Here is a 144,179-nt window from a genome sequence, read left to right on the forward strand (position 1 = left end):
ATAAATAAAGATTTCCCACTTGAACGCTTTATGTTGAACAAAATACCTATCCATGCAATTCTGCTTACTGAATAAAGTCATAAAGCACTGCACATGCTTGTTGGGTTTCCTTAATTGAGTAAATACAAATTAGCAGGAGGAAGAGCTATAGTCTGGTTCTAAAATGTTCTTAAGGGTGATTTGCACATTATGTCTTTGTCAATTGTTTTTCACTTTAGTGGTTATTCCTTCTTTTTCTGCACTCACTGGACACAGGCACTGAGGGATGATGCCCTCTGCCAAGCAGTGTGTCTTTGCTCTGGTGGACACTGAATAGCGCATGTGAGCTAGTTAGGAGGACAGATCAAAATCTATGATCTCCCTGGGTTACCAAGGAGACTTGCACCCTCACCAAGCAAACAAACTTTTTGACTCTTTTCCTTTTTTTCCTTTAATGACCTTTTTTTCTGCTTGTGGAAGACATAATTATATCCTGCTTTATATTAACGTTTAGGGTTATCAAATAAGAGTTCCAGAATGAAAGTAGAGACCAAGACCTTGGAAATGTGTAGACACACATATACACATACACATGTACATACACGTAGGCATACGTATTTGCATCCAATTTCAGTGCTGGCAGGCTTTGTTATTTCTTCCTGAAAACAGGAAAAAAGAATTTCATACAGATTATCTTGAATATGGCAAAGATGAGTTAACAAAAATATGGTCTAAAGGCTAGGACACGTGAATCATGGTGGTTGACTGCCTTTTTCATGAAAGTGGACTGTTATCAATGCAAGCAGGCATACAGCTTTATTCATCTTGATTTACTCTGCTGGGATTTTTTTACAGACGTAAAACCACTTTACCAAGACGAATGGAGTGGTAAATAATATAAACTAAATGCTCATTATACAAGAAAATAAATGGTGTCAGGATCTTGCTGAATAAGTTGAAGTCCCATAAGGTATAACTTTCGTCTCTCCTAAAAGATAAACTTCAAAGATCAAAGACAAAGACCTTTCTGGAAAAACAAAACAAAGCAAACAAACAAAAAACAAAACAAAAAAAGAAGAGCAGCAGCAGTAAAGGTGCAGGGATGGGGAGAGAGGCCTAGCCCTGCTGGGATGAAAGTTCATTTTCCCCCCAACAAAAAGCAGCTCAGCAAACAGTGGCAGATGTCACCATGATAGGGAAAGTGGCAAGCGGCCATCTCAGCTCTGCTTATAACTTCTTTCACAAGAGTCAATCTGCTTTTTCCACTCCATTCAGTATGTTTGTGAGTGCTGGGTTTGTTCAGAAGACAAAAAAGGGCAAGAGCTCTAGAATTCAATAGAAGGTCAGAATGGCAATCTTTTCTGCCGGGTTGGGCTTCCTTTTATACTGTGACATCTGGCACCATTACCAGAACAAATTAGAGCAATTCAAACCACCAGCAGGAGAAAGTGGGTTTCTGTTTTCCGTACAACAGAGCTACAAAATTGAGAACGGGAACTGGGGCTCCCCACGACTCAGCATAGCAATAGATTTGTTACACTTGTTTTACAGATTCATATGGCAGCAAATGTAAACAGTGATTAAGTTAAAGATGTCCATCCTTCAGCACAGCCCCCATTAAAAGAAGAGGAGAAATAATTACACTGATGAGTTTGCACTTCATTTTCAGCTTGTTACAGCATGAAGCACTAACAGTTCCAAGCAGGCATGCTGCAGAATACATAGCACACCTTCTCTTTCCCCATCTGTCATTTTAATATCTGTGGCTAATGTAATTCCATTTTATTCTGTATTCCAGTAAATAGTAACATATGTTTTGCTTACAGGAAAAGATGTAGCCCCCTTAGACTATTTGGAACATTAAGTCAGTTACTGATATTAAACAGTTTTGAATATTGGGCCATTTTTAAGCTTTAGTGTTCATACTCTTCTCCATTTCCCCTTAAATAAACTTAAACAAACCCAAATTCTTTCTACTGCCTGCAAACTGGAAAGCTGCACAGTCAATACATCTTCTAGGTACATTAGCTGCAGGCAAAACCAGGTCTTACACATGTAATCTATATTTGTTAGTAGAACTCTGTTCAACACTAAAACAATTTATTGTGTCAAATTGGACTGAATCTCATTTTCAGGGGACTTTTATTGCTTTGGTTTTAAAAATCTTTCCTCTGCAAGAAGCCGGTTTTCATTTTGATTGTATAAACTTTCTTTAAAAAATATACCTTGCTGTGGTCTTTCATTCAAGCAGAAAAAAATAGGTCTTGATGAGGTTGAGCAGAATTGTATGTGCAACAACAAGGTCCCAGCTCCATTAATAGGAAGTGTTATCTTTTTAATGTAAGAGACATTATGATGACCTTTGTTAACTCATAATTTGCAAAAATATCCCATTCAGACACAAACCTTATCTTCAAGCTCTGAGTCTATTCTGACACATGCTTCTGACACTTTGATATTAGGCTGATGAACAGCAGATGATTCCTTTCATTTGTAGTCCTGTTACGTGGACTTCAAGTCCATTGCACTGCTTCTCTCAAACCACAAATTGTTTGACTAACTACTATATGCTTATAAAATTCTCCTGAATAGATTCATAATATATAAAAAAAAGCACTTGAAAAGTAGACCTTTAAGAATACCACAAGTATCTTTCAAACAGAGATGGGCCATTTAACCATGCTTTCATATGGAAGAATTGCACTCAATTGAGTTTGAGTAGGATTAAAGGATGTATGGGTTGAGTTCCAGTGCCACTGTAAAAGTAGTCCATCACTAACCATGGAGTAGCTGTTCTAACTCCATCAATAACAACAGCTTTGTTTTCCTTCTTTCTTTCTTTCTTTCTTTCTTTCTTTTATATCCTCAACTGCAATTTTTAATTTTCCATAATTGTGATCTCATGAAAATAACTTGTTCTGACTTAGTTCACAAGGGTATGGTGCATTTCACCCTACTGTGTATTAGCTCTTAACTGCCAGTGTTTTCTCATTACATCATGTGCAAGCAGACATGATACTGTTTTCTCAGCACAACCCTTGATACCAAAGGGGATCATTCATCAAAGAGATCAACAGCATTTTAAAAAGCTGTTGGGACACTGGTAAATGCTTCCCTACCATCTAGACTGTTAGGAAAAAAAAAAAAAAAAAAAGGCAAAAAACAACTTTCTTTAATGGGTATCCAGAAGACTTCAAATACTTCTTTAAGATGAAAACCTCATTATGAAGAGACTATTGCTTGGATAGCCTGCAAGTCGAATCACTGTAACTAATTTTTTGTTCTGTTTTGTTTGTTTATTTTTTATGGAGCTTGGCACAATCTCTAGGAAGATGAATTCAAGCTTGTTCTGATGGAATTTTACTGTAAATCCACCCACTTTATACCGCTATTTCAGGTGCTAATCCATAAAACTCCCTCAGCTGATATGTGAGACCTAGTTAAACAGAGATGGCATCGCTTCTCATGAAAATAATAGTAGTAAAGACCAACACTTCCATTATTAAGTATTACTTTCCAGAATAATATTTACTTTCCAGAATAAGTCAAACTGAGCATACACTTGCAAATATGGAGAACAAAACTGAATTTACTCAGATCTGATCTGTTTATCTATTCATCTGATGAGAAAGGTCATGCTACGAAGAGTAACTTACAAGCCAATGTGTGGCTGCATTATCCAATACATGGGATTAGTACAATGAACCACCTGAATTATCAACAAAAGTCTATGAATTCAGAATTTTGCAGAATTTGGCAAGCACTGATAGATTTATGGATTTTAAAAGGTGACTATGACTTCAGCTAGGTAATGCAGTTACCAAGTTGAGAAGTTAACATGCTATTTAGTAAAACCTGTACCATTACTTGCTTATAATAAGCAAAGTGTTAATTTTAGTTGACATGTAAAAGTTAATGCTATGTCCCCTTAACAGTCTAAGAAAAAACAACATAGCAGAAATACTATGCTCATTTATTAACATGTATCCACATCTGGGAAATACTTGTGTAACCTCTGCCTAGGATTAGAGTCAGCACAAGAGTATATAGGACTTTAAGAGAGTTGTATTTCACATAGCATGTTTTTACCTAGAGGCATTTACTTAATGGAACTATTTATTTCAGAGTCAATATTCCTCATCTTTATTGTTTCATTGAAATATACAGATTCCTGGAAATAATTAATGTCAGTGAGCCCTGAGGAGAGGAGCAAACCTATCTAGGGTCTCCTTTATGTTAAACCATTTCATGACTTCTGACAATGACAGCTTCCTTAGAGAAATGATGTTTTAAGATACTTGGGGTTTGCATATTTATTTCACATTCCAAATTACATTCATTTTACTTTTGCTGCAAAGAAACCTACCACTTCCTAAACATGCTGACAGAATGTGAATCATATTCAAGGTTGATAACACAGCTTATTGTTCAAAATGCATGTTAACTAAGTTAGCATTTAAGTTCTTTCATGTAGCCTTCCTCACAGCTGTTCCCCTTAAAATAGATGTGTTTTAAATGTTCTGTAATTGTTAAACTCATCTGGTTAGAGCAGAGGAAGAGATCCTGACATGACTGGCGTCACAACAGTCTTTCCTCCAGCGCTAAACCAAATGACCCGTGGAAAGTACTTTCTACCCTATTTTTATAGCCTTGCACCTTCCTATCTGAAGACAGTGAGCAGAATGTGTAACCTGGACCTAAAATGAAAAGTCCTGTCCATCATTATCCAAAACTAAGATTACCAGCCCGTGTGGCTCTTACAAATGGTAAAGCAGAAGCACAGTTCAACAGATGAATCACACTCATATACTAACACTGTAATCCAGGGATTGAAAGTAATGCATTTAGTTCATTAAATGAAATTACTTTGAATTAAATTTTACTCATTCTTACTAGAATGAAGAATTGTATTGAATTGAATTGTATTGAAGAACTTACTGAGTTATGAGATCATAAGACATGTCCATGTATATAGTTACTTTCATTGTTTCTTTCTAGATATATTTTTTAAGTGCTTACCTTTTATTTTATTTTATTTTCCATTATATACTCAGAGTCAATTGGTTCTCTCAGGGAAAATAAAAGATATGTATTTGTCTTTATATGCAGAAACATTTTTGTTATTTGTTAGGGTGGATAGGCAGGTTTATTGTGCAGGTAAAAGTAAAGGCTTGTGGAAAACTGAGTTAGAAAATCTCAGCTCAGATGTTTAGGGGTAGATGACCTTTCCAAGGGTAAGAACAAATCCCCCCTCACTCTCAGGACACGGTCAAGGTTTCCCTTCTCTAGTGCATGAGAAGCACACCTGCTTGTGTGTGAAAACACATGAGGTTTCTCTACTGATTTGATGTATAAAATTACTGTAATGGCTATTAGGCTGACTTTCACAGAGAAGGAAAACAAAAAGAATCTGTAAGTCTTTGTTCTTTATGTGCAGAACAGCAACCATACACTGTCCTCACAGCAGCAGTCTGGCACAGAAACAGCCTAGTTTCCCTCTGGGCTTACAGCCAAACATTTTGAGCAGGCTAACAATAGAAAATGATTTCACAGGCACAGGGTCTGCCCTGACCTCACCAAGAGGCTTGAAGTCATTCATGCAAGCTCCCTGTTCCACTCTGTCCTTTCCCCCTTGTGCCTTTCAGTGACATCCAAAACACAAACCTGCTTGACTAAATTTGATATTTATATGAAGCTCTTTCTTTCCTACAATTGACAGATTTCCAGTCTCTTTTAAGTACTTAGCTAAAAGCTCAGTATGAATAATTGGAATTCTGACACCTGACATACACCACATGATTTTCCAAATGGGATAAAAATATGGTAGCTTCTTCAAAATGGACAAATTAATTTTCTGTGTTCAAGGGCATACTATTTTAAAATTATGTTTAGCCTTTGGATTTCAGGTTAATGTAATGCAGGTGCTTGGTGCCATGAAGAGCCCTTCTAAGACTTCAGTTCTTAGCTGACAGCAACACACGTACATAAATACAGTGGTAACTCGGGTCCCATCAGACATGACTGCGAGGTGTTACTGAAAGACACTTACTTTCCTCACTCCAAGAAACGTAACAGGAAAAGTGGCATTTCCCAGCTGCTAAAGCACTAACCAAGGACTAAGGTACTTGGTATTAAAATGTGGTACCTGACAGAAACTGTCACATAGCCCTTCTTCCCTAACTCCAGGATCTATACACTGCCTGGCTGGAGTTATGGTTTGGAGCAAAACTTCTCATGGCTATCCTTGGGATCCAGCCAGCCACTCACTTTGTGCTCTGGGTTCAGACCTTTACAGAGAATAAAATCCTTCCCTACCATTATCCTTTGTAAATGAATGCACCTGTCTGAATTTCACCTGTTAGGAGTGGAATAGTGCACTTTTACACAGCAAATGGTAAAGTGAAAATTTCAAATTCTTAAAAAGATGTTAATGTAAGCTTTTTCAAGGTTGACTATCAGAACCTAATGAAGCTTTTTTTTTTCCCAAAACTTTGTGTTTAGTGACATTTGTTTGCTTGCTTTTGATGATTTTAGAACAGTTTTGATTTAAATTTGCCTATTCTAATGAACTTGGAAAACCCTATGTCAGCTTCCCCTTCCTTCAAGGGAGAGCTTCACCCTCCCCCAAAAATTTCTGCTTTTAGCAGATAAGCCTATAATTTTTATAACATTTCATAGATATTATTTGCTTCCCACTGCAATACCTTTGGCTAACCATATCAAAACAAGGAACAGTTAGCAATGAACTGTGTCCCAGTGTGTGACAGCTAAATTGTTTCCTGCCTGGTTCAGTGACAATGGCTAAAATCATGACTAGATGTGTATACAGATTACATACAGAGAAGAAGGCAAAATTTGTGCTAATTTTCTTTATGGACTGAGAAACACTCATTAAGTTGTAGGATTATGCCTGTGGTATAACTCAGAGGGAAAAAAGGTAAGATTTCAAGGAAAGTGAAAAAGTTGTGATAACTGTAGGTGTTCCCTTTTACACCCACGTAAAAAAAAAAAAAAGCCTATGCTTTAATTATATTCACAAACCCAACACAAAATTTATTTGAAATCATTTTATCTGGAAGTTTTGCTCAAATTAGGCCAAATTCTCAGCTATGAATGTGATAAACTTGGCACAGGGAGGAAAACAAAACATGTTATAGATTTAAATCAGAAAGCACCCTTGCTGAACACTACAGGACTGCTGTGAGAGCCTTTATAGAGTCTGAATCACATAAGCCAAGAGTTTTCTGGTGCTGCATATAGATAGTCTTTGTCCCTTCCTGAGAATGTTAAGATATGAGCTTCCCCCAGCAACCCTGATAATCCTTTGACACCAAAGTGCCCAGACTGACTAGGTCTCGGAAATAAGGTTTGCCTAGCTCAGTCATATCCAGCAGCTCTGGTTGAAGATTAAATTATTTCAGCTATACTTTTAATGATTTCAAGAGGTTGTAGTATGTATGTGTATTACACATACAGGCACTTTGCTCATATTTAGAAGCAAATTGTTGTCAGCCCACATGAGAAGTATCAGATAAAAATAATGAACAACAAACCACCCTTCCTTGACTTAATTGTCATATTGCTGTGAAGTGTTCTGAGGTACTTCTATGAGCGTACTCTTATGTATACTCTGTATTTCAAGGGTTCTGGATAACAAATTTTTCTTCTATACTTGTGCCCTTTCTTTTGTCATGCCTGGTCCTATAATTGAACCAGGGAAGCATTCTACCTCCTCTCTGCCTTAAGACTGTAATTTCCTAAATGCATGAAATCAACTGTTTTTCCTTTCCTTTACAAAGCTTTTTCTATGTGTTCATCAATTTTACCCATTTTGTGTTACTTCCCCAATAATGTGTTTTGATATTCTGTGCCTTATAAATTTTTACTGCTTAAGTTCTAGCCCCACAAAAGTTATATTCTCGCTGGGACATACTGATTCCCAAGGGCACAACCACTGCCTGATGAGAACACAGGCATGATGATCTCTTTGTGCCTCGTCCAAAAATGATTTGTTTCAGCTTCTCTTTGCCAACAGGAGCTTCTACATTTTCTGAAACATTCAACGATACAACAGATCAAAGGAAAATGAATGGAACTTCAGAGCCTGTATCTGACTTCACAAACTGTGCTGGCGTATTGGTTTCATTCGTTTTGCTGGGTCGGTAGGGGGTGGGCTGAAATTTTGATCACTGGGTGTTTCATCCTCTCAGATGCTTAGGTTGCATGGAATTCAGTGGTTCAAAATATGATCTCCTGGCACAACTCATTCTTGCCCATTCAAAGTACAAATTGTTCAGCTACATTTGTTTTGATTGAGGGAGTTTCAATATTTTCCTTGTTATAAAATCCACAACCAGAAGATGAGATTTTATGCTAGAAATCAGGGACTAATTTTTTACACTGATAATAATTAAACACTGAAATCCTATAGTTAATATGTTGTTGAACCCTGTCTCTTCTTTTGAAAAGATTCTTAGTCATAATTTAAAGACAGGCAATGTTATAACTCCACCAGATGTTATCTATACTCACATACTACAATACTAACAATGTAAAGCTTTAGAACAGATATAAGAAATATGGGAGAAAAACCTGTCACTGTCAGAATTCAAGAAGTTAGGATAAGTGACCAAAATGTCTAATCCAGTGGTTTGAAATTGATTACAGATTAAGAATGACTTGCCATCTTTTTAACCTAGTCAGTTTTACCTTTAAAAAGAGCTGTGAAAGGGACTGCAGATGCCATATTGTAAAATACGCCTTTATTTGGAGGCAATCTGAGCTGCTACTGAGATTCACCTAAAGCAGTTTTTCAGCAAGAGTGAATAACTGCAATGCTGAGATATCATTACTGACAATACGATATATGCAGAAGGCACATCTTAAATACATCCAGCTTTCTTCTCACTATTTATTTGCAACAGGTTATATTTTTAGTTGTATACATTTATATTAGTCCTGCCTGACTTTCATAAGCATGGTTTTTAAGTTCCTGAATAGTTATTTCTTCTTCTGGGAAGCATCACAATCTTCTTTGTGTGTGTCCTTTTGCCTAACAGAGGTCTTATGCAAGAGTAACTATGAAATTCCTTTCTAAAGCTGAAATTTTATGCAAGAGAAATTGCCTTTACAATAGAAGAAAAGATTAAAATCATACTCGGCCTCCCTATCACTGCTTTTGCTGTTACTTTTGGCAGTAAGAGAACCATTACGTTTCTCTTCATGAAGTATAGAGGATCCCAGATGGATTCCAGGCAATCATTTAACGTCAGCAGAACTTTTAGGAGCCCAGACACCCATTAACTTAAGAAAAGCAATTGTTAAGGGGAATGTTGCCCTTCAGAAGTCAAGGACAAATGATTGGAGCATAGGATTGAATTATAGAAACATTTAGGTTGGAAAAAACCTTTAAGATCATTGAGTTTGAACTCGTATACTATACATACCATAGCACTGCCAAGTCCACTGCTAAACCATGTCACTAAGTGCCTCACCTGCACGCCTTTTAAATACCTTCAGGGGTGGTCACTTAACCACTTCCATGGGCAGCCTTTTCCAATGCTTGATAACTCAGTGAAGAATTTTTTCCTAAAACACCTCCCCTGGTGCAACCTGAGGCTGTTTCCTCTTGTCTCATTGAAAGTTAGAGCAATAGAAGAGACTGAAACCCACCTTTCTCCATCCTTCTTCCAGGCAGTTATATAGAACCATAGAATCATAGACTAGTTAGGGTTGAAAAGGAACTTAAGATCATCTAGTTTCAACCCCCTGCCACGGGCAGGGATGCCTCCCACTAAACCGTGCCATGCAAGGCTTCATCCAACCTGGCCTTGAACACTGCCAGGGATGGAGCATTCACAACTTCCTTTGCAGTCCATTCCAGTTCCTCACCACCCTCACAGGAAAGAGTTTCTTCCTTATATGCAATCTAAACTTCCCCTGTTGAAGTTTGAATCTGTTACCTCTTGTCCTATCACTACAGTGACTAATGAATAATCCCTTCAGATCCCCCTAATGAATAGGCTCCCTTCAGATACTGGAAGGCTGCTATGAGGTCTCCACGCAGCCTTCTCTTCTCCAGGCTCAACAGCCCCAACTTTCTCAGCCTGTCTTCATATGAGAGGTGCTCCAGTCTCCTAATCATCCTCATGGCCCACCTCTAGACTTGTTCTAACAGTTCCATGTCCTTTTTATGTTGAGGACACCAGAACTGTACACAAAGCTCCAAGTGAGGTCTCATGAGAGCAGAGCAGAGGGTCAGGATCACCTCCTTCGACTTGCTGGTCACGCTCCTTTTGATGCAGCCCAGGATATGGTTGGCTTTCTGGGCTATGAGCACACACTGAAGCTGGCTCATGTTAAGTTTCTTATCTATCAATATAAACAAGTCCTTCTCTACAGCACTGCTCTGAATCTCTTCTCTGCCCAACCTGTAGCTGTGCCTGGAATTGCTCCGACCCAGGTGTAGGACCTTGCACATGGCATGGTTAAACTTCATGAGGTTGGCATCAGCCCACCTCACAAGCGTGTCAAGGTCCCTCTGGATGGCATTCCTTCCCTCCAGCATATCAACCGAACCACACAGCTTGGTGTCATCGGCAAACTTGCCAGGGGCGTACTCAATCCCACTGTCCATGTCAGCAACAAAGATATTAAACAAGACCAGTCCCAACACCGATCCCTGAGGGACACCACTCAATAGTGGTCTTAAGCCAGACATTAAACTGTTGACTACAACTCTTTGAGTGGCACCATCCAGCCTGTTCTTTATCCACCGAGTGGTCCACTTATCAAATTGATGACACTCCAATTTAGAGAGAAGGATGTCATGTGGGACAGTGTCGAATGCTTTGCACAAGTCCAGGTAGATGACATCAACTGCTCTACCCCTGTCCATCATTTTTGTAGCCCGTCATAGAAGGCCACCAAATTGGTAGGGCAGCATTTCCCCCTAGTGAAGCCATGCTGGCTCTCACCAAGCACCTTGTTGTTTTTCATGTGCCTTAGCGTGCCTTCCAAGAGAATCTGCTCCAAGATTTTGCCAGGCACAGGGGTGAAACTGACTGGTCTGTAATTCCTCGGGTCATCCATTTTTCCCTTTTTGAAAATGGGGGTTATATTTCCCCTTTTCCAGTTGTCAGGAACTTCACCTGACTGACATGAATTTTCAAATATGATGGCCAGTGGCTTTGCAACTTCATTCGCCAGCTCATTCAGGACCTGCAGATGGATTTCATCAGGGCCCATGGACTTGTGTACATTCAGGTTCTTAAGATGGTCTCGAACCAGATCCTCTTGTACAGTGGGCCCACGGTCTAGGTTTTCACAGTCCCTGTGTTCTCCTTCCAAGACTTCAGTGGTGCAGTCAGAGCCTTTGCCAGTGAAGACTGAGGCAAAGAAGTCATTCAGAAACTCAGCCTTCTCCAAGTCCTGTGTAGCCAGTTCTCCCGAAAGCTTCCGGAGGGGGCCTACATTGTCCTTAGTCTGTTTTTTAGCCACTACATACCTATAAAATCCCTTCCTGTTATCTTTAACACCCCTAGCCAAGTTTAGCTCCAATTGGGCCTTAGCTTTCCTAACCCGGTCCCTATCTGCCCGCACAACATCTCTGTATTCACCCCGGGCCACCTGTCCTTGCTTCCACTTTTTATAAGCCTCTTTTTTCTTGTGAATTTTTCTCAGCAGCTCCTTAGCCATCCAAGGAGGTCTCATGCTCCTCCTGCTGCACTTCCTTCTAGTTGGGATGCAACACTCCTGAGCTTGTAGCAGGTGATCCTTGAATATTAACCAAGAGTCTTGGGCCCCCCAGTTCTCCATTCTCCTTAAGATTAAACAACCCCACTTCCCTCAGCCATTCCTCATATGACTTATGCTCCAGACCCTTCACCAGCCTTGTTGCCCTTCTTTGGGCATGCTCCAGCACCTCAATGTCTTTCTTCTTGTGAGGGGCCCAAAACTGACCACAGGATTCAAGGTTTGGCCCCATCAGTGCCAGGTACAGGGGACAATCACTATTCTAGTTCAGCTGGTCATGCTAGTTTTGATATAAGCCAGGATGACATGATGCTGGCATTTTTGGCTTCCTGGGCACATTGATAGCTCATGTTCAGCTGTTTGTCACACCCCACCTCCGGGTCCTTTTCTGTTGAGCAGTTTTCCAGCCACTCTCCTTCAGGCCTATAGCACTGAATGGGGTTGTCGCTGCCCAAGTGCAGGACCTGTCAATAACCCTTGTTGAACATCGTACAGTTGGTCTTAGCTCATCAATTCAGTGTGTCCAGTCCAGATTCCTCTACAGAGCCTTCCTACTCTCCCACATATCAACACTCCCACCCAACTTGGTGTCATCTGCAAAGTTACTAAGGGTGTACTGGATCTCCTGGTCCAGATCATTGATAGATATTAAACAGAATTAGCCCCAGTACTAAGCCTCATGGAGCACCACTTGTGACCGGGTGCCTACTGGATTTAACTCCATTCACCACCACTTTGGTCTCAGCCATCCAGTTTTTTACAGTGGCCCGAGCCATGAGCACCAGTTTTCTGGAGACGAATGTTCCAGGAAATGGTGTCAAAGCCTTTACTAGAGTCTGTGTAGGAAACACCCGCAGCCTTTCCTTCATCCACTAAACAGGTCATCGTGTCATATGAGATCAGGTTAGCCAAACAGAACCAGCTTTTCATAAACCCATGCTGACAGGACCTCATCACCTTGTTGTCCCATACATGCTATGTGATGGCACCCACGATGAATCACAGAATCACAGAATCCCAAGGGTTGGAAGGGACCTCAAAAGTTCATCTAGTCCAACCCCCCTGCAAGAGCAGGGTAACCTAGAGTACAGCACACAGGAACTTGTCCAGGCGGGCCTTGAATATCTCCAATGTTGGAGACTCCACAACCCCAATGGGCAACCTGTTCCAGTGCTCTGTCACTCTTACAGTAAAGAAGTTCTTCCTGATGTTAACGTGGAAACTCCTATGTTCCAGTTTACACCCATTGCCCCTTGTCCTATCACTGGATATCACTGAAAAAAACCTGGCTCCATCATCCTGACACCCACCCTTTACATATTTGTAAACACTGATGAGGTCACCCCTCAGTCTCCTCCAAGCTAAAGAGACCCAGCTCCTTCAGCCTCTCCTCATAAGGGAGGTCTTCCACTCCTTTAATCATCTTTGTGGCTCCATAACTCCGTCTGCTCCTTAACCTTCCCCAGCATCAAGGTCAGACTGATAGGTTTGTAGTTCCCTGGATCCTCCTTCTGGCCCTTCCTGTAGTCTGTAGTCACATTCGCTAACTTCCAGTCTCTGGGACCTACCTATTTGGCCAGGACACCTGATAAATGATTGAAAGTGTCTTGGTGAACAATTCCACCAGATACCATTTGGCCCCATAGACTTCTGTGTGTCTACATGGTGTACCAGGTCACTGATCATTTCCTCTGGGATTATGAGGGTTTCATTTTGCTTCCTATCCCTCTCTTCCAGTGCAGGAGGTTAGATATTCACTGAACAACTGGTCTTACTGTTAAAGTCTGAGGCAAAAAAGTCATTAAGTACCTCATCCTTTTCCTCATCCTTTGTCACTATGTTTTCCCCTGTATCCAATAAAGGATGTAGATTCTCCTTAGTCCTCCAGTTTCCGTTAACATAGTTGTAGAAACATTTTTTTTTAATTGTCTTTTCTGGGAGTAGCCAGATAAAATTCTAGTTGGGTTTTGACCCTTCTAATTTTCTCCCTGCATAAACCCATAACATCTCTGTAGTCCACCTGAGCTGCTTGCCCCTTCTCCCAGAAGCTACATCCAAAGTGGAATGTAGTCCCAGCCAAAACTGTTTAGTCAGGCCTGTGTTCTCTCTCAATGGCTTGTATTCTGGTATATGGGAGAAACCTGCTCCTGTGCCTTTAAGATTTGCTTTTCTTTTAAAGAATGTCCAGCATTCCTGGACTTGTTTGTCCTGTGGCTCCTTGCCTCCCAAAGGACTGTGTCAACTAATCTCCTAAATAAGCAAAAGTCTGCCCTCTGAAAGTCCAAGGAAGTATTTCTGCTGACCTCTCTCCTTACTTCTCCAAGAATTGTAAGCTGTTTCTACATGGTCGTAATTCCCAAGACGTCCTCCAAACCATCACATCACTCACAAGTCCTTCCCTGTTCACAAACAACAGGTCCAGTGGGATGACTTCCCAGTGGGGTTACTGGATCACTCACCAGCTGTGTCAGGAAGTTATTTTCTACCCATTCTGGTAACCTCCTAAATGTTTTCCTCTCAACTGTATTGTATTTCCAGCAGACATCTGATAAGTTGAAGTCACCCATGAGAACAAGGGTGATTGTAAGACTTTCCAGCTGCTCATAGAATATTTCATTTGCCTCTTCACAGTGATATCTGCCCTGTTGGCCTTGCCCCTAGTTCTTACCCATAAATACTCATAATCTCACCATTATTAAACCCTAGACAGTCAAAACACTCCTTAACATATGGAGCTATCTTACTGCCTCTGCTTCCTTACCTATCCCTTCTGAAGAGTTTATATCCATGCCTTGAAGGACTTCAGTTGTCTGAGACATTCCACCATGTTTCTCTGATGACAGCTATGTCACCATTTTCCTCCTGTCTATTGCTCATGCTGCGTTCATTGGCATAGATGCGCTTCAGTTGGGCTATTGATCTGATCACCTTTTTGAGGGAAAAAACCTCCCTAGCCCATCCTCAGGTGCTTCTATTGTTTCTAAACATCAATAATCCTAGAGTCTTTGCTGCTACATGAATCTCCACCCCCTACTTCCACTGAGATGGCAGACTGAAGGACCTTGATAGTATACCATCCCTCAAACTTTGGTGTGCTGCCCTCAGGCTTATCTGTAGCAACCCTGGTTTTATCCCTTTCCCCCTTCAAATCTAGTTTAAAGCTCTTTTGATGAACCCTGCTAACTTCAGTTCAAAGATTCTTTTCCTGCTTTGAAAAAGTTGTACCCAATCTCTTGACAGCAGGCTTGGTGTTATGGAAACCAACCCATGATCAAAACCACCCAAATTCTGTCAGTGATACCAGGCTTGGAGCCAGGTATTGATTTGCTGGTTCTTCTTTTTTCTTTCCCCATCATTCCATGTAACTGAAAGGATAGAAGAGAGTGCTACTTGTGCCTGATCCCTTAAGCAGTCGTCTCAGGGCCCTGAAGTGTCTGTCGATTGCCCTCAGATTTCTTGCTGGATCTTCACCAATACATGCACATGATCCATGTGTTACAAATGGTTAACCTTTAGGAAATACTTATCACCTGGTAAATCAGTATCACAGCGTTTGAAAAATGTTGCTTAGAGAATTAAATGCTGTTAGTTTGGAATCAAATTCTTGATCCTGGGACTGCTGTCTATCTTTCAGCTGTTGCTGCTTCAATAGAAAATCCAAACTCTGCAACTCAATAACAAAAATTAGGACAATACTGTACATGTTTTCATTTAAAAAAAGGCAAGGTATCTCTATGCTGAGTTTGTATTATTATCAAAATTAAACAAGTAAACATATTTATTAAAATAGTCTAAATGCAGATTCACTTTCTTTTGCTAAATATTTATTGTCATTTCTTCTGTTATAGACTAGAGATCGCAAACAGTGATAAACTAGTTTTAAAGGAACATAATTTTACTCTTCCTTTTAGAAATAAACTTTTATCTTCTGCTGAAGTGTTATTTTTCAGTTCTGAATTAGCAGACATGCATCCTGTATCAGCTATTGAGACGTTGTTTCATTTGCTGAGAAAGTCACAAGACAAAGCATCTGTCATTAGTGGAAGACAGATACTGCATAAGAGACATGATACAAAGCTAGCTGCTGCCAGTGGAAGTCTTTTAATTGCTTCAATAGGTGTTAGATCAAGCTAGAAATCATCTTCTGTGTACCCTCAAAACATAAATATCTGAGTTTTTATTTACAAAGAAATGCCTCTATTCACTACTTAAGAGATAGGATGAATGCCAGTCTATTTCCAAATTGGAACTAATTCAAATGTACCCTCAGATTATGCAATATCAAAATATATACCAGAATTACTTGGATATGTAGATAAAGTTTCAAGATGTAACATTTATAATAGCAGTGCTACTGGGCCTTAGACAGCAAGTGCAAGGAAGGTGGAAAAGTGTAAAGACTGCTCTGACACACAATGCACAGGGGAAAACCTCTAACAAAAGAAACCAAAGTGTGCACAAAACAGAATTCAAAAGGCCTTGATGAGAGGCAGCTCAAGTAGCTCTACACAGCAGTTGCATCAACAAAGTTGAGAGGAATAGAAAGAACCTCTTTTGGGTACAGAGGAAAGAAGAAAGAAGTGTTTTTGAGGTACTTCACAACTAATTCAGAGAAGCAAAAATGTTAGGAGTTTTTAGGAGGGTGAGTTGAAGTCTAAGAAATTGTCATAAGCTTATCCCATGTGCGTGCAAATGAAAGGTGGGGGATTACATGAAAACAGAAATTAAGAGACATACCAGGAAATTATATTGATTGTGGTCTAGAGTGATGTGATACACCTACGAAGGAAGAAAAATCGATATAAAATAACAGATTCAGAATTAGTTTTAGCCGAACAAGACAATTATCTATATATCAACACAAGCAGGATTTTGAACTTGGTTTCTAAATGCAAATAACTGTTCAGAAAAGCTAATTATTTGGTATTCTATTATGAGAGGGCAGAGAATAGTGTAAGAAAGTGTGTTAGTATAAGTTGACCCTCATTTTCATTACAGGACTGGTTCATACGACATAAATTCCAGTTTTGTGTCAACAAAGCTCCATTAAAATCCTATACTATCACAGATTACAGATAGCCATCTGGCTGTATCATGTTTTGTTTGTAGCAAAGGAGTTTATCTCTCAGCAAAAGTATATTGGTTGCTGCCATAATATTCTCTGTAAGAAACTCCTATCTCTGCAGTTGCCTGTTCTGCAAGGTCAAAAATAATCCCTTCAGCTTAATCATAGACTACAAAACATGGTCCCTTTTTCTGAACTGGACCCTCATGGCTGTGCTACAATGAATATTCATGTATTAACCCCATTTAACTTTGGACATCTGATTTAGAAGTTGGCAGGCTCTTAGATCCTTTGCTGAGTGTTGACTCATTCTTTGAGAAACCTTTTCTAATATTTAGAGGCAAAGGTCCATTTTCATGTTCTTAAGGTAGGTGTGTAAAGTTAGACTTTAAGGTAGATCTATATGTGGCACTGCCACACCATATTTTCCTGTTCTACTTCCCAGACTGTCATATCCCAGTTATACAAGAAACTGAGATGGCTTAATAACTTGCTGCCTTCAAAAGGGAGACAGCAATATCTTATTTGCCTGCCTCTGCTGCTTCTACATTTCTTCCCATGCAACCCTTCCCAACCCCGAGCTATCTCAAGCATTGTCTGTGCTGTAAATCAATTCAATAAACTAAATCTGTCTGAAAAAAATAAATCATACAATATATGCAAGTAATTTTGTGTTGTTATGGCAAGCCTAATGGGTTTATTGACCTCTTACTTTCACAGGTTCCATGTGCATTTGTCTTCAAAAAAAGACATGTCAGAGCAGGCTCAAAAGAAGTGGAACAGCTGCACAGAGGAAGAACAGATATGAAGTGGGAAATGAGAAGTTTGAGAGGAGAGAGGAAAGGTTGGGTGAGAAATAAGAGGGAGATACCTCAACCCTTTGAAGCATCAGTGTCGTCTCATTGAGCTGCGTCCAAAGGAAGGGTTAACTCTTTTTTTTGTGTCATAGCCAACGACTGTATTTTCTCTCATTTTCAGATTTTAATATGAGGTAATTGTGGTTAAATGACCACATACATAACGTATTTTATTTACTACGTAAGTTCCTATTTCCCAATTTTTTAAAAAAATATCTACCAAAAGAAGGCTCAGTTATGCTCATGTTTAGTCACTAATTCCAAACAACAGAACTTAAAATATCTCTACCACCTCTCAGAATTAATGACATTTGCAAATTTTCTTGAACACTTGATTTTTATTTTAGTTGTGTTCCTGGGGCTGAAGAAATTACACTGCAGTAACAGATCCCTAACACCATGAGGCTGACACAGATAGAAGCCTGTAGCAAACAGATTCATATACAATAAAATAGAAGAAATCTGCTTTTCTCTGTCTAACCATGCTTTTGTTCTCTGTGTGAGATCTATTTTGTTCATTTTTCTTGTGACTCTAAGAGACAAACAAAAAAAAATTAAGATGAGTGCCTCTTTTTCTACTGAAGTGTAAACTCAGCCTTTAACTTTCATTTTGATCTTAACTTCATGACTATTAACACCTGGAGACTTCTGACTAGCATTAATGAGCACCTAGTTTGAGCTAGCTGGTCCATGTGATGTTACAGGTTCAAAATCAAGAGCTCAGTTTTATGCTGCTGTTGTCAACAGTCTGACTTCACAAAAGACTTCATTTAAGTGTTGAGAACTTCAGCTAACATTACTGTGAAAACAACAATGGAAAAAGAGCTTGAGATCAACCTAAACAGTATCATTTACTTTGGCCTTAGCAGTGCATTACAATAGTAAAAAATGGAACTTCACCAAAATGTTTTAATTAAGATCTAAGCCTAACCCCAGAAGAAAATTGTCTTTCTGAATGTATTTAATTCTAAGTATCTTTGATTAAAAAAAAAAACAAACGTTCTTTCTGATGATGGATTTCAGATGAAGACATGTCTCCCAGGAAATGAGCTGTTATTGTCACTGCAGTCATTTTACATGTGCTGTGGAAGAGATACTCGATTTTGAAAAGTGCTCTTGATCTAACTCTTGATCTGAGATAAATAGGAATCAATAAGCTACAGACTGAAAAATTTCCCCATATCGGGGCCAACTGGAATTTTCAGTCAAAAAAAATTTTTTGAAAAAAAGAATAATATTTAGAATGTGGTTTATTCTGCAAATGTATTTTGTAAGACAAGGTAATGAGTTCTTGTATTGCGTACAACTAATAGCCTCTTTTCTATTTCTTTCACAAGCTGAAGAATAAAAATCTGTGCACTGTGAGAATTGGATATCAGGCAGTCCACTATTGATGGTTTTAACTGACCTGATTATGCAGTTAGAAAAGTAGATCTATGGGAATATAGTTGAGGAAACATGTTCTGCTTTAAAATACTGTTATGAATATTTGATGAAAACATAAAATATATCTGCGTGACTACCGGACATTCTCCAAATTTCAAGAGGTGACTTAAAAATCAACTTTTCCAGTTTATGAAAGGAACTGATACATGTTCGTGACAGATTTTGAATCTGGAGAACATTTTATAGCAATAGCTATCTAAGAGTAAATAGAAAATTGGAGCTCATATGGAAGATAATAAAGCCATAGCACAAGGTTCAAGGAAATGAGAATAAAGGAAAGGGTACAAATGAGTTCAAGAGATTCCTAGGGTACAATTGTTTCTCAACAAGGAATGGATTGGTAGATATGATGAAAAGGTGAGCAGTTGGATTGTGGGAACAAGATAAATCGGAGGAGGGGGGGAAGTACACATGCTGAGCTGCTTGGGCCTTTGTAATTCAAAAGTGTTTCATGTTCACTAACCTCTGATAGAATTCTTTATCAGTTTGATTTGACTGTACTGCAGGGTGCAATGTGGCAGACTTTTGCCAGAGCTGCCCATTGCTTCAATGACAGATGTTACCTAGAAAGTGAAATGCTGTCGTTAATTATTTCCCTTGAAACATGGAGCCCTATTGTGTGTATTGCATATTATTTTAAAATAAGATACAAGCCTTCTAGAAACCCACATGTGGCCAAGTTTGCTGAGGCAGTCCTAGGTGGTTTAACGCTATTTTAGAGGACATTGCCTCTCTTTCTTTTTTATAGGAAGCTTGCTGTGGCTTAGTTTTCATTTTGGCAGTCAAGGTATCCAGGGCATAGAAAACTTTTGCATATTTGTTTAAGTCACATCATCACCCTGGTAAATACTTTGTCTTCCCTTAGCAGTTTTCAGCTCTCTAACCAGGTCCTCTACACTGGTGGGAGCCAAGGAAAGTTCAAAACTTGCATACCAAATGACAAAGTTAGTAATCTTAATATGTTATGCTGAAAAGCACAGGCTTGCTTTTGCTTTTAGAAATATTGTTTCATAAGCTCACTTTCCTGTTTTCAGGTGGAACAGCTGCAGGCCTACAAGAATGTAATTTATGTCTAATCATATAGACTGTATTGTCTCATTTCTATTGACATGTATACTGTGTGGGTATTCATACACTATTAAACTTAGAGAATTTTTGTTCTCTTCAATTACAGAACAGAGGACACAGTTAAAATCAAAAAAGAAATTTGGCAAAGGAAAATAGGGAACACGGTTTACCTGTCACTCTATCACTTGGTTTCTTCTGCTTTATGTATATGCCAGTCCAGACTCAGTTATTATGTTAAATGAATAAATTAATATCTGAATCTGGGAAAGTCAAAGAGCATTGTTTGCTTGTTTGAACACAAACATCCCAAGATTTATAGCTCATCCCAACCCTCCGAACCTATTCAGTATGGCTATCACATGAACTCCCTTTCCTGAAAGGAACTTTGTATTTTGTGAGCTCTGTCTGGAAACAGAGAGAGAAAAATGCTCCTCTGAGTTTGGATTTACATTCACTTGGTGTTAAGAATTGTGGCTGTGATCCAGCAAAGCATTTAAGTTTAGTTTATCTTTCAGCATAATCCCACTGAAGTTAGTGGCTTGCCAATGTACTTAAATTTAAACTCATCTTTGAGTGCTTTGTTGGATCACAGCCAGACTACTCAGTACCTTACAGAACTGAACTCTCTCTCTTCTTTGACACTGGCCTAAGGCAAGATACACAGACATGTGTGAATATATGTGCTTTATAGGATAGAGGTTAAATACAGTATTATTCTCAAGACTACTTCATATTCCATTTAATAAAAAGACATTCTCCAGTTTTTTAAAACTCTTGCCAGTTGTAGTGGAAGTGAGGACATTAAAATTCCAAAAGAGTCTAACCTAGACTGTCACTCTCTTTTTTTGATATTGCTGAATTTTATAACTCAGGAGATTCAGGTCAAGTTGGCGTTCTGAATTCAGGTAATTTGTTAACAGAGGTTTAAATCCCTGCAATGTTCTGCTGACAAAAGCTAACTTAATACGCAACAGATTCAACACATCTCTAGTGCTGGTATACATTTTAAATTAAAGTGCTTTTTACAGTTTGGACTAATTTGAGCCCTTCAGGGTTGATAGAATGTCAAGTACTTCAGGCAGCTAAAGCTAAGTATTTCTGTACAAGTTTGTTTAAAGATGGTTTGGATAGCTCCTAACTAAAGATAGTTTGGGTAGAGCCCTACAGTTCCTCTTGAACTATAGTCATATCCTGAAAATGTCTACATCAGAAATGTAATCCACTATAAAAACAATAATCAACATCTGCTGAGGTGTGTTATTGATGTGGTAAAATATTTAGTATGTGGAACAGTCATAAATGTAAGAGTTATGTAAGTAAATCAATTAGCTAAGGAAAAACCGCTCAAAATTTGCACAAAATCTGGGGGGCAGGTTTGAGGGATTGATTTTTATGGGAGGTTTTGTTGTGTTTTGTTTTTAATTTTTTGTGTTTGTGTTTTGTTTTATTCTATTTTTCAAACATATGTAAAAGTTACCCAGTGCACTATCTCCATCAGATTAAGCCAACTATAATGCTTATAAATAAAATTATTTATTACTGAAAATAAGTTTATTGACTGTATCACAGAATATTTAAAGCTGATCTCAAATCAGTCTAATGTGAATAAGTTTGGCTGTAAATTTGGATTCACTTCAGAGTTGTTTTTCTCCTCCTTTGAGTTGTCTTTTTTTTTCCTTCTGAAGCACCCTTTTCAAATTTAAAGCTCATACTCTTTATCTGAATATCAGCCAGTCAGAATTCTTATCTGTACAGTCTAATGATACATTCCAAGTATTATTTACTTGGTTATAAAGCCTGGTTTGATGGGGTACAATCACTTTTCTGTTCTCAATGACCCACTGAATGATGACATTACTCAGAATTCCATTTAGATGATACATATGACTTAATCGGCTTGTCTTCTGCCATGGCAATAACTGAACTCAAATGTCAAAGCAAACTTAGTAAACAAAATCTTCCTTTTATGAAACTGAAATTACGCTATAAGCTATGGAAACTGTTTTGTTTTTTTCAGTTACACAACATCACTGTGTACATCCATACCTATTTTATATACTGCCATTTCAGGATTTTATACTCTAAGCAAAGAAGAAAAAAAAATGCATAAGAAATAAGTAAAATGACAATAAATTAAAACTCAGTGTAATTATTTTTGTTTTATTTTTATAAAAAACTATGCCTTCATTTAAAATTTGAGAAAAGTTTTCAATGAAGCAAATTTTTCTCTTCTGCTTATTGAAGTGATCATGATAGTTGAAATTTTTTCTGTTTCTTTTTGACCTTTATAAGAAGCTATGAATTAGCATCCATATAGTATTAGTAGAAATAACAACAGTAGCTCAAGGTTATTAGTATAATGTGCTATGACATGGATCATGCAGATACATCAAAATTAACTTTAAACTGTATGGCTTGGTAGCAGTTTAATTTTGACAGCATTGAGATTCCTGGGAAACAGCTACCTGTATCTGCTTATGAGGCCTATGTAGCTATGAATACACTTGCCCTTTTAGGTACTTTATCCAAACTTCAGGGTTTCTAGCGATAAATAGACAAATACCCACATACCTTGCTTTCATATCTTGGTTATAATCCAGGCTTCCAAAAATTATCACCTGAAAATAATGGCATAGTCTTCTAAATTGTCTTAGACACGCTAAGGTGTTTTTCCAAAACCAAATATTTGAAATTCCAACATAGTCCTTGCTTGCACCCCAGTTTGGTAGCATCATGGCACGAAATGTCTTGATAAGTAGTGGTGAAATGCACATAACTAGACTTTCCAAATATTTTGCCTTTTTTTCCCCTATACCATTCTTAAGTAACTGTAAATGAATTCTGTTTGGTTTCAGGGGGTTCTTATGCTGAGACAATTCTAATTACAGTATTTCTGCAAGAGTGAGAAGCTCAAGTAGCTATCAATGTTAGTAGTGGCTCATCACAAGTGATCCCACCTTCCTGGTTGTATGTGCTTTTGAATTTAGGGGAACTCACATATATACATTATGCTCCTGACATATTGCATATCTTCTTTTAAGCTGAAGATCAAGACTGAAGCTTGGTGATCTGCAACAGAAATCTTACCTGAGATTACTTGAAGGAAATCACGAACAGCTGGTAAATTATATTTATAGCATTGGCATGATAACTATTTTTTTCTTTTTTGGCTACTAAACCTACCAATACAAGTGTCTGGAAGGAACCTTATGGATTCTTGTTGAAAACATTCACTTTTGGAGACTTTGTGGTTCAGTGTTGCAGTGCTCTCTTACTGCATGTCAGTGAATCTGGAGGTATTTTACTGCAAGCAATGCCTGTCAGAAGGATGATTCGTACAGATATATTGTCTACTATACCTAAATATATGAATCTAACATGGAAGTAGATAGAAGTTTCAAATTTAAATTCATAACCTTTCTTCAGTCAGTCAATGAACTGGTTAAGGACAGGTATGAAAAGTCTTATTGAAAAATTCCCTAAAGTCTGTGATTTTCTTCAAGAATTAAGATAACAGCAATTAAAGAGGAATAAATAGTAAATATAGGGAACCCAAATAAAATTTGAAGCAGAACAATGTTGACTTTGGCTTTGCTTACATCACAGCACTGATGTAAAAACTCAATTTTTCATACAGTTATAAAAATCAAATATTAAATATTAAAGGTTTAATAGACTCTTGTACCAATTTTCTACTAAAACTATTTCAAAAGTATATGAAAAATATTTTCTATACTGTGGAATTATTCCATCATTTTAGAAATTGCATATTAATTTAAGCAGTGAATTTATAACTCTGATTTGACCATATCTTCCAGTTACAGTTGTCAGTCCAGTTTACGGTCAGCAACCCAAGTTCATAAAGGAGATTTTATTGTTATAAATATATATATATATATATATATTTATGCCCACACACTTGAATATGGAATAATATTGGTTATCTTTAGTATTAAAAGTCACTCAGAAACATTCTGAAACATTAAAAGCATGATAAAATCTATTAAATGCAGTTCATTTCTAATGCATTGTACAATTCTGAGATGAATCTCAGACTCACAATTGTTTATTGCACCTGTGCTGTGCTAACATATATTTACTATTTTCCACCTCTTATTTTTTCCTCTCAAATTTAACTAAAATTGGAAAAATTAATTTCCAGATCCTAGTGGATCTACCGCAATAGTCTTGGGAATCAGGTAATAAATATCCTACAACAGCCAAGCCATGTCATAAACATTATTTTACAGCAGCTTGATCCATCCATAGGGGTGGAACAAAATTATCTAAAGGTCCTTTCCAACCCTAACCTTTCTATGATTCTATGATACATTTTTGGCAAAACGATCACTGTGTTTCACACACATAAAACTGTACTGGCAAACAACCCTACATGCTCCAATTTTTCCCTCCACTTTTCCCTACTTCTGTAACACTCCTTGCCTTTAAACATATATCCTGTGGTTCCTTGTTTTTTTTAAATTTTCAAAGCCCTAAACACAAAAAAAAAACCAAATCAGTTTTTGTCTAGCAGGAAATTGTAATTGGATTTTCATTGAGTTTAATAGTAACCAATGTGTAGACTCCATCTGTCACTACTTTTGGTTATTTATTTCATATTTTAAACTTAAAAGGACAGGACTCCGTGAGTATAAAGAACTTCTTTTCATTACTGAAATGGTTATATGTAAGTGTCCTCAAGACTGTTCTGTTCCATGGTTTTGGTAAGCAGCACATGACAAATTAAATCATGATGAGACAATTTGTCTACACAATGTAGCAAACACCACACAAACCAGAGCACCTTTGAAACCCGGAATCTAAGAAGGGTTACAGTCAACAGTCTAGTAAATCTGAATAAAATCAAAAGGAATAGTTATCACTGAAAATTGTTTTGTTTTTGTTATTGTGTCTATACCCATGCTTGGTATTCAAAGGTTCAATACCTCTCTTTTTAATTTAGTTTAGTGATTTTGCTTATGTGTTTTCCAATAAAAACTTCATTAATTTTATAAAAAAAAACCATGTTGATTATATTTGTTTTGCATGTAGCCTAATAAGAAAGATGCTTAGACAATATTGTTGACTCAAAAATTAAAACTTGAAAGAATGAAACAAGTTGGAAGATTAATCATACCTTTCTTTCCCCTGCAATAAGTCCAAACAGTGCAACTCTTATGAGAATATGAGTTAAATACTGCTAAAAATTAAACAGTATATGCACACACACTCACATATACACACATATTTACAGTCACTCTTTAGAAAAATAAAAAAAAACTGATATTCCCTAAACATTACTTCATATAACACAATAAAAGTGCTCTTTATTGACTAGGTGATATTTATTTCAAGCCAGTAAAGATCTTTCAAACAATTTGACCTGCTAGTTACCTTGGGAAAGGTACTTAATTCTTTTAAATCAAAATAATTTTGGCCTTCTGTGCTCTTTATGGATGGCTCACATTACTTCCACAGAGTCTATGTGAATTAAAAACAAACTAGCAATGTCTGATTAAGATATATATCAGGAAAGGGAATATGCAAACAATCTTTTTACAAAAAAAAAAGACACTTCTAACATAAAAATATGATTTTCCAGTGAGGTTAAATAGACTACTAAATAGACTATTGATAGACTACTAAGAGTTAATAGAGTTAAATATAGCAAAATATATCAGTTAATATTTTTTTATTGATTAAAAGATCATGTGTGATTTTGTTTAAATATGGAAAGATACTATCACACAAGGCCTATAGACTGTGTTTGTATAAACAGTTTTGTCAGTTGTCTTTTGCAGCATACAAGCAGAGTTATAGCTCTGGAAGAAGCTAGAAGAAGGATAACATTTGATTGGAAATATTTGGTGTATTTATAGCAAAAGCTTGAAAAGTTTTTTTTCTGGTTTAAGTAATTTTATATACATAATTCTATTTTTGCAGAAAGTTAACATTAATACTTTAATTAAAATTTCCAATAAGAACTTCTTTGTGTTTGTCTGATATGGATGTACTCAAGCAGTTTTGTAAATATTGCAAATTATACTAAGAAAATAACAGCCTTCACTTTACTGACTTCTCTTATTAGGCATTGACTTTCAGTGTCTCAGATCTGTTACTGAATAGCAGGATGACAACCACAGTTAAACTTAATGAAAGATAGTCTTATCTTACCTGAGAGTTTTCCTCTTCTTTAACTTAATTTGCTTATCCTTATCTATACTCAAAAAAAATATGATGTGCAGGTACAAGATCTGTTTTGCAGCAAATTATTCAAATAATTATATGTAAAAATTTACTTATAAAGTTGGTAAACTATTTAAAGTTGTATACATCCTAAATACTTCAATATACTCTTTAAAGCTGCACTGTTTAAATATTATGAAAAAATTGATTTATCACTAGAAAAAAGACAAAATAAACTAAGAAACCAAATCCATACACAGATCTCCATAACTGACTCTCTTTTTCTACATACACTGAAGAGAGAAGAAACATATCTCCAATCTATTCTAATTTTTTGGCATGAATGCTTCTTTATTTTTAGATCGTTGACCTGACAGACTGGAAAGACAATTACTTCTTCTGGTGTCTTACATCAATTCATTGCTAGGAAAATAGACAAAGGGTCCAGACTTATATACACAGGCATCAGATTTAGCTTTACTGATGGCTATATTTTGTTTCTTTAGGAAGAGTGGGATTGTGTCATATCTACTGTGTGCACATTTGCTGAATATGGTGTTCATAAATGTTCTTGTACAATTTTTGTGTACTGTAATATATTAAAGCTTCTAGATAGATAAGCTTTACAGAGGTGCAACTAAGCAATCCTATATTTTAACAAATTGGTAAAGGGGAATGTGGGTCTCTCATTACATTCCCAAAAGGAAGTGAAGAATGAATACTTGTGGCTAGAAGTATCACATAAGCAAGTAAATCAAGTAATCCAGCTGAAGACTAAGTACAGCTAGGCAGGTAGTGTGAAGAAAACCACCTTTGCAAAGGAAAATGTAACTCTGCTTGCTTCCATGTGGGAAATAACATGAGATTCAGACTACCGAAAATATCTGTTAGACTGTGAATCACATTTTTTTATGCTTATTAAGTGATATTTGGATTTTTGCAGCATAGTCCATAGGAAAATATGCAAACAACCCTCCCCATGCCATAGCTGTCTGCATAGAAATACTTTGTCCTTCACAAAGGTCATAAAGCTTTCACTCGTTGTTACTTATTCTCTTTAGATTATCGTAAACAATTACTACCATGAAATTGACTTTGTACCACCATTGTGGAAGGAAAGAGTTAAATGCATCCCAGATGTAGAAAATCCCACAAAACCCTAGTCTTTGTGTGATACAAGGATAAAAATGTGATTTCATAGTAAGGAAGAGAAAAAGAAAACATGGATACTGATTACTCTTCCCAGTTGCCCTCATGATGTATTCCTAGAGAAAAGAGCTAAGAAGATATTTTATTCCTGTCTTTTACATTTCAAGACATGACCCTTCTTGCAGGAGGCCAAGATAGGAGAGAGAATTGGACCAGGCTATCTGCCATGTAGCAGGCCAAAACCAGAATGTTGAAGCCTTTCCATCTTTTACCACCCTTACTACTACCGGAAGGAAATGAGTGAATGGGTAAATACTTTAGTCATTTCTTGACATCAAAACAAGTGTTAGAATAACAGTAAGTGTCAATTATGATAAAACTAACATCACAATTTGCATAGAAGTCTATACTTGCAGTTAGAAATTGAACAGAAAAATCATACTCCTATTTGCAGCTTCTCAGGACCAAAAGAATCATGAATCATTGAGCACCTTAGTCTGCTGTTACATTACACCTTTCACTGATCAAATAGATCAACAATAAATTGGATTAAATGATTTTACTACTCAAAACTGGACTATCTTAGCCATAGAATAATTCTAAGCTCCAGAACCAATTCTGGGAGAATAAAGAGGGGTAAAATAATATATTTTCTTCTGATGATTAGCATTATTCTCTCAGTGACCAGCCAAATCACTGACTGGTTGGTACCTACATAATACTCTTTTAAACAGAATACTGTGTTAATGATCATGGGAGGCATAATATGACCTGCAATGTTTTCTGTGAATGTATTATAAATTTAAACTGAGAAATAAAGTCTATGAAAATGAATAGGAAAAAATATTAATATTTTTATTAACTTTTTTATTCTTAGCTAAAAAACTATTTTAAAATATACTTATTTTATTCCCTGGCCCATAATGATCCTTAATTCTACACTGGGTTCAGCAGTAGCAGTCAATTTTTTCTCCTTAGTAGCTGGTGCATCACTGGTTTTTACTGTCAGCCTCGGAACACTGATAACACCGAAGTTTTTAGTTGTTGCTAAGTAATGTTCACTCTGACCAAGGACTTTGTGAGTCTCATACTCTGCCAGGGAGGAGGGGAGGTCCGGAGGAAGCAGAGACAGGACACCTGACACAAGTTAGCCAAAGAGGTATTCCACACCCCAGCACGTCATGCCCGGGGAGGTAACTGGGAGTTACCAGGGAGGGCTTGCACTTCTGGGTCTGGCTCATTTCAGCAGGTGGTATTGTATTCTCTTCACTTGTTTTTTCCCCTATCATTATTATTATTGGTGGTAGCAGCGCTGATTTATGCTGTACCTTAGTTACTGGACTGTTCTTATCTCAACCCATGGGAGTTACATTCTTTCTATTCTCCTCCCCATCCCTCCAGGAGAGCAGGGTGGGGAGGAAAGAAAGAGGGCGGGGGGGTGAGAGAGAGACTGTGTGATTGAGTTTAAACCACGACATACACAAATAAAAATTAAACATAAAAAGAAATCATGATTTGGGAATCTCTAGCATTTTTAATAAGGTCACATAATAACTAATTCTAAAATTTGTATCCTTTTTTACCTAAAATGAAATAAAATCCCAAATGGAAGATTATTTCATTCAAAAACCTGAAACTTGAAAAGGTAACTAAGACCTGAAAACAGTAAATCATAATATTTCAGTAATAAAAATCTATTTTTTTCCTTCCTGTGTAAGATAAAGAAATTTGTGAATACTTACATTTCTCTACTTATTTATATTGCTTTCAAAAATGTTTGCTTTAGAAAATCCCTTGATAGTCACTAGAAATTTCATAAATAGTAATATTTCTCAAGAAAAACACTTTAACACCACTATCAGGAATGCTAAGAAATTTTTGAAGGGTTTGGAATCTGTCTATTCTCATAGTTGCTGAAGTGTACCACTGCTGATAAAATGGATTGACTATAATCTATACTGAAGTGATTTTAAAATGTCTTCAGTGACTCCTGGATCAATGTCGCTGAGTCACATGGTAACACTCGGCACTCCTTGGTTCAGAACCCAAGAACAGGGATGATAATAGGCTGTGATTTCCTTTAAAACTTATTTTTTTTTTTTTTCTGGGCTAGAACAGAGCCTGGGACAAGACACTACAAACTCTTTGATTCCTTCTTGAAAAAATATTATGTTTTTGAAACAATTATGCCTTTTCTAATTAAATATTTGCCATGGTATAATCACAGTAGACAATAAAAAAATATTTATGTTTCCCCATAATTAGAATCTGATGTAATACAGAGTCAAAACTCAAACTATTTTCATTTTCCAGATCTTACATGTGATACTGAGCTTCTCAGAGAGGGTTTGAAAGCGATTTCAAAACTAGGTATCAAAGAACAGAAGGAGCCAAGATTCATAATTGAAAGGTAGTGACTGAGGCATTCATCTTTGAAGTGAATGCATGTTTTCAATTAGTTGTAAATGTTCTTTACACAGTTCAATATATGAGACGGATTAGTTTAGAAAGCCTGTGCACCCTTTCACAGATGCTCTTTAGGACAACTCAGAGAATGTGAAACTGAAAAACACATGAACAAATAAAGTGAAAGGACATAAAGTAAGAACATGCTATCTATTATGAAAGAGTAACAGCAAGACATAATGAACCACAGATCCCTTTTGATTTCAAACCTACCTTTTGAATGGGCACACCAATTTTTCGGAAGTGTAGGACACCTTTGCAAGACCACCATTACATGTTCCTGATCACCATCCACACCTATGTAACCCCACCCTAGACACAAGGAATTTAGGGGTTTGCTGTTGTCATGAACAAGACTGTCTCAAAATACAGCACCCTGTGGAAGTCAAAACCAAGTCCCAGAGTTTAGACAGTAGGAAGACAGATGCACAAGGGAAAAATAAATGTCATACCTGCTTTCTTCATAAAACCAGTTTTCTCTGGCTGTCAAGGAATTCTTCTTATATTCCCTTTTCTATGTGTGGCTCTGTCTCAGCATTCACTCATTTTGTAAATCATTTATCACTACCAGCACTAAGAGCTACAACAACATCTGTGAGATGCATAGCATGTTTTGGATGAAAGCTCTCCCTGTTACCTTTAACAATGCTGATTGTTCTACACCACCAGTGTTCTGCACTTGTCTTTGGTGCTTAAAAAATAGCATTCTCAACTGCAGAGCAAAAGGGGTTTGAATAAATATTAGGCAAACAGCAAATATACTATATGTGGTTTACATTAATTTGTATTTAAACTATAAGTAATACAGATTTCACATTATTTACAAGTGTCTACATTAGGATTCTATTTTATTAATTGTCCTAAACTTTTCAGTCAATAAGGAGCCAGGCATTTTTGATTTATTGCTGCACTAGGTGCTCAAATTTGAATTAATGCTTGAGATCTAGATCTAGGAGGCTCTGACACTGGAGAGACATTGCTGACAGCAATTCCACCTGCACTGCACTTTGGTAGAAGTAATTTTTTCCTTTAAAAGCTATAGTTTTGTGTTGCAATATGATAAATCCTCTGGTACAAATTATCTGCAACATTCAAACTTCAAGAGTGTTGGGCATGAGGCAACTTTCTGATACACAGAGATCTGACTCATCTGTCACCATGATGTTCAAGCAAGCTGTCTGGGGCTGCAGTGAAAGCAAGAAATACAGCTGACATCCACAACAAGGACAACATCTCAGGATCTGTGTGCTCCCTGTTTGGAAGTCCCATGCATCCAAACCTAAGAAGGCAGAGTAATTCCTGTCCTTGGCATTCGCAGTTTCTGGAGGCATCCTAGATGGGAAAATTAAAATCTATATTTTGATAGACAAGGTCACAGAAGTGTACTGTTCACCTTTACCTTTTCAGTTACAGCTGGGGAAGACAGAAATCAGCACTTGGTGGTGGGACCTTTGGCTCCTTAAATATGCATGCTTTCTCAAATGATTTGAATAATAAGACTAAATCTTATCAGATTTAATTTCAGAATGAAAAAATCAAGCTAGGATGGTATCAGAAAAAAATGTGTTGAAGTGCCTAATTTAAGAGCTTAAGTACTGACTTATTCTTTTGAACAACTTGTCTTTTCTTATTGACACTCTGGAGTTTATAATTATTTTCATAAATGAGTAGGATTTTACATAGCGATTGGATTTACAGTTGCTCAAAGATACTCTCACTGCAGAAGAATCTGCCAAAAAATGGGTCTTGACATTTTCTGATAATTTTAAAGTTTGAAAGTTGATGAGAAGACATGTAGTGCCAGTGGTTGCAGTCCAAGAAACTTAGCCCTTTTTCTTTTGTTTGTTTTCAGTTTTAGTATGTCAACAAAATACGTGCTATAATTTTGCTCCTATGAGCTGACTTTTGTTATTGCCTTGGATTTCGATACCTGTTCTGTAATCACCAAAAGAGAGACTGCCAAAGAGAACTGCTTAATTACAGGCTATATTCTATAAGGATGCTGGGGAGGGACTCTTCATTAGGGACTGTAGTGATAGGACAAAGGGTAATGGTTTAAAACTTAAACAGGGGAAGTTTAGACTGGATAAAAGGAAGAAGTTCTTTACTGTAAGGGTGGTGAGTTACTGGAATGGGTTGCTCAAGGAAGTTGTGAATACTCCATCCCTGGCAGTGTTTAAGACCAGGCTGGACAGAGCCTTGGGTGAAATGGTTTAGTGTGAGGTATCCCTGCCAATGGCAGGTGGGTTGGAACTAGATGATCTTAAGGTCCTTTCCAACCCTAACTATTCTATGATTCTCATTCTTGCACTGTATCTCTGTATATTTGCTGACACATATGCCCATCAGTAATATATAGTGTGCTAGTCTGCTGGATTGTTCCCCTTCATTTTCTTTCCAGGACATGCATATAAAAGGTCATGACAGTAGGTGCTTTAGTCTTGCCCTGAGGTGTTGCCAGGGCACAACTGAGAAGATGTTAAGTTTTGCCATCAGTACAGTTTCCATGTCCCCCAACTTTTTGTTACGCATTTTGTCTGAAGTCTTAGCAGGTTAGTTAGGGTTTCAGATCCATTTATTACCTGTTTATTTGTTTCATACACTGTCAAGTAGTTTATTAATACTATGTGCAGTCAGAAGCTTTGTGATTTTCATTTATAATAATAAAATAATATGGATAATAAAATAGGGATTGATGAAAGGATAGGAGGAACTATTTCTAAAATAAGATGCTTACAATAACACTGTCATCATCATAATAATAATGGGAAACCAGAAAATTCCAAACCCACTGCACAGAATTTTATTTGGATGACAAGCAGTACAGTTAAGTTGTAGAATTTAAATCTATCTGTAAAAATGGCTATACTGTTTCATCTTTTTGTATTATTTCTAAGTTTTATTGACATACATCAACTTCATTTAATCCTGTGTGGACCTAGGCCAGGTTGGATGAAGCCTTGGGTGATATGGTTTAGTGTGAGGTGTCCCTGCCCATGGCAGGGGGGTTGGAATTAGATGATCTTAAGGTCCTTTCCAACCCTAACTATTCTATGATTCTTAAGACACTGACTTTTGCATAGTAAAATAACATTTTTAACTAGATGGATATTCGTAGTAATGGAGAATAGATGAGCATGAAGTTTCTAGTCTATTCTCAGACATTACTATCATTCATGACAGATAGAAACATGGTTTTTTTGGGTGTGGGTGCATTTTATTTACCAAAATACTCTTCAGTGTTACATTTAGCAAACATTGTGACAGAAATTTTTGCAATTCATTATTTGCAAATTAAATACACATTAAATGCTTACTAAATTTTAGTGTATACCTGTGTTTGATATTCCACAAGAGTCATCTGTATTAAAAAAACAAACAAAACAAAGAATAATAAAAAGAATTTTAATTATGTTGAGAATTCTGGATTTATTGCAGTGAAGAACAATCAATCGCAGCAGTTCTTTCATGGGTTTATGTGCTTTTAGAATCATTGTAATGGTAGCAGAGACTGAGAACATCTGCTGGAGAGATTTTGTATGACCTGCAAATAGGAAATACAAAAAAATGATATGGTTCACATTAGGTTCAGTTTCATCATATGAGCCTTTACCATGCAGTACCAACCTTCAGACATTAGCTTTAACAAAAATAAGAAAAACGGCTGTTGAGAAATTATAATTGCTATGTTTGTTTAGCCATATTTGTCTTGTTAATAAAATGATTTACAGATTACCCCGGTTTATTGCAGATTCACCCTTCAGTTTGGTTTGAAGAATCACTGCCTTTGGCTATGGCTCATAAAAATTCTGGAACCTGAATTTACCCCCTGAGAAAATTTTCTTCAATACTTTTCCTGGAAGAATGGTTTAGTGGCTGCTCTTGTTTTTATGAAAACTGATAGAGATAACTGTCATTCTTTACTAGTTCTAACCTGCAAGTTTTGTTCCTGCTAAACTTCAGTGTGTGTGTGATGCATGCAGCAATCACCAGTTATTAGGCATTTTTTCTGTTGGTATTATTCACAAGTACTCCAAAACATGTTTATATAATAGTAAACAAAACAACATTAACAGCACTGCTGTTATAATGATGGATGCTCATACACACAGGAAGACACATCCTAGCCTTTGGAAGTTTGCAGAAAAAATGGAGGGGTGGGGAAAGGACATTTTACAGATGCCAAGCCATGAAGACAGAAACAAGCACAGGTCTCTTAAATGATCACCCTGCCTTTTACATTGTACAGTTTTGGTATTTTCCAAATACTTTGAATGGTCATAGGAATATCCAGAAAGTAAAAATCTCCAGGCTGAAGTATTTTAAGTTTGGTTTGGAAATAACATTCCTAAGCCATAAGGTGTTACCGTCTCTGAAAATCTGGGGTCTTTGAGCCTAGAGTGGAAACCTGGCTTTTATTGCTACACCCCAGTTGACTCATGAGCACAGCAAAATGATTGAGAGACACTTGTATGAACACACTGCACCCATGAAAGCTTTATACAGGTATAAGACAATCAGTTCAGATGCATTATAATTCCTCATTCTTAGACTGATAAGGGGACACAGTAGAGAAAGAAATATGTTTGAATGATGTCTGCTTGCCTGACCTTACCTCCACTGGTGTTTAAGTCCCACTCAGTTTGAAAGAGCACTGTGACTATATACAAATGTGTTCAAATTATGTGGGCTCAGCTAGGCAGCCTAATGAGACCAAGAGTTTTACTGTTCCTCAAAAGGTAAAACATGAATGCAGTGCAGCTTTGCTCACTCACATTGACCTTCATTCTCTCTGGCTCCTGCAGTCTAAAGGGTAGAGGGACTACATTGGCAGCAACAAATGAATACTTACTTGCACATTAATTTGCATTTGCTACCCACCTTAAGATTCACCCCCAATAATGTTTTAATTTACAAAATTGCAGTCAGGTTTACTTTCTGCTGGGAGCTGGTTGTGTTTTTTTCTTCATTTCAGACTCATTTGACAGATTAATTTCAGATTCAGAGCTTCCATTGCTTTAGAGGACTTTAAGTGGTAAAAGGCAAATGTTTAAAGGTTTTCACTGGAGAGCCTTCTTACATGTTTCTGCAAGTGAACATTAGTTTCAATAATTTCTTTTCAGTGGCTGCTTTGAAACTGAAGTGATGACAAAAAAGAGGAGAGGTGTCTGTAATCAGCAGTTGAAACTGCACCACAGATGCTTTCTGAGTGTATTTATCAGTAGTTTGGCTTTTTTTTTTTTTTTTTTCAAATTGATACCCTGAATCTTCCCAGTAGTTCATTATGTTCATTATAGACAGATGCTGCTCTGTGGTACAACCAGTAAAAGAAGATGGCTTGTTGGTCTTCTCTACTGAAAAAAAAAAAAAACAAAGCACTCAAACAAACTCCAGAAGCCATTTTTATCCTGTTATAATGTCTCAAAGTGTCTGGAAAGGTTCTTATTATTCAAACTATAGTCTCTTGGGAGACTGGGTGTTGACATGAATACTATTTTCTTTACAGTCTTCAAAGCTGAATGATTATTAATCTGCTTGTGACTTTAAATTTCCACTGCCAGATTAAAGGGTTGTTGGTTTTTTATTCTCCTTTCTTTTGGTTCAAACCCAAAAGTGTGCTGTGAAGTATTTAGACAGAGAACAACAAGCATAGCCTTAGCAAAACTAAGCTATGATTTCCCTCACTTATTTCTTTAATAGAGACATCAATCTCTTTGTCATGGTTTGTTGCTATACATATAGAGCAAAGCTTTTTTTTTTTCTTCAGGCTGATTTACTTTTATTCTAGATTGAGGGAAAATAACAAACAAACAAAAAATTGCAATAGAGGGATTGCAATTTGCTGTTTCACAACTGAAATGCTGAATGGGAGCTGTTTCATCAGAGAGTGGGATGTATTTAAAGGTGCAGTGAACACTGAATACACATTTTCTTGTGCTTATAATATTCTCACTCTGTGGGATTTTTTTCAATCCTATTTACCTTACTAGATTGCAAATGAAACACTGTCACAGTCTTCCATTTTATATAGCATATTGCATGTGAGACCTGCTCCTACAGAGAGGTTAAATATGGTTATTAACTAGGGAGCAGCTAACAGCTCATAGTCACCATAGCTAATGCTACCTTGGACATAGACATGGTGATCTGAGAGTAATTATGGTCATATTCCATGTAGTTTGGCTTTAAGCTCTCTGCCTTTTGCTTAGATTTAATGGCTCACAAATCTTGGTTCTCCTTTATTTGATCTCTCCTTCAGAGATCCTAGAGTACTCAGGTGCTGCTACTACACTATGCTAATGTGAAATAAGGTCTTCTTGGAAACTCCTACCTTGTTTTTCTTATGGCCTGCTGATTCTGGCTTGCTCTTTTCGAGCTCTTTTACCAAGTGACCACTTTCCTGGCTCTTAAAATTCATGGAAATCTACAGAAACCTTCCAAAGTCCTATCAAAGTTCTGATTTTAACTTAATTGCTCAATTTCAGAAATGACTCGCAATCACATATGCATAAGCAGCAAATAAGTTAAAATAACTAGGCCTTAGCAGCATCTGCATCTGTCCATCCAAAACTTATATTTTAAAAGACCATATCAAAGGTGTTTCTTGCTCTTTTTATGTGATTAATGGGATGTGTTCTTTGATCACTTAAAATTCAAAAGCAGTATTACTGCAGTGCTTTCTATGCAGTACTTTCACAAGGTTCTTCATCTTTTCCTTCCTTATAAGCTTATCCCAAGCTCTTTTAAACTTTTAATATACTACATCAAACACTGCATTTAAAAGAAAAGTAACCAGCAATTTTATTTTAGTCTGATTTAATAAATGTCTAATCTTTAATTTCTAAGCATATATCTACTATGCAGTTATTTTGCAAAGAAGCACGTTTAATCCAAAACCAAAAATTTTCCTTCAGAAAAAAAAAGAAGAAAATTTTCTATATGAAGGCTTAAAATTCTGGTTTTTGCACATTAGAGGAGACATTTTTGAAAACATAATTTTTTTCTTTATTTTGTGGTAATAGAATTAGTGGTTAGGACAGTGGAAACTGTGACTTATCTCTTGGATGCCTCAAAAATTCATTAATCCAGGATTTTCAGATGTCGTTCTTCCATACTAACTAACTGACACTTCGATAGTCAGTTAAATTTCTATATATTGAGCAACAGATACACACATCCATATATATATATAAAAATCTCATGAATCTCTACCATTTATAATTTATAGAAAGAATAATATGCTGCTCTTCTAAGCTAACATCTCAGGACATATCAAGTTGGATGCATTATTCTGGCACAGACAGATGGAAGTATCTTAATCAAAAAGTACTTCAAGACTAGTCTTTAAAAATGATTAAAAGTCTCAGCTCTGAGAAAAGAGCACATACCTTTTAGTTGCCTTGAAATCTACAGCTTGAGTAAGATACTTCACTGCATAAGGAAAGTGTTAGGTTTAGAATAGAATTGAGAAAATCTTCTTGCTTTCAGTCTATAAAATATCATGCTTCTAGGTAACAGTTAAACTTTTTTAAAAAAGAGTTCTTTGCTTGCTCTTTACATGTTTAAAATCAACCTCTACTTCATTTTTCTATCTTGTTACTTTTTTTTTTTTAACTTTCCTGCAGCATATGGATCACTGTTCAATGCCTGAAGTTCTCAGAAGACATCTGTCTTTCATAGTGTCTCCCAAAGACTGTGCACAGTGACTTTTTCAAACTCTGCCCAAATAATTGCAAAACTCTCTGGATTGAGGTCTGGAGAGCATCACCTTCACCTACTGCTGTCACCATGGGGATTCAGTCCATTACCAAGCATCCAGGAGAGATGTGAAAAGAACTGATGAAATGCCAGCTTGCTTCCTGTGATATTTAATGTCATATTCAAAGGGCAGAAGATGTCTTGTCTGCATATGTACCATGGTAAAGCTGCTAGAAAAAGCAGGTATTTAGATTCAGACTTCATACTGATCCAGCTACCTGTCAGTCACCCTAAAATTCTAAGTTTTTGCTACGACTTTGGTATGTCTGCTCATGTTAATCCTTGAGATCAGTAATACATAAAAAAAAAGCAACAAAACCTGACCCTTTCTACTCCACTAGACTACATGCGTTAATGTGTTCTTCAAAAAATAACAATATCTTACTAATTTGACAAGTTTCTGCAAGGGCTAAAGATATGATCACTGTAAAATATGCATCTCTACCTAAAGTTTTCATTACTGTAATTTTTTTTCTTTATTTCCAGTTTAGGGGATTTTTATCTGAAAGATTATTCTGTTTTGGATTGTCTTGTTCCCCGTATCTGTAAGTGGAGGAAACTGCTGACAAACCATTGACACCTCTAGGTGCTGTTTGCAACACTGCTTTGGAATTTCACTGCTGCTTGTGTTTAGACTTATTCATTTTGCAATACAAATTTGACCACAGACCTAGACTTTCAAGAAGTGATGCAAAGCTCCTGTAATGAAAATCCCAGAAGGCCCTTTCCTGCTACAAACTTAAAATGTTTAAATGACCATCAATGGACACTAAACCTTTGCAGAATCCCCTAATGAAGGTGAAAGGAACATGGTTCTGAGGTTATAAATCCTTTGCATAGAAAATGCACTACTCAGGATGTTCAAAGAAAGTACCCATAATATGTTGTGCTATGATTTGGTTTCCCAATTTAGAGAATACATTTTGTTTAGCTTTCTTGTATGTCTTTCTCCTTACCTTTTCCAAATTCATTAACCCTGGTTATTGCTTACCACTTAGAGCAGAAGAAGATGTGGTCATATAAAACAAGATACCTTAGTCACACAACTGTTGCTATTGTTTATAAACAATGCTGTTAGACTGCCTAGATGTCCCAGTCACGTATACAGGTCTCACAGAACTAAACACTGTCAAAATATGCTTAAAAGTTGGTCATAAGTTAAGTGTAATATGACATGCTATGGTAATTTTACATGTTTAGTGTGAAATTCTTTAGGTCTACCTGAAGGAGTACAGTCTATCTCTAAACTATGTACCTGTAATGCTGTCTACTCCTTTTGCAATCTATCTCCCTATTGAAGAAAATTCATAGATAACATAAATATCAATCTCTGATTTTAGAGATTTAGAAGAATTGAATGACTTCCCTAAATTGCAAAAGGCTGAGAAAAAACATGAAATAGAACTTATCTCTTATAATTTAAATAATAAAGTGATAAGCACTACTTTTGTAACTAAAACACAGTTAACTGGGGGAGATGGGATTTTGCAAATTAGGCAACAACTTTAAATGAAGATAAATTTGCTTCTTTTGTTTGTTTGTTTGGGGTTTTTTTTTATTTTATCATGCATTGCAGAAAATGAGGTTGCACTCATTGCCAAGGATAAAATATCTGCATTTTTTTTAGAGAATAAGGTTTTTGACCTAAATTTTCAAACTCTTAGAATGTAGATTATTTTAAAAAACTATTATTCTATTTGCTCTAATTTTATTTTCTTATAGTTTACAAGTATTATCCCTTAATGTAGCTAACCACGCCCCCATGAGTTCATGTGCTAGAAGCCATTAGGAAGTGCCTCACAGTAAGTTTACTATCCTATACTATTAATATTTTCCTGTATTTTCAGAAAGATTTCCACATGGTTATCCATAGCTGCTGTTCAACTTGCTATGCCACATATTCCAAAGTTTTTTCCCTCAGCTTTGGGTCTTTGTTAAATGAAAAATGCCTCATTTTTCTGGTGTTGTTCACACATTCGTTCGGCACCTAAGAGTGAACAGTTAAGTTAGGGAAGAAAGCAAACTTGTTTTCAGTTCTGGATGACCTTATTTTCTGATCATTCTGTTTCATGACAGAAAATGAGCTGATGTCACTTCCACTACAAGAACTGGTAATTCCAATGTTCTGCAAAAGTAATTGTGGTTGGGTTGACAAGGAGACTCCAGTTCTGGAAATTAACAGTTTGAAAGATAGCATTGTTTTTTGCTTATTTATGAATCATTTGCCTAACTGTGCTTTTTTTCATCTGCATTAACTTTTTTTTTTTCTTAAGTATTCTGAAATATATTTAACTATTACAAATACTTTCAACTATATTTTACAAATACAGTTCCTGGTAATTCTCTTTGTGAAAAAAGAACAGGTTGGTTACTTCTTTGATTGTACTTCTTTGATTCTCTTAGTAGGAGGAAGAAGTGAAAATATATGTGTTTTCTGTGCTGCAAAGCTGATTTTGTGGTCTCCTGTGGGTTTCCCTGCTTAGAAAAACAGGTTATGTTTTGTTTTTGATTTTTATCATTATTATTATTCTTGAGTCCATTCTTATTTTCTAATGTTGATGTGTTTCATCTGCAATTCTGAAGCAGTGGCAGATTGCTTTTCTGGGTTAGATGATATAATCAAATAGATCAGTGTCTGAAGGAATACTATCATCTCAAAAATGACTTCTGTTAGGAAATGTTCTACTTGCTCTTGTTATAACTTACAAAAAACAGACTATATTTCTATAAAGAAAGGAGACGTGAGAATAATCTAATTTATTTCAATGTGTTTACTCTGTGCATTTCATAACACTATATCTAATCAGTCTCAGTTTCTTGTGTAAAGTCTACTAGACAGACTCCCCTGCTTCTCTGTTTCTCTCATATAGGCAGGAGTATTATTTTAGTTGGAAATCATCACGTTAAAATAGCAAAAGGTGAAGGAGAGATTAACTAGCATATGCAGTACCCGAAAATAATTTTGCATGTATTTTTTTTTAAATTGGCTATATTTCAGTTTGACAGTGCCTTGCTTAGAAAGATATTTTCAGAATTTTCAGTAAGAACAAGTTGTTCTTTATTTCTTTCGCACAACAGCAAATCATCTATTTTTCAGACTTTAATTATTTTTTTTCTTCCTCTGAATTAACATCAGCTTCACAGAAGACTCAGTGCTTGCTGTATACAGAAAATATACGTGTGTATACATATACATGAATGTATACTATCTAGCTATGTATAATTGCACATAGACATCCCTAATGAATCTTGATAGCAAATTCTTATAGAAGTATTAATTTTAATACTTAAATGTGCAAGTTTGTAATTTTTTAATGTACAGTTCAAAATCAATGGAAACTTGTATGCATAAAATTCTGTTACTAAAACCATTCTATTACTCATTGAGAGTGCATCTAAATCCAAATTATTTTAAGAAACAAAAGTTTCTAAATGGCTATCATGAAAACCAAAGAAAATACTTTCAGTCAAGAGTGTTTCCAATTCTCAATTTTTACTTACTGTTAAAATCTAAACCATTTTATTTCTTGACTTTAGAATATAGGCAAGTGGCCCCACAGAGGTTTCTGAATGATAGACAACAGCATATCTGTCATGGTTTGAGCATGTTTTGAGGGGCGCCAAAAATGTCGTAGTTTAAACCAAGTCCCCCAACTCCCGGAGAGTTAGGAAGAAGAATCCAAAGAATGTAGCCCCCACGGATTGAGATAAGAACGGTTTAATTGCTAAGGCATAACACAAAACCCCTACTGCCATTCACTACTACAAATAATAATGATACAGCAAACAGCAAGTGAAAAGAATACAACACCCCACCAGCCACCGACCCATAACTCACTCCACCCTGCCCGGCCGAGCACCATGTGCTCCTTCCTCCATTTTCCTCCACAGCTCCCCCCTCCAGCTTTCTCTTTCCCAGTATGCATCCTGGGCATCACGTGTTATGGTATGGAATACCTCATTGGCTAGCCTGGGTCAGGTGTCCTGTCTCTCCTTCCTCCCAGACTCCCCCTGGCTGGAAAAAACCTTGAACAAAAACACCCTCAAAACATGCTCAAACCATGACATTATCACAAACTGAAAGAGATAAAGATCTTATTTGACTGGAAAAGAGAAGGAACGCAAGACCTACTGTGAACTGAAAGACAGTACCTCTGTAGAATGGCAGGGGACAGAAGCTACAGGGGGGTTGGAACTAGATGATCTTAAGGTCCTTTCCAACCCTAACTATTCTATGATTCTATGACTTATGCCGAATTAGACCAAACCTAGTTCATTTGAGCCAACAGATAAAATCTGAACATGGGTAGTCTATGATTATATATGAGGTATTTTTTTTTTTTAATAATGTAAGACTTTGTCGTGGTTTAAACCAAGTCCCCCAACTCCCGGACAGTTAGGAAGGAGAATACAAAGAATGTAGCCCCCACGGGTTGAGATAAGAATGGTTTAATTGCTAAGGCACAGCACAAAATCACTACTGCCATTACTACTACAAATAATAATGATACAGCAAAAAACAAGCAAAAAGGACATAACACCCCACCAGCCACTGACCCATAACTCACTCCACCCTGCCCGGCTGAGCACCGCGTGCTCCCTCCTCCATTTTCCTCTCGAGCTCCACCCCTCCAGCTAACTCTCTCCCAGTTGAATCCTGGGCATCACATGCTATGGTATGGAATACCTCATTGGCTAGCCTGGGTCAGGTGTCCTGTCTCTCCTTCCTCCCGGCCTCCCCTCCTCCACCTGGCTGGAGCATGTGCTCAGAAAAACCCTTGAACAAAAACACCCTCAAAACATACTTGCTATCAGCAACTGTTCCCAGCCCAGAACTCAAAACACAGCACTGCACCAGCTACAAGAAGGAGAAAAACGACTGCCACGGCTGAACCCATGACAGACTTAAAGACATCATGGTTAAAAGCATAATATAAAACATCTGAAATACATGTAGTTCAGCTGGATTGATACTTAAGGATAAAACAGTGCTCGAAAATATGCACAGAAAATTAAGTGAAATGAAAACATCTCTTAGAGAGTTTCTATTGGGTGGTATGTAGTTTTTAACTAAAATTCATTTTTTTGCTGTTGTTTATAGGCAATCAAAAATGGAATAGGAGTTCAAGACTATCAGGCATCTAAAGAAGATCATTGGAATTAGATATCCAAGTTCAAGGAAAAAAAAATTTAGGTCATACTTCTTCCACAATCGATCAATCAGTGAGGAACCAAAACGATAGGTAAACAATGAGAACTGTCATTTCACTATTACTCACTTTAAATTAATTACTCAGCAAAAATAGGGTACACTCAGTCTCAAACTTCATATAATGTAGCTTGTCAAATGTCACTAACACACATAAAACTAAAGAATACAAAAATCTGTATCTACCTTTGCTTGCCTCATAACTGTATAAAAATCCCCAAATTTCTCAGTGAAAATTATGACACATAAGATAATGCAGTAAGTGGTACACAGAATTTCTAATATTTCTGAAATTAAGTTTTCATTGTGACCTAAGCACTTTATGAATATCCTATTCATATATCATAAATTCCAACAAAGTTGATTCTATAATTCTATGCTCAAACACCTAGTCAAAGCACTATTCTGATATTTAAGGAGAAAAAATATGAACACATAGGAAGGTGAACACTGTATGAACTCTGTGCTTTATCTTGAAATATTTTGATAGTTTTCTGAAATCTGATGACATCACCTGTAATTTTCTTATTTAAACACAGAAAATTAAAAGGTTAGGAAATGTCATGCAAAAATATTTTCTGCAGATTATCTTCAGAAAATGTGAACTTATGATTTCAAATACAGCTCCAACTTTTTCTTATTTACTTGGATTTTACTCCTGACACTTTAAATCTACAGCTGCTGTGAGGGAGTGGAGTTGTCAAAATATTTTTATTGGTCAGAACTTTTGTTCGTAGGTTTTCCTGAAAAATTCATTCACTCAGTGATTACAAAAAGCAGCCTTGAATCTAATAAACACTTCTGTTTATTTGAATATCTTGACTATCTAAATATACAGAGTGACCAGCACCTAAATATACAGAAGAGCCAGCATCCTCTTAGAACTCAAAGCACTTTTTCCCCTGGATCTTTGATGCACTTATATAGCATCTTGTAATGTTTTTTGTTGAACAGAAGCCAGAACGCAAACAGAAGCTGAGCATTCAGCGCTTTCTAGAATATAATGATAGGATAAAAGAACAATGTCAGAAGGATGCGGAGGGCCAGAGCAAATCTAGAGGAGCACCATAAAAATGATCAGAAAGCTGGAACACCTCTCCTATGAAGACAGGTTTTCTCCTATGAGAAAGCTGAGGTTGTTCAGCCTGGAAAAGAGAAGGTGCAAGAGAAACCTTGTAACAGAACTACTACAAGAAAGCTGGAGAGGGACTTTGTACAAGGACATATAGGGATTGGACAAGGGATAATGGCGTTAAACTGAAAGAGCATAGATTTAGATTAGCTATTAGGAATAAGGTCTATACTGTGAGAGAAGTGGAACACTGGAAGAGGTTGCCCAGAGAAGTTGTTGCTGCCTCATCCCTGGAAGTGTTCAAGGCCAGGTTGGCTGAGGCTTTGAGCAACTTGCCCTGTGTTCAACAGTAGCAGTCATTTTTCTTCTTCTTAGTAGCTGGTGCAGTTCTGTGGTTTTGACTGTCAGCCTGGGAACAGTGCTGACAACACCAACGTTTTCAGTTGCTGCTCAATAATGTTTACCCTGACCAAGGACTTTGTGAGTCTCATGCTCTGCCAGGGAGGAGGGGAAGCTGGGAGGAAGCAGAGACAGGATACATGACCCAAACTGATCAAAGAGGTAATCCATACCACAGCACGTCATGCCCAGTGTATAAACAGGGTGCAGTTACCACGGAAGGGCTAGATCACTACTCGGGTTGGCAGGTGGTGTGTGGTTGTATTCTCTTCCCTTGTTATTTCCCTTATCATTATTATTATTGGTGGCAGCAGTAGTGATTTGTGTTGTACCTTAGTTACTGGACTGTTCTTATCTTAACCCATGGGAGTTGCATTCTTTAGATTCTTCTCCCCATCCCTCCAGGAGCAGAGGGAGAAAGGAGGAGAGTGAGGGAGTTGCTGCATGGTTCTGGGTTGCCAGCTGGGCTTCAACCATGACACAACCTGGTCTAGTGTTGGGTGTCCCTGCCCATGGCAGGGGACTTGGAACTAGGTGATCTTTAAGATCCCTTCCAACACAAACTATTCTGTGATTCTATGATTCTTATTTCCTAAGAGTGATGCTATAGATACAAAGGTACCATCAGCAGCAACCAACCAGTGAAATACTGGAGTGTGTCCTGAATCCCACAGTTCTTCAAATGCAAATACTGCCACAGCAGAACATGTATTACATAGGTAATCTTAATGTTTGAAAATAATTTTCTACATGGTGAGCACATAGTTCTATTCATTATCTAACTTTTGTCGTGGTTTAAACCAAGTCCCCCAACTCCCGGAGAGTTAGGAAGGAGAATCCAAAGAATGTAGCCCCCACGTATTGAGATAAGAACGGTTTAATTGCTAAGGCATAACACAAAACCCCTACTGCCATTTACTACTACAAATAATAATGATACAGCAAACAGCAAGTGAAGAGAATACAACACCCCACCAGCCACCGACCCATAACTCACTCCACCCTGCCCGGCCGAGCACCATGTGCTCCCTCCTCCATTTTTCTCCAGAGCTCCCCCCTCCAGCCTTCTCTTTCCCAGTATGCATCCTGGGCATCACGTGCTATGGTATGGAATACCTCATTGCCTAGCCTGGGTCAGGTGTCCTGTCTCTCCTTCCTCCCGGACTCCCCTCCTCCACCTGGCTGGAAAAAACCTTGAACAAAAAACACCCTCAAAAACATGCTCAAACCATGACATTATCCACCCCTTATTCCATACCATTCACATCATGCCCAGATCCCACATTTTCAATACACCATCACTCTTAAGTCCACCCCTCGATCATGAGACATCTCTATTTTGCATCTCTGGACTGATGGCCTGAAGTATCTGGACCCACCAGGCTCAAAATCATTCACTGTCCCCTTCAGCAGTTATACAGCTTGCTGCTGGGGACTCCATACAGCTGCCTTCCACCTCCAATGCTTCCAAAGCACTGGAGGGGCCCAGTGGATCAGATACCTGGCCATACTGTCCCACATGCCCTGCCACTCATGACTGTCCAGCCTTGGGGACAGTCTCTCGGTGCTCCTATATCCTTGTCTAACCCTAGACAAGACCCAAACCTGACTCTGCTTAACTTTTGGGATCAGACAAAATGATTGTGGATAGAACACACTCTGTGTGTGTGCCAAAAGGCTGATCCCTATCACTATCAGCAGGCAGGTCCCAAGGGCACCCAAAAGCCATTCAAAACCATCAGAACTCTCAGATGATGCTGCTGCACTTGTCACTGGAGCTGATGTAGCTGCCGTGCTTGCCAGCTCTCCCACTATCAGCTTCTCTTCTCCTGAGTCCGGATCTTCCTTCTCTGCCTTGCTGGGAAATGCTGCGTGGTCTCCTGCATCCTGCTGGGGCTCGGCGGGTGACTTCCGGGGAATATTCTCGGCCGCTGCGGGGTTCAGAATGGCGGCAGGACTCGGTTCCTCCACTGCCTGATCCTGCTGCTCAGCTACCGCCCTGCTCCGCTCCTCCCCCGCCTGCTCCCGCTGCTCTGCCACAGCCGTTTGGCTCCCCGTGCCGCTCTCCCTGGCAGCCTCAGCTGCTGGCAGCTCCCGGGGCCGCTCCTTCCTGGCTTCACGCAGCTCCACGCAGACGAGGGCGAGGATAAGGACAAGGACAGCGAAGAGCAGCGGGACGGCCTGGTACAAGTCCAAGTCCACGGCCACGTCCATCCCCCCCTGCTGCCGGAGCCCCACCGTATTACAAGCCTCCGACACAAACACATCCAATCCATACACAAAGTACCCGGCAAAATCCCGAAACAGCGAGATCCAGAGAAAAACCTCTAAGAGCCAATAAATCAGCATTGTGACAAGAGACCATAAATCAGCTCAGATCTGTTCTTATCTCAAACCCTCGGGCCCCACATTGGGCACCAAAAAATGTCGTGGTTTAAACCAAGTCCCCCAACTCCCAGACAGTTAGGAAGGAGAATCCAAAGAATGTAGCCCCCACGGATTGAGATAAGAACGGTTTAATTGCTAAGGCATAACACAAAACCCCTACTGCCATTTACTACTACAAATAATAATGATACAGCAAACAGCAAGTGAAGAGAATACAACACCCCAACAGCCATCGACCCATAACTCACTCCACCCTGCCCGGCCGAGCACCATGTGCTCCCTCCTCCATTTTTCTCCAGAGCTCCCCCCTCCAGCCTTCTCTTTCCCAGTATGCATCCTGGGCATCATGTGCTATGGTATGGAATACCTCATTGGCTAGCCTGGGTCAGGTGTCCTGTCTCTCCTTCCTCCCAGACTCCCCTCCTCCACCTGGCTGGAAAAAACCTTGAACAAAAAACACCCTCAAAAACATGCTCAAACCATGACACTTTACAGAAAACAAACCCATTATTTCCCTACAACTCCTTCCTCTACAACTACCTGAAAGGAGGTTGTAGTGAGGTGGGGGTCGGTCAAGTAGGTCACAAGTGTTAGAACAAGAGGAAATGGCCTCAAGCTGCACCAGGGGATGTTTAGATTGTATATTAGGAAAAATTTCTTCACTGAAAGAGTTTTCAAACATTGGAGCAGGCTGCCCAGGGCAGTGGTGAAATCACTGTTCCTGGAAGTGTTCACACACCGTATAGATGAGTCCCTTAGTAACATGGTTTAGTGGTGGCCTTGGCAGTGCTGGGGGAATAGTTGGACTTGGTGATCTCAAAGGTCTTTTCCAACCTAGCTAATTCAAACAAGTGTGCAGGTATTTAGACTCTCTTTTTCAGACAGCAGTAGTATAGAACACAGTGTCCTGGTAACTGCCTGACATTTGCACCAAAGCTGTGATAGGACATATGTAGGTCATCTTATTATGGAACCAGAAACAAAGGACTCAACATTGTCAGGGATATACTTTATTAAAAGATACAGCTTCCTATTGTAGAAAAGACCCCAATTCCTCTTCACTGTTTTATGAGGAAATCACTTTAATCCTTTCATCATGTAGACCTATTTGACACTTGGTTTTATAGTTCAACCACAATAGAACAAAATTAAAGTCTCACAGAACAATACAGTGGTATTCTAACTGTGCAATTAGAATTTCATGTGAAATACTGTAGACCATTACCGAGAAAGGACCGGGTTTTAATTGCTGTTTACAAAATAATATTAATTGCTGTTTGTAAAATAATACTAAAAACGTCCATAGATAAAATATTTATAAGAAAAATTTTGTGAAGATATGTGCAAATAATATACATTATATAATTATGAAGCAAACATGCCGGCTTCTTTAATTTCATGGATACTGTTAAATGTGTGATTTTCTTTTTTGGACTATATAATAAAATAGTTTAGCTCCACTAAGATAAGTTATTTCTGTAAATGCATGAGGTAAAATCACTTTCTGTGTCCTGTTTGAAAAATATCATGCTGTAATTTTTAGACTGCTATCCTTTTGCATAGTGTAAAGACTTCTTTGATTAAGGCTGGAACTCAGTGTTAAGACTAAAGTTGATTGAGATTGAATTATCTCTCAGTGTTAATGGTTACTTGCATTTAACTGAAAATACTTCAACAGTAAACCTAGTGATTAGAAACCATGGCCTTCCTAATATATTTTAGTCGTAGTTAAGAATTAGATTATAAATTTTTATTTCTTTCTTAATCCAGGAAATATAGGTAATGAGAGAAGACTGAAATAAAAAAATATCCCTGAAGTCTCACTTAAGTTTTCACAAAGATAGTCGGCATCCTATTCACTCTATATTGCTCTCCTCCTATTTGATAAATTCTATACTTTATAACTAAATCTCTTTCATGGACACCACCTTGTAATGGGGAAAGAGCTTGCTTGCCCTTGTGAGGTTGGGAGCTATGCTGATGGTGGAATATGCCTCTGATAGGGTCTCCCATGCCAGACAGGTCTCAACTGAAGGGTCTGAAAAAGTGTGTCCATGGGCAGGATGGGCTCACCAGCCTTCAGGCAACCATCCTAGGAGAAGGACAACTCTAACTTCAAACCTGGGCAGATGGAGCTCGTTTAGCCCTGTAAGGCCATCCATCTAGGAGAAGGATACTCTAATCAAACCTACAACCTGAGGATCTTGCTGTCACCATCCAAGCTTGCTAGGCCCTGGCAGATAAACCTCAGGTGTAAAGGATGGGGCCAGGTCTGCGCATGCTGTGCCTCACCTAAAAAATCCACTGCACAGGACCAAAGGGTTTACCCACACTCGCAAAGCCCTGCAGCGGCAGGCGAGGGACAAAACGGCAGGTGGTAAGGTGCACTGGAAGTTGCAGACCCAGCCCTGCATGCAGGCGGTTCAGGACATTAGAAGCTCAAGACTGACTCAGCAGATGACAGTTTTGTTCGGCAACATCCTGTACAACCAAGAGGCCTTTTTTTCCAAGGAGAGCATTGCTTGTTCCATATGGAGAGAGGCCTAGGAAAAGTGGCCTAACCAAAGCTCATCTCCCCCTCCACCTGGTTGGCTAGCCATAGCCAATGGCCACCTTCTGTTGCGGTTGATTAAAGACAAAGAGACAAAGGCATACACCTGCCTCCAAAGGTGTGTCCAGATTGATACTTGCATGTTGGAACATCGGAACCATGCTTGATACAGTGAACAGTGGGTGTCCTGAGCACCGCTCTGCGCTAATTGCCCATGAACTGTCATGACTCAACATTGATATTGCTGCTCTCAGTGAAGTTCTTCTTCATGAGGAAGGTAGCCTTAAAGAACATGGTGCTGGCTATACACTCTACTGGTCAGGCAAATCCAAAACTGAAAGTCATCTTTCTAGAGCTGGCTTCATGATTAAAAACTCCATCATCTCTAAACTTGAAAATTTGCCCATAGGTCATTCTGCCCCAATGAAGAGATATAAGGACTCCCTGAAACAATACCTTAGCTTTGGCCATAATGACTATCACCAGTGGTCCACCTTGGCCTCCAACTGGGAGACTTAGTGGACACACTATATATAACGCCATTGTCTCCTTTGAGAGCACACGCAGAACAGGTCTCGAGGAGAAAAAGCAACCTAAAAAGAATCTTGTGCCACCTATGCCACCCAAGGAGACCTTTCATTGTGCTTTTTGCAACCGGATTTGCCTGTCCCATGTTGGCCTTTTTAGTCATCAGTGTGCTTGTAGTAAGCGTGGGTAAAACCCTTCCCAAATCTTCGTTCGTGATGTCAAGCCATGAAAATGAAATATCCAGTTAAGAAATATATAGACTACGTAAGCTAACAGTTAATCGGAAAGTTTGTTAATAATTGATTGTTTTTTCAGTTAACTAGATTAAATTTGGTTATATAGGGTTGTATCAGTAATCTCACTGAATTACAGCCTGCATCCTACATTCATGAAGCGTATTATTTAATACAGATTCAGCAACTATTCTCTTGGCTGGCATAGCAGGTAGAGAACCAATGAACTGCAGGCATGAACTATTACTACTCTAGCAAAATGGTAAACATCTTCTTACCTGGGGCTATAAGAAGTTATATCCTCTGTGTAATGGCTCTGAAAGTTACTTGCAATGTCGTCTCACCAATAGATTGCTTATTTCCATTACCCAAAACAAGCTCAAAATATAAGAAAATAGAATGGCAACAGCTATAATAGGAGCTTAAATGCTTAGGGAACATGTGGGAACTTATGTGTAGACACACAAACTTACACGTTTAAATCTGATGTTGCATTTGACCTTGATTTTGTAATTGTAAATTTTTCAGAGCAAAAGAGTGTTGTGAGTTTTATAGAACATTCAGTGTCTCCTGTAGAGCTCTCTGAAGCTCCTTCTTCAGCTGGTAGCCTGAGAAGAAATCTCTTAGCTAATCTGATGTTCTTTTTTATATCTCTGCAGGAGCTTTCAAAGCTAGTTCAATGAAATCCTGTTGTCGGGAGGTAATCTACTGCAACTGACACTAGATAGACTTAGCAGTTAGACTTAGTACAGAAAGCTGAGGGCTTAATTTCAGAGAAAAGGAATATATCCTTGTCTTGAAACCAAAACATGGTCCTAAGAAGACAAAACCAAAAAAAAAAAAAAAAAAGAAAAAAAAAGAAAAGAAAAAAGATGAAGGGGTTGTTTACAGGGATTAAAGATATTTTTTTCTTTTCCTCCTAGACTTAAGTACATACTAATATCCTTCTGTTCTCATGGTTAATTATAGAACATATTATTATAGGAAGAGGTAAGGGATGTGGGAAGCACAGAGGGTTTTTTTTGTTTGTTGTTTACTCATTTGATTTTTTGGCTTTGTTTTAATTATCCCCCAAATGAATGAAAACCTCTGATTCAGTGTGTCATGGTTTAAACTAAATCTGCACAGCTCCCCCTTTGGTTCCCCCCCCCCCCCCCCACCTTCCCACTCCGGAGGGATGGGAAGGAGAGCCAGAGGAATACAACTCCCACGGATTGAGGTAAAATCAGTCCAGCAATCAAGATATAACAGAATCGCTAACGGTACCAATAACAAATCAATGTTAGAAGAGACAAACAGGGAGAGAGAATACGATATCACCCGCCGCCACGAGGCCAGCCCGGCAGAGAGAGAGCTCCCCCCCCCCCTCCTGGCCAGCTTCCAGTTGCCTCCCCGAGCCCAGCCCGGAGTGTTAATCCCTTCCCCTCCGGCCAGCTTCCAGTCCCCTCCCCGAGCAGGACGTGCTGTGGTATGGAATACCTCCCCGACTAGCCCAGACCAGGCGCCCTATCTCTCCCTCCTCCCTGGCAGAGCATGAGCTACTGCTGAACCCATGACACAGTGAAACTTGGGTGAAACTTAGCCTCATAACCTTATAGAAGCAAAGCTTGTGATATAATGTTCTACCCCCTTGGTTAAAAAAGTCTCTCTCTAACAATTTCCTTTATTTTTGAAAAATATCACTGTCTTTCCAAAGAGTTCCATTACTACAAATTGTGAGAAAAGTAGGAATTTTACTTTCTTTCTAAAGAGCATTGGAGTCCTAAGAGACAGGTGATAAAAACATGTTTGTGCCTGACTACGAATAAGTCATATTCCTCAAGCAAGCAGCAACAGATTTCCTTCTCTTTGCTGTCGTTGTGCAATTGGTACCACTATTGTCTTCAAGAACGTTCACCTTTTAGGGAAGATTGTCTTGTTTCCGTTGTATCAGTAAAAGCTTTTACCATCTTAAGACTCTGATTTTTGATGAAATTAAGACCTAGCTAGTCAACAAGGGTTCTCTGCCCCTTTCCATGTTCACACCTCAATAACTTTTAAACTCATTAGTTTATTGAAGCCTAATTGCACAGAGAGGTAAAAATCTTAATGTTCTGTTGCTAATTATATGTCATCTACTAGTCTGTGGCTGTGTTCCTGCTTATCTGCTGAGAAGTACCATCAGATGTGGTCCCTTGAACAGCCAATCCAGTGCATCTATTTCCTTTCTCTGGAATTAAGGGTTAGTAGAGAAGCTTTTGGGACTTCCTCCTTTCTTTATCTTATTTTGCTTTCCTTCTGTTTGTTAAATTAACTCACAGTGTTAAGTTTAAGAAATAGAATAAAATCTGTCCATGAAAGATGGGGATTTGAGTACAAAAGTACACTGTATGAACAGTAGGGACCTTAGTACCATTTTGAAAGCCACGAACATGAATATGACAATTAAATTTAGTGAATAGATTGTGGTGTAAAACTGTTAACATTTTATCACTAGTGAGTACTACTAAATAAAGAGGAACTGCAGCTCAGCTCTCAGAACTGAAGTAGAGCTGGCAGGAGATAAACAGTTTAAATAGATTTTTGCCTGTAGTTTGAGAACATTTGATATGAAAATTGCTGGGAAAGGTAGTAAAAAGAGGATCCCTTTAGGTCACTCATGAGTTCTAAAAACCAGCAGTGGTTACATGTCCTAAGGGCAACACCATTTGTAAATTACTTCTGTGGGAACTATTCATAAATAAAATTAGTAGAGTTCGGAATAAAAATTATAAAACTGACATTTTTTCTTCACTGAATTTGCCTGTTGGAAGGAAAGACTCCCTAGCAGGCCATCTGTAATAATGAGAATATAGAGGCAACTGTTAATGGGAATAAATGCATTGGGAGTTTTTTGAAGGTTTTAAGTGCCAATAGATAATCTGCAGTTCTCCTTAACTGCAGGGAAAAAGAGATTCAGATCGATGGGGAAAAAAGACTTAAAAAATGTAGCACTCTGTTCCTTGATTTAAGTTCTCAGATGATCATGCTAGAAAAAGGAAAATTGGTACAATAGACAATAAAAAATACAACCTCAAGGGGGCAGGCATTTATCCTTTACAATAATCAGAAAGTATGGGCAAGAATTTTTCAACAATAAAATTAAATATAGATCTATTAAAAAATCAAATAAGGCCTTAAAGTTTATGGTAGTGACCCTATTTCTTTTATAATAACATTTGGAAGCTACCCTGTGCTTAAATCTAATAAATGATTCTTTATACATTGCAAAATTTCAGTGTCCACATGAAGAAGCCCAAAGGGACAATAGCAGAGGTAGAGATACAGTTTTTATAGTCTGTGCTAGTATCAAGCACAAAGTAAAGCAAGGATTTAATCCTTCTTCTAAGATAAAGCTTTCAAAAGACCAGAATTTCTTTCTCCTTTGTCACACATTAGGGAAAGTTAGAAGTTTGAAGAATTAAGCAACCATGGAGTAGAAAGTTGAGTAATATAATCATATAGATTTAAAAGCAGCTTTGCATTTTCTTTTTGTTCCTAGTAAAAACAGTCAGCAGAAGAAAATGTGGAAAATATAAAAGAAAATAATAAATACATCTGTAGGTTTGGATACCATGGTTGTCATAAAGAGAGGATATAATTAAGAGAACTGTAGCAAAGTAATTTTTAGATTTTTTTTTATTTCCAAAAGCATTGCTCCATCTCCATTAGTGACTTCTGTTCAGAAATGTTCTCCCTCTTAGAGAAAGTGAAATAAATTTGAATTATGTTAATTATATATACACATATGTTTGTGCACACAGATATCTATATGAATGTATTCAAAATGTTGCACTATATTATAATAATTAAGAATTGTATTTATATGTAAGAATTAAGAAGTAACACATGTAAGCATTAACCATTGTTCTTATACATCTATTAAACTTCTCATTTCAAAGGTCATCATTCTTGCTACCAAAATAAATCTGCATTCCCAATGTCACATTCAATGGGACATAAAGGACTAAAAAGCCACATATTTTTTAAGATTATCATTTCACATTCCCCACTCCACTCACCCAAGTAAAAATAAAACAAAAAAAGGGAAAAAAAATTAGAAAGTAGTAAGACAGTAAGACAAAAAAGGAAAAGGAAAAAGAATCATAGAATCAACTAGACTGGAAAAGGACCTGAAAAAATCAGTTAAGTCCAAACATTAAAGGAAGATAACAGAAAAAGGAAAAATAAAGGAAAAAATGTTAAAAAAGAAATAAATAAATAAAACACAAACAAAAATAACACATCTGAGTCACAATTAGGGAAAATTGTTTTCAATGAGCTCAAATAACTGCTTCTTCAGAATGGAAATACATAGTTTTTTTCTGGCAGGGGGTAACTTTTTAATCTTTTTTTCTTTAGCTACTTTTGTTTGGCTAATAAAGTATTTACCTCTGAAAAATCTTTCCTTGCTTTAAAAATTCTATATCTCCTTTTGTTTCTTTAAGTATATTCAAGTGACTAAAAAACTACTAATCTAGTAGTGATTATAAAAAATAATAACATTTTATTGATTTATTAACAAAGTCTGTATAAAAATTTTACTGATTGCCCTCCAACTGTCCCAGTGTTCCCATGGTGGGTGTCCTGGGTTCAGCAGTAGCAGTCATTTTTCTCCTTCTTAGTAGCTGGTGCAGTGCTGTGGTTTTGACTGTCAGCTTGGGAACAACATTGATAACATCGATGTTTTTAGTTGCTGCTCAGTAATGTTTACTCTGACCAAGGACTTTGTGAGTCTCATGCTCTGCCACGGAGAGGGGAAGCCAGGAGGAAGCAAAGACAGGACACTTGACCCAAACTAACCAAAGAGGTAATCCATATCACAGCACATCATGCCCAGTACATAAACCAGGGGCAGTTACCAGGAAGAGCTAGATCACTGCTCAGGTCAGCTGGGTAACCGTTGGTGGGTGGTGAGTGATTGTATTCTCTTCCCTTGTTATTTCCTTTATCATATTATTATTGATGGTAGTAGTAGTGTGTTTGTGTTATACCTTAGTTACTGGAATATTCTTATCTCAACCCATGGGAGTTATACTCTTGATTCTCCTCCCTATCCCTCCGGGAGCTGCGGGAGGAAGAAGAAGGGGGTGGAGAAGTGAGCAGGGGGCTCTGTGGTTCTGAGTTACCTTCTGGGCTTAAACCACGACTGTGGGCAACTCAGTAATGATTCTTTTCAGTTATTGACTGATACTGGTCAGCTTCAATGGCTTTGGTGCATTCCTGAATTTGTCCAAATGCAAGCTATTATAGTTCTATACTTAATTTTGGATATTAAATACTGTGCCACATAATTAATTTTTCAGGTCACATACAGAAAATGAATAAAGATTTATTTTCTCCTTGAAATGAGAAAAGCTTAGGCTGCTCCTACCTTTCTGTTCCTGTCCACCCATTCATCATTTGGACCACTCAAGCTAAAAATAAGAATGAAGATCATTCAAAAATTGAAAGAATATAAAAATAAAGGAAGATGCATTTAGAAAGTCTTTAATGAAAAATAACTGCATGCACTTTGTTAAAACTTATGGCACATACTAAAATTATAGGCCAAGATACTGGCACTTAATGAATTTAAGTCTTTCCACTTTGCAGATGTGGGAGACTAGAAATTACGATGATCTCAGGCCAATTATCCAATAGGTGGTTCCAGCCAAAGTTGTCTCCCCCATAGGGTCTACAGTTTCCTGACAACATCAGAGGTCTGACCACAGCACATACCTGAGTATACATGAGTACAGATTTGTGCCCCTCTTTGAAATCTAATGCAGTTCTCCAGCTACATATCTCTTCTCATACTCCTGGTAGACTGCATCACCTGGAAACCCGGAGGGAAGAACCATGGCACAATAGAGTGGATTGTCCAGCTGCCATCAGGTGTTAGTGATACACTATTTCTGCTGAGCATGGTAGTTTTGTGTAACAGTACCAGATGTGCTAAAACACTGATAGTAGGCTTTTTACAGGATTAAATTCATCACTATTTTAATACTGCTGTTTTTATGATTATTTCTTCCAGAGAAGGAAGCTACAGAAAAGCATATGATTAAGGAGTTCTTGCCAGAAACAGTTGGAATTGACTGCTCCACCATGCCAATGCATCCCTGACATGATGCAGGTGTCTGCTGGATTAGATTTGTTTCCTATTCAGTTCAGCTGAATTTAATTTCTGCTTTGAGTTTGCAAAATCACTTTGAAACAGTTATCACTGGTCACAGATTTCAGAAACCAGAAATCTGTCCATTTTTTGTTTTTGTTTTTTTTTTTTTTTTACCAAAAATCAAACTGAGTTTTGTTTATTGTTTTTTTTTTTTCGTGAAGTCAAAAGCTGCTAGCGTCTTCAGGTTCTGTGTTATCTGTTTCCAGATTTATAGCCTTGTATGGTCTGCTGAAGAAGGGAACGTGCTGCAACAAATCTCAGCTGTAAAAATGTCTTTTTCTCAGAGTTGGTTGAAAAATTTTGGTTGCTGGCACAATTTTATCTCTCTTTCCCTGCTCTCTTCCTCCTTCTTCATGTAAATATTATGAAAAGTGACTATAAAAAAAAAAGAAAATCTCTTATACCTTACAATACTGTTAGTAGTCACAAACATCTATTTTCTTAGAGCATTCCACATGGTTCCTCTTAGCACTACGCCTAGATTTTCTGAAATGTGATGGCTTCCTTCACTCTCATTGAAACTTTTGAGTTTTATATCCTGTTATACCTATTTAACTAACACCTCTGAGTGGTTGTTACATTAGCATTCTTTCTTTTATATTTCTATAAATGCTACATTAATAGCATTAACACAGGTAACAATAAGATACGTTACCTCACTTTGTATGCATCTTATTATAATGTCTGATATCAAAAGAAGTACTAGTGCCTTTTCTGCTCTGCAGTTCTTCTGAACTGAAGAAAGCCAAGATCTGTTAGATTACTGAGCTCTAAGTAATTCCTGTTTTATCTACTACAGTATATCTTCTCCTATGAACACACACTGCACTGGCAAAAGTAACCAACCCTCCATCTTCAGTGACTAAACTGTCACTGTATAAGTAGTGGCAGTAGTTACACAGCAAGACATTTTCAGATGGTGAAAATTTCTGGCAAAAAAAGGGTACTGGTGTCTATGGTGGAACAGTATAACCAAGCAAGTAAAACAGAGAAAGATTTATCTGTCACATTCTTAAATCTTAACATCTTTTATCAAAGCAAATACAGATGACCTGCATAGACAAATGAGTAATGACAATCTACAGAGGTCCTGATGCCAGGGCAAAAAGACCTGGGCAGGAAGCTAGAAGCTTTAAATGTTCTCTTGGAAGTCCTAAGCTTTTTCTTTTATACTGACAGAGCTACAGATTAAACCAGATCCTACTCTGATCCTTCCCTGAACCTTAAGTGTCACTTTTATGTCGAATTTATCTGGAAATTATTTAACTGGGAAAAAAAAACAAAATCTAGAAAGTAAACAGAGACATTGTGACTCTTTTATCCCTGGCTAATTGTAAAACTATCAAACAGAAGACTAATTCTGTAAGTTAACTGCAAATCATAGGTTACTTTGAATTCAGCATGCTCTTATCTCCTTATGCCATGTTGAGCCCAAAGTCATTAATTTTATCTCTGCATCTTTATATGAAAAAATTCAAATATTTTCCCTATTTCATTTAGACAGTATTGAAGAAAGTGGTTGTAAAATGCCTATACAAATGCAAAATTGAATATATAAAATTTCTGAGTAGATATGTGTCAAACTCTAGTCAAAGTTCCTTCCTGGAATATATGCAACCGATACATGAAAACTGGCCATTGTTCACCTCTGTGTTTTGGTTTCACCTATTACTATTCACCTATGTACAGGAAAGGGTATATCAAACACTTTCGAGATTAAATAAACTACCTTTCTGGATCTTAATTCTTCAAATATTCATTCAATTTTAGCTCAAGAATTATATTTGAAAGATCTTAATTCTTTTGTCACATTGTTTGTCCTCCTGGTTTTCATCACACTAGTGTTTCAGTCAGGGGTTTAATGTCCAAGCTGAGATCAGTGACAAGCAGTGTTCCTCAGGTTCTGGCATTGGGACCAATGCTGTTTAACATGTTTATTGGTGACACAGAGAGTGGGATTGAGTGCACCCTCAGCAAGTTAGCTGACGACACTGTGTCATGCAGTTGACACACTGGAGGGAAGGAATACCATTCAGAGGAACCTTGATAGTCTTAAGAGGTGGGACCAATGCCAATCTCATGAAGTTCAGTGAGGCCAAATGCAAGGTCCTGAACCTGATTCAAGGCAGTCCCAAGGACAACTACAGACTGAGTGGAGAATGGATCAGATGCAGCCCTGACAAGAAGGACTTGGGGGTGTTTGTTGACAAGAAGCTCAATATGAGCCAGCAATGTGCACTTGCAGCCCAGAAAGTCAATCATATGCTGGGCTACATAAAAGTAAATGTGACTGGCAGTTTGAGGGAAGTGCTTCTTCACCTCTACACCACACTCGTGAGACCTTACCTTAAGTACTGCATTCATCTCTGGGGTCCCCAGCATAAGAATGACATAGACATTTTGGAGAGAAGGTGATTAGACATGGATACAGGTTGCCCAGAGAAGCCCCATCCCTGGAAGTGTTCGAAGCCAGGTTGGATGGGGCTTTGAGCAACCTGGTCTAGTGGAAGGTGTCCCTGCCCATGGCAGGAGAGTTGAAACTAGATGCCCTTTAAGGTCCCTCCCAACCCTAACCATGCTATGATTCTATGAAATTGTAGCAGGTACACTTCCCATTCATTAAAAGAATTTTAATGAATCTTAGAATAGAATTAGTCAAATCCTGAGGATACAGACTGCGCTATATTAATCAATTTTTTGCCACCATGCAATTGTTATACTTCTAAAATGGTATAAAAAAAGTCTATGAGAATTCAACCTTAAAACTTTTCTTAGTTATCTTCATATTGACACTATATTTATATTCTTTGTATTTACATTCTTACCCTATGTATAATGACTATAAAGTTCAAGACTTTTACATCTCCATTTAAATTTAATGACAGTAAAATATTATTTTTATCATTGTTGAAGAAAATTCTTTATTTGTTTCTAACATTTCTGTATTTTGTGTGTTGTTTAATAGCACTGAACCATCTAAGGTCTGTCATACTCCTTAAAAATCTCTGAATAAGAGAACTGAAGTGTTACGAATAACAGCTCTGTAATTTCAACATGTCCTACATTTCTCATTTTAAAGAGTTTTATTTCAAAGGTCAGTACTGAATGAATAACTTGTAGAAATAAGACGCTTAATAGAAGTGCAGACAACTGCAGCAGCTTGGTCAAATCTGTCTATGGAAAATCTAAGAAACAGCAAAGTTAGTTTGAAGGACAGACAAGGGAGCTGATTTAATACAATCTCAGTGTTACACTTGTTAATCTGATATAATTCCTTCTTATCTAACATGAGAATCTAACCTGTGCTAATATGCAAAGTCTTTTATCTTGATAAAGCTGAATATTACAGAAATTTAGATATGAAAAATAAATGGATGCTGCCATATGCAAACACTGCAAATTGGTAGATGTATGGTTTCACACAACAAAGACATATATTTTCTGGATTTGGGATTTCGACGAAGATGACATTCCTTTTTCCTGGTTAAAAACCTCACAAGAGCATGGCCAGTTTTGATGGTTTGTGAGTTGTCCAGACACAGAATAGTGAAACAAAATGTTTGCCTCTGTCTGTACCTAGTTCCGTATAGACACTACTTTTTTAATATTTTGGCCTACTATGTCTAAGATACAAAAGACAATATTTCGAAATGTCATGAAAAAAATACTAAATTTTTATTACAGCAAATAGCAGGTGAAGAACAAGTGCTTTGCTGATTTCCAAGAAAAACAGCATGCAAAAGCTATTCATGCTCACTGAAATTAAGTTTCTGTTTATACAAAGAGATCAAGAATTTAAAAAAGATATTATGTGAAATAACAATAGTGTCTTCCTGAAAAGAGATCTGGACATAAATGGAAATAAATTAAGCACTATGTTTATTAACTAAAACTGTTGTTAATGAAATATTAAATTGCATTTAATTCTAGGTATATAAACTGTGTTTCCACATGTCTACTATATGCAAATATATAATTAAACAATAATGTTAGAAAGGTGTCCTTTACACAAGATACAAAAAAATAAAAAGGTCTAAAAACTAGATCGGACTTGTAGAGTAGCACATACACGAAATATATTCTAAAAGTAATAAAGCTGATTGAACAGTGCTATATATTGAAAATGCTGTGTTATTTTAAAATAAAGAATTAAAAAAATGTGTGTATCTGTGACTGGTTAAGCAATAGTTGGGCCAAAAAACAAGTCACCATAATTGAAAAATAATCAGGTACATTTTGTTATTTCTCAAGTGTTACTTTGAAGCATTAGCAGAAACTGCTTAAACAAGGAAATTCGGTAGGCATGTAATTTACATTAAAATTACACTTACAACTTTTCAAGGAGTAAAAATTTCCAGAGTATCTACTAATTTATCCTCCTTATATAGTAAATATCTAGAAAATTTGTATGCAAATGTATATACCAGCGATAGCTTGCATATTTGATAAGAAAAAGTATTCAGTACAGTATTTACAGCAGAATGCCTTAAATTACAGGGCACATCACACAGTACGCAGAGAGATCATTATATTTCCCAGAATCCTTGTATAGCAACATGTCATCATTGTTGTGTGTTATCTGAGTAGGATACAAGATGTTCACACTGTGCTTGTAATTGATAATGACAGTCATTAAACAGTGCTATATTTGATTTATATTATTCGCTAAACTTGAAGACAGCTTGAATCTCCTGTCTGATTCTCATGACCTTTTAAGTGTAGAGCTCTTGGATACTGAACCTCTTATAACTGTGACAACTGCGTGACTTTGTAAACCTTTAGGTGAAACATGTCAAATAAGTAAAAAGAAGTATGTCAGGGATTCGAAATCCAAACAGAAGGAATATCAAAAGTGGTATGCTGGTTTAGCATTGGGAAGGGGGCAAATCAGAAATTTTTCAGCACTTAGTGTACTTGATGAATGTTTGTCCTAATTTTTTAAAAAGAAGCAATTAATTAAATAGGGACTTGCGTGGTCTTTTACAAGGTAATGACAAAAAGAGTTCCCCTCCCTCCAGAGTGTTGACTGCACTGTCTTGTAGTTGTATTAGGTTTCCCATTTGCCCTTTATAAAAATGGGGGTTATGTTTCCACTTTTCTCTAAAATTTCCCTCAGCTTTGTATTTTTTCACTAAGATTCTTGTTATGAGCCATTACAGGAGATAAGGTGTTGGACTAAATGGTTTGTGCTTTCTGTGCCTCTTCCTACAATCTTAACCTCCAAAGTTATTTTTCTGGATTTAAAAGTATTATATTTAGATTATTCATAAACATTCTTCAAACACTTTATAAACTATTTTTGCTATCACAATCTGAATAGTAACTTTTTTTTTTTAAACTTAGGAATTTTAATAAATTACAAAGTTGTACATGGTTTCAGAAAATTCTGCTGAGTAAAAAATTAGAAATCAAATTAGAAACGCAAAATTGAGTGTCCACTTCGTGTCCACCATTCCCAGTACACCTTTCAGTTATTTCCTAGACCTTGGCAACAGCAAAGCTAACTATCAGTAAAAGTGATTGGGACTAGATGATAAGGATTATGTTTGAGCTGTCAGAGCAAGGAAGCTTCACTGGCCTTACTCATACAATGAGGAATATATACAGTGGCTGGAAATGTGATGCTCCAGGGCAGTCTTGGTTGCAGCGATCATGAGATGGTTGAGTTCGAGATCCTCAGGTCAATGAGAAGAGCATGCACCAAGCTCACTGTCCTGGACTTCAAAAGAGCAGACTTTGGCCTCTTAAGGAACCTGCTTAGTAAGGTACCACGGGATATAGCCCTAGAGGCTCTTTCATGGACACCCCCTTGTGGGAAAAGAGCTTGTGAGTTTGGGAGCTATACTGATGGTGGCATATGCCTCTGATAGGGTCTCCCATGCCAGACAGGTCTCAACTGAAGGGTCTGAAGAAGTGTGTCCATGGGCAGGATGGGCTCACCAGCCTTCAGGCAACCATCCTAGGAGAAGGACAACTCTAACTTCAAACCTGGGCAGATGGAGCTCGTTTAGCCCTGTAAGGCCATCCATCTAGGAGAAGGATATTCTAATCAAACCTACGACCTGAGGATCTTGCTGTCACCATCCAAGCTTGCTAGGCCCTGGCAGATAAACCTCAGGTGTAAAGGGTGGGGCCAGGTCTGCGCATGCTGTGCCTCACCTAAAAAATCCACTGCACAGGACCAAAGGGTTTACCCACACTCGCAAAGCCCTGCAGTGGCAGGTGAGGGACAAAACGGCAGGTGATAATGTGCACTGGAAGTTGCAGACCCAGCCCTGCATGCAAGCAGTTCAGGACATTGGTCCCTCCATAGCACCATTCTCTCCTTTGAGAACTCATGAAGAATTAGTCTCGAGGAGAAAAGACAACATGGAAAGAATCTCACGCCCCACCTATACTACCCAAGGAGACCTTTCACTGTGCTTTTTGCAACCAGATTTCCCTATACCACATTGGCCTTTTTAGTCATCAGCATGCTTGTAGTAAGCATGGGTAAAAGCCCTTTCCAAATCTTCGTTGTTGAAGTCAAACCATGAGCCCTAGAGGGCAGGGGGGGGGGCAAGACTGTTGGTTGATATTCAAGGATCACCTGCTACAAGCAGTTGCATCACAACGAGAAGGAACTGCAGCAGGAGGGCCTGGAGACCCTGTTAGAGGGATAAGGAGCTGCTGAAGGAACTTCAAGAGAAAAAAGAGGCATATAAAAGGTGGAAGCAAGGACAGGTGTCCTGGGATGAATACAGGGATGTTGTCCGGGAAGTTAGGGACCAAGTTAGGAAAGCTAAGGCCCAGTTAGAATTAAACTTGGCTAGGGATGTTAAGGATAACAAGAATAAGTTCTATAGGTACATTACAAATAAAAGACAGACTAGGGGCAACATGGGCCCTCTCCAGAAGCTATCAGGAAAGCTGGCTACACAGGATTTGGAGAAGGCTGAGGCTCTGAATAACTTCTTTGCCTCGGTCTTCACTCGCAAAGGCTATGACCACATCACCCAATTCTTGGAAGGCAGATACAGGGACTGTGAGAATGAAGACCTTGGGCCCACTATATGAGAGAATCTAGTTCGAGACCATCTTAAGAGCCTGAACATATACAAATCCATGGGATCTGATGAAATCCATCTGCAGGTCCTGAAGGAGCTGGCGAATGAAGCTGCTAAGCCACTGTGCATCATATTTAAAAAATCATGTCAGTCAAGTGAAGTTCCTGACAACTGGGAAAAGGGAAATATAACCCACATTTTCAAGAAGGGGAAAAAGGATGACCTGGGAAATTACAGACCAGTCAGTTTCACCTCTGTGCCTGGCAAAATCTTGGAGCAGATTCTCCTGGAAGGCATGTTAAGGTACATGAAAAACAGCACAGTGCTTGGTGAGAGCCAGCATGGCTTCACTAAGGGGAAATGCTGCCTGACCAATTTGGTGGCCTTCTGTGATGAGGCTATGGATATGATGGACAGGGGTAGAGAAGTTGATGTCATCTACCTGGACTTAGAATCATATAATCATAGAATAGGTAGGGTTGGAAAAGACCTTAAGATCATCTAGTTCCAACCCCCCTGCCATGGACAGGGACATCTCACACTAAACCAAAACACTAGGCTTGTGCAAAGCATATGACAGTGTCCCCCATGACATTCTTGTCTCTAAATTGGAGGGACATCAATTTGATAGGTGGACCACTGGGTGGATAAAGAACTGGCTGGATGGGTGCATGCAAAGAGTCGTGATCAATGGCTCAATGTCTGTCTGGAAATCAGTAATGAGTGGTGTCCTTCAGGGATTGGCGTTGGGACCAGTCATGTTCAACATCTTTGTCAGTGACATGGACGGTGGGATTGAGTGTGCCCTCAGCAAGTTTGTCAGTGGCACCAAGCTGTGTGGTTTGGTTGATATGCTAGAGGGAAGGAATGCCATCCAGAGGGACCTTAACATGTTTTGTGAGATGGGCTGATATCAACCTTATGAAGCTTAACCATGCCAAGCGCAAGGTCCTACACCTGGGTCAGAGCAATCCCAGGCACGGCTACAAGTTGGACAGACAAGAGATTCAGAGCAGCCCTGTGTAGAAGGACTTGGGGGTGTTGGTCGATGAGAAAATGAACATGAGCCAGCAGTGTGCACTTACAGCCCAGAAAGCCAATCATATCCTGGGCTGCATCAAAAGGAGCGTGACCAGCAGGTCGAAGGAGATGATCCTGCCCCTCTATTCTGCTCTTGTGAGACCTCACATGGAGTATTGTGTGCAGTTCTGGTGTTCTCAGTGTAAAAACAACATGGAACTGTTAGAACAAGTGCAGAGGAGGGCCACAGTGATGATCAGGGGACTGGATCACCTCCTGTATGGAGACAGGTTGAGAAAGTTGGGGCTGTTGAGCCTGGAGAAGAGAAGGCTACATGGAGACCTCATAGCAGCCTTCCTGTATCTGAAGGGGTGTTATAGGGGATGCTGGTGAGAGACTCTTCATTATAGACTGTAGTGGTAGGAAAAGGGCTAACAGGTTAAAACTTGTTTGGACAAGTTTTGGACACTTGGACACTTTTGGACACTATGGACACTACGTCCACTAGATTGGACATAAGGAGGAAGTTCTTTACTGTTAGGGTGGTGAGGCAGTGGAATGGTCTGCTCAAGGAAGTTGTGAATGCTCCATCCCTGGCAGTGTTCAAGGCCACGTTGGACAAAGCCTTGGGCGACGTGGTTTAGTGTGAGGTGTCCCTGCCCAGGGCAGGGGGATTGAAATAGATGATCTGAAGGTCCTTTCCAACCATAGCTATTTTATGATTCTATGAATCTAATACAGATCTACAGTGCTTGCTCAACATGAGAATCTAGACTCTTTTTCTCCACCATTTCCAAAAATTTTATGAGGACTCTGTATAGAGTACTGTAGTACTTCATTTTCAGGTGGTGTTGAACTGGCACCGGCACATTTATTTCAATAAAGTTATTTCATTTCCTATTGACTAATGAATGAGTGCCATTATTTTTTTAATAGCAAATTAAAATTCAATGAACAAATTGAGTCAAGACGATCTGCTGTTCAGTCTGGTACATTTTCCTGTTAGTGTAATAAAGTGTACCATAGATAGGATTTCTGCAAGTATTAAACTGAGTAGAGTAAGATCTGTAAGATAATTGCTTTGTTATCACAAAAGTGAGTATAAAATATTAGATTTATTTTCTTTTTTATTTCCTCTCCCATTACAAAGATAAGGTAATCTTTTAATGAAGATAATTGAGATCAGTAAGTTTTGTATTAAAGCTCTGCAGAATTTTTGGCAAATTACAAGAAACAATCTAAATTTAGATATAACTACACTGCCATACACAGAAAATAATGTTTTCTTCGTGGTCCTTCTCTAGACATGATAAATGTGGCATAAAAAAAGGATTAGCTCTGGATATATGGAAAAATCATCATTACTATTTTACATTTTTCATGCAAAGGAAGCACTTTTCTGTGCTCTGCCTTGCTACCTTTGCTCCTCCCAAAAGGCATGTATACTAGAAATCACCAGATGCATATTGATTCGCAACCATTTTTATATGTGGTCTTTTTTCTGTTCTCTAAATTTCAGCTTATCCTAGTCAATCAGATGACAATCAGTGCAAAAGAATACGAATATTAGTTTAAAAATTAGCAACCCCCTAGCAAAAATTGTTAGATCACAGTTACTTAGAGACTGTGATCTACAGGCTAAAACATTTGGAATTAAAAAGTAAGTTAAATATATATATTAAAAAAAATAAATTGATGTCAAGTATTGCTGTGTTGTAGAATAATCTTTTCAAATTTTTGTTGTTTTTTCTTTCAGGACTGTTTTGCCACTTACGAAGAATTGCATTACTTTTACGTTGAAAGATGAGAGAGTCAGAGATGGTGGGCACATCAGAGGGAGATCATGTGTTGTGAACTTGCTTTCAGTACAGTAACAACAATTACATTTGAAGTAATACTCTTCTGCGATAAAACATAACTGTTCCAATGAATATGAAGGAGATTATCAAAGACACTACAAATCTGAATCAGTTTTGTTTGTATAGTGTTACAATTCCTAGAATACTGCAACATAGTCTTTGCTCTTTAATTTTAGATTTCCTAGTTAATATCTACATAAATCCTAGCCTGACCTTAGTAAAGAAATGGTAAAATAAAGGTAACTCAATTCAGTAAAACAAAACCTAGAGATAGACCAGAATATAGGTGATAAGGCCATTGCACTTTTGTGAAATAGTGTCTTTGAACAACACTGAGACCAAAATTAAAAAGCTTATGGTGAATTTAAAACCAAGAATATTAAGTGAAAGTCACAGTCCTAAATTAACATGTTAGAATAAAGCATGTGATGAAATGATCAGAAAGCAGTGAAGTAGAGATGGGCCATTTAGTGACATTCTGTTCTTTTTCTTCTTTAGCAGAAGCACTGAGCTGCCAAACTGATGGCTGTTCATAAATATCTGCAATGCAGTTGGTCCCAGCACTGAGTGTGACAGCTTTCAATAAAACATTCATTGTGATCCTTTGAGGTCTTCAGAGGTACATAAAATGGTTCCCAAACTGCACATTACATGCAGTTTTCTATTATACACTGCACAAAATGTCCTTGACATTCAAGAATTTGCCATACATATTTTAACATGCATCACTCCAGGGTGTATTTGAAAATACCCTCCATTTGCCTTTAATAATAATGTCTTGTCAAGTGGAATCCAGATCTTGGTTAATCTAACATAATATGGACTTGATGGCTTTTATTGTCTGTCAAATGGAGTCCAAGAGCCATCAGAAATATTTTTCCTTTCTGTCATGCATTTGTTCACAGTATGTTTAATTTCTGACCACTAATGTAAAAGGTTAATAAACTGCAGTATTAAATGTCATTAATATCCAATATGCATGGTAAGTGAATGATTCTGCATAGTTGTTTTTTTTTTTCTATTTTGAAGATGTTGGGACATTAATTGGCTATTCTGCAGCCTTGCAGATATGTACCATGCTGCATGTATTGGCTAATTTGTCTGTGAAGATTCTGTGAAACAACTCTGCCATATTAGACTCTGCACCTTTATTAAAATTCACATGACTGCTTCAGAAATCTGAAGGGTTTATTTCGTTTTCTGTCTTATTTCCATACCTCCTACTTTTTCTTTTTCTTTCTTTTTTTTTTTTTGCTATTACAATGTACAAGTAATATTCTTTCATAATCATTTTATTCTATGTCAAGCATAAATTGACCATAGATAAGAAAAGATCTAATTTCCAAATATCAGTCAGGCCACTGTCCTTACAAGGCTGGTTACTAATGCTTGTTTTTTTCTACATTTTTATGCTTCTCAAAGAAAGAAACCAAGTCAAACCTTGTTATGGCCTTAAACAAATTTCCTGAGTAGCAGTTAAGCCTATTAAAAATTCACAAGATCAGTTCAGAGATATAGGTGATAGACCTATCTTCGATTTGTGTGATAATAGCACAAAATATTCTTACGAAAACAGTTCTGGCTTTATGTAATTGACACTAGCAAATTAATATGATTAAAAAAATCTTAGAATGAGAAATAAACTAAAATAGTAGACTGAACTAGATATTATTAACCTATTCTTCAAACATATATATTACAATGTTTTTAATCAGATTTTTTTCTTTCACTCTTAAGTTTCTAGATTCTAAAATATCTCCATTAACTAGGATGAAAGGATTTTATATTTAACATATTTATCTGAGTATTAGTTGTGTGTCTTCTTCTATACCATCTTTACAAATCATATTTAGAATTTAGCTCAAACCAAGATGTTTTTGTTTAACTTTTGAAATAAATCACTCTGTTTGGAATTATTAAACTGACACAAAATATACTATCAATCTAAACAGTAAGAAAATACATTTCTTGTAAACCAGAATTTGTCAGAGAAGAACCTCTGTCAATGTTGATACATACCATCTATCAGTTATCTCTTTAAACAATGGCCAACACTGGGGAAAATTTTCCAGTTTCTCCATGTCCAGTTATTCCATGTCGAAACTACACTATTAGCTAGTCTTACTGCTTCTTCTACAGGTAGAATATGGATCTGCCTACTTATACCAGTCTAATTCCAGAAATATGAAAATCAGAGATTTGAATAGTGAGCTTAAGGTGGACTTCAACATGTGTGGTGTGGTGTGTGCTTATGATTGGAAGCAATTATCAATATTAGCGTGTTGACTATTTGAGAATCAGACAGGTGAGCTGTACCAATGCCTTTCACTACACTGTACACATATCCAGAAAATGTTAAAGGATAAAATGACCTTGCTTACTGGTGAAATGCAATTCTTTCCCAATAAAATGGAAAAAAGACCTGCTGCTGCTGTGTCATTCCTTGTTGCTCCTAAGTTTTAAAGCTGTTTAAACAGAAAAAGAAAAACAATTCTTTTTTTTTTGTTTGTTTGTTTGTTTTCCCAAGACTTACTTAAGATGGGAAGAAATCAATGATGATTAGACTGTTAAGGACTATATGAAGTCATTTTAGCTTTTGACATTTTCTGAGCTGTGCAGAAATCTTGGTGGTTCTTTTGAAAGTTTCTTAGAAGACAGAATAAAATCATCAATATCCTTCCTCTTCCCTTAAAGGATATTTAATAATTTAAAATTCTGGTGTATTTGTGGCTTAGTTAAAATCCAGTACAAAGTTAAAACTAGGTCAGCAGATCAAACTCACACTATGAATGAGAGCTCTAGTGATAAGTGACACTTCTGGCTCAGCTGATCATGTGAGTGCTCTTACCCTAATGAAGTTCCTACTTCTAGTTGCTACTATCTTCTGTGAATATATAATGGATTACTTAAGACCTGAGTGTGCACAGCATAATTTGCAGTTTTCAAGCCATATGAAACTTTGGTGCTGCCAAGAGACATTGCTGCACTTTTGCTGCTGCTGCTCTTTCCTGCACTTTAGAGCTATTAATAAAATTTACACCTGTCTTTCTCAAGTATCCAAAAATAGTACTTAATAGAAAACTTACAACAAAAAATATATTCTCATACATGAATTATTAATGAATAATAAAATTTACTTATTTCACATGGTCATTAAATCAGGTAATCATACATGAAAACTTATTTGCTCCTTGAATTACTGCTTTCCAAAGAGCACTTTGGCAGACATAGCAATTCAGCAGTGCCAATGACTTTCTTTCATATACTGTATGGAAAAGAAAATCCTGAACTAATGTTTGGAAAGGATGCAATAAGTACTTTGCTACAAGATGGGGTGGTTTCATTGTATCATACGCTATTGTGCTGTTAATTAGTTTTCATTAACAAAGAAACCTAATCATACAATGTGCTCCAAATGCAGAATATCACTTACATTTGGTCTCATCACAGAAACTGACTTTTTATGATAATATACACAGAATGTATTGCCAGCTTATATTATTAGGACCTGTCTCAGTGCTAACATGTTCTCTTGAAAATGAAGAATAAGCATAAATTCTTTCTCTGGGTATTAGCTATATTAAAAATGGCACAAGGAAAGGAAGACTGGTAATGAAAGGAACTCTAATCACTATAGAGCTTGTAAGAACGGATGAAAGATATTTAAAGTTTTGTTTAACATTTCTGTTTCCCATGTTAATATGTTTTCACCTGTCCATCTGTATCACTGGTGCCCGACCATGGTGAATGGTTGGAACTAGATGATCATTAATGTCCATTGCAACCGAAACCATTCTATGATTCTATGATTACTCTACATTTATATTCTAGGTTTAGTAACAAATGTCTGTAGAACTGTTGGACCAAAACTGGCTAGGATCTAACTCAGTGGTAATGGTGGGAGCTTGTGTGTGGCACACCTTGTGGGAGCTTATTTGTGATTCCACTGTGTAACACACATGAAGAGGCAAGGAGAAGGTAAATGCCCTGAGAAACTCATTGTGTTCTAGATAGTCATTAGGACAGAAAGTTCTGTTACTTGAATGCTTATTTTGCTGCACTGGAAGGTATTTACCCTGTATTTACAGCAGCAAAACAGTAAAAATAATCTGATCCCAGGTTCAGAACTAAAAAGTTCTGAAATCCAGCTTCCAAGATTTATCTGAAATCTTTTTTAATTGCTAACTTTTTTATTTTACATTTGTGATAATTCTGCATGAAAACCCTTCAGAAAAGAACTTTAAGTTGCTGGCATAGTTGAACAAAAAACAGATATTATCCTCTTCCTCTACTGCTACTTATTTCATTGTAAATGGGTTTTGTGCAGGGACAGGTGAATTCCTCCCTTGCTAAATAAATGTATAGACTTTTAAAAATGGAATAAACTGGGCATGGTTTAAAAAAAAAAAGTGTATTTGTGCACACCTTTAATTAAAAATATAAATATTTTCAAAATAATAGCATTTTTACTGTGGCCATAAGATAAGGCCAGAATGACTACTCAGTGGTGGTAATTCATGCCTAGTTGCACTGATAGTGACTTATCCTTCAGCCTCACGGCTAGCAGCAGTACACTTACTATGAATTAACTCAATACAGTTTATGCCCTACAATACCTTACTGCTTAATTAAAATTAAACCAGTTTATTAAACTGGAGACATGAAGCTTCACTCCCTACATGCCTGAAGGAGTCTTTGAGCAGCACAAAAGTCGCTTTCAACTTTCCTCATTTCAGCTTCTCAGAGTAACTATTCACACAGAGATTTGTTGACTGTTGTTGAATACAGTCTGTTCTTTCGTGCTGTGGTAATCGATGTATTTACAGGTTAATGAGTCTTGGGAATGCTTAGATTCTGCACCCCAACCTTTCTTTTAAGCTGTCATCCTGCCATAATGAAACAACTCTCTGGAAATACACCCTAAATAATTATTTCTGAAACAACATAATTTTCTTTCAGTACTTTGCGATACAACAACACTGCCAATGACAGTGCTCACAGAGCCACGACTTTCAAAACATTTTCCCTATAGTGTTGGTTAGGTAATGTTCGTTTGAAGCTGGAAGACAAAAATCTACATGTGGCAATAAAGTTAACGTACTTGCTACAGAATTATTCTGAATTGCACATGAGGTTAGTTGATAACAGAAATGGTATACTTGATACTTGAAGTATAATTAATATTTCTAATGGGTTTCAAACATAAGTTCATCTAATTAACAAAAGGATAACTTCCTGCTAGTCACATTGCTTTGTCATGTTTTAATACTTTTAGAAGCTTAAATTGACTGTCATTACATTATCTCAAACTTGATTCATTGTTCATTTAGATTGCCTTCCACTTATGTTTGAAGAATTATTTTTCCTAGTTTACAGGATTTTTTTCCCCTCCATTTTAGGATATTACTCCTTGCAAGTTATGATTCCTATTTTGTCCTGTTCTGTCCTCTACTCTCTCCCTCCCTATCCTACCCTATCTCTTTATTTAGTGTTCCTTTACTCAACCTCCTAGGGCCTATCAAGAAAAAGTTTACCTAGAGTACTGTCTAGAACTGGAGAAATCAGTCAGTATATAGTAACACCTGTATACTTTCATTCTTAACAAGGTACTTAATTATCTGCATGGGATTTTTTTATCTTATTTTGCAGCTAGTTAGCCGCAGGCAACTAAATAGCTGTTAGTTAGCTACAGGTAACTAAGTAACAGAAAGCAGTGGTGGAGAAAGATGTTGACACCAATAAGGTTATTGACAAGGTGGAAGGCCGGTTTTTGTTTTCATCTTTGAAACTCACAGCATCCTTATTATAATTTTCCATTTATCTCTTGCTTCACTGAAAGGGCTAACCATGTGAATGAGATTGTAAGATGGCAAATTTATTTCCAGTGTTATTGCTCCAGTTGGAAACTTGTCACTACTTTTATAAAATTATGAGGTCTGCTTGTTCCTCTATTTTTATCCTTCTAAATGTCCATTGGAAACTGTCTGTCACTCAATAATGCTTTGAGTACATTATAAACCTTTTGGTAATGAGTCATGCAGAGTAGAGATATCTTTTTTTATTCGCCTAATCAGCATCACACTTTTCAGTTTTCCTAGATCATTACCCCTGGCATGTGTCAGAATACTTCTGGGGCCTACAAATTTAGCTAACAATTCAAAGAATGCAAAAACATTAGTTGCAGGCAAATGACTCCTTTCTGTCCAAAATATTCAATAACATTTGTAGACAGGCATTTGATATTATGAGTCTTTTTTTTTTTTTAATACACACCTTGGCCCTGGTTAATGTAGAAGTCCTCAAAATAGACCACTTAGTCATGCTTATGGATGTGTAAAGGACAGAGTATGGAAATAACTGGATTTGGAAAAAAGTGTCTAGAAGGTCATGTAGCTCCTGATGGTGTTTCATATAAAATTCTTATGCTACAAATTGTAATTATAGTTGGTATAGAAACTAACAGATAGAGTGTAGACTGGCTAATATTTCTGGTGCTAAAGCTGTTTGAAGCTGTTGATAATTTTGCAAAACTAGGAATTCAGGGTGACTTGTACATATTGTATCACCTTGATTACAAATTTTGACATAAACAGATCCACAATCTCCAAAATGTGCTTAGAGGGAAAAATAAATAAATAAATGAAAATGTGGTTTGTTTCTGTAGAAAGAAGGGTGTGAATGACTCTTCTTAGAGACCGTAGCATGTCTTTAATTTGAGCAAATTTGAATGAGACAGTCCTTTTTTGCATCTGTGTTTGGATCAAGATGTCAGTAAACAGCTTTTCAACTTACTGACATTTCTTTTTATTAAAAAGAAAAAATAAAAGCCACTCTATGCTTCTATCAACTGCTTCAAATCCAAAGATGTGATTGGCGTACATTCAGGAGAGAACTGTGAAAGATTTGCTGCTAAACTCTGAAGCTGAGTTGGATGTGGTCAAGAGAGGTCATGCAGTTTCTATTTTCTGCACAACTCTGAACCCCTGAAGAAGCAATCAGCCACAGGCAGAACTGACCTGAACTTCTACTGCTTCATGTGGTGGATTGATGAACACAGGCCTGAAAAATTAGACATATGTTTTTTTCTTGATTTTATTCCTTCCTTGAAATCTTTAGTACAGTGAGCAAAGAATGAAGACATAGAAGATAAAGAATCTGTGGAACAAATGAAAACATGGGGAAGAAAAAGCAGGTGTAAAAAGTATGACACTATCTGAGAGAGAAGTAGAACAGCTTAATCAGTAGACAGGAAAGCTATTTGCTGATAAGGAATTCAGGAATACATTACTGTAAACACAGGGCAAGAAAATAATTATTATCCAAGGAGTTCAAGAGAATGACAGAAGAAGGGATTGAGAGAAAGGGGGATTATATGAAGCTAAAACAAGAAAACTAAGGGCAAAAACATGATATTCCCACCTGCATCTGCGAATGGTTGCAACGTTGTGAGATTCTACATAGAATTTCTGCCAGAGGAGGTTCTCTAATAAAATGCATTCCTCTCTGCTTTTTTTAAATTTCTTTCTGAGCATTAGTCCATGTAAGATAGCATCCTTCTCTTGTCACTCTTTCCTTCATCAGCTCAGTTCACCTAACAGTAAGAACACTCATACTGATACTTGTACCACTCCCAAATATCTTTCTTTGGTATTCTTTACTTTCTAAAATATTTTTTACTTTTTAAAAAAAAAATGCATCCAATAATCGTATTAATAATTTTAATAAACCTTGAAGTTTATCACATCATCATTGTTTTTTTAGCATTGAATTCTTATTAGAAACTTTCTCTAGTCATGTGTTATTAGTATAATATTTCAAAAGACAGAGCAGCCCTCTTCTCAAAGGTTATATCCTCTCAATTCAAAAGGAACTAAAAAAAGAATAACCATTAAAAAGAAAAAAGAAGAGATGAAGTAACAGAAACTAATCTTTGGGTGAGAAAAGAGAATTAAATTCACATTGAAATTCTGAGCTATTTTTGGAGTGGTTTAAATGACATTTTGCCTACTGACAATGACAGTTTCATGTCCACTTAGAGTATCTGAATGTTCCAACAAAATGCCTGTGCACCCTTTTGACTTTCAATGATCACACACATGAAGGGGCAATCTCTGTTTTTAAAAAGCCTTTTGCACATAAATAAGCAGTATCTTACACTGTCAAGCGCTTTAGATTTACAACTTAGAATGCAAATTAGTGAGTGTGGTGGTTTGTCTCAAAGCTAATTCTTTTATTCAGGTGACTGAAGCAGTGGTGATTTACCAAAATATTTTTATTTCCTTTTCAGTTGTTCATTAAAATAAGCAACAGTTACACTCCCTATACCTGACTGTTTTTTAGTTTTTGCTTCTAGTATAGGTTTGCAAAAATGCGAGAGCTGTGGTGTTCAACTGAAAAAGTGAAAAACACTGCCTTTGGCAACATTTAGGCATTCCTCCAGCAGTGGAAAAAAGTGTGTTTTAGTTAGGAGTCCTAGAAGATATTTTAAGTTTGGAATCATTGTCCAGGCACAAAGCCAATCACTTTGTAGCCTGAAGGTATAAGCAGACAATGAAGGGGATTTACAGAAGTACCTGAACTTCAGTACAGTATGTGACAATAGAGAACCCAGGTATATGGTACAAAGAGAATGCTGCTACTAATAATCTGTCTCAGGAAAAGGATATTATATATCTGCAGTTTGTTTTACATTTTGATTTTTCTGCAATCACTATGTAAGAGTAGTTAAAGGAAAAAAAAAGAGTACATTCTTAGGTATTCCTTTATTGCGTAGTTAATTTCTTGTAACATTTGGAAGAAAGTTTCCTTTACACATTGTAAGAGATGAATGATAAATTGTGATTATAATGAAAATAATGTTTTGAATAATGATTTTGAAGTCTAGTAGCTAATAGGAAAACAACGGGTAATTCATTATGATTGTCATGTATATCAAGAAAATACCTGAAGAAATGGAATCTCATAAGTTTATGTATCCACCTTTGTTTAATCAACCAAATTTGCTTTGTGAATAATTTTGCAAAAGACATTAATGAAACTTTTACTACAGAGATTTTACTAGTAGATAATTTAAAAAGAGGTACAAGTTCAGTTTCAGATTAAAAACATAGTGGTTTTCCTTTTTCTTCTTGAATATTATTATCTATGCTGTGCATCTCAGACACACTCTGAAAACATTCTAAATGTGAATTTCTAGTGATGTGTTAGATTGGTTCATGGAAAGACTCACAGCTTCATACGGGTACCCTATAGCTGGTATTCGTGTTATTGAGAGCTTCTGTACAGATGTCTTACTTTACAGAGAAAGCATGTTTGATTAATCAGAAGTTTCATTATCCATGTTTGTATGATATTGTGCTGGTTTGACCATGGCTGATTGTTAGATTCTCATCCAGCCATTATCTCACTCCCCCTCTTCAAATGACAGGGCGATGAAAAATCTCATGGGCTAGGATAAAGACAGGGAAATCACATGTCAGTTACCATCAGGGGAAAACCAGACCTGATCTGATGAAACTTGATTTAATTTATTTTCAATTAAAATGAATTTGGATGAAAAGACACATAGACAAACTGAAAAAAAACACCTTTCCCACACCTCACCCCATTTTCATAGGCTTATCTTTCATTACTGACTCCTCACTCATTCCCAACTTCTCTTCTTCCTCCTACTTCAAGTAGTGCAGTGGGACAGGAATGGAGGTTTTCCTCAGTCCATATCTCTTCATTCTCTGCCTTCCCCTCCTCACATTTCTGCTTTGCTCCAGCAGGTCATTCCCATGGGCTAGTCCTTCAGGATAAACCTGCTCCAGAATGGGCTCTCCATAGCCTGCAATTTCATTAATTCACCTGCTCTACTGTGTACTCCTCCACAGGCTGTAGGGGAATCTCATATGGTGCCTCCTCCATCTCCTTCTCTCACCTTGATGTCTGTAGGACTGTTTTCTTTTGCATTTTTTCCTCACTCCTCCAACTGCCCCATGGCACTTTCTACCCTTCATGACATAGTCTTTCCTAGAGGCATCACCATCTTGCTTAAGGGGCTCAGTTGTGCCCTGTGATGGTGTGGTTGGAGCTGGCTGTAATGGGCTGTGTCTAGTAAGGTGACCCTGCACCCCCCACCTCCCCCACCAACAGTGCCTGGCAGCTGCACCCAGTACAGACATTTTGTGCAATATTCTGAAAATAGCAAATAAAATCATGCACCTTTACTTAATAATATTACTAAGTATTGAGAAATATTACAAATTACAGACACAAAACAGTAGTGTGAGAAAAGACATCTTGTTATAGCTTTATATAGAAACAGTAAAGAAAGATCAAAATAGCAAAAGTCTACTACATTCAGTCTATTGCATTCAAAGTTGGTAAGGTATTTAAATATTTCAATCAGATAGTTTAAGATTATAATTTATCCTTAGAATGAAGTAGCTTGATACCTCAAGTTAAAACCAAGAAAGTGGATACAGAATACCAGAGCAAAATTTTCTTTGCAAAAGCTGTTTTTGCTCTTTTGACATCTTAGCACAATAGTGGTAAATTATTCTTGCCATGAAGGATTTGGTAACAATTTGGATGGGATATGCATTAATTAAAAAATCCAAAGAAATGCTGAGCAAGGAATGAGAAACTAATTAAGATCCAGTGAGATGAGCAAGCAAGTGCCATCACGTTTTCAGCAACATCTAGATGAAAATTTATATGAGCTCTCTTATTTATCTGAACTAGACTTTTGTGATCCTACCTAATCTGCAAACAGAAAACTGAAACTTAATGTAGAGTATGCAAAGCTCAGAAGTAGATGAACAATAACAATATTCAAACACTAGCAAAAAAAAACTTCATGCTTTAAATCTTGCTTTTATTGTAGCATTTTGAACAGTCAGAAATTTCAAGGAAGCAAATGAATTTTATCATGGCCTATACTTAACATCTTTAAAAAACTTAATTTTGTTACAACATCTTGTTCTGTCTCTGATTATTTTCCTCTCGTACAAAATGGTAATTATAAATTACAATTTCTACATGAAGTTGTAATCATGTTTGTTAATTTTTTATTGAGGGAATTTCCCAAAGTACTAACACTGGGGAATGTGCATACTTTCCCAAAAAGAAGTACTATCTTCTCTTAGCTTATTCATTCTGATTATTTAAAGGTACCTGCCATTCCTCTTCACAGTTCAGCCTAGTATTATTTTCAGTTCAAGATACTGGTTTTATTCAACCAGTTATTTTCTATTCAATCAGGTTTTATTTCAATCAGTTGTGAAATTTATTTCCATTTGATTTTAGTAGTTTTTATCAGATATGATGAAGTTTTCATTGATTTCACTATACCTTTTATTCAGGAAAACATTCTTAACAATCTTTTTTTAAAGTATGGAAAGTCAGGCAAATTCATAATTTTTATGCAGAAATTGTTGCATTTATTCATTCAGTGAAGGGATCAAGCCAGTGCTTCTGTTCTGATTTCAGTTGGTGTTTTTTTCTTTGGAAGCGTTTCTCTTTTAGTTTATTGCTATATAAAATGCAACAGGAGTAATTGGTTCTTTTCTGCAAAGCAAAATGCTTTATGTATGAAATTGTATCAACCAACACAGCTGAATGATATTGAGCTTATAATACTACAAACCTTGATGAGTTAGTGAACCTGTGCATTATTAATATAGGAACAGTTCGGTGGGGAAATATTACTTTACACAAAATATGAGCACATTGCTTGAGCTTCAGAGGAGCACTTAGATTTACTTGCACGCTTACAGATAATGAAGCTATAATAATGTTGAAATCAGATTAAAAACATGAAATGGAAATGCTTAGTACTATTTTTTATTTTGTAAATTTGTTTTTCTGTTTTCTTGTTGTCAGAAGTGTCAAGGTCTTAAACTCCAGTAATCATAAATATAAAAATATTAATATATTAGGGTACTGTAGTGTATTTTATTTTTCCTAAATACCTTTTGATTTTTATTCTTTTTAAGAAAAAAAAGCAAACAATCAAAATAAAACAAAGCAGATCAGATAATTTGAGAGGATCTTATGACTACTGAAAAAAAAAATTATTACAGAGTCAATCATCAATAAAAATATTTCTCTTTGATATCAAACATCAATAAACATAACCTTCTCCAGAGATTGCTATGAATCTTCTGTATATATGGACTTTGTAATCAATCCATTAAACAATTGTCTTTTTTTTTTCTGTAATGATGATGTATTTATGGCTCTGATTTTCAAGCATACGTATGCCATAAAATGACCACTCCACTGTGATCACATTTGGTGAGTTCCTTAGCTGTATGGTTGTGAATCCATAAGTTTATAACTGATTGCATATGGTGAAAAGCAGTGAAAAACCATTATATAAGTATAAAAGTTATGGTATTATGTAATTACAATTTTTTGCCAACATGAGTTTAATAACAAATGTTTAAAATTATATGTGTATTTATAGAAATACATGTATATAAGTAAAAACATACATAGATATTTCACACTTAAGTATGTATTTATGCTACCTCAAATGAAAAATTTAGAATCTTCATCTAATTTTGTTATTAAAAATAACTTTCAGAATTAAAAGTGGGATTTTAATATGGGTTTTCACATATGTAAAAATTTGTCTTCTACATGCTTCTTCTTAAATGCAGTTCTCAAAAGACCGATAAGAGGCTTTTTTAGTGAAACAGAATATAAGTAAATGTATCTTTGGAAGAATAAATATTATTATAGGCAATCAGCTGGGACTTAGTAGGCTTGGAGAAAGCTAGATAAGTTTATGCCATTTTGGTACACAGAAATAGAAAAGCACAGTTACAGTACATTCTAAGAGAGAAAAATATCAATGTTATTATCTATAATATTTTATCCTTAATCCCTTGAATTTACCAAAAGTAGCAAGTTTCATAACAGCTAGGAATGGAATGCTTGGTGCCAGTATGATAAGAACAACATTTACATCAGGGGGTGACTTTCAAAATGTTTCCCAACCTGGAAACGTCGAACAACCTGGAAGAGTTTCAGCAGAGAACACAAGATACAGCAAATGACAGCCAGAGGTTCTTTAGAAAACTGTATAATTTTTTCAGTCAAATATTTTGTGTTACTGGGTAGAGAAACAGCATTGACAAAATAATATTAAGATGCAAATCACCTTGAAGAGATATGGCTAGACTAACTATATAAAGACTCATGATAAAGCTTATTTTTTTAACAACTTTTTCTAGTTTTTCAACCCAAGGACCATTGTACTTCCATTTATAATGCATTGTTATGTTTTGTTACTGAATTCAGTTAACTGAATCCTTGAGAAGTAGTCCGTTGCTTAGTAGTGGTTAAGTAAAGGTTGTATCTATTTTCTGAAAAGCTTTTTCACGTTCTTTATTCAACATTGCACCTACAGACTGTAATAACAATTCTGCAGTGCTGAGCTACATAAAACACATAAAACCAAAATTTTGAGATGTCATTGTATTTTTTTCTTTGGTTCTTGTGGCTGTTTGTTTATACTTTTTTTTTCTTACTGTTTATACTCCCAATGAAATTTTTTCTAAACAAATATGTCTTTTCCCTAAACCCTATGAGAAACTATGGCATAAGAAAAAAACATTATTAATAGTATAGTTTGGATTTTAAAATTATACAGTAAGATGCATATTTATTCACAACTAATGAATTATCCAATATCAGTTAAAAGTTGCTATTACACTTTTATTTAAAGTGCAATTATAAAGCATTGAAAGCTCACAATGTTTTTCTGCAAAGACCTACAAATTCTCCCAGAAACTTGTTTTTTCATTATCAGAAATTTCACATTTCTTTGAAAGTAAATTATGAACCCATTCATGTTCATTATGTAAGAATTAAAAAAAAAAAAAGAAAAAAGAAAGAAAGAAAAATTATGAGACCACTATATAAGAGATTTTATGGTACTGAAAACAAATGCATTTGAGTAACAGATGTGGTGTCACTCCTGTAATGGAACCAAGTTCCAAAACTGTAATGCTCTGCATACAAAGTATCATACACCCATATAACTCTTACTTCAAAATAAATGTCTTCAAACAGGACTTTTGAAAACAAATAAAGACATTTAAACAGCTCTTTTATATTTGCTGACAAAGCATACTGAGAACTATGTAAAATCAAAATACCCTCTTAACACTGGGTATATTAAATAAGAGGCAGGACTATCTATCATGGGTAAAGCACTATGAGATACTAACATATGATCTTGTGTGAGAGTTTGCTTATATCTGCCAGCTAAGAATTCATGTGTAGATATATCTAGAATCTTTTGTAGGATATGAGTGGAATGGGAAGTTTGGGTTGAAAACCTTGATTTAATACTTAAGCTGTATTAGATATTTATTAAATATTAAATATAGTATTATATTTAATACTATAAGCTGCAGCTTATAACCAAGACCTGACAATTAGATCCAGTACTCTTGTAAAGCAGGGCTATCTATAATGCATGGTAGATCTAATCTCTTCAGCAGACTGTTGTTACACCTTTAATATTTGCATTATTTTTTATTTCAAGCCTTAATATGTTCAAAAATGTAGGAAATAAAATGTGTGAATCAACTTACCCACTGAGAACAAGGCACCACATTGGCTAAAGCCATAGCAATAGGAAGCTCCCCCTGATCACCCATCATTGTAACCAATTCCACCAATCTCTCAAACTGATCTGCTAGCACTGTTTCTGCTAAGGTATCAAATTCTGTTCCCTGCTGCAGAATTTTGGTGAGGACTTCCATAAACATAGCTCTTGTTTGGAGGTCTTTATGATAGCCCAAGCCTGATCAAAAAAACACCAGAACTACTAAGGAAGATGTAAAAATAAATGAAATACCAATGTCTTTATTATGTATTCATTTATACACAGTGATCTCTAACTACTTTACCTATTGAGTGCATAAGATCACTGTCCACATTTGCATTGAGTAAGTTGGACATAGCAAGGACAGTGCAGTGCCGGAGCGAGGCCAGTCTGCAAGACATCCCACGTTTCCTGCCTCCTGTCTGTGCACTTTCATCTTCAACTTCACTGCAGACATTGAGAAGGTTCACAAACAGTGTGAAGTATCTAAAGATAAAAAGCTGAATAAGTAAAATAGATCCTGCAAAGGCACCTGTCTGAAAAGATGTACATATGGGAGCAAATACACAACATGACTCTCTCCCCCAAAATCTCCTAACTGCTCCAAGTAATCTTTCTTGTAGCAGAGTCCAAACTTTCAGATGTGAGGTATTCACCAGAAGACACTGTCCTAACATGTATGGAAGCGTTCTCAAACCAAGCAACTGAACTCCACATCTGTGCCTCTACAAACAGATGTCTTGTAAGAGATGATAAGTTTCATGAGAAAAACCAGAATACCAAAGCAAGCTAGTCCCTCCAGGAATTAGGCATACACCTGCATTAAGCAGGAACAAACCAAATTTTAGCATTATTTTCTAAATGAACTTGTTTGCATAAACCCAGGAGGTAAGGATTTATGAGATGGGACACATAAGAGAGAATTCCTGTTCAGACAATAAAATAACCTCTGCTATAAGAAAAACCGTAGCATGCAATAAGTGTCATACAGTGAATGTACTTCACGTCATTGTACAGAAAAATAGTTCAAAGCCACTATTTACTTAAGAAATAACTGAGATTTCGCTTCCATCATCTCAGCCCTATCTCCTTCTTCAGGCTGTAGTGGAAGCCCAGCAAGGAGACAGGCTGCTGCTTCCATGCTTGCTTGGTCCAAATCTCTGAGAAAGAGAATTACAAGAAGCTGTGAATCAGTTCAGCAGAATTAGTCTCTCCTGCCCCTTGATAATTTCCCCATCCAGTACCAAGTCTTTTTTCCTTATATATCCAACTGCAGGTGAAAAGAATCATTAGGAATAAAGTTATTCTAGTAAAGTTCTGACACTGAAACTACACAGACTCAAGTCTGCACCACAGCTGTTCTGGGCAGGGACTTCTTTCAGGACAAGTTTGATTTCAGTTCTTATAAGGTTAAAATTGAGTAGACTAATATTTATTTAGTTTCAAAAACACTTAGAATAGTTGAGGTTAGAGGGGATCTCTTGAGTTCTTCTGTTCCAGCCCCCTTGCTCATACAGGGACACTTGGAGCCAATTGCTCAGGGCTCTGTGCAGGCAGTTTTTGAGTATCCTGAAAGATGGAGACTCCACAACTTCTCAAACAATCTGTGCCAATGCTCAGTCATACTTAAGGTAAAACCAAAAATGTTTCCTGATGTTCAGAGGGAACCTCCTGTGTTTTAGTGTGTGCCCATTGCCTCTGGTGCTGCCACTAGGTATCACTGGAAAGAACCTGGATCCATCTTACTTAAACCCTCCCTTCAGATACTCATACACACTGGTAAGACCCCTGCCCTGAGCCTTTTCTTCTCCAGACTTTTCAGCCTTTTCTCAGACGCTCTATTCTTTTATCATCTTTGCAGTGCTTTGTTGGATCCCTCTATTATGTCCATGTCTCTCTTGTAGTGGGTAGTCCAGAACTGGACCCAGCACTCCAGTTGTGGCCTCAGCAGTACTAAGTGGAGAGGAAGGATCACTTGCATCGACCTGCTGACAGTGCTTCTCCTTAATGCAGCCCAGTATACCATTCACCTTTGCTGCAAAGGCATGATGCTGGCTTGTGTTCAACTTGGATGAATAACTATTCAGATATGTACTTGGCCACATGTTTGAGAAATGCTTAAAACCTAGATAGCATAAGCTATACTTGAACAAGTATTCTGTCATTTAGGATTGCTTCATAAAATTCACAATCAAAACTCTTTCATCTGATATAAAGCAATGGAAGTTTCTCCCTAAAGAATCTCACTGTAGCTGTAGGTCAAAGTTGGTCTAAAGTAGATTCAATCAAAACAGTAACAGGGACAAACATATCTGACATAAAAATGAAAAAAAAAAAATCTGTGTCTTTTAGGCTGTCTATCTTTATGAGTGTTAATAGTGATACCACAATTGAAGTAATCTCTGAAATCCCATCTACCTCCTCTGGATTCTCAGGAACCTCCTCCCATTCCTAGGAAAAAAGCCACAATTGTGTTTCAGGTCTGAAGCTGTGGGAAAGCCTGATCAAGCAAATACCAGTTCATCAGGATGCCCATGTCTTTTTCGGCAAAGCTGCTTTCTAGCTTGGTGAGGCCCAGCACATATTGGTGAATGGGGTTATTCCTCCTCAGGTGCAGGACTTTGCACTTCCTCTTGATGATCTGTATGAAGTTCCTATAGGTCCATTTTTCCAGCCTGTCAAAGTCCCTCCAGATGGTAGCACAGCCCTCTGGTGTATCAGCCACATCTTTCAGTTTTGTGTCATCAGGAAATTTGCTGAGGGCACACTCTGTCCCATCATCCAGATCATTAATGAAAATCTTGAACAAGTTTACTCACAGTATTGACCCCTGGGGTACACTGCCAGTTACTGGCCTCTAGCTAGAATTTGTGCCTCTGATTACCTCTTCTGGGCAAACTGTTTAGCCAGTTTTCAGTCCATCTCACTGACTACTTATCCAGCTCATACTTCATCAGCTTGTCTTTAAGGATCTTATACGTCATAGAGTCAAAAGCCTTTCTGAAGTCTAGATAGACATTATTCACTGTTCTGCCCCCATCTAACAAGCCAACTGATCACTTGTATCGTGGACCCTAGCGTTGTGTGCACAAGTGTTACTAGAGGAAACTGTAGCTTAGCATGTGGACTAAGGCTTTGTTAATTGAGTTTGCCCTAGTTACTGACCATTTAGGACTGGCTACTCAAGCAGATAATAGATCACCTAAAAATGTTCCTAGTATTTCTGGCTTATTTTATTTTACCCATATTCTTTAACCTTTATTTTTCTCTTACCAGTCCTGTGTAGTCTGTTACATAATCTCATGGTTTAAGCACAGCCTGTAACTCAGAACCATGCAGCCTTTTACTCACCTGTCCTTTTCCCCAGCAGCTCCAGGAAGGATGTGGAAGAATGTAAACTGGACGGCTGAGACAAAAAAAAAGTCTAATTACTAAAGTATAATACTAATATTATTATTATTATTAATAATAATAACAACAACAATAATACTAAGTGGAAATACAAGAGAGTATAAAACTAAAAAGGTAAAAGAAAAGAAAACAATAAACACAAATGATGCACAATAAAATTGCTCACCACCAGACAACTGATACCCAGCCAGAACTGAGCAGCAATCTGGGCCTTGCGGGTAGCTCCCCCCCCAGTTGATATTCTGGACATGATGTGCTGTGGTATGGAATACCCCTTTGTCTAGTTTGGGTCAGGTGTCCTCCCTTTGTTTCCTCATGGCTTCTTGTGCCCCTTCTCACTGGCAAAGCAGGAGAGACTGAAAAGTCCTTGATCAGAGTAACATTACTTAGCAACAACTAAAAACATCAGTGCATTACCAGCACTGTTCTCAGGCTAAAGCCAAAACACAGCACTGCACCAGTGTCCTGGGTTCAGCAGCAGCAGTCAATTTTTCTCCTTCTTTGTAGTTGGTGCAGGGCTGTGTTTTGACTTTCTGCCTGGGAACAGCACTGATAACAGCAATATTTTTAGTTACTGTCAGATGTTTAGACTGATCAAGGACTTTGTGAATCTCATGCTCTGTCAGGGAAGAGGGGAAGACGGGAGGAAGCAGAGACAGGACACCTGACCCAAACTAACCAAAGAGGTATTCCATATCAGAACAAATCATGCCCAGGATGTAACAGAGAGTTACCTGGAAGGGCTAGTTCACTGTGGGGTTGGACAAGGTATCAGTCGGTGCTCGATTGGGAGGGGTGGGGTGAGTTATCGGTCAGCAGGTGATGAGGTGTTGTACTCTCTTCTCTTGCCTTGTTATTTTCTTTGTTATTTTTATTATTGGTGGTAGCAGTAGTGATTTGTGTTATACCTTAGTTACTGGACTGCTCTTATCTCGACCCATGCTCCAGGAGCAGGAGGAGGGCAAGAAGGTGGGGGAGGGGGGCAGGGGGAGAGAGGGTGAGAGAGAGACTGTGTGATTTATGTCTGACTGGGTTTAAACCATGACAACCATCTACTAGGAAAGGGAAAAGTAACTGTTAGCTGAACCCGTGACACATAGCAATTATATAAAAAGGAATGGCATAAAATATTAGTTGCAAGTCATCAGTACATACTGATAAATACTGTCATGATCAGAATTACCATTTACTCGCATGAATATCTAGCAACAGCCAATCTGTTCATGCTTGGGCATTGTTATGGGTTTGAACACAGGCAGTTAATCTACAAGAGTAACATAGACAGAAGTCGAGGACTCTGGTGACTTGTGGTGAAGGGCATAAGTGAGCAATGTAGCAAGGGAACTGAAAGGCACTTGAAGTTGATTTAAAGCCCATGCATTGGGAAACTACAACATTAAGCATTCAAATGCTTAATTAAATTAAATTGACAAAAATTTTCTTCTTTCTTTAATACATATGCTAACCTGAATTTGCTGGTGCATTATTATATTATTAACTGAAAATAATTTTTGAATTGCTAGCTAAATTATGACTGCCATAAAATAGTTTATCGTGTCAGAAATACACTCCTTGATTAAACTCACATTCAACCTCCTTTTCTTCAACATAGAGATGCCATTAGTAAGTGCTTACAGGAGAAGATTCCAGATTTCTGTTCAGCAGATCTATCTATATTGGGTAAAGCATTTCACTGAGATTTAACCGCTCCTACTGCAGCACAGTATTATACATTCATCTCAAAAGTAGTATAAGTTACTTCATGTTTACAGAATTGATGTACACATTTGAGGATGCACATCATAAACAGCTTCATATGGCATACAATGTAAAAATTTGCAAGGGTTATATCTTTCTTATCATCTTTCACTTAAATTTCAGTTTCTGTCTTGTTGCATGGCTTCAGTGCTTACAAGTAGCTATTTTCAGTGTGATTTATGTCTTCATAGAAGTCCATCTGTATGAAACAATTGCAGAAACCCATGACTGAGATAGATAGGTGGGTTTTTTTGGTAGAAATGAGGCAAATCTCAGTGGAATTTAGGGAATTTAAAAAGCTTTGATATGTTTTATATGACTACAATTTTCTTCATATTGAGAAACCACTAAACACACATATTCCTACATGCATACTCATGTGCATATGTAGACAGCTGCTATACTTATAAATATTTTCAATTAAAAAGTAGGTTGCTTTATCAAGCCAAATTATAAATAGGAGAATAAGACTTCTGAAGATTACAGAACATAATCTCATTGTGGGAGCCATTGAACTGCTATTATAGTAATATCATTCAATAACAGAGTCAGCGACAGAAAAGAGATCATGCTCTTTCTTTTTTCCTTGCCCTGCCTTGCCTTGTCTCACCTCACCACTTTTCTATTCTCCTCTCCTTTAATTTTGCTTTCTGTGATTTTATTTCACAAACTTTATATTTTCTGGTAAGGAGTTGCTTTGATTTTCCCAAATATACTCAAAGGATTACAGTGTGCTGTTCTGATGTACAAGCTGTTTCAATATAGCTATTTTGGAATAAACATTCATTGAGATAATAGAAGTTGTGTGAAGACAAATTCTAAACATATTCCTAAAATTTAGACTAGCATATACATTGAATACATAAGTGCAAATGCTCTATAGCCCAGTAGTATACTTTAAGTCATTCAGTTATCTTGCTATTAATATTTTTAGGAAGAAAATGAATGATTACAAAACTGTTAGCTGTGCAGCTACTCAGTTTTGCTTTTAATGTGTGCTAATGTCAACAAGTTTTAAGAAAGCAAAGGACAACACAAAGAGCAAATGCCAAACAATTCACTCTCCCTGTAGTGAGACAATTGCCTTGGAATCTCTTATCATCTTTACATAATGAATTCTGCAGAAGCTTCAAGTGTACTTACCACTTTCAACTGCATTAGTGGCACTGTAGTTAACACTATGGATAGAAATTACAGTGGAAGAAGTATCACAGACATAGAAATTAATAGACCACCCTGTTAATGTCAAATTCCCAGTTCAGAGGAAATTTACTATTTCACAAATGCAAATATGTCCCTGTGGAGGAAGGAGGAGGGGAGGGGAGTGAAGGCAAGGGAGAAGATATATATATAGCAGCAAATTATTTCATATTAAAATCACCAACATTCAGAAAAAAAAACTTGCTCAAGGAGTACAAAATGATACTTGAAGATCACAGTGTTAAATGAGGACACATAAACCCCTAGAAGGGAATAATGAAATTTTGAACTTGCTAAAAATATTTCAGAAGGAAGATTACTTTAGTGTCATTGCTTTTTCTCGCTGAAGTGTAATCAGTGTGGCACCTTAGCAATTGCAGTTACATACCTTTATGTTTGAGAGTACAAATATGGGAAGTTTTTTACATATCTGGTCTGAACATGACACATGCTTTGTCACAAAGACATATTCCTTGGAGATGACTATGAATAAATCACATTAAACATAGCAAAATGTGATAAACTGTTGCTGGCCTTACTACTTCTCATGACAGAAAAACACAAGGATTTTACTGTATGCTTCATTTACAAAAGTCACAATCAAAGAAAACTTATTTTTAAAAGAGTTTCCTTTTTTCTTAACATTTTTATCATTAAAAAAAGTGGTTTAATACTTTTTAATTATTTTTATACCTATCTGTATGTGTACTTTTGAGAAGTTGTGGTTTATATAAGCTTTTTTCTTCTTGCATTTTTGTTTGAATACAGTACAGATAATATTGTTTATTAGTTCAGAAAGCATATGCAGTCTGTGTGGCACTGAATCATCGCACATGTAAATATGTGATCAGACAAGCAGTTGTCCATATTTTTCCTTCAATTACACTCACATAACTTCATTGTAATGACTTCAGTGACAGAAATGTAACAGAAACAAAATTTTACTTACATTTGATATACCCATTCTTTTCAATAAATATTTGCAGACTTGGTAAACACAATTTTAAACAGTGCTCATCAGAATATAAAACTATATTTCTTAATTTTTCCCATTTGCCTTGAGTGAACATCAAATTTAACTGAAGCATTGCCTCACATAAGATAAAATTAAAGATGTAATATCGTATCTGTTGAATTTTGTCTCAACAGTCCACCCTCTACAAAAACAGACCTGGGTTGTAACTCAAGGCAATAGAGTTTGCTAAGCCTTTCTACAGTAGTGAACATGCTGTCTGCACAATGACTGAAGGAACAGTTACTTTAAGATCCTAATATTAGGGACTGTAGTGATAGGACAAGGAGTAACAGGTTGAAACTTCAACAGCAGAGTTTTAGACTGGATATAAGGAAGAAATTCTTTACTGTAAGGGTGGTGAGGTACTGGAATGGGTTGCCCAGGGAGATTGTGAGTGCTCCATCCCTGGCAGTGTTCAAGGCCAGATTGGATGAAGCCTTGGGTGATATGGTTTAACGTGAGGTGTCCCTGCCCATGGCAGGGGGGTTGGAACTAGATGATCTTAAGGTCCTTTCCAACCCTAACTATTCTATGATTCTATGATTTAGCTCCCCCAAAATAGAAACATTAGCACCATGAAATGAAATACATGTCCCTTGTAATATCTGTCTACCTTTTTTTTTTTTTTTTTCCCAGAACTGAGAGCATCATGGCCAGAGAGTGCTGAAGAGTTACAGTCAGTGTAAACGTATAAACAGGAATATTTATATCCTGTGCAACTCAAGATATACAGCTTCTGGACCTCTGTTGCTACCTCTGTGCTGGATCTGATGCTTCTTCTGGGGAAACAGGGCAGCCTTTTAGCAGAAAATACAGTTGATTATGGGGATTTGATTATTCAAAGCAATATTCAATTCAAATAAACAATTAAAATACTTAATTACAAAATACTCAATTACAAAAACACAACTCTTACTTTCCTCCACTGAATGCTACAGTCACATCTGATTAAAGCCTATTTTCTACAATGTAATTTGGAGATCTTAGTCAAGTATTTGTTTACATTAATTCACTGTTTATATTCCCAAAGCTTGATATTTCTGATCCATATCTGATGTAGTGCACTCCAAAACATATTTTTCTTTTCCCCTCTTCTTGTCCTTCTCAAACATTCAGACTAATATTTTCCATTTCTGTATTCCATACTTATATTCACCTTAAAAATTCTCTTTCACTGAATACTCTTACCTTTTGCTCTTCCCCCTAGAATTGTATACCTTCCTCTCAGTGTTAAACTACAGAAATTTCATAAACTGAGAACATTCAAAAATATAAAATATTTTAATTCCTAAATGATACATGACCATTTCAAGAGGATTAAGGAAACAAGTGAGGGATATTAATTTCTCCAAAAGTCACATGAAGTCGCAACACATGTACAGCAGTATAGGAAAAGTATATCAAGACAGATGCATCAATCACCTTCATACAGTTCAATCAGAAAAAAAATTTGTTTCCCTGGATCCTGCAGTACCACTATAAAAAAGTCTTGAAAAACATTTTTAGCTGACACACCTTTATCATCAGTGATTCTTCTTAATGTGGACTAATTCTTATAGCATTTTATGTAGTTTTTGCTTAATCGTAACAGTATTTGAATAGTTTTCTACTATCCCCTCTTATTTTAAGACAGAAAATGTGAAAACAAAATGTAAATCTGTGTCTGTGAAGTAATCAACCGCTAAGCTAAAAAATAACTCTGTAAAAAAAAGTATATAGGTGAAAGAAGCTCTACATTTTATCATTCAGTACTGCCCTATGTGAAGACCTAAGGATATGGAAACTAGATGTTCCTAGAAGACAGGTGGGGGTGTTACATCTCGTCTGAAATAGAATAGCATTTTATTAAGATGCTCTGTAGAATATACCATGTTAGAAATGCAGACTGGTAACACCTTTCATCCTTGATCCTCTTTTCCCCTTTTATCCCTAACTTTTTATGCCTTCAAAAATAAAAGTTACTTAGTATTACTAGTTACTTACATCAGCAGTTTACAGGTGAAAAATTAAAGCTTACTTGTAGCCTACAAAAGAGAATTTTTTCCTTATTGTATGAGAGTTTGCAAAAGCCCTCTGCGTGCTCAATTTTTCTAACACCGTACCTGATAAAGTCATTCAGGCCTTTTGGCTTCTCTGGTCAGCAACAGATTAGTATACATTAGATGTGTTTTAAGGTTTAGCATAAATGGGATACCTAATGTTTCTGCTTGTACTCTGCAAAAGAATAGGGTACATCTAAAAACGACTAGGAATTGAGTTCGCAATGAACCCCCAGTCATCCAAAGTGATGAACAGCTTACCTTCTGGCTCTGTTTTGAACCAGTTCAGCTAGCTATTACATTTAACATCACTCTCACTTTGGGCTTCTGCATCAATCACTTTGTATCTCACTGATTACTGGTATCTTGCTTCTACATCTTGAGAGAGTTTATTCCAAATTTAATATGCAAAACATGGACCAGATCTGCTTCCTTCACTTTCCATAATCCTCCAGAATTTTGTAAACAGAAAGAACAAGTTTTGAAGGGTGTGGACATGAGTCAATATGTCACCTGACCTCTGTGATGGGAACATATCTTGCTTCCTCTTTTATTTGACATTGCAGACATATCTATCATGTTTCATGTTACAGGGCTTGCAGTGTCTCCTGGCAGAAACTAAGACTTTAATTTCCCAGTGGTTTCCATGACAGCTGAGATTATTCTGTAAATTCAGATGTTACCATGCCTTTATAGATCAGCAGATTTTTGCCTTAGTGATAATATGTCTCCTAATAGTTAATTATTTTTCCAATGAAAATTGCACAAATTAGCGAGAATTTCATAATCTAGCATAGTTAGTAGTCATCTGATATCTCAGATGTCAGCTTTTTGTCTGACTTCCAAGGTTACTGCTACAAAGCATTTGCAAATATATTCATGCTTTCAGTTAGTGTTTATACCACAATGAGCTTGATATACTATTGATCCATCCTAACATGGTTACCAAAATTCTCTCTACCAGAGCAATACCCTGTTATTGAAGTTGTACAGATGAGAAAAATAAAAAAGGTTCCCATTTTAGGGGAATTAAAATGATATTTTAGAGTTGCTAAGTGTACTGCATAACATATTCATGTAGAAATAATTTCACAGTGAAGTCTTTGTGACAGGTTTGTTTGCAGACAATATTGCATACGCGAAGTCTAGACATCATCCCTTTCCTTCCACTGGGAACAAGATAAATCATCCCTAGGTTTTGCTCAGCCATTCTCAAATACTATGACTGGGATCTTTCTCTTCACTATGGCTGAAGTAGCATGCACTTTTTCAGAAGTGCAAAATACTAGTCTCTGATGTGGGCTGCAAACCCATTCTAGCAAGTAAAAATTAATACATTTTTCATTCCTGACTGGGTTGCCCCAGCCAGGGTACAGACAATACCATACTATCCCTGGAACTAAAAAGGCCTAACTGTGAAAAAATGACCCAAAATCTGAGAACACTGCGAAAGAGATCTTTGGGTACAGCATAGGCTGAAAGTCTTTTATGTTGTGTGTGATTCTTGAAGAGGAGGAGAACATAATTTTTGCCTAGCCATTAACTTAGTTAAGGTGATGCACAGTGAGTTGAAGAAACTTAATTTGGGAAACCAACAAAAACAAGCAAAAAAATAAAAGCCAGAAAATCCCTGTAAATAAAACCTTTAAACTGTACAAAATGTTGAAGAAAAACAACAAAACAAACAGAAGTTTTATTTTCCTTCACTTTTAATTAAAATAAATGTATTATTTGACGAAAATTAAAATATATACGTATGAAATTGCATAATTGCATTATTAAACCACCAAAATTTCCTATTTTGTACCAGACTGCAGTGTTTTAAGAGGGTTATAGTTCCTATATAACATATTCTTCTGCAGGGTCCATCTTCTCATTTGGGTGGCAATTTCTAGCAAACCCCCCTCTTAGTCAGGGCTGAAATATTTGCATCACTTTTCTTTACCACAAAAGATAGGAAGCAAGGACTACAGGGAAGAAAAGAGGGACATGAACATAAAGCATTACACTAAAAGTATTTCAGTCAAAAACTTTCTTTTAAAAAAAGTCAGACCAGAGTGAAAATTTTAATCTTATTTTTTTTTTATTTTCCGAAATCTCAGCCTGGTACCCAGCACAAAATGTAACCCCAAATCATCAGTCTTAGTGTCCTTTGCAATATTGATCTTTTTTGTGGCTTTATTAATGAAGTAAAGGGCTACTCATATTCTGTGAAGATCAGCACATTCCTTGATGGGTTTTTAATATTTATCATAGAATCATAGGATCATAGAATCACAGAATCATAGAATAGAATCATAGAATAGTTAGGGTTGGAATGGACCTTAAGATCATCTAGTTCCAACCCCCATGACATGGGCAGGGACACCTCACACTAAACCATATCACCCAAGGCTTCATCCAACCTGGTCTTGAGCACTGCCACACATGGAGCATTCACCACCTCCCTGGGCAACCCATTCCAGTACCTCACCACCCTAACAATAAAGAATTTCTTCCTTATATCCAGTCTAAAACTCTGCTGTTGAAGTTTCAACCCATTACCCCTTTTCCTATCACTACAGTCCCTAATGAATAGTCCCTCATCAGCAACCCTGTAGGCCCCCTTCAAATACTGGAAGGCTGCTATGAGGTCTCCACGCAGCCTTCTCTTCTCCAAGCTGAACAGCCCCAACTTTCTCAGCCTGTCTTCATATGGGAGGTGCTCCAGTCCCATGATCATCCTTGTGGCCCTCCTCTGGACTTGTTCTAACAGTTCCATGTCCTTTTTATGTTGAGGACACCAGAACTGCACACAGTACTGCAAGTGAGGTCTCATGAGAGCAGAATAGAGGGGCAGGATCACCTCCTTTGACCTCCTGGTCACGCTTCTTTTGAAGCAGCCCAGAATACGGTTGACTTTCTGGGCTGTGAGTGCACCCTGCTGGCTCATGTTCATTTTCTCATTGACTAACACCCCCAAGTCCTTCTCTGCAAGGCTGCTCTTAATTTCCTTTTTGCCCAACCTGTAGCTGTGCCTGGGATTGCTCCGACCCAGGTGTAGGACCTTGCACTTGGCATGGTTAAACTTCATGAGGTTGGCATCAGCCCACCTCACAAGCATGTCAAGGTCCCTCTGAATGGCATTCCTTCCCTCCAGCGTATCAACGGAAATACGCAGCTTGGTGTCATTGGCAAACTTGCCAGGGGCACACTCAATTCCATTGTCCATGTCAGCAACAAAAATATTAAACAAGACCGGTCCCAACACCGATCCCTGAGGGACACCACTCGTTACCGATTTCCAGACAGACATTGAGCCATTGACCACAACTCTTTGTGTGTGGCCATCCAGCCAGTTCTTTATCCACCGAGTGGTCCGTCTATCAACCTGATGTCTCTCCAATTTAGAGGCAAGGATGTCATGCGGGACAGTGTCAGACACTTTGCACAAGTCCAGGTAGATGACATCAACTGCTCCACTCCTGTCCATCATATCCATAGCCCTGTCACAGAAGGCCACCAAATTGGTCAGGCAGCATTTCCCCCTAGTGAAGCCATGCTGGCTCTCACCAAGCACCTTGTTGTTTTTCATGTGCCTTAGCATGCCTTCCAGGAGAATCTGCTTCCAGATTTTGCCAGGCACAGGGGTGAAACTGACTGGTCTGTAATTCCCCGGGTCATCCATTTTCCCCTTCTTGAAAATGGGGGTTATATTTCCCTTTTTCCAGTTGTCGGGAACTTCACTTAACTGCCATGATTTTTCAAACATGATGGCCAGTGGCTTAGCAACTTTATTCGCCAGCTCCTTCAGGACACACAGATGGATTTCATCGGGTCCCATGGACTAGAATCCTATGTTGTAACACTTTTTTTTTGCTGAAACAAAAGTCTACTCAATAACCTGCAGGCTAGCTGCACATTTTGACAATGTTCTTAGCAAGAGTAACGGGAATAAGTTATTAAAATTCCACCAAATGCTGGTAAGAGGTGGCGTCAGAAATTAGGTGATAAGCCTTCACTAACCTTCCATGAAAGTTCAGTAAATCCCTTAGAATCATGTGAAATTTGTTTCCTAAATCTTTGGTCATAAATTTAATTCCGAATATGCAATCTGTATCAATGGGGAATATTTTCTTATTCAACTCCAGCCATATTCATCGCCTTGACACATGTATTCATAGGAAACTGATTTATTTTTTTATTTATTCTTTCCATGCACTCTTTGTTATCTTCCTCTATTTCATCTATACTTATATCCTTTGCTATAAATAAAATGCTGGTTTGGTAACTTATTCTTCAATGGTAACACCTCCGGTCCCTCTTGAATGAAGTACTTGCTGTCAAGAGGAGTCGGGGGCATTCAGCTCTTCACATGATAAGTCTCTATCTTAGATCTCCAAGGCAATGCATTTCCTAGGCAGCTGAAACACTAAATCTGTGTAAATCATGGGGAATAGAAAGAGAGGAAAAATAAATAAATAAAAGGAGAAAAAAGAATGAATACTGTGATACATGAAATTGGAAGATCCTGCAACTTTTTTTGTAAAAGACTGTATATGAGAAGTGTCCAGGCATTATTAACAGTAGCAGACATTGACACTGACATGTCTAAGCTAGTCTTCCTGATATTTTAGTGGCATTTTTCCTTAAGCATGATATTTGCATTTTGTGCATTGTTTTACCAGTCAGTCCCTCCTACCCAGTCCTATAAGTCATGTTCAAGACAATGCCTTAGCTGTCCACACATCTGTTCTGTGCTCTTTCATTCCTCTGTCTGGTGCATTTACTGTCATTGCTGATTAAAACATTGCAATTGGCAGGGCATTCTGACCTTTGTTTTATCAGTCTAGCAGAAACTTATTTTAATTAAGAGCTTCCTATCAGTTAATTTCATACGTTTTTAACTTCTCAGAGTATACCAGGACTTGGGGGTAATATATGAGAATCCATAAACTTTAAAAATGGATTCAGAATTGGAGAGGGGGGAGGGGGGAGAGGGAAGAGGGGAGTTAGTAAAATAATTCCCCTCTATTTTCCTGCCTGTTAAAGAACTGAGTAACCTTTAATACTTTGACTCTCATTCCTTGCAAATGCTTTGGTATTCAGCTACAGCAGCTGCACCTCTTTAGGGCAGCATTACTATACACAAACTTTTCACTATATATATATATATATATATATCTGGATAGCTCCACTGAATTGAAGGAGGTCAGGAAAAGGAACAAAGCAATAGAGCCATTATTTGGGAAGATCTATACCTGTTTCCATTTAGTCATTGGCACTACTTCACGATAGCTTTACTAAGCTAATACCTACTGTTTTTCAGTGCATTATGTGTAATACAGTAGGAAGCATTAACAAAAAGACTCCCATAGACCTAGCTCATGAATTTGAACAGTAGGAAATGATTCCTCCTACTAGTTTTATATCAGCACTGCAATTTCTGTTGCATGTGTTTCAATAGAACCTAAATCTTAAAAAGGACTTCAAAACCTGGCTGTGCATTTAATATAAAAATGTCTGTATTAAAAGAAACATGGATTATGAAATCTCTCTTGCAGAGTGATCTAATCATAGAAATACAGGATTAGTCTTCAGCTCTCTCTTCAGCATATAAACTTTTTAGTCAGAAATGTTTTTGTTGGAGAGATTAGAAGAGCTCCATTGCAACAAGTCTTTATGCCTCAATAGGTAGGAGATACTTATTCAAATCTTTTACAGATAGGTGAGTGTTCAAATTATGATGGGCTGAATACCATGTTAATATTCAAGCTGCTTCATATAAATCATAACACGACACATCAGCTTGGATGTATCTTCTAGCCACCATCTCTTCCTTTAACAGACTTATAATAAAAAAGCAAAGTCATACATACCTTTGAGAGGAATCTTTTATAACTGCTATGTATCTGGTGTAATAAGGGAATGCTTTGTAGACTGAGATCCTTATAGGACCCTGTGGAGAAGATTTAAGCTCCTGCCTCAGCTTAGGTTGTGTGTAGGTGCTAAACTTCTAAGACAGAGGAAGGTTTGAACATACAGAAAGGGAATGCTATGCAAAGGCACAACTTTTATCAAGCAGTGATGCCTCAAGGCACCTTAAGAGTAAGGGAGACAATGTTAAAAAAGGAGGTTTTAGACTGAGCCACTAGGCCTGTGTAATTTAAATTCTGTTTTGGGTTAACTATATCCTAGTTCCAGTTAATCATAGTTCCAGGTCAAATAAGGCTTTATTACTTAACTGTTTTTATTTTTCATGGAACATGTGTTTTGGTCTGTTCCCTCAAGGGCCATAGGTTTCATCCACTTTTTAATTGAAAGTGTTTTCTCGTGCTCCTTTTTTCTCAAGTTTAGTTCAGCTTGTTAGTTATGAGACAGTAGGTGCACGGAGCAAAGTGAAAGACAGACTACATTATTATTATTCATTGAGTACTGGCAGTACACCAAGGAAGAGTAATTAAATAAACAGTCCTGCAATCCAGCTACAGTAAGCAACTTAGGTGGCAACCTCTTAGGGTGAACTATAGCTCCTAGGGAGGCCAGAGTCTAGAATAAAGTGTTTTATTATATGACTTAATACAAGCATGACAAGGTATGCCCTTGTGAACAGAAAGCAGAAAGAAAAAGAAGAATAAAATGCTTCAATTAACCTTCAGTATGTTTACTCCTAGTGACGGGTGTCAGAGGAAAAAGTACTACACTATAAGTTTTGATAAAGAACTAGCCACATCTAAAAATAGCATTCAGGTTATCTTCTTGCCATTTTCCTGCCTTTCTTGACTTAGTTGTAAATATGGTTTCAGAAAAACAGGTTCTTTTTTATTATTTAGAGTTTCAGGACATAAAAGAGAAAAAAGCAAGAAATTTGTGCTTATAAATAAGAATGTTATAGTCCCATCATTAGTGAAAGAACACATGCCCACCATTAAATATTGGTCTCCTCCTACTTTGATTACATAATGTAATCTAATACTTTGATTACATGATGAGCTCTAATATTAGGTTACTTAGCAGGGCCTAGGCTAAAGGCAATATTATTTGTCTTGGTCCATGGTCCAAAATTTTCAAACAATTATGAAAGAAAATGTATGAAAGTTTTAGCACTGCATCAGAAATGCATAGCAAGTGTGCCACACTGATGGAGTATAGAGATTTTTTTACTGAATTTTCAAGTTTTGGAGGTACATTTTTTTTATTGATTGCTGTGTGTCAATCTGTTTTGTCTGTCTTCCCTTTCTTTCTAGCAATTTATCACATATACAGCACTTCATCACGTAAAGCAAATAAAGAATGTTACTCAGCATTTAATTTTCAGTAAATAAATTTTCACTGCTTAGCTGCTTTCAAATTTTTGAGCTATTAGTTTGTTTTCTTAAGGGCACGTAAGAGTTTAAACTCAGAATCAGAATATATCATATTGTCTAATTCATCAATAGTTTCGTTTTGATTGGATTCTCAGAGGACTTGGGAAAGAGAGATAGACATGATAGAAAGAAGAGAGTGAAAGAGAGGGGATTAAACTGTTCTAGTGCCAGATGGGCTGAGTCAGTAAGCTGAAGCAATCTGCAACAACTGAAGTTAGTAAGGTCAAGAAATGGTAAAAGGAATTTCGTATGGTGGATGTTAATATTTTGGCAGCAAATTGAAAGCAGTCATCTTTTAGAGCAAAAGCTTTCAAGAATTTGGAAACAATTTTTCTTTTACTTCTTTTCCTTGTATTCAAGATGCCTTATAAACCTTGGCTGCTGGATCAAAGGAGGTGTGGAAGCAGACTTTATTGGTTTATGACAGCCTAGCTGAAAAAGGGTGTAAAAACACATGAACAAACAAAATATTCTTATATCTTTTCCAGCCCTGTAGTCTTGTTAAAAAGGGCATGCACAATTAATATTACACTTAACTAAACTTCAAACAAAATAATACCTAATTAATAGATCCAAGACTCAATGACATGTGACAGTGATCATAGAATCATAGAATAGCTAGGGTTGGAAAGGAACTTAAGATCAATTAGTTCCAACTCCCCTGCAATGGGAAGGGACACCTCACACTAAACCATGCCACCCAAGGTTTCATCCAAACTGACCTTGAACAACACCAGTGATGGAGGATTCACAACCTCCTTGGGCAGCCCATTCCAGTAGCTCACCACCCTAACAGTAAAGAATTTCTTCCTTATGATGGAATTAAAAAGAATGAAAGATGAAAGAATTTCTTCCTTGTCATGGTCATAATAGGAAAAATATATGCATGGAAGACCTTCACCTCCCAGATACTTGACTTTAACCTTTTGCAAAATTTCAGCTTAAGAAGAAAATGAAACATGTTACTTGTGATGTTTCCTTTTTGTGGTATCTAAGAATAGAGATTCTATTAATTTGATACAGAACGAGTATGACTGTAACATAATTAACAGGGTCAAGAGTTGGCACACTTAGTTTTCAGCTGGTTCTTGTTATATAAAGTGAAAAATAAAGTGTTCTAAGTTGCTGTAATTAAAACATAATAATAAAGTAATGAAAGAGAAGTATTTAAAAATTCATAAGAAATAAATATATTGTATGGCATTTGGGCATTTGAGATCTAGATATATATTTTGATGACTGAGTTGTATCCAAAATCCAGAGTGAGATTCAAGTCTGCACAGTGTCCCTGTGTCCCCTCCTCCTCTCCCCCAGCAGAAAGCAAGATTTGGAGAATGACACAGGCAAAGTCTGTGACATACTTCATGCAAAAGACAATTTGGTTGACTGGGTAGTTAAGAAGTGCTGCAACACATGTCAAAAGATAAATTGAGACTTCAGTATAGAGATGAAAATGGAAAAACAAGGACACCAGGTTCAAACATGAGGTTCTCGGTAGATTCATGTCCTGGGTTCAGCAGTAGCAGTCATTTTTCTCCTTAGTAGCTGGTGCGATGCTGTGTTTTTTTTGACTTTCAGCCTGGGAACAGCACTGATAACACTGATGTTTTTAGTTGTTGCTCAAATGTTTAATCTGACCAAGGACTTTCTGAGTCTCATGCTCTGCCAGGGAGAAGGGGAAGCTGGGAGGAAGCAGAGACAGGACACCTGACCCAAACTAGCCAAAGAGGTATTCCACACCACAGCACATCATGCCCAGTATATGAACCGGGGGCAGTTACTCGGAAGCACTAGATAACTGCTCAGGTCAGGCTGCATATAGGTTTTTTTTGTTGAATTCCTATAAGGTCTCAGCACTTAACTGACCTGTATTCCCTGAAAAATCCCATCTTAAATACCCTCCTTTTTAAAAAACAGTGCATCAATTATCCTTTCAACTCCTATGTGGTGTCTGAGGAAAAAAAAAGAAGACATTTATTTTAAAGGGATTCTGTTGGAACCAATACTGTGGCCCTAAAAGTGAATATTTAATGTCTTCTGCACCAGCATTTGTCTTGCAGCTTCTGACATGAAAAACTGTTTTCAGAATTTAAAAGAAAAGCATTTTTTTAACAAAATTCTTGGGTTTTTTTCCATTCTTATTTATCTAGGTATGTTTCTACCTTTTGAGTAATTTCCAGCTCTTGGTCTCAGCAGTATTATGTGCCAATTAGTGAATTAAGTCACTTTTTTTTAGGTAGAGCCATCACCACCAGAGTAACTAGGTATGTTAATGAACACATTTTGTCAAGATACACAGAAGGCCTCTATGATGTACAGAAGCAGAATCTCTGTTTTTCACATAGAGGGCTGGGGCACACAGATCCTCACTAATCTAACAGAAATTAATGGAAATTCTATACCTAAGCACCTTTGAGGATCTGGAACAAAGAGATTAAACGACTTGCTCAAGGTTATTGCCCAAAGAGTATGCCAGGAAAAAAAAAAAAAAAAAAAAAACGAAAAATAATTCCTGAAATCCACAAGTCTTCTGACTTCAGCCCTAGGCCTTCTAGATGACTGGTTCTCCTTCATTTTTTTTTTTACCACAGTAGGCGTAATTAACACCAGAGAGCTGAAACAATGGTATCATGGTTCTTTGTACCACTCCTTTGCTAGGGACTAATGAGGACAGAACTCAAAAACCTGCAGTTGTGACTCCAAATTCTTTATCCTGAGGATAGATATTTGAAGAATCTAGAGCTTCCCTTTTTGTTTGTAGTTCATCAGAAAGCTCAAGAGAAAAACAAGGAAAAAGACGTCAAATCAAGTTAAATACCCAAGGTAGAGAAATGGTTCAGAACTTAGATCTATAGTTCCTTAAAGCTCCATATCTTAAAAGTGAACACAATGCAAACATGCATCAGCTGTAACATGTACTAGCTGTACTGAATTTAAATATGGTAGGAAATTCACTAGGGCTTTTCTTCAAGCAGCCAAGAGAGACCCCTGAGGACAATCTACTCTCTCTTTAAAAAGAGAAGCATTCAAAATGAGATTTTTCAAGAAGTATGCTTATTGTATACTGGAATTTGGCAGAAATTGGATTTCTCATTTTTTGAGAAGGTATCTTTTCAAAAATCTCAGTTGCAGAACTCCATTCTGAAGGCCTGACCAAGGCCTGAAGGACAAGTTAAGAATGTGGAAATTGAGCCTTTGCAGAGGTGCTCTCTGAAGCAAATAAATTGTTCTTCCCTTTTGATTCACTTCTTCCTATTTTCTTAGTTCCTGTATCAGTCTACCCCGTAGCTGCTATCAACATTCACGGATTTGATCTCCCCACGCCTCAGTAAAATTTGCTGTTGTTTTTATCCTTCTGATGCTTAACTGGAAACTGAGACCCTGAGGGACTGCATTTCACATTACTTATAAATCATGATCTGAACCATAACTAGCACCTGTATCCATGTCCTATCTCCCTATTTTTGTGCCTTAACATCAGCAATATCTTTGCTTTCTACAGTAAGATCTAAATTATTTGATTTCTTGTGCTCAAAGGAAGTCTTGATTTCCAGATGAGCTTTCTGGGTCTCCATAACAAGGAAAGGAAAATTGTCCAAGTAACAGAGTATTGTTCACAGACTAGGTTTCTGAACTACCCAGAAAAATTAGAGATTAAACTGAGTAAAAGCAAACATACTTCCCATGCCTCTCCAGGGACACAAGGTGAGAGCTCGCAAAACTTGTAGTGACATTTTTAAGGACTGCTGCAACTGTGAGCAGCCATAATATCTTTTATACTGTTTCTTCCTTACAGGCACCTTGCAATTGTTCTGACAACTATGCTTGTTTTGGATTTTTTTTATTGTCCAACTTGCCTTTCATAAAGTATTAACCATTTTGATAGCCTGAATTAAAAAACAAAACAAAAAACACCCCCCTCAAGAAAAAAAACAACAACCCAAAACAAAGAAAACACCCAGCTTTTACAGGGCTTTAGTAGTAGTTTCTCTGGGGGTTTTATGCACTCTGAACCAAATACTGAATCTTTCCTTAACTGCTTTCATCAATCTTTATGGAAGAGTTCATTCTGTCATGACAGAATTTTTTAACAGTTTAGGTAAACAATAGTAAAGCCATATAATATCATATTTTTACAGAACAATTTTATTAGATTGCAGAGAACTTTACAAAGGACTGTAGTACTCCTCTGCTTTCACAGAGCAGCAAAAAGACACAATCATTGTCAGGCATATGAAAAATATATTAACTGAGGGGGTTGTTTAAATTATTATTATATACTTGTATTTTCTGTACAATCATAAGTATGGTTTGGTGGGTAACTTGTAATTTTGCAGGGTCAATACAGACACAAAAAGACTGTGACAACTGAAGCAGTAATTAACTTCTTATTTAACTGAAGTGGATTGTACTATAATTACATCTCAGATAATGGTTCTTAGAATCAGCGATTTTGTTGGATAGATGCTGGCAAATAAATGTTCAACTTCGAGTTAAAAAATTGACAATGCAATTCTACACAGTATGAGTTTATGCATACTTTCTTATTTAAGGAAGAAAAAGGATGTGATACTTGCTAAAACTGTTTAAAATTGTTTTTAAACACGTAGAAGTAAGGCAAATGAAGGAATAACAAAAATACTTTCTTGTAGAAAATCACAGCTCTCCACAGAAAGTAGAGTCCACATGTCTCCTTATGAACTTCCATGTCATCTAGGCCATTGAATTACTCAGTGCTACAGCAATTTCTCAGAGACTTTAAAGGTTGTTCCATCAGTCTCACTCAAATAGGGGAAATATCTTGCTGAAAGGGCACTGGTCTTCCTCAGCTTCATTCTCCATCTTCATGTCTGTGCTCATTCCTCATACCACTCATCCATGACATTCCTGAGAACAGTTCTTTGTTAGATACAGAGTTTCTGGGATCTTTTGCTGTGATAATATTCTCCCATGGTAGTGTTATGACAATTTACCCCAGAGATGTTCCTGAAAAAGAAACACTCTGTCATTAAAAAGCAAACAAACAGAACAAGATTTGTGCAACATCTATTTTGGAGAAGTAGTCCACCTACCTAAGCAGCCAATCATCAGCTGCATAAATGTCAGTATCCCCATAGATAACCTGAACCCCACACTTAGTTCTTGTCTTCACTGATGATGTCCTTGGGATATTCCCAGCTATCATTTATGAGCATTGTTTTTCCACATTTTTTCTTCCATTTTATAGGGCATACAATTGTTATCAAAGAATCATAAAATCATAGAATAGTTAGGGTTCGAAAGGACCTTGAGATCATCTAGATTCAAACTCCCCTGTCAAGGGCATCATAAGCCAAGCAAATTCTAACATGATCAAATGTATAATTAAGAAATGGCAAAACTTATTTTTTTTTCTTATAAAACAGAAAGAGGTTTCAAATTGATGTGCATGAGATACATTTTACATAAGTTAAAAAAAAAACCAAACAACCCCCTCCCAAAAAAAAAAAACCCAAACTACAAAACCACCACCACAACTGTGAAAAAAACCAAACAAACAAAACAGAAAGAGCATTTGCAGAACAGTCAGACTGAAGGTGTCTATAGTTTTGCAACTTGGTGGAAATTCAGAAAATATAAGGAAAAATCATTGGGAATTGTTTCATATTCTAAATTATATTACTATAAAAGCTTGCTGTGGAATGTCTATTGCAAGTTAGCAAACTAACTGATGACCTTTAAATTGCATTCTAGACTATATAATTACCTTCTAGATTATATAATTACCCAGATAAGTTATCAAGAAGTAAGTTTTTTTTTGAAAGAACAGATCCATATTTTAACCTCAGTAACTGCTAGAAGAAGGCACATCTATTGCTGGTTAAAAATCAGAATTGTATAAATTATAGCATATTATATTACTGGCATTATTACTGAATGACTTCAGGGTAATTATTAGTATTCAATAATACCAGATATGGTTTATCATTGTTTTTCAAATTGATTAAAAAATATTATTTGTAGTTTTCATACTCTATGGTCTTGAAGTCAGTAAAAAGTGGTGTTGTATCTCCTTTTCCAATTAGAACTGTATTTTTTTCCCAGTTATTAGTAATTTAATTTTAATATGCCAGACCCACACAGAAGTATAGTTAGAATGGTGTGTGTTTCATTGACCCTTTCTCAGGTCCCATAATCTAACCGTTAGCACCAGCTGCAGGCTTCAGAGACTGAGAGAAGTAGGTGAGGAGGTTTGCCTGGTTTCCCACAAGGCACTTGTGCTAATTTGGAAATAATCAAATCAAAATTGACTGTGCTTCTGACAAACTCTTGCTGGGCTTTCATCTCTGTGGGCTTATAACTGAAAACCAATCTGTTCCATGAAACGACTTATTTCTCATCTGGAAGAAAAAAAACCCTTAAGGTTTGTGTCTTCAAGCTCTTATTTACAAACCCATGGGCTAGAAGTTTAATGAAACAAAAATAACCTCAAGTTTCTTGCACAACTGTATGAGTCCAGGAGCTACAGCTTTAAGAAAGGCACCAAATTAAGTTCACAATTCAAATCCCACAGAACTTGTTGACCAACATGTGGAAAAGCAGTGGAAAATTAACAGTAATTAAATAAACTACAGCTTGGTAGCCCATTTTTTGACAACAGAGAGGGAACCTTGCTGTAACAACCCCACCCCCCCCTCCACATTGAGCACACCAGAATCCTTCAGATGATAACACTGCGCATTACTGCCCAATTATGACGAGTTCCCGAGTTACTCATCACGACTGCTTTATGGATTTAGTTTCACAGCATAATAATGAGTTCATCGTGGTTTCCTGAAGCATCTGCCGAGATAATGCACCTACTTTTCTTCCCAACTTGTGAATGCTGTGAAGGAATAAAGTGATGCGAGAGGATATTAAAAAGAAGAAATCAATCAGTTTTGCATTGCATTAACCCCCTGCTTTCTGCGAGAGCTCGTGCAAATCCCACAGCATCCAGAACATGTCCCATTGCTTTGTAGCAATGGTGGCTCCAAGATAAAGGCAAGGTTTGAGGTAATTCTAGGACTCCAAAAAGACTTTCAGAAGCCGGAGGCATGTGCCACAGCTAGAAGTTAAGCTGGTTTATTGCAGGTAAGGACTGATCCTGCTTGTGTTTGGGCAGCCCCCAGCATCTGAATGCCTAGGAAGTGGGGGGCACAGCGGCCCCACGCTGCCCTTTCACAGGAGGACAGACACAGAAACACCCGAGGAGCTTTTTGCACCCCAAATCCTGATCCTGTTGCCAGCAACCCCCAAAGCCAATCTCATGGTTGTTTTCCTTTTGCCTCAATAGGCACCGCAGGTTGAGATGCGTGATGTGGAACTTCCCTGTTTGGAACCTGCCTGGGAAACTTTGTGGCTTGATGAGATTTATTTTTGCCTTTTGGGAGGGGGATTTAAAGAGGAAGAAATAAAATAAAGGAAAAAGGAAATAAGTATGTATAAAGTATGCCATGTATTTTTATTATTTTTAGGTAAAAAAAGATACTCTGACTAATCCAGAGAACACCTTTAAAGCCATAGTATCATAGAATAGTTAGGGTTAGGAATGGCTACTTTTAGTGGAAAAAAAAAGTTAAACCATATCATTTTCTGTCATTCAAAAACTGTGGATGACCCCCAAGCCAAACAAAATATTTAAAATCTTTTTTATTGATATCGATGCTCAGAGAAAAATAATGTAATTAGTTTAATATAAAAACTAAAAACTATTTAAATTATGCGAACAAAATCTTCTGACATATAAAAATTAGTTTTTTATTAAAATATTGAAAAATATAGTCTTCATACTCTAAAACTATTTTTGACTAATATGACTTCATTAAAATCTGAAGCATGCTAGCTTTGAAATTTCCACTGCAAGGTGAACTTTACAAATCGTCCATGATACTGATATGGGATGGGGGTATGTAATCTGGTTCAGTATGTGGAATTGATACACTCTAAAATGCAAATTTGTGAAAAGGAGCTGATAGAAGTTCTGAGGTAGTCATAAACAAGTTTAGAGCAAGCATCATAGCTTTCAGAAAATAGAGCTTTGTGGCTATTGTATGGTGTAAAAGTTATGTGGGACAGCTTTTGTGATCAACACAAAACTTTTGTAAGCTGTCAATGCACTGAAGAAATGTTCCAGTGACACTCTTTTGTGGAGTCTGTTCCCAGCAGACTTAGGTTCCTCCCTAACATCCTTGATTCATGTTAAGAAGCTATGACTGTTGTCTGCTGTCACCTGTATCCAGCTAACTTCTTCCTGTAACTAACAACAACTCAACTTCCAAAATGTGCCTTCTAGCAGAACAAAGAACTTTAGTGGCTTTCTGGGAGACTCTCATTTAGGGCTGGCACATAGGACACTGCAATCTTCATCAGCCATGCAGACACTTGACCTGTTTAAAGAAAAAGATAAAGTGCATCTTCCATATTAGAAGGCACTGTTTTAGAAATAATGTACTCTATAAAGACTAATATACAGAAATAGTGCAAAAAGAACCTTATCAGTTGGTGTTTCTTTCGTATAACTTCAAGCTAAAAGCTTAAGACTGAGGTGAAGTCTCAAAACAACTCCCAAAGACAATTCAAGCTGTTAATTAAAGCTAGTGTTAATCTTTCAAAGTATGAAGTTCTGCCATCCTAAAAGGGTACTGGTTTTCATCATCACCATTCTGTATTGTTTTATATGTAGGCTTTCCTGTCCTTATCAGGTTTAATGAATTTGATCATTGACTCCCATATTCTATGTAAAAGATTTGTCATATGAGGGATTTTCAGACGCTATTGAACAGATTTATGCATGTGTATAATGCCACTTCTAGATAACGGAAAGGAGCAAAGGTGACATACTTAGTGACATAGCATGTTCTAAGCATACCTACTTAACCAGCACAAATGCATTGGTTTGTGACAAATGGACGAGCAAAGGCAATACCACCTCCTCTTACCCATGGACATGGAGACAAACATAAATTTTTTTGACTTAGAACTTCATTGCATGTATATTTAAATAAAATAGAAGAATAAAACAGTAAGGGTCAATGATAGCTCTTAATAGGGAATAGACAGAATGACACACAAGCTAACACGGAGAAAGAATTGTGTCTGGGTCATAAAGATAATTTTCTGGAACTGGCAATGATGACCGTGAAAAAGATTTAAAAGGACATAGAGCATTATTATCTAGTTTGACACCTGAAAATATTGCCTTCAGTTGCAGGGAAGACAATGACTGATTCACATCCAGAGAAAACTATGACAAAATACAGATTCTGTAGAAATGGGCTTTTTGAAACTATTAGAAAATTCCAGGTTGATTTTGAAATTCATGAAAACACAAAAGAAAATATCACAGTCACGAATATGTTAAACCAGCCAAATTTTAGGTGACTACATTATAGTCACTGAAGAAAATTAATGGCTTATGAAGGATAGCCTATGATCCATGAGGAGTGATGCACTTGCATCAAGTCTTACAATAGATGTGTTCATCATTAAAGTTTGATTGAGTTGAAGACATGACTGATTATTCCCTCTAGTCACTTGGGAGCATCCACTAGAGAAATAGATGGAGATGTGTCATTGGGTAGCTGTGGTGTTGGATTTATTTACTGTTGATTGATCTTGTATTAGTTAATAGGACTTTGTTGAAAGCTAATTAAGCCTTATGGTTTAGTTAGTCTAAGTTATATTTCTTTATTTCTTTATTTATTGATAAGTAAAAGTGTGCATAGAACCTGCTAAGTTCACCCCTGAGTTTCAATTTTTGAGTTCCTACTTCATAGCAACCAAAATTCAATAACAGAGGATGCTTTACTGTCCTCAAGGGCACAATTAAATTGTCAACATTTGTGAGACTGTTGCATTATTCTCTTCATGAATTGATCCTTCCTGTAGTCTGGTTATGTTATAGCTCTGAGTTTCCCAATGTCTGACTTATTTATATGCCACAGTGGTGTATCACGGGGTTTAAACCATACCCCATTTGTTTAAACAAGTATTTGAATGTTATTTCCATTGGCTTGTGCATTTAGGTTTACCAACATGCATCCATACATGTACAATAATGTATGCTTAGCTGAAAATACATACCAAATAAACCTGCTTTTATAATTCTGTATTTATTACTGAGTGCTACAGAAATCGTTTAATGCTTTATTTCCTTGTTTCCTACAGCATACATGCTAATTTGTATGTAGGTCCTGCTAACTAATTAGTTTACAGATTAGTGAGCCTAGTGTCTGTGATGTGCAGGTAATGTTTACAATTAGTGGTTAATTTGAAATGAATATTTATTTTGCTGTCCACATATGATTGGATTAAGTTAGAATCTACTAACCTATTTGTACCTTATTCTAGGGATGTTTATTGTCTTTTCTTTGTAATAATCTTCTATTGTTTGTGTCAATATTCTGTTGTGTACTCCAGTAGTTTAACAGCTACTACAGACAAGGTTGTTAGAAAGATAGTGTGAAAGATTAAATCCTTTAGATTCAGAGCAGTGCTCTGGAACTGAATGTTATCTTTTATCATTCTTTCACATAAACAAACAAAACTATAATTTCTATGTGGATATTTCTATATTACAAACTTGGGGATAGGAGAATTAATGAGTGGCTACTGTCTACATAAAGCCTATAATGTTTGTAGATATCTTTGAGTATAAATTATAAATAAAAACCAAAAGAGGTTATTTTTCTGGTGGATGTTGGAAAACTAATTTTTTTTCAGAGACATGGAATTAAGATTCAACATATTAAAAAAGAAATAGAAGAATGCATATATAGCTAAGGTTTATTACTTTGGACTAGATCTTCATTTATTTTCTCATTAAAATGGGTTAATTTAGTCTGCTTTTATTTCCAAGAATGAATGATATTTATCCTCACTTTTTAAAGCAATATCTAATTTATAACTCTTATTAGATAGCTATTATATGGTTTTAGCCTAATCAGATAAAGTACTAATAAGTGAGAGTAACACTGCTGCATGTGACTGAATTACTCCATTCTGCATGAAGAACTGGCTCAATTCTCTACACAGAGCAAGCAGAGTGTTTGGAAAAGTGCATTAAATTCCTGAAGTAGTTGGCAGTGCTCAGTCATTTATGAGGTTTTGTTCATTTTCATGCCTCTTTTTCTGTTTCTCTTGTAACTCCTGAGTTTTGCAAGATGCAGCTATCAATTGAGAAATTCTTATTTCTTTTCTGAAATTGTAAGAACAGAAATTAAAAAGTATGTTATTACCTGTGACTCAGTAAATTGTAGCAGCAGTAGAATTTCTGTTTTCTGTATGTTGGACCTGAATTAAATTTTGGAATCTTTTCATTTTATGAATAGTAAAATTTGCTGTGAAATTTAGAGTATGAAATGCAAATACAATTACAACACACTGGCCCAAAGAGATGTGAGAAATCAATAAAAAGGATCTGAGTGCTCCCCTGAAACTCACCTTCCAATCCATCCCCAAATTCATCATGTCTAACTTTATTTAACGTGAGGACAACTTTATAAAAGCTATCTTTTTGCTTCAAAATCATCATATATTTTCTCACATATTTTGTATAGGGAAACTCATGCAAGAAATACTTAATCACAGTTGTAATCTTTTCCTAAATAGTCCAGTCCTCAGTTTAAATCTGTATAATAAATTTATTTAACATAGTTAGATTTAATAGATAGCCTAGATGTAAATGTCTAGAAAGTAAAAGCTTTTCTTTTCTTATTATCAACAGAAAAAATTATATATGTACAAATGGAACCTCCCCCTCATAGAGACTCACATTTAAAAAAATTATTTTAAGAGAAGACATAATGATTAGAAATACAAAAATTTTTCTGTGATTTGTCAAAAAATCAGTAAAATTAAAGTATAAATACTTGAATAATTTCCAAGCACACTGTGACTGACAGACACTTAAAATATACTGTTTATGTCATTTCACATATTTCTATGCTCAGTTTGTTTAATTTCATGCTATATATAGCTGTATTAAAGATATCAGCTTTAAATTGCCAGAAGTTTCTGTAATATTTCTCTCCTCAAGACTAACAACCAATCAAACCACACCAAGCTGGGTTATAAACACTGTCAAGGTTTCAGGCATTATCAGCATTTATTCTGCGGAAATCCCCCCAGTACAATAACAACGATTGATAGTGCTTTTATAAGGAATAAGTAAGGAGAATTTGTTCGAAATGTGCCTTTCAAATATTGCAGTGCAAAAATGAGGCCCTGGGTCTAAAATCTTTTTTGTTCATGTTATTTTCTCTTGGCACAAATACAGAAAATTGAACACACCACTGATGCTGACAGACAGTCATACCTGGAAATAAATTTCCCAGCTAACCCTCAATATTTAATAATCTCAGGTGTTTGATGCTGTGTTTTGTTTTGTTTTGTTTTATTTTTTTGCTCTTTGGCTGATTGGTTGTTTTGTTGTTTTTTTTTTTCCCATGGTTCAGCACACAGCAAATGGAGCTGTACCTTCAAAAGCAACAAATATAACAAAATATAACAAATATAACAAAAACTTATATTTACAAATATTGCACTTATATTTACTGCTACCCCAGTAAATGACCTCCACAAGAAAATTGTCAAAATACTTGGACTTTTTATGTTGATAGCCCAGCCTATACTACATTTCCATATGGAAAATGGTTGAAAACCCCAAAAGATCTGAAACACTAGAATGATCTCATAAAAGCAAGCAACAAGAGATAAAAGCACCTGTTTGCCCAAGTTAGAGGACTTTTTTAGCAAACAACCTTTCATCTCCCCTCTTTCCACTTCCATTCTCTGTGCAAAACTGTGTAGTATTCTCAAAGGATAAGATCAAGAACTAGCACTCAGTGCAGTCTATCAAAATTCATGGACCTAGTGGAGATGTTTTCTATTGCGCAGTACAAGGCAATACTGAGGTTAGATGTGGCTTAGAAGGCATTGAAATTATTTTTGTCCTGAGTATGTTTCATCTAAAAACAGATGGTTCTTGTTTAGCCATGCCCTAAAACCTGCTAAAAGTAGACCTGTTTATGGCCATTTAGTATAAATAAACTTTTCAGTGCTTGTTGAACTGTTCTGGGTTATAGAGGTGTAAGTAATTAGTCCTTTCTCGTGTTCATATGTCCCAAGTAATTCTTTGACAAAACAATGCTGCAGGGAAGAAACATATTTATTGTTTAAACAAGCTCAGAACAATACAATGCAGAACATACACCTTAAGGTAGGACACCCTTTTTAGCCTTGAGCAGGCAACTTACCATGTGTTTTTAATTAATTGATTTCAAGATGCAAAATGCATATGAGAAAAAGTGATCTTAATTTTTATTGAGTAAAACCTTACTGAAGATAGAAAGCAGTGCAATAAATAACCATAACCTTTGCTTGGCATAGCTATTGGTTATGTGAAGGCCAACACCTTCTCATGGGACTAAAGACTATCATTGTGCTAATTACCATTTCCTGTATGAAATGTTAAATGTCTAAGGACTAATGAAACAAATCTTTCCTGATAATCTAGCATTTCAGGAGTTATATCGTCCTTAAATGTCTTAAATTGTTCTATTAATAACTGCTGAATTCAGAGAGATTTTTAAAGACAATCTGTTTCTTTCCCTCCACAGAGAATGTTAAAGTGAATAATGAAGGGATGTGTAGGTCTCCGTATCCTTCTGTTTTGCTTTTATTTTAGTGAGGACAGTCACCAAGGGCACATCCCCATCTCAGAATAGTGCTAAAGTTTAAGAACTGACTGTCACAGCACTATGAAACAGCTTGATCTTTGCACTCACTCACAAAGCGATCAATCCTGACACAAATGGACATTGAGATGAGGCACTCAGGCAAGCGTGGAAAATGGTACCTTGTCCCTGTCATAGCTGCTGAGAGTGGATAACTTTTGGTAGGCCTGAAGTTGTATGTCATTCCCCTGGGCACAGCAAAACTGTCTGGGAAGTAAGAGTGGAGACAAGATTTGACATGTTCATTGATTATGGGGAACTTTACCAGCAAACATTATATTGCTTGGAAACAATATGCCCACCTAGTTCCAACTTTTGAGCTAAAGGCTGCACACTGATACTTTATAGATCCAACTAGCTGAATCAGTGCCACATATGAAATCGTTCAAAAAATTATAAAATCTTTCTGGTAATGGTTCACCACAGCTATTAACTACATGCATAACTCCAAATTTCTCTCTTTTTTTTTTCATTTGCTTATGTGATATTGGCAGAAAAACAGATTTTATAAGTAAGCTGTTATCCAAGGAATGTTTGGTTCTGGTTCCTATGTGATGATTTTTGTGTTATCTGTTTATAAAAAAATATATATATTTCTATAAAAAACTATGTATTTTTATATATAGTTTTATATATATATATCTAATATATATATATATTTCTTTTTCTATTAAAGTAATTTGGGAGCTTGAACTATTTGAGATCATCCTGAACACAGTTTTGGATGGAACAGAGCACAGCTGAGCATGGGAGAAAAAGCTTGCAAACAATCATGTCTTCAGCAAAACCCTCTCTTGTCTAAGATTAAAGCAATGGAGCAAACAAAATTCCTGCTAAAGAAAATGCTAGGGATGCAATGTCAGTGAAGCTTTATTTGTGTTTAAAAACAGGCACTTACGTACGTTATGAAGCAGAAGCAATACAATGATCAACATGACTTGCCAAATGACCTCAAATATCTGAAGCAGGAAGATAGTAAAGAAACTGTGTCAGAGTGCTGCAGTGAAAGATGAACAGCGAGAGGCAGAGAAGGGAAAGAGTACCTGGAAGATGTCAGGTTGAAAGCCAACCCTCCTGCAATTGATGAGATTCTATGGTGGCCATAATTCAAAACTTCACCTTAATAAAATCACCAGGGAAAAAAGGGAAGAGAAAAAGCCTAAAATAAATAGTGAAAAAATCCAGTGAAACTTTTTAGATTATGAGGTTGCAACTTAGAAAAATCAACTCCTTATGTTTATAAATACTAGATCACACATGAAGCAATTCATTACAATGTCAGAAGACTTTCTATCATTGTACTTATTTTTTTCCCCATTTAGTGTAAGAATCTGTGCTAAGAATTTTAGTTTCATCATGTTTTGAAAAACCCTGTCAAATTTGATTGCACATAAACATTTCTGTAACAGCTTCACCTGCTATTTCTATCTCAGCAGCACTCAAACTGAGAAGTCAGTACATTTGAGCAGCTGCTATATCTGAAGGGTTCAGATCATTTCTCTATCCATAACCTCAGTAACTTGTGAGAACCCCAGTTACTGGGAAACAGAGATTGCCTGTACTATGAGTGACATAGCACATTATTTTCATTTGTAGTGGAAAATTTTAACTGAACTGAAATTGAAAATATATTTATTTTTGGTGCAGGTCATTTCAAGGACCAGACAAAGAGTTAGGATGATTATACTATTTTCTGTTATCTTTCCTAAAAATTTTGTTAAAATGAAGAAGAACATGCAGAAATTCCAGTAACATTGTGGTGTCTTCCCTGGATAAAAGCATTGACTTGTACCTCATAATTGTAGTTCGATCAAATTTCTCTGTCTGCATGTTTCTATACAGTTGGGGATTGTCCCATACTGCAGTTCTTTAGCAGTACTATTTATAATTTGCCTAAGGCTAATGGTGAAATTCCTTCTTTCTTGTGGTATAGAGAATTACAAACATGAAGAAATAAGAAACCTGCAAGGACAAGAAATATAAAGTCCTTTTCAAAAGAAAGAGAAATAAGAAAAAAAGTACTGTAATTACATAAGGAAAAAAAAAGTCTCTCATTTTCTCTTTATCTGAGTGCTGCTCATCAGGGATTAATTTTGTACTGTTCAACCTCTTTGTTGGCAATGTATACAGTAGGATTGAGTGTTGGCAAACTTCAGCTGTGTGGTGCAGTCGACACACTGGAGGGAAGGGATGCCATCAATAAGGACCTTGACAGGACTGAGAGGTAGGCAGTGCAAACCTCATGAAGTTCAACAAGGCCAAGCGCAAGGTCCTGAATCTGCGTTAGTTCAATCCCAAGCACAAATACAGGCTAAGTGGAGAATGGATTGGAAGCAGCCCTAAGGAGAAAGACTTAGGAGTGTTGATTGGTGAGAAGCTCAACCTGAGCCTGTAATATGCCCTTGCAGCCCACACAGTGAACAATGTGCTGGGCTGCATCAAAAGGAGCGTGGCCAGGAAGCTGAGGGAGTTGATTGTCCCCCTTTACTTCTCCAATTATATCCCACCTAGAGTATTGCATTCAGCTCTGAGTCTCAAACAGGAAAGGGATGTGGTTCTTTTGGAATGAGTCTGGAGGACAGCCACAAAGACAATCTGAAGGCTAAAGAACCTCTCCCGTGAAGACAGGCTGAGAGCTGGTTTTGTTAAGCCTGGAGAAGAGGAGGTTCTAGGGAGACCTTAGAACAGACTTCTAGTACCTAACAGGGGCTTACAGGAAATCTGGAGATGGACTTCTTGCAGGAGCATGTAGTGACAGGAAAAGGTGGAATGGCTTTAAACCAAAAAAAGATAGATTTAGATTAGATCTTAGCAAGAAGTTCTTTACTATGAAGGTGGTGAGACACTGGAACAGGTTGCTCAGATAATTTATGACTGCCCCCATTCTTGGCAGTGTTTAAGGCCAAGGTGGCTGGGGCTATGAGCAACCTGGTCTAGTGGAAGGTGTCTTTACCAATGGCAGGGGGGTTGGAACCCAAACCATTCCATGATTCTATGATTTTTAGTGAGATTTTGATAGGAAATCTTTAGCACAAAGAAATACAGTAAATATTGTCAGGAAATACTACCAGGGAAAAAGACTGAGGAGAGAGTAAGGGATTGTAGAAAGTATCAGGCTTCACAGGCCACGAAACCTTGTGCAGTGAATTTTCATTCCGATAGGATGTCAGCAAGTAGGAGAAAACACTCAAGTGAGACAGCTGCATTGTCATACTTCCGGTAAGTTGGAAAAACTCCTGCCTTCTTTTAAGCCTGACCGCTGCTGGCCTCAGAAGCCCTTCACCCTGGAAATAGGACACCTGATAGCAGACCAGAGAGCACTGATTATTCTTTCTTCTACATCTTATGACCACAAATGTGAGAGGAGAACACTTTTACACATCTTTGCATGAGGGAGAAGATGGGAAATAAAAGTGGAATCCATGTCTTTGCCTTCTCTTTATCTTGCATGCCAGTTTGGCTCTGCTTCTACAAATCTGCGTTTCTGAGATTATCCATTTCCCTGTCAGTCAAATTTTTAGCCAATAAATTGTTACATTTCTTTAATCCAATACTAAAAGACTGTAAGCTTACTTGACTGTATAAATATGCATTTGTATTTGCATATAAATATGTAGCACCTGTAAGGATCATAAACACATTTCCAGCAAAAAGAGTGTCTCAAATTATCAGACAAGTGTGACAAGGGTTATTATGTAATGTAGGAAAAAAAATGCTGAGAAAGCATGAAGGTATGGAAGTAAAGCTAACCTATAATATGCAAGCAGTTTGATAAAAGTGTGATAGACCTCGACTTTCATAAAAGTGTTCTATTTTTAATCAATTATTTAGAATATCTCATGTGTCTACTTTTTAAAATCTATGTTTAAGATGATCTTGATACTTATTATAATAGGAACTTTTTAAAACTACTATTTAAGCTCCCAGTGGCTAAGGTTAATCAGTTGTTCTGTGGGTATTTCTCATTTGAAAAACACCTTTCAAACAGGTGAAATTTTTTAGCTAACCATTGTGCTGAGAACAAATTCCAGGAAATGTGAAAATTAAATTAGACATTAGAAAATACTTCAAAGACCAAGGTCAATTAGAGAGTGCATAATTTGCCAAGGGAAATTGGTGAAGCACAGTCACTGCAGATATTCAAGGCTATCCTAATAATATATAGGACTAATTATATAGTACTGAGTGCTTTCAAAGTGCTGTACAGACATGAACTAATTAATCTGCTCAATACCCCTCAGAGACAGGAGAGGAAGTATTGCAAGTTTTAGCATCACCTGCCACAGTATCTGGTAAAAGGCAGGAAAAAAGCATAATGAATATCACCCTACCGTGGGCTGTCTCTCCTTTTTAAGTATATGCGCATATATGTGTGTGTATGCAAAAAGGATTACTGAAGACCTGTAAAAGTAAACACATACAAAAAAAAAAGTAATTAAAGCTAAAAGTCTGGTTTGAAAGAATATTAAACGTATATTTGGATTACTGGAAGACACTGTTTTTTTCATGTTCCATTGGGGTCCCTAGTGTTCATAGTTACAACATTAAAGCATTACTTAAATTGTTGCTTTACCCAGCATCTCATCATATACCAAATGCTGGAGCTCTAGAAGCTAGGACCTATTTTTAATTCTTGCACTGATTTGTGTGTCAATTAAGTACTTAGTTTCTCTTACTGCAAGCACTAAAACCCTGTTTAGCTGTATCTTATACAAACTCAGGAAGTTTTGAGGAAGAAGACAACAATTAGAGAAAAGACACTAGAGGAATATACTCAGAAACAAGATATTTTTCTTATATTTAACTGTGACATAAGCACATCTTAAATTCTCAGCATTTCAGCAAAATAAAAATTGTTCACATATTGTCTTAGTAGATATTGAAACAATAGTGGCTTTGGTCCTAGACATGCAGCAGACAGAGTAAGTGTTCAACAGCAGTGTTTGGCATTTATCTTCTTTGAAATATCAGAAAGCAGAGAACTCACAAGAGGTCAGAAGTTATATACTTGTCACAGAGTCAAAGACAGTGATGATGTTGTCTAAGAAAGGTGATGAAAACTTAGCTCTGAACTTATATGGGGAAGTCATCTACTGTTTTTATTCTGTTTGCATATGTGTAAAGAGTATGTCTTATTGATTGAATCAGTTGCAAAATGACATGATCCATCTTTCTTTAAAAGAAGGACCCTTGTCTAACAGCTTTAGCAAAATAGTGATATAAATACACACATTATTCATGCAAAGATAAGTCATGGAGTGTCCACCTCTCAAAATACAACCATCTCTTTTTTGCTTAGTGAAATTTATAGTTTTGGACCACAAATTGTTGTTGCTGTACAACTAGCTACTGACCAGATTAGTACAAATCTGAGGAATTCTCAGAGTAGGGGAAACAGGGATTCATAGCAACATTTTCATTTTCCATTTAGCAAATATAAAAATAATAAAAGGAAAAAAAGTTTTACCTAGTGCATAATAAACCCATTGAACTTACTGCCCCAAGGCATAAGCAAGGCCAAGAGCTAAATAAGAGTTGAGTTGCATTAGTTTGGATTAAATAGTAAGGACTATAAATCTTCATGTATTAAGATATAAGCTGGGCACTATCTAATAAGAATTCAGAAGAAATTTTCCCTGTAGGCAGATTTGTCAATGGAAATTTTAGTGTCTTTTTCTGACATATTCAACCCTGGCAATTGAAGATAAAATATATAGAGAGAGGCTTGACTCATTATAGCAATTTCTATATATTTACATGTTTTTAAAGACCATTAGGGACTTGGTAGTTCAGTCAGACTGGAGGCATTTCAAAAGTGGTACTGATGAGTAAACCTCAACTTTTCAAAAAACATAAAACAAGAAAAAAGGAATAGGGCTTATACTCACATTAAAAGTAGACTAAAGTTTGAAATATCTGAGTACACTGACTGCATTGCCTCCTTATTTTTTACTATATTCTTGATGGATTGCTGTCTGAGTGCTGTAGACATAACATATACAGAGGTATGTGGTGTCCATTGTTCAGTCTGCTGTAGCCTGCAAAATATCTTACCTTAGAATGAAAAAAAATAGAGCTATAGCAGGTAATGGTAGATCATAGATCTGGCAAAGTATATCTGCAATATATATGAAAATCTGTGCTGTGTAAAATGCTTTATCCAAATTGTTTTCCTTTTCATAGTGCTCAAATTTTGTCAGCTAAATAATTTTATTTGTTTCAAATATAATAGTTTACAGTTTTCCAGAAAAATATAAAGGTTCAAATAAATATTTTACCAGCTTTTTATTCTGCTCTGCTTTGCATAAGTGCTATTTTTTTTAATAAGAAAGCTCTAATTCCAAACACATATCAACCAAATAATTATCTGCCAGTTTGGAAAAAATCTAACCAAAAAACCCCAAACCAACAACAACAACAACAAAAAACAAACCCTCAAGAAAACAAAATAAAACAAACAAACAAAAAATCCAAGAAAACCAAATATAAATAAAAGAAAAAGTAAAACAAAGACAAAACACAAACCCAAAAACAAACAAAAAATAAAGCCACACACACAAAAAAAAATCAAAAAAAATCACACCAAATTAAAACCACCCAAAAATCAAGAAAATTGCTTCCTTTAGCGTAAGTAATGCATGCTCATGGTCTTAGTTATCTGCAGGTATAGCAGTTATCTGCTATAAACAGGGTTTAACTGTTAACACAGTCTTTGCAAAGGCTTATGTGAAGATAGGTCAACAAAGAATAAAATCGAAAGCTAAAGGTGTTATTCAGAATTCTCTGGAAAGCAAGAATGTCTTTCTTTGTGAAATGCTATGTTTACAAGAGTTTTAATGCAGGAAGAATAGGACTACTTTGCCACTAATATAAGTAAAAGGTTCTCTCTCCAGAGAGACTAACAATCATCCTATTATTATTTTTGGAGAGCATCCTGGGCTCAAATGTAAAATCTCTGCAATGTGAGTTTTTCAGGGACAATGACTCTATTTTTTTTTCCTGTACCTGAAAGCTTATGTTAATCCAGTCAGTAAAGACAGTAATTTATTGAGCACACAAGAATGGCAGTCATTTGGTCATCTGAATTTGCTTTTCTTTTGTAAACTACATTTAATAGAGTGATCTCCTGTGACAGCAATTGTATCTCACCATAGGGATCATGCCATGAAAATCCACCAGTTTCTGCTGCTCAGATAGGATAAGGGTGCCTCTAATTACAAATTTCTCTATGCTTATGCTCCAGTAAATGCAGTCAAAGATTGCAGCACATCCATAATGTAAAGCTCTGGAGGGAAGAAATACACCAATGACTGGAAGACAGAGGAGGAAAAAGAGAAGAAGGCTAGTTTGAGAGAGGTTTGCAGCTTGAATTTAGGCATCAAAAGTTACCAGTAGTGACCAATGGAAACTCAACATTTGCACTTATTATTATTATTGCGCTCAGTTCTGGAGAAGACCCAGGAAAAGTGCAGCTATTACTCTGCAAGCAAACTACTTCAAAGACAAGATTCCCAGATTCACAAAAGATAAGCTGATTTTTTTTATATATATAATTGTTCTAGATATACAAGAGAAAATAACAAACCAAATAACATTTTTAAACACTGAGTTTCTTTGGAAAAGCATGTGTATTTTCTGATTTTATAAATAGAGGAGACACAATGCTAAGTAAAAACCCATGTCAGTATTGCGTACAATGAGCTCTTAATGCTACAAAGTGCTCATGCACTCACTGCCTAAAAAAACACTGTTCTTTAGAATACATGGCTGCAACTTAAGCCCCTGAATTTTCATGAAATATTTATTTCAAAAAATTATATGGGTTTGCCTAGACAGATGTGTAGCTCACAGTAAGGGTGGCATCCCACTAAAACTGTAGAAATTACTCAGCTTAAGAGAAGCCTTGAAAAAGTTTCTTGGAGGATAAGGAGAAATCTGATTTCTTTGGATAAATAGAGTACTACAGAAAGGAAACGAAACTTAATCAAGTCCAAACTTAATTTTTACCCTTCCTGCCTGATGAATATTGGCACATGTCTAACATGAAATACTACTAACGCAGAATAACAATTAATAAATTAAGTTTCCTAATTAACATTGCTGGATCATATGATCCAAACCTTAGAAAATATTTCTTGTTTCACAATCAGGTCAGTTTGATGTGCACATTTATTCATAAATCACTTGGACTAGATTATCTGGAAGACTTCTATGCAGCAACAGAAGATCACAAATTAGAACACCTTGCTTTGTGAGAATAATTTGATTTTACAGTTCTACGTGTAGGTTACAGTACCCCTAAATTAAACCAAGCACTAAAATAAAATAGATGGAAAAATTTCCAGACCCAGAATAAACTTTGTTCTAAAGCCTTTCTTGTCCAAAAGGTTCTATCACACACATACACACACACACACTTAACATCTACTTAGATTTTGCCACACAGAATACACAGAAACGATCTGGTGGTGATGGATGAGTCACTTTAGTTCTGCTCTCAGAAATGAATGGTTTTATTCCCCTGCCTAGAAGATGATGGAAAAAGGTATTTTCACCAATGTTATTTTTGGGGTGAGGGTGTATCCAGTAGGTTCCAAAGGTCTTACATCTATTAGGCAAGAAAGTCAGTGTTCTCTTTGGCTTCTCAATCAAACTGTATGTGTGGAGGGCTGGATATCAAGTACTTTCTTGTGGCAATATTTTGGTATCACAAAGGAATAACATATAAGATGAGGATGGAAACAGTATTTAAGAGCATGCTGATAGCACAGCTTTTTTTCCCAAAAGAGATAACATTGCATTTATTTGTGTTTAGATCCTAAATAATTCATTGCTTACAAGCTTCAAAACTTTATCTTATGCATGTTTCCTTCTGTCAAACACGGAGGTACATACTGTTAGAGTATGTGAATAGATCTTAAAAAAAATTTGACACTATGCTTAAAGAATAAAAATTTAATGGAAATAACAAGTGGCACTTTCTTTGAGAGAAGTTTCTGAGACAATAAGTTACGATACAGAACAAAAAATAAACCCAAACTATCCTACCAGGATCTGATTTTGATCTTTCTGATTTTTATCTACTGGTTTATTTTTACAGTCAGCAGGATAGGAAGAAGTTCTTCACACTTTCAGCCTCTGAGAAGGATCTTGAAGCTTTAAAGGCTTTGGAATTTCATGAGTAGGACTGAAGGTGGAAAAATGTGCTTCCTTTTTCTGCAATAAGTATCCCAGCATGACACCAGTCACTTAGGTCACAAAAAATAATGATTATAAAAACGCTATAAAAACCTGAACCACTTTTAGGTTTTGGTTCTAAATCCAGTTCACCTTGTTGATTCAATGTGCAACAAGATGAGAGCCAGTAAAGCTTTATTTTAAGCTTATTTGAATTGGATGCCACCACCAGTGATTTCTTTGGTGTATTTCCAATAAATTGTAGTGTCCACATAGGAAGATCATAAATGTAAATTTCTCTATAAAATTTTGCTTTTTTTTTCTCCCTGTCCTTTAGAGATTTAAGTGATTACAAAACAGTCTGATTATTACAAAGACTGAACTATTACAGCACTGCAGCAAGAAACTGGACCCTGCAAGTGGGTACTGTCAGGCTGAACCCCCAGAAGAGAATTTTGGCATATTCTACTGCAAAGGAAATAATTTTTCTGTCTCAAAAGAAAGCTAGGCAGAAAACTTGTTCCTCTTTTTAACAGTACTTTCTTACTGTGTGTATGGAACCAATCTCTTTAAATATAATGGAATGCAACTCATCACACCATAAATTTCAGAGATTTAATACAATTCAATTTGGTAATGAATAAAAAAATCCAACAAAAACTGGTACAGACTGCTTTTCTTCTGCTGCATTCTTAGAGCTTTTCATGGAGATGAATCATATTTTTGGCACACTGATAGGATACTTTATATATTACTTGCAGATCACTGATCTGCTGTTTTGGAAGATTTAAGCAAACCATATGAAGTCAGTTTCTCACGATATTTCAAATTACATAAAGCTCCCCATTACTCTGCCCTCTTTAATGCCATTTTTATTTAGCTATTGGATTTATATATATATATATTATGTAGCAATTCTGCACTGTATTCCATATCCTGCTTATGGCTAACCTCTGAAGGCAAGCTGTCTTACAATGATAGCCTTTCTTCTGCCAGGGAGTTCTTAAGTTTATCGACTTTGGATGGAAATGTTCTGCCATCTAGTGCCAGAATTAGAAGAAAAAAAAAAAACAAAACTCAAACTAAGAAACACCACAACTAAAAAATCCTTTATCCTGAAGCTTTGTTGTGAATTAACATCATCTGTAAGTAAGACTGTTCTAGTTTCTGGGTGAAAAAAGTGCTACATAGTACATGTAATACAGGAGCTTCTAAAAATCTTATTACATTTTGTTAGATACTAGGTAGACAGGCCAATGTATTAAATTGATATATACTTAGCCTAGGGTTATCTGCTATGTTTGCCCATACATGAATATCATATTTCCTTTGATATCTACTATTAAACTGTTAGTAAGAAGAGAATGCAATATATTCTTTTACACTTAATTTTAGAGATGACTATACTTGCCTACTGGTTTTGGCTGGGCTAGAGTTATTTTTTTTTTTCATAGTAGCTTTTATGGTGCTATGTTTTGAATTTGCAATGAAAATAGTGTTGATAAATTAAGGCTGTTTTAGTTATTGCTGACCAGTACTTACACAGAGCCAAGGCCTTTTCCACTTCTCACATTGACCCATCAGCTAGTAGACTGGGCTGCCCAAGAAACTGTGAGGGGACAAAGCTGGGACAGTTGTTTCTACCATACGGCATCATGTTCAGTAATAAAAGCTGTGGTTGAGAAGGAGGAAGAGGGACAGTGACATCACTTATCTTTCCAAGTCACTGCTACATGTGATGAAGCCCTGCTTTTTTGGAGACGACTGTACACCTGCCTGCTGTTTGGGAAGTGGTGAATTAATCCTTCTTTTGCTTTGCTTATGTGTGCACAGATTTTGCTTTACCTATTAAATTGTCTTTATCTCAATACATGAATTTTCTTATTTTTCACCCTTCTGATTCTCTCCCCCATCCTGCTGAGGGGAGTGAGTGAGTGAGCAGCTGTGTGGAGCTGAGCTGCCTTCCAGGGTTAAACCACAACTTGTAAACACAGCAGAAAACAACCCATGGACATTAACAAAAAAAAATTTACTTTATATGAGCAAGGTGGAGTGGTTAGTTAAGAAAAGCAAGTTAATCTGAGAGTGACACAACACATCTCACAAAAGAAAGGTTAAAAGAATAAGAAGAAATTATAATTCAAAAAATAAAATTGTACAGCATGCGCTCTGCTGTGAAGTCTGGGTCCCAATGTGATTGAAACAAAATCATATATTGATGAATACAGTATAAATATTGATTTATTTTTTTTAACATATTTTTCTCGTTATGAGCCTAAAATACTGGGAATATTGTCAGAAAATTTATAAACAGGTTAGGAGATCTTCACTTGATATCTATATGCATAGCAGTTTGTTGTAAGTGGATCACCTCTGTTATTTAGCTTCGTCATTTTTTTTTATTTTTTTTTTATTAAATGCCCTTCTGAAAGTTGGTCACTGTGGCCAGCCAAAGCTCCATAGGGGTCATATTAATCTCATGGCTGTGCTACAAAAAAGCATCATCCTTGTAAATTTCTATCAGTACTGTGATAGAAATATAATTTAATCTCACTAATGTGTCAAGTTTAGAGCAGTAATAGTGTAGGCAATTTTGATGATTGCAGGTATGTTATTAACAGTAGCACTGTGTCATTTCTGCTCTGGCTATAAAATTTGCTTTGAAATTGCACACAACCAGCTTATGGAAACTGTGGGGTCTATCCACCTAGCAATCTTTCTAAAGCTTACACACCTCTAATTGTTAATTTTGGGAAATATGGCATAAATTCTTTTTGCCTATACCAAGAACATGGCTCCTGGCATGAACAGATAAGGTGACAAAATGAAAGAACATGGACTTACTTTGTATGCCTTATTCCTACAGGATACCTATCTTATTGAGCATTTTCAAAAAGTAGTTGAGAAATTGAAAAAGTAGCTAGAAACCAAAAAGTACTAAGACAAATTTTCTGTTTTCTGATGCACAGTACTTTTGCAGAAAAGTTATGCCTTCTTTCTCTACAATAAATTGGCTTTATATTACCTTATACTGCTGAAAAGAAATTCAGAATAACACATCCCTGATGAAGCACTTCTCAACTGAAATTTGATTTCTTAGTTTATAAAAAAAGTAGAACAACATAGATGAAAAAGTAGAGAAAAGTACTGCTAGCCAAAAGCAGACAGATTTACATTTGCATCACATTTTATAATGTTAGTTCCGAACAGCTTGGTCCTGTAGAACATTTTGTTTTCAAGCTTATATGTGTTATAAAACACTCACCAAGTAACTAATTAATATGTCTATTAGCATGTACGTATTGACATCATATTTCCCTAACCATTTGGTTCTGGAATTAGCTTGCAGATCATGTTGAAAATAATTAATTCATGTGAATGTTAAACATGGAAAAAATTTAGAACATAATGCTTGCAATTCGCTAACATGGATGATTTTTGTCTATACTTAAAGTTCTTTAACAGAACAGTAATAAGTTTAGACAAGTTTAATGTCTAAAATTAACTCACAGCTTTCTCTTATCCCCAAAACCAACTTTGCATTTTCTCCCAGCTTTTCACTGACAGGAGTTACTCCTTGACACACTAGGAACAGCCTATCTTTTTAGACAAATTCTGGTAACTGCTGCTTGTTTCTGTTTGTTGTAACTAAAACCTTTAATCTTGTCCCATGGGATTTAGTGAAAAGAACAATAGGATACAAAAGCCCTGAGAAATGTAGCAGGTATTTCTGACTTTTGAGAAGGGCTCTGGCTTTGTTGTATGCTCCATCACAAATAATATCCTCAGGGCGATGAGAACACATGTGAGTGAAATATGTGTGTGTGTTTTATAACATAACCCTAGCCCTGAAATCAAGAGAATAGAACCATAAAATTAAGTGGAAATCTCCATTGCTGTGTCTTCCCTGGATTGGATAGTTTCTCCTGTGCTGCTGCCAGGGTAATAGAAAAAGAGAAGACTGAGCAATGAAAGACCAGGTATGGGGAAAAAAAAAATAGACTTTCAGAAGAAAAGTTTACTTTTTCAATTAGCTTCTTAGTTTAGAGGTTGTACTCTTCTCCATTTCTGCACCTGCATCCCCAACCATTTGCTCAAAGAAGTCAGTGGTTGAAAAATGTCACATTCCTCGACTTGCTGCCTTTCTCCTCCTGTGAATGGTATAACAAGTGAGAAGATGGCCCTGCACTGATTTTATTTTGAGTATTCAAAACACAGCTGCTGCTCAAGGATTTCAGTTTTCATGACACAAACAGTTTAAGTCAAATTGTCAACACATGCACTAGACTGTCAGCTTCAGTAAATATTGTTTCTATAGTTGAACTGCACAGGCATAGTTAAACCAAATGTATGTGCTCATGCAATGTTCCACTTCAGCCTTAAATCAACTAAAATGAATCTTAATCTTGCTATTGATGTGCAGATAGACTCCACAACTAGTTAAAGTTGTAAAGTAGGTATGCTTTTATTCAGCGCTGAGGTGCATGGGGATAGCTCCTGCAAAGCATGCACACCTCAGGGTTGTTCTCTCTTTACATTTATTCTCTTAAGGTATACATAGCCATGAGGTTGCTTAATCTGCCTATACATATTTATTATTTTCCCGGCTTCATATTATAATGAGCCAGAAGGTCCTTTGCACCTGCGCAGTGCCCCTTCTGGTCATGGGCAGGGGTCTCAGGATGAAGTAAATGAGTCTTCCTCCTGTGGGTAGGGGTCTTCAAGATGAAGTAAATAAGTCTTCCTCTTCTTAAACTTTACACCTTTTAATCTTCAGACATGGCCTTAGGGTTTAGTCAGCACCCAGTCTGCTTCTCCTGCTGCTTATCAGTAGGACCAAGTACCTGTGCTTTTGTCATGGTCTTAAGATTTGGTCACCCAGTCTGCCTCTCCCCGGCTTATCAGCAGGACCATTCATCTGCTTTTGTCAGTAGAACTAGCATCTGCTTCTTCCCCTCCAGCAGTAATCAATGCCTCGGCAAGATGGCAATGGCAGGTACTTAGGACAGACAATACTTTTGTTTAAACAAAGGAATTCCTTTAACCCCCTTGTACAATTTCTCTGTATTACCCCCCTGTACATTGGTTACCCGTGTATCACTATGAGGTTCTTAATAGTGAGAATTGGCCAGGCATGATCTGGCTTCCTGTGAATTAGCATGCATACTAGCTGTTATGAAGAAAGGCAAAGGTATCTTAACACATCCTCTTTTGCTATGTCTTGCAAAAATACATTGTGGCGCATGGCAAGCAGTTTCTCCTTATCTGCTTTTTATTTTTTACCTAGAGTTGATGAATCAAGTAAACACAGGTTTTAGTCAAATACTTCACTAATACTGTTTTGTTGACACATTATTAGTTCTTCAGCTTGGGAAAAAATAACTTTCTATAAAGATATAAATAAGCACTGGGTTTTCTTCTGATTTGAATGCTACATATTGTTTTAGTAAAAGGTTATCATCACTATGACCATTAATATAACTCACATTTCTCACACACTCTATGAAAAGTTAGTTTAAAGGGTTTGCATAAGAGTTCTTTGGACATGGTCTTATGAAAGATTAAAATAAAGAAGGGGAAATGCTTTGTCATCTAAACTCCTAATTTCTCATTATAATATCATAAAAATGCTGTCGATAATGCTGCCATCATCTAATTGCTTTGACCTCACAACTACTGTGAAATAACAAGTAACAAAACACGTATGATCATTTGTAAAACTTGATTGCAGAAGTCAATCGGTTTAATTTCATTCTGTTAAAAAAAAGAAACAAATAATTAAAATAACAATAAATAAATGAGAGTATTATAAATTTGAAACCTGAGTGAATTTTCCTGATTGTTAATCAAAAGGAAAAAAGAAAGCTTAGAGAATATTTTTGGCTTATGTTTCTGTTTGGTTGGTTGTTGTTTTTCTTCTAATATTTCATAAATTCTCTTAGTACTCTTTTTCTTTCAAATTTAAATCATTCTGTAGTGAAATATCTGAATACACTGACGTGTCTCATGTCCTGTTATGTTCTGGTATTGTCTTTTGCTGGTTCTTTTAGGTGTTGAGGGATGGGAACAGGTTACACAAAGAAGTGGTAAGTGCTCTATTCCTGGCAGTGTTCAAGGCCAGGTTGGACAGAGCCTTGGGCAACAATGCCTAGTGTGTAGAGTCCCTGCCCATGGCAGAGGGGATGGAACTAGATCAGTTTAAGGTCCTTTCCAACTCTAACCATTCTAAGATTCTATGATTCTGTCCTTATCAAGCTGAAATCAATAATCTTAAAACAGACAAATCTGCCTTTGAGCAAACGCCAATATTCATTTCTAGCCAAAGGTGAAATATGAACAAACATGATACAACTAGGAAATCATATTTCACCTTTCAAAACTCTGTTTGAATTCTAATATATTTCAACATACACATTAAATTTAAACTCTAGAAACATGAATTTTAATTTTAATTAAAGAATAATTACCAAACATTCTGGTTCTTGGCAATATCAAATCAAAAATTCTTCTCCTTTGAACTGAAAATATGGGTCTCTCTCAGGTGGTTTTTACTTTTTACTCCAAAAATTTAAGGTTTGTCAATTTTCCTTTCTGTGCTATATGCTGGTTTTAAGATTGCTATTCTGTCTGTCTGTTTCCAGTAGAAGGGAGGAATCAGATATATGGTAACAGCAAATTATCCTGGTAATGATTTATTATTATGTTATGATAGCTTTCCAAATCTTACAAACTAGGAAGGTCTTTATATGAATAATGAAGGACTTGGTAACCAATGTTTTAATATGTTAAGACAGTATGTATATGAATTTTATTATTTTGGTTGTGTTCATCTGTAAGAAAATGAGTGATTTTTGACATTTTTCACAGTTGCAGTATAGTTTTACAGTGTGTGGCTCATCAAGAGCATGACAACTTTCACAGAATACATATCTTGGTAAACATTAATCTTCAAGTAACTGAGGATACAAAGTTGAAGAAGGTTATAAACAGACATTTCAAAATATTTGTGTTACAAGGTGTTCAAATCTGTATGCAAATATGCTAATGGTATGCTCTCATGGACAGGGATCCTACAGAATTCCAAATAAATTGTTTGAAGAGTATTTTTATCACCTGATTGATCACACAGACAACAATGCTCCTAGCATAGAGCATTTTTAAGATTTTCTAAAGATCTTAGACCAAAACTTAGAGTCCTAGGCATGATTTTTATAGCATTGTCTGTAACGATCTCATGACTCCTTTCCTGCTTTGTACAATCTACAAGACTTTTCCCAGTAAGGACATGGTGACCATAGAGGAGACCTGAATAACACATTCCTTCTCATCCAGAAAATGACTAACACATCACAAGTACACTAAAAGTTCATTCGATATGAATGGTAAAGTCTCATCAAAATCAATGGAGATGTGCCATATTGTATAAACTGTTAATTTACCTCATGGCTTCCTTGTCTTCTTTTGCCTGGTGTATATTGCCTTGAGACAGCCTAGCTCAGCAATGGCTCACAAGACTCTGGTGGGACATAAATTATCATTAAATGGCTAGATGCGTATATCATTTAGGACATATTTTATTTTTTCTTATTATTTCCAGCTGTTCCTTAAACACACAAAAAATTCCTCAGATGTTTGCTGCCTTCTATTTAAAATCCATTTGTGCTCTATTTTTAAAAACTTTTTTTTTTTAGAGTGTTTTTCAAATTATTGTCTTCTTGTAAGCCACATACAATGTTCACAAGCCATGAGTGATTATCTTGGGTTTAACTGCGATTTGTAAATAATCTGCATCAAAAGAACTATTTCACTTTGTTGACAACAGAGTTAATTGTCAACAAAGAGGGAAATGTGCAAACAGGGACAGCATATTGAAAAACAGACTGCAATCACACAGGGAAAGATAGACTTATTGCAGAAAATAAAATATGTTTACAGAATAAATTGCTTGTAAACAAACATGATTTTAAAGAAAAAAACCCAACAGAAAAAAACACAAAAACAGCCTTCCCTCTCCCCCCTCACACCCTCCACACACACACACACACACCCCAGCTTGTTTATAGTTCTAGACACACAATATTTGACAAAATAACCATCAGTATGAAAATGGCATTAAGATGACCAGAAAATCTTTGGGAGAATATGAATGAGTCCAATCAGGCTATCTGACTAAATCTAATAGGCTGTGATTGTTAACAAGATGCTACATTGACCTAAGGAAAAATACAACAGAAACAAATAAATATGAATGTAAAGAAAACTTGGAATCTTAATAGGATCCCAGGGCTGTATTTTACTGATATGCACATTCTTATGCTTCTGCTTTGTTACCATTAAGTTTCATATCTCCAACACAGAGTGTCAGATAAATATTCCTCCTGTGAGAGCTGTAAACACCAGCCTTTCTGGGTGATGGCAACTATGAAAAGTAGTTGAAATTAAGCGGTTACATCAGTTAATACAGAATGGATAAGTCATTTCATCCATGGCATATTGCAATGCAGAAGATAACTCATTATGATGATTCCCCCTGCTTATTCAGACATGCACCATTCCCATCCATCACTCATATGGGATTCAATACCAGCATAATAGAAAAAAAAAAAAAAAAGAAAAAACTTGTGAAGGTGGCATGGGATCCTTGTCTAATATCCAGCTAATGGGAATGAACAAGGTCACAGTAGAAGCTAATTTGGCATGCCAATTTGAAAAGCACCACTGCACTCATAGGTTTTAAAGTAAGACATATTCTTCTTGCTTGTATCCAGATGTACATACCCATGTGAAATCTCTTAAATAATGTGTGTTCCTTAATGCTCTTATTAAAAAGGCATGCTGTCATTTCATCTCAAATCTTGGGAAACAGAGCCCTGCTCTAGTTTGTCAGTCGAAGGACAGGTTGCTCCTGTCAGCAGTTCTTGTCAGGAGAAATGAAGTATATAGCTGTACTATAAACAGTAACAGTTTCCAAATGAGACTCCACTACCTGAATACCTGACAACTGCTTTGGCTCTTGTCATCTACTTTCTGTTACGTCCATATCTATCACATCTTATGCAAAAGCGAAGAGGTCGCCATGGCAACTTTATATCCCTGAACTTAATAAGATAGAGCAAAACATACATCATTTTACATTAATGCTCTTTTCGTTGTTTTCTTCTTTTCTTGACTTGATAACGGAAACACTGTCCCTTAGACAGACATAAATAGAAAATATTTAGTGACAATAGTAACAATCCTTTTTAAAAAAAAGAATCCTTTGTTTGCCATGGAAATCTTTGCTTTCCCTTCAACTAGAATTAATGTATACTCTGTATGCATATACATGTTATACTATTTGAAGAAAGATGATTAAGAAAGAAACCTATGAAAAATTCTTGCCACAGGATAGCAGTAGGTCAAGATTTATATTCAGCAAAAGGATTAGACATTTAAAAATAGGATTTCCAAAAGGATTTAAAGGCATTAGACACCATCTCTGATTGAATTTAGCTCCCTTAGGCTCTTTGGAAAATTTCAGCCAAAATGTTTAACATAAATATACACAGAGAGGTATTTTTTCCTGCAGAAAAAAATAAGATCACAGGAATAAAACAGTTAGCTTTAGGGCACAGAACAGCTGATAACTGATTGGAATAGAAAAAGATTTTCCTTTTATGAATATACTGTAAGTACTCTCTTGGTTCTCATTACCCGTGATACCTACATAAAAGTGTTTTCTTTAATTAAGAAGCATGTTAACTTAAATATATCTAAGTAGCTTAATTTATATGTATATTGCACTGAGTTTCAGTTAGAAATGCCAAAGTACCTTTGCAGATTGTTTCTTTTTCCTTTTGACTTCGTGTGGCGGTTACACACAGCACTTTTATTTGACTTTTGAAAGCCTATATGTCAGTCAGTAAAACTTCAGAAAATAATTAAAAGGCTTTCATCTAGGATCAATACACTAGTGGTCATGCACCTCCAAATTATCTTCATCTTCATTCATACTAATAATGGCTTTTGTTTCCTTTCTTTTGTGAGCATGTCCTTTGCAGTGGTTTTATCAAAAATATACATTTATCTCAAATGCTATTTAACAAACAGTTTTAATAAATTGATGTCAAATTGATTGAATTTTCAAAATTTTCAAAATTTGTAACTGTGGTGTCCTAGTTTTCATGATACAAGCTGTCTGTACCTGTATAAGTAAACTGACATTGTGCGTTCTGTGCTCTTTTCTTTTATAGGTATGGTGTTGCATAATTGCATAGGACTACACTCATGCTCCGACTGTCATGTTTCTTAATTCTTGATTTTTTTCTGTATATTCCTGATTAACCCAATTTAGTGGCTCTACCTGTGTGCATATTCACCTCATTAAAAGCATTTTGGCTTCTTACTAATAAAGCAATATATGTTCCACAGAAATATTCATGATAACTTCCTTGTTTATACACCTGAAAGCTATGAAATTCAAGAAGTCTTTCAGAGTCACCTGTGCAGGCCATTAATATACCACAGACACCTGTGGCTGTAGACATACATACTACATTTGATGTCAGTAAGGGTGTTAAGATGTTTAATTATCAGTGGTGAATTTCCCTGCTGCATCTCAAATACCACTGACCATTTGGAAAGTTTTTAGACAGAAGAATTAAGTTCCTAAGTCCGCACAGTTATGCATTCTTTCTATTTTCACACTATAAATTGTTAGGAAGAAAATAAACAAGAAGTAAAAAAGAAAATAAAAAAAAAAGAAAGAAGAAGAAAGAGAAATAGAAGGACCACAGCCTCAATGTCTATTCCATAAAGAAAACAAGAAAAGAAAATATGCATTAGGATCATAGAATAGTTAGGGTTGGAAAGGGCCTTAAGATCATCTAGTTCCAACCCCCCTGCCGTGGGCAGGGACACCTCACATTAAACTATGTCACCCAAGGCTCTGTCGAACCTGGCCTTGAGCACCGCCAGGGATGGAGCATTCACAACTTCCCTGGGCAACCCATTCCAGTGCCTCACCACCCTTACAGTAAAGAACTTCCTCTTTATGTCCAATCTAAACTTCTCCTGTTTAATTTTGAACTCATTACCCCTTGTCCTATCACTACAGTCCCTAATGAATAGTCCCTCCCCAGCATCCTTATAGCTCCCTTCAGATACTGGAAGGCTGCTATGACGTCTCCAGGCAACCTTCTCTTCTCTAGGCTGTATTCAAAATAAAGTAAAAACAAGGTCAGCCTCTGAATACCATCAATTTAAATAAGACTGGCAGAAGATGGACTACAGTAAATTAATGAGGAGCTGCATGAAATATTGAATAGATTTTGATCATGGTATGAAATAGATATTATTTTATTTATGATATGTATTAATTAATTTAGAATTCACTTATGGCCCTAACTACAAGGCCAGATAAAGCTGCAAGGCTACATAAAACTTGCCTGGCTGAGGGTATCTGGATCATTATTCTACTCAATGGGGGAAATAGATGGATAGAAGGATAGAACTGCTGATGGTCTGTAATTTTGTTCTCTATCTTAGTGAGAAGTTAATAGATAGACAAAGAAGGGAGTTTCTTTAATCTAGTGTAAATTTCAGTTGGTCAGTTTAGTTCTGCCTAACCTCAGCACTGGGGAACGCCAGTAATGCCACCAGAGACCAACTCCTTTCAACAGGCAGTTTGGTGCTCATAATTTCCTTTCCTGAGGCACAGATACTGTAAGTGGGCACTGGAGGATGAAAGGTAAAGCCTAGAGGACTCTTTGTATGCTCTGTGTTGGAGCCTGGTGAACCATGCTTTGAACTAGGGTGACAAAATTGAACGTATGGATATTTTTACTTACACATTTTTTTGTCATGACACTAGTAGCTAGCCAGCAGTGCAGAAGTGGTAAAGGAGCAAGAGGTGAAACAAGGGAAAGGTCATAACATTTGATTTCCTTCTTGAAGCAGGAACTAAACTCTTGGAACTGTAATAGATGGTATTTTGTGCCTAGAGTGGCACAGATTACATGGTATCAGGCATGATGATTAAGCTTAGACTGTGTAGTAAATCAATTCACAGGTGCAATAGAGATAAAAGTATGGAGGGTTATGACAGATATGTCAAAGGAGATTGCATTACATATTGTTATCTAACACAGAGCACTTGGAGGTGGTAAATGCAGTTACTGTTGAAAAGTTGTTGCCATATTTGGCACAAGAAAGATGTAAAACTCAAGTCCTGATATTTTCAGTCTTTGCAGTAAGTAGAAAATATTTTGATATGTCTTCCAGGGAGTTTGCACATTTAGATTTATTGCATGTGTGGAGATTTGCAAAGAATTGCAAATTGTGTATTTGCTTCTTGTATCAAATTTAGAGTAATTACACAAAATTAGGCTAATCAGAATCAGCTATATGAAATATCATTCAGTATTGGAAGAAATGTAGTACATCTATGAAAGACAGTTGTATCTAAGTATGTTATACAGTGTATATATACAGTATATAAATAGCAATTTCTATATACTGTTGTAAATTAGGATTTCTTAACAAAAGAAGCTGAGTAACAATGGGTATGCTTTTTTGAAGACTAGCAGGAAATAGCAATGATTACAAAAATTCTTTCTATGGTTCTCATGTTTATGGAAACACTAGTGGGATGTTCCTGTGTAAGTTTTAACATGTCTTTTTAAAGCAGTAATTGAATCATTTTTACTATTGATTTTCTTGTACTCAAACAGTTATTTTCCTTTTCTTTCAGGAGATCTCTTTATAGTACTTCTTTTCTTAGTAATGCTAATGTCTGCCCACAATTTTCCTGTACTCATCTAGTATGGATTCTTGCTCAGGAACTTAAAAAAGTTCTGCTTACGAATTTAGGAGAAAATCAATTGGAAACATTATACTGGAAACCAACATTCTGTATAAATCTGGACACGACTTCATAAATGTTAAGATACATTTCAGGTTAGACTGACATGATACGACTTCCACAAAAGCATAAAAATATAGACAGAAGGTCATAGGTCAGTCTCTAAAGTCAGCATTCTGGCTGAGAATGGTATGAAGATGCATTGCAGTGTGAAGAACCTTTAAATGATGGGGAAGTTGTTTCTACCTAAAATTATCACCTATTTTTAGGAAGAAGCAGAGAGGTCAGAGAGCTAAAAAATATGTTTCTTCATCTTTTCTGTCTCTTTATCTCCAGCATATTAAAACAGCTGCAATGTTTCTATTCGGCTGTCCAGCCTGGTTCCATCCTCTGCAACAGACTAAGTTTGTGTATCTTATGCACTATAAAGTAAGGAGAGCATTAGCCTAATTTACAGTCCTAGTTTTCTGTGAGATACTTGTAAAGCTAGAGGCAAAAAAAAAAACAAAAACCAAAAACAAAAAAACAAAAACCCAACAAACCAAAACAAAGAAACAGCAACAAATAAAACAAACAACCCCCCCCAACCAAAAAAAACCCAAAAAACAAAAACAAACCCCCCCAAAAAACACTATACCCCACTATTATCCAAATTTGGAAATTAATTTTGTGGGCACAGATGGAGATATCTGGGGAGATTCTCATGAGAGCAGCTCTGAAGAGGTGAAGGAGCTGGAGGAAAGGAGCATGTGAATTTTTACTAAAACTAAAGGCAGACAAGTCCACAGGCGGCAATTCCAGACCTACAGACCTCAGTTCAGGAAATTGCAAATGGAGTTTTTGAGCAAGCGGGGTAAAACTTAATCTGTTTGCGAAGGGTCTCTCTGACTAGAGGAAATTGGATATTGTTACGTGGTGAGGAAGGGAGAGGGTTTTGGGGCCCAGGAGTAGGCAATTAGTCTATAGCCTCCTGAGTGGCGTATTCACCTGGAGGGTAGAGCCCGCGGAGCGAGGAGAGCTGGTCACTGTTAAAGAGAAAATGCTGTCAGAGTACCGATGGCTGCCCCAGTAGAGCCTAGCCACCTCAGACCCCTCCTTCGAGGATTACTAGAGGCCCTAAAAATACTTGTTCAGCCTCTTAGGGAGAGAATTCATCCTTGTCTCTAAATTGGAGTGTCATCAATTTGATAGGTGGACCACTTGGTGGATAAAGAACTGGCTGGATGGTCGCACTCAAAGAGTTGTGGTCAATGGTTCAGTGTCTGGCTGGAGACCAGTAATGAGTGCTGTCCCTCAGGGATCGGTGTTGGGACCGGTCTTGTTTAATATTTTTGTTGCTGACATGGACAATGGAATTGAGTGTGCCCTCAGCAAGTTTGCCGATGACACCAAGCTGTGTATTTCTGTTGATACGCTAGAGGGAAGGAATGCCATCCAGAGGGACCTTGACACGCTTGTGAGGTGGGCTGATGCCAACCTCATGAAGTTTAACCATGCCAAGTGCAAGGTCCTACACGTGGGTCAGAGCAATCCCAGGCACAGCTACAGGTTGGACAAAAAGGAAATTCATGGTAGTCCTGCGGAGAAGGACTTGGGGGTGTTAGTCAATGAGAAAATAAACATGAGCCAGCAGTGTGCACTCACAACCCAGAAAGCCAACTGTATCCTGGGCTGCATCAAGAGGAGCATGACCAGCAGGTCGAAGGAGGTGATCCTGACCCTCTACTCTGCTCTCATGAGACCTCACTTGCAGTACTGTGTGAAGTTCTGGGGTCCTCAACATAAAAAGCACATGATACTGTTAGAACAAGTCCAGAGGAAGGCCACAAGGATAATCAGGGGACTGGAGTAACTCCCATATGAAGACAGGCTGAGAAAGTTGGTGCTGTTCAGCTTGGAGAAGAGAAGGCTGTGTGAAGACCTCTTAGAAGCCTTCCAGTATCTGAAGGGGGCCTATAGGGATGCTGGAGAGGGACTATTCATTAAGGACTGTAGTGATAAGACAAGGGGTAACGGGTTGAAACTTCAACAGCAGAGTTTTAGACTGGATATAAGGAAGAAATTCTTTACTGTTTGGGTGGTGAGGCACTGGAATGGGTTGCCTGGGGAGGTGGTGAATGCTCCATGTGTGGCAGTGCTCAAGACCAGGTTGGATGAAGCCTTGGGTGATATGGTTTAGTGTGAGGTGTCCCTGCCCATGTCATGGGGGTCGGAACTAGATGTTCTTGAGGTCCTTTCCAATCCTAAGTATTCTATGATTCTATGATTCTAATTCAGGCAACCATCGAGCACAACCTGCAAGAGCCTTAGAAACCCCTGTCAGCATTTTGACTCAGGAGGAGACAGGACACAATTATGTTACTCACGGGCGCTGAATGGTCTGGATTGATCCACAGCGTGGCGCTGGCGGGTGCAAGGGAGTCCTACTGGTCAATCATAAACTCCGGCCGCGCCATGCCCATGGGATCCTGAGACTATCTGAGGCAGATCGGGATGGATTCATGATTCCCAAAAGAAATGATCTTTGGCAAAAAGCATTCCTGCATACCTAGGGGTACCATGAATTGGGTTGCATGGTCAACCCACTGATCACATCCAGAAACTAGTGGAATTGCTGGGAGGAACAGCTAGGAGTACAGAAAGTCAGGAGACCCCACCCCGCTTCCCCCCCGCCCTGGCAGCAACAGTGTCTTTAAAGGGTTAAAAAATTAGAATCCTTGGTTTGGGGATAGGGCCACCCACTCCACATAGTGAATACCTGTGGATGGGCCGCTGATGAGCATATCCCTGTGTGTCCAGAGCTAGTAAGTCTGCATTTTTAATTGATACAGGGGCCGAATTAGTGTTTTAAATATGCAGCAAGTGGAGAAGATAAGAATTAAACCATCAAGGAAAGCTATAAATATAGTGGAGGTAACTGGTGTAGTGAAAAAGTTCCCCTTAGGTTGAACATAATTCTGGCTACCACTGCCTGGGGAGAAAAGAATGACAACTGTGGAAGTGGCTTTAAGTACTCACAAGGAAAATACACTGGGTTTTGACATACTATCAGCAGAGCAGTGATGCCTACCCAATGGCAAGGTGTGGAATTTTGAATGCAAAGGGGCAGAAGTCACTTGTGAGGCTTTTGTAGACTGCGCTGCACTACCCCAATCTAGAACAACCTGTGTCTCAATATCCACTGCCACACAGGGCATCTCTGAAGTAATTAAAGATCTAGACAAGAGACACCTTATAAGTTGTATGCACTCCCCTTATAACTCTCCAGTCTGTCAAGTCGGTAAGGCTGATGGCCGGTGGTGTTCAACAATTGATTACAGGAAGTTGAATAGTAATACTCCAAGCATAACTTCAGTAGTGACAACGATATAGGTTGCTGCCCACTCCTGGATAGCCACTGTAGATGTTAAAGGTGTGTTTTTAATGGTTCCCCTGCAGGAAGAAGACATAACTCAGTTTGTTCAGTTTACCTTCACATGGGAGGGGATGCAATATACCTTCAACTGACTCCTGCAAGGTTATAAACACTCGCCCACTTTTGCATACAATGCTTTTGCTAAGCTCCTAATTCTGTGGAGGTGCCAGCAGGAGACCTGATTTCAGCTGGGATCACAGAATCACAGAACTTCAAGGGCTGGAAGGGACCTCAAAAGATCATCTAGTCCAACCCCCCTGCAAGAGCAGGGTTAACCTAGAGTGCATCACACAGGAACTTGTCCAGGTGGGCCTTGAATATCTCCAAGGTAGGAGACTCCACAACCCCCCTGGGCAACCCGTTCCAGTGCTCTGTCACTCTCACAGTAAAGTTCTTCCTGATGTTAACGTGGAACCTCCTATGCTCCAGTTTACACCCACTACCCCTCATCCTGTCACTGGACATCACTGAAAAAAGCCTAGCTCCATCATCCTGATTCTCACTCTTTACATATTTGTAAACACTGATGAGGTCACCCCTCAGTCTCCTTTTCTAAAGCTAAAGAGACCCAGTTCCCTCAGCCTCTCCTCATAAGGGAGGTGTTCCACTCCCTTCATCATCTCTGTGGCTCTGCACTGGACTCTTTCAAGCAATTCCCTGTCCTTCTTGAACAGAGGGGCCCAGAACTGGACGCAATATTCCAGATGTGGCCTCACCAAGGCAGAGTAGAAGGGGAGGAGAACCTCTCTTGCCCTACTAACCACACCCTTTCTAATGCACCCTAGGATGCCATTTACCTTCTTGGCCACAAGAGCACATTGCTGGCTCATGGTCATCCTCCTATCCACCAGGACCCCCATTAGCTGGTGCAGCGCTTTGTTTTGAATTTAGTCTGAGAATAACACTGATAACACATGTTTTTAGCTGTTGCTCAGTAATACTTATGCCAATCAGGGACTTTTCAGCCTCTCATGCTCTGTCAGTAAGGAGGGGCACAGGAAGCTGGGCGGAAGCAGAGAAAGGACACCTGACCCAAACTAGTCTTATTCCCTAATTTGGATAGCAACTAAAATGTCAGAGATTCAGATTTGTCTCCCTGAAACTGCTAACCTCTCAAAGAAAATTCTTAGTGGAAGCAGGAGGAGGAGAGCAAGGCAAAACAGAAACTTACTGCTTTTGAGGTGTAGTTCAAAATGTTGTTAATTGTCTGCTTCCTATTAAAAGTGTGAAAATCTTTATGAATAAAAAGCAAATAATCAGAAATATGGTAGTTTCTCCTGCTGTGGTCCAAAACCATGTGTTAAAGCAATTCTTAAGCAGTGAAATTTTCAAATGATCAGTTTTTGTTTTTCATTTGGCATATTGCAGAACATATTAATTATCAATGCTTTGTTTTATCCATTGTAAATGATGGTGTTTCAGTTTAAATAACTAGTCTTCTTCTGTGTCCCACCAAGTTTTGATCTGGTTACAGGCTTTTATAGTGAATTTCATAGCTCATTTATACAGTGTGTACAGGAATATTTTCCATTTTTAGTTTGATATTTGTTGCCTTTGCATGTTCTAATTAGATTAATCCCCACATATCCCACTGTGCCAGGTCCCGTATTTACCCTGTGATGGATCACTGAAATGTGACCACTTTGTATTTGTGTTTGTTTCCAAAAGTTCTGAAGTTTCCAGGGGTTAATCAGTGCTAGATCAGATAGGCATTTACACTGGGCTTCCTCTAGAAGGAGAGAGGGTTAAAATATTTTAAGCTGGGAAGTGGTGGAACTGTCCCACTATTAAGCGTGCTGGTCTTCAATAAAAATGCCCAGTCGAGAACATGCCAGATTTGGAGTGTGAACTTGAACCTATTGCTTTTCACAAGAAGTTTTTAGGCTTGTGCTCTGTCTGTTTCTGTACTTCTAGTTTTGCTTTTTGTTGCATGTAAACTAACAGTAATTTTAAGTTTCAGTTAAATCAACATCTAAGCCAATTTCACAAGTGTATTGTTTTCCATTTTCATTACTTTTTCTTCAATAATAGTCTTATTTTTGACAGTTGTGAAGTTTTTCATGCCTGCAGTATTGCATACTAACAAATCCTAGGTTTATGTTCCTGTACTTTATTATTTGTCTTTATTCTTCACATGAATCAGTTTAGGCTATTCAACTTCAAGTAAATGTGCTAAATCCATCCATTTTCTAATAACTTGTTTTGCAATTGACATCAAAGGCCAACTGCAGAAAAGCTAAAAGTTTTCTCATTGAAATAAAAGAAGACAAGGACACATGCTGTTGAGATAAAATAATTTAAGAATGAAATATATTTTTTAAGGAACAGAAAAAAGATGAAATCTTTCAATAAGCTAATTATAGAAATAAATTGTGGAGAGTAAATTTGTTGCTTTTTTGTGACATAAAAGACTAATTGAAAGAGAAATTAATAGTTATGTTAAAGTAGCCTAAACTCATTGAGTCTGCAAGGTAAAGTTAAACTTTCAAAAATACATTCCATATGTTAGTGAGCTTTCTTTTCCTTTACAGTCATAGCAAGAGAACAGCATCAGAACGTAATTTATAACTCAGGTTTTTAGAAGACTTCCAAGCACTGGAATTGTTTTTCAGGTCAGCTGCATTTTTAGCATAAATTATTTTCTTCTAACACAAAATATCATACAGTGTTGAAGGACACAGATTACTAGGAGAAGTAGTTAGAAAGGGATCTAATATAGCTAGATTGTCAGCTAGGAGAAATATCACACTCAAGTGTCACTGTCTTCTGACAGAGCCCTGATTGATTTTTAAGATGTTAGTCTGAAGTGCATGGGGGAATCTCAATGTGAATGGTAATTCCTTTTTGTCTTGGAACAAGCCTGATGAAATCAGGTCATTTTCTCATGTGGGTAAATATGTCTGGAGAACAGGCTCAGGCAACAGAACAACAGAGCAAGTCTCCTCTGATTATGGCCAAATATAAGGATTAGAAAACCAGTTTGCTTTCTTCAGAATAAATAACTCTGTAGAGGGGCTCCAAAGTTGTCACTGCAATCTGAAACTCTATTCAACTTGAAGCACAAGGCTTTTTGCTTTAAGTTTAGGGTTGCTTAATCCCTTTAGTGTAACTTCTTTGTCTTTACATTTTTCTTAGCTGTTAAGTAAATGTGGTTAAGGAAGAAACAAAGCAACCCCCAAACCAAAACTATTAGATTTAGAAATGAAGAAGTGCTTTGCTTTTTGCTGTTTGGTTGTTTTTGTTTTTTTTTTTTTCCCTCCATATTTTGTCTACTGCTTTTCCATATTTATCAATTCAGAAATATTTTCAGCTTTATCAGAACTCAGTTGTTTTGAATGTTACTTACTTAACAGAAAAAAATTGTTCTCCTTGTCTCCAGTGCTGGGCTTAGCTCTTGCAAAGGTCCTGATCTCAGGCAGCCAAACCCCTGAGAGTCTGTTGTATGCCAAGTGAGCTGCCAGGGCTGATGCTTACATCCATGTGTATTTGTCTTTGAAGTTGATGCTACTCATAGAGTGGATTAAAACATTTATATTACTTTATGCAAAGGAAAAAAAAAAGAGGATCATCTACTGCCTGATTTTATGACATTCAATTCCTCTAAATTTAGCAGTCTAAAAGTTGAACATTTACTGACAGCAAGTGTCCTGGGTTCAGCAGTAGCAGTCATTTTTTCTCCTTCTTGGTAGCTGGTGCAGTGCTGTGTTTTGACTTTCAGGCTGGGAATGCTGCTGATAGCAGCAATGTTTTTAGTTACTGCTTGAATGTTTGGTTTGTCCAAGGACTTTCTGAGCCTCATGCTCTGCCAGGGAGGAGGGGAGGCCAGGAGGAAGCAGAGACAGGACACCTGACCCAGGATAGCCAGAGGTATTCCATACCACAGCACGTCGTGCCCAGGATGTAACCGGGATTTACCGGGAAGGGCTAGGACTCTGGGTGCTGGAGGAGGTATCAGCTGATGCTCAGTCGGGCAGGGTGGGGTGAGTTATGGGTCAGTGGCTGGTGAGGTGTTGTATTCTCTTCACTTGTTATTTCCTTTATCATTCTTGAGTAGCAGTAGTGATTTGTGTTATACCTTAGCTATTAAGCTGTTCTTATCTCAACCCATGGGAGCTACATTCTTTGGATTTTCCTCCCCAAATCTCTGGGAGTTGGGGGAGCAAGGGGTGGGGGGGGGGGAGTGAGTCAACGAGCTGTGCGATTTGGGTTTAAACCACGACTTGTATCTATGTTTCTGTTGCAGTCAGTAGTGAGGAACTAGAATTTTTAGCTGATGATTCATCTTATCTCTCCCATACCCCTTGCCTTGAGTGTCCCTCTACATGTTCTTTCTTTCTGTTCAATGGAAGGACCTTAGAAATCAGCTTAGTTTAACCTCTTGATCTTAGATAAATAAGGAAAAGCATCTATGTTTTGAGACACTTTCAGTTCAACTTACTGTCACAACCTATTGTGGAAGCAAGTCATCGGAAAAAAATATTTGTTTGCTTGGATTGTGGTGTTTATTTTTTATTTTTCTAAAAAGAAAAATATATTAGGTTTTTAGTAATTTACTTCAAAACCACTAAACTTGCACACCCTCCCATTTTTTTATTGTTAAATGCAATTTAATTCTGTTTATGATAATTTCCATATTACATATATATACTTTGAAAATTATGACATAAAGCATGAGCATCTTAATCTGAATTTGAAAACTCTGTTTTATAAGTCAAGTATAATGATTCATGGATATGTACTACACTGCTGATAATTCAGAAGATTTGCAGAGTCAAGTATAAATTGATAACTCAGAACTAGAGCAGAAGACAGAACATATATGATGAATGGATAAATAAAATGTTTGTTGCTCAAAAAGAATAAATTCTTTGGAGGTCTTGGTGATAGATTTAAGAATTTAGCTTCCAAGATGAACACCGTACACCTCAAAGGAGAATCCACCTCACATTAATTTATACAGTAAATAGAAAAAGCAAACATGAAAACCCCTTACATCTTAAAAATCAGTCAGCTAGTAACATGTCTGTATAGTACCTGGAACCAATTACTGCAGAAAAGAAAATGTTGATGGGGAACTGATTTTGAAGATGAATATGTTTATAACTGAGATTTTGTCTGAAAGTGTCATTACATTTTGCCTGGCCTTTGGATGTTCATTAAAACTTAAATCCAAATCCAAGACATAAAAACCCCTAAACCCAACCAAACAACAAAACAAACAAACAAACCCCCTAACAACCAACCCTCCCGCAGCCCCCAAGCAAACAAATAAAGGAAAAATAACCTGTGAACATAAAAGGTAGTTGTAAAATCAAGATAACTTAATGGGTGTGCAAGCACCTATTTTTATTCTGACATTATTGGCAACCAAATAACTACTGCTACCAGTCCCACGTTATTAAATGTTACCATTAATAATATGTGAAATGTTGCAGATGTGTGAATGAGAGAATCTGCACTCTAGCATAAGGGAGAACCTCAGAAAAACATGAAATTAAGTTTACTGTGTCACGATTAGCCAGGGAAGTTGATCACTTTACTGGGAAGGCACAAATAGTTGAATACAATATGTGTGAGATATTTCCAAGCAGGAAAAAAAATGAACAAACCAAAAAGAACATCACACACCAATATGAAATCCTTATTTTATTGCATTTGACCATAATCCTGAAATTCTGATCAGGAATAATGTGGTAGTCTGTGACCTAGATGGCTCTGAATTATAAATTTTAACCTTATGGATTTTCCATATAAAAAGACACGTACAAATACAGAATGATGGTTTTGCATTGTGGGTCCAGCAGGATGGAAAGCTTACTTTTCCCATAAAAAACTCCTACATCTAATTTCAAAATGCTTATTCTGAAAGTAGTTAATTCCTCCTGGAGGGATTCTGTGTTGTTACAGTACAGGAAGTATTGTGATGATGGATTGTCCACAAATTCTTTTTCAGGAGACAATTTTTTTTCAGAAAGTAATGTCATGCGGGTGATTTATAGCTGAGAAGAGAATCACTCCTTTCCATGGCAAATGAAAGATAAGTAATAATGAGACTGTATTGCTACTGTTGAAAGTCTTCACTTCTTCAGAATAGCGATCAGTTTCAGCTAGAATTATCCAGTATAGGCCAGACATCAGACCTCTAAAAGTTGCCATTGCTTAGAGGTTTCCATGGATTCCAGAAACAGAGAAGAAATTATATGGGTCACTGGGTATCCTGGTGATAGATGCAAAAATTAGTTTCAGTGCAGAATAAAACTGACTTTGGAGTAAAACACATCTCAGATGTATAAAATCAAGTTGTTCTCAAGTTTTCAAGTGCATTCAGAGCTCCATCCTAATTTTCCTCAGGTCATCTGAAGCCAAGTTTTGCAGTTGGATATGTAATATTCTGAAATATTGATATATAAATAAATATAGAACTCTGGCATTATAAAGCAATTTTTCCCTTTAATATTGCATGTTCTGCCTGTTTATGCACTTACATCAGGAAAACTTAGAAGGAATACAAGACCGATCCTTGTATCTGAAAGTTAATTCAAAAGCATAAGGCATTATCACTAAACCCTGGTTTTTACAAAAATGTTCAAATAATCAGTTATTAGAAATTTTCACATTCACTCTGAAGTAACGATTTTGCTCTTTACTTGTGAAATTAGATCCTGGAAGATACATCTATTTGCAATGAGCAAAGCTGGGAAGTTCAACTAAGTAATCACCAGAGATATACAAGGAGCGGCTTCTATCAGTAAATTGAAGAGCACATATTTAATTTCTGATGTTTGCCTTCTCCATGTACCACAGATTAAGTCTGTTGTTTCCCAAAGCTATCTGAAAGGCATATTTTTCTTTAACTGTGCTATTATGAATATGACACTGTAGCTTGCAGGCAGATCACAGATTTTCAAGACCAACATTGAACTATATATATGAATGTATATCTTTTAATCTTCTATTTCTTTTAATCTTCTTAATCACAGAGATTCTGTGATGGGAAGAAATAATCCCATTATTTTTTAGGAAAATCACACAGTTCTTTATAAAGATGTGATTATGTATATCTACTTCTTAACTTCAAAGTTATTTAAAGAATGTAAAGGATCTACTCTGCTCTCGTGAGACCTCACTTGGAGTATTGTGTTCAGTTCTGGTGCCCTCAACATAAAAAGGACATGGTACTGTTAGAACAAGTCCAGAGGAGGGCCACGAGGATGATCAGGGGACTGGAGCACCTCCCATATGAAGACAGGCTGAGAAAGTTGGGGCTGTTCAGCCTGGAGAAGAGAAGGCTGCGTGGAGAACGCATGGCAGCCTTCCAATATCTGAAGGGGGCCTACAGGGATGCTGGGGAGGGACTATTCATTAGGGACTGTAGTGATAGGACAAGGGGTAATGGGTTGA

Source organism: Melopsittacus undulatus, chromosome 1 (genome assembly GCF_012275295.1).
Source record: "Melopsittacus undulatus isolate bMelUnd1 chromosome 1, bMelUnd1.mat.Z, whole genome shotgun sequence".
Lineage (NCBI taxonomy): Eukaryota > Metazoa > Chordata > Aves > Psittaciformes > Psittaculidae > Melopsittacus > Melopsittacus undulatus.